Genomic DNA, 117,374 nt, shown 5'->3' with positions numbered 1-117,374 from the left:
GACTAGATATAGACTAGACTATAGACTAGACTATAGACTAGACTATAGACTAGACTATAGACTAGACTATAGACTAGACTATAGACTAGACTATAGACTAGACTATAGACTAGACTATAGACTAGACTATAGACTAGACTATAGACTAGACTATAGACTAGACTATAGACTAGACTATAGACTAGACTATAGACTAGACTATAGACTAGACTAGACTAGACTATAGACTAGACTATAGACTAGACTATAGACTAGACTATAGACTAGACTATAGACTAGACTATAGACTAGACTATAGACTAGACTATAGATATACTATAGACTAGACTATAGACTAGACTATAGATAGACTATAGACTAGACTATAGACTAGACTATAGACTAGACTATAGACTAGACTATAGACTAGACATAGACTATAGACTAGACTATAGACTAGACTATAGACTAGACTATAGACTAGACTATAGACTAGACTATAGACTAGACTATAGACTAGACTATAGACTAGACTATAGACTAGACTATAGACTAGACTATAGACTAGACTATAGACTAGACTATAGACTAGACTATAGACTAGACTATAGACTAGACTATAGACTAGACTATAGACTAGACTATAGACTAGACTATAGACTAGACTATAGACTAGACTATAGACTAGACTATAGACTAGACTATAGACTAGACTATAGACTAGACTATAGACTAGACTATAGACTAGACTATAGACTAGACTATAGACTAGACTATAGACTAGACTATAGACTAGAGATAGACTAGACTATAGACTAGACTATAGACTAGACTATAGGACTATAGACTAGACTATAGACTAGACTATAGACTAGACTATAGACTAGACTATAGACTAGACTATAGACTAGACTATAGACTAGACTATAGACTAGACTATAGACTAGACTATAGACTAGACTATAGACTAGACTTAGACTAGAATAGACTAGACTATAGACTAGACTATAGACTAGACTATAGACTAGACTATAGACTAGACTATAGACTAGACTATGACTAGACTATAGACTAGACTATAGACTAGACTATAGACTAGACTATAGACTAGACTATAGACTAGACTATAGACTAGACTATAGACTAGACTATAGACTAGACTATAGACTAGACTATAGACTAGACTATAGACTAGACTATAGATAGACTATAGACTAGACTATAGACTAGACTATAGACTAGACTATAGACTAGACTATAGACTAGACTATAGACTAGACTATAGACTAGACTATAGACTAGACTATAGACTAGACTATAGACTGACTATAGACTAGACTATAGACTAGACTATAGACTAGACTATAGACTAGACTATAGACTAGACTATAGACTAGACTATAGACTAGACTATAGACTAGACTATAGACTAGACTATAGACTAGACTATAGACTAGACTATAGACTAGACTATAGACTAGACTATAGACTAGACTATAGACTAGACTATAGACTAGACTATAGACTAGACTATAGACTAGACTATAGACAGTTTAATTTTATATTTTCCTTAATATTCCTTCTACAACTATTTTTTCTTTCTTAAGTATACAACATTTTATACAACATTTTGTTAAATTTTTACTTTAATTTAAAATTTTATTTAAATATTTATTTCTACTACATACCCTATTACTATTTAATTTTTATTACAATTTGTTTTTATCTCAAACAATTTCCAGAAATCCTTACAATTAGAGCAATTAATCGACATTCCTTTGCCTTTATTAACAACTACTACATCAAAAGTCGCAACAAAAGTAACAAAATAAAATTAAATAAAAAAATCTCTTAAAACTACATAATTAACATAAATAACAACAACATAGATACAGATTCATTCCATTTATCGCTTCACTTCATACCCATCTGCTGTATCAGCGCTTCTCGCTACGTTTGATTAATTGTTTGGTTTTTTATATTATATATTTTTTGTCTATTGCACTTAATTACTTTCGTTTCTTTTTATTTTATTTGAATTTTATAATTAAATTCTGTGTTTCTTTTTTTTCTGTTTTTTTTGTCTGCTCTTTCATATAAAAGGATGTCTGGTTCTTCTTTTCTTTTTGGGATAATCGTAACCTTCAAACTCATCTTCTAACTGTTCCTCCTCTTCACTCTGTTTACGCTTGTATTCATCATGATGTTCTTGTGCTCTTTGATGGGTACTGGTATGGGCAGGGGCACCTTTTTCACTAAAGTTTTATGATGGACATGGGTATGATGTTTTACCGTTATATGTATTCGTATTCTTAGGAAATATAAACGAAAGAAAGAGTAAAGATAATGATCGTTTAATTGGGAGTTGAAAACGTAATAAATATTATTTTATTATGCATAATTAATGGACTTACTTAAGATTTTCCTTAGAGGGATAGGCTGTGGTTAGAGCCAAAATTAATGTTGTAATACACAAGAAAGTGATAACCTGTCGGGGAGAGAGGAAATGAAAATAAGAATTTAATAAATTTAAATTGCTAAAAGTTCTTGGCATTTAAATATTTACTACACACAAGTCAGAATACGCTAACATTGCTACTGAAAGCTTCTGCTAGAGAAAGCTTTTTTTTACCCTTAGATGTTAAGTACAGCAATATGGTAACTTTGTATAAAAGCTTTTCTTTGCTGTTAATGAATATGAATTTAAATTTAAATTGGAATGTTTTGTAATATCTGGGCTGCTCCCAGACTACTCGATCTTAGTAAGTGCAGTATCGATATATCGCAGATCCATCTTTTTATTATCTTGCATTAGTCCTTAACGGAAAATCCTATGTAAAATTTCTAAAAAATAATTTTCATTGAGAAAATTTGTGAGGAATTAAAAATAAAAATAAGTCGATCCAACTTAAAAAATTTTATAAAATGTACTTGTTTAAAAGCCTTTAAAGCAGTCATCGGCCTTAATGAAGATACGGGGTTTCTTCGAAAGAAGTGAAAAGAACCCTAAACCTAAATTTTGAAGTTGGACTGTTGGACTTTTCAACGCTACATCATTTTTCATAATGGATAATTTCTGATTTCTGACTGTTAGATACTTCACTCGATTAAATCAAGGCCGACTTTCAATATACATAAGAAATTTTATAACAGATTTTAATTTGGCACATTTTGAGAATTATGTTGCAAGTAGACAGCATCTTAAATTTTGCTAGAATTTGTTCTGTTTTGGCCCTAGGTAATCGGCGCTTTCGTTTAGGTCTTATAATGGTCCAGAAAATGGTCTTTATGTTTTCACCCAAAAATCGAGTTTTAGTGGTCACAGATTTTAATCCTTTTGTCCTAGGGCCTTCCGTTTAGCCAGAAAATGGACTTTTATGTTTTCACTAAAAAATCGAATTTTGGTGGGAAATATAAGTGATCACAGATTTAATCCTTTTTGCACTAGGGCCTTCCGTTTAGCCAGAAAATGGACTTTTATGCTTTCACTAAAAATCGAATTTTGGTGGGAAGTAAGTGTGATCACAGATTTTAATCCGTTTTGCCCTTGGACCTTCCGTTTAGCCAGAAAATGGACTTTTATCGAATTTTGGTGGGAAGTAAGAGTGATCACAGATTTTAATCCATTTTGCCCTAGAGCCTTCCGTTTAGCCAGAAATGGACTTTTATGTTTTCGCAAAAAAATTGAGTGATCACAGATTTTAATCCGTTTTGCCTTATGACCTTCCATTTAGCCAGAAAATGGACTTTTATGTTTTCACTAAAAAATCGAATTTTGGTGGGAAATATAAGTGATCACAGATTTTAATCCTTTTTGCCCTAGGGCCTTCCGTTTAGCCAGAAAATGTACTTTTATGTTTTCACTAAAAAATCGATTTTTGGTGGGAAATATAAGTGATCACAGATTTTAATCCTTTTTGCCCTAGGGCCTTCCGTTTAGCCAGAAAATGTACTTTATGTTTTCACTAAAAAATGAGTTTTGGTGGGAAAAATGAGTAATCGCAGATTTTAATCCGTTTTGCCCTAGAGCCTTCCGTTTAGCCAGAAATGTTCACTAAAAAATTGAGTTTTGGTGGGAAATATGAGTGATCACAGATTTAATCCTTTTACCCTAGGTAATCGCAGATTTTAATCCGTTTTGCCCTAGGGCCTTCCGTTTAGCCAGAAAAATGGACTTTTATGTGTTCACTAAAAAATTGAGTTTTGTTGGGAAATATAAGTGATCACAGATTTAAATCCTTTTTCACAAAAAAATTGAGTTTTGGTGGGAAATAGAAGTGATTACAGATTTTAATCCGTTTTGCTCTAGGACCTTCCGTTTAGCCAGAAAATGGACTTTTATGTTTCCACTAAAAAATCGAATTTTGGTGGGAAATATAAGTGATCACAGATTTTAATCCTTTTTGCCCTAGGGCCTTCCGTTTAGCCAGAAAATGGACTTTTATGTTTTCACTAAAAATTGAGTTTTGGTGGGAAATATAAGTGATCACAGATTTTAATTTTTTTTGCCCTAGGGCCTTCCGTTTAGCCAGAAAATGGACTTTTATGTTATCACTAAAAAAATCGAATTTTGGTGGGAAATATGAGTGATCACAGATTTTAATCCGTTTTGCCCTAGGGCCTTCCGTTTAGCCAGAAAATGGACTTTTATGTTTTCACTAAAAATTGAATTTTGGTGGGAAATATGAGTGATCACAGATTTTAATCCGTTTTGCCCTAGGACCTTCCGTTTAGCCAGAAAATGGACTTTTATGTTTTCACTAAAAAATCGAATTTTGGTGGGAAATATAAGTGATCACAATGGACTTTTATGTTTTCACTAAAAAATTGAATTTTGGTGGGAAATATAAGTGATCACAGATTTTAATCCTTTTTGCCCTACGGCCTTCCGTTTAGCCAGAAAATGGACTTTTATGTCTTCACTAAAAATTGAATTTTGGTGGGAAATATAAGTGATCACAGATTTTAATTGTTTTTGCCCTAGGGCCTTCCGTTTAGCCAGAAAATGGACTTTTATGTTTTCACTAAAAAATCGATTTTTGGTGGGAAATATAAGTGATCAGAAATTTTAATCCGTTTTGCCCTAGAGCCTTCCGTTTAGCCAGAAAATGGACTTTTATGTTTTCACTAAAAAATTGAGTTTTGGTGGGAAATATGAGTGATCACAGATTTCAATCCTTTTAGCCCTAGAGCCTTCCGTTTAGCCAGAAAATGGACTTTTATGTTTTCACAAAAAAATCGAATTTTGGTGGGAAATATAAGTGATCATAGATTTTAATCCTTTTTGCCCTAGGGCCTTCCTTTTAGCCAGAAAATGGACTTTTCTGTTTTCACTAAAAAATTGAATTTTGGTGGGAAATATAAGTGATCACAAATTTTAATCCGTTTTGCCCTAGAGCCTTCCGTTTAGCCAGAAAATGGACTTTTATGTTTTCACTAAAAAATTGAATTTTGGTGGGAAATATAAGTGATCACAGATTTTAATCCTTTTAGCCCTAGAGCCTTCCGTTTAGCCAGAAAATGGACTTTTATGTTTTCACTAAAAAATCGATTTTTGGTGGGAAATATAAGTGATCACAGATTTTAATCCGTTTTGCCCTAGAGCCCGAAATTGCCCGAATTTTGGTGGGAAATATGAGTGATCACAGATTTTAACTTATTTTGCCCTAGGGCCTTCCGTTTAGCCAGAAAATGGACTTTTATGTTTTCACTAAAAAAATTGAATTTTGGTGGGAAATATGAGTGATCACAGATTTTAATTGTTTTTGCCCTAGGACCTTCCGTTTAGCCAGAAAATGGACTTTTATGTTTTCACTAAAAAATCGAATTTTAGTGGGAAATATAAGTGATCACAAATTTTAATCCTTTTTGCCCTTGGGCCTTCCGTTTAGCCAGAAAATGGACTTTTATGTTTTCAGTAAAAATCGAACTTTGGTGGGAAATATAAGTGATCACAGATTTTAATCCTTTTTGCCCTAGGGCCTTCCGTTTAGCCAGAAAATGTACTTTTATGTTTTCACTAAAAAATCGATTTTTGGTGGGAAATATAAGTGATCACAGATTTTAATCCTTTTTGCCCTAGGGCCTTCCGTTTAGCCAGAAAATGGACTTTTATGTTTTCACTAAAAAATCGATTTTTGGTGGGAAATATAAGTGATCACAGATTTTAATCCGTTTTGACCTAGAGCCTTCCGTTTAGCCAGAAAATGGACTTATGTTTTCACTAAAAATTGAATTTTGGTGGGAAATATGAGTGATCACAGATTTTAATTGTTTTTGCCCTACGGCCTTCCGTTTAGCCAGAAAATGGACTTTTATGTTTTCACTAAAAAATCGAATTTTGGTGGGAAATATAAGTGAATTTTGGTGGGAAATATAAGTGCCCGTTTAGCCAGAAAATTGACTTTTATGTTTTCACTAAAAAATCGATTTTTGGTGGGAAATATAAGTGATCACAGATTTTAATTGTTTTTGCCCTAGGACCTTCCGTTTAGCCAGAAAATGGACTTTTATGTTTTCACTAAAAAATCGAATTTTAGTGGGAAATATAATTGATCACAGATTTTAATCCTTTTTGCCCTAGGGCCTTCCGTTTAGCTAGAAAATGGAATTATATGTTTTCACTAAAAAATCGATTTTTGGTGGGAAATATAAGTGATCACAGATTTTAATCCTTTTTGCCCTAGGGCCTTTCGTTTAGCCAGAAAATGGACTTTTATGTTTTCACTAAAAAATCGAATTTTAGTGGGAAATATAATTGATCACAGATTTTAATCCTTTTTGCCCTAGGGCCTTCCGTTTAGCTAGAAAATGGAATTTTATGTTTTCACTAAAAAATCGATTTTTGGTGGGAAATATAAGTGATCACAGATTTTAATTGTTTTTGCCCTAGGACCTTCCGTTTAGCCAGAAAATGGACTTTTATGTTTTCACTAAAAAATCGAATTTTAGTGGGAAATATAATTGATCACAGATTTTAATCCTTTTTGCCCTAGGACCTTCCGTTTAGCCAGAAAATGGACTTTTATGTTTTCACTAAAAAATCGAATTTTAGTGGGAAATATAAGTGATCACAGATTTTAATTGTTTTTGCCCTAGGACCTTCCGTTTAGCCAGAAAATGGACTTTTATGTTTCCACTAAAAAATCGAATTTTGGTGGGAAATATAAGTGATCACAGATTTTAATTGTTTTTGCCCTAGGACCTTCCGTTTAGCCAGAAAATGGACTTTTATGTTTTCACTAAATAATCGATTTTTGGTGGGAAATATAAGTGATCACAGATTTTAATTGTTTTTGCCCTAGGACCTTCCGTTTAGCCAGAAAATGGACTTTTATGTTTTCACTAAAAAATCGATTTTTGGTGGGAAATATAAGTGATCACAGATTTTAATCCTTTTTGCCCTAGGGCCTTCCGTTTAGCCAGAAAATGGACTTTTATGTTTTCACTAAAAAATCAATTTTTGGTGGGAAATATAAGTGATCACAGATTTTAATCCTTTTTGCCCTAGGGCCTTCCGTTTAGCCAGAAAATGGACTTTTTTGTTTTCACTAAAAAATCGAATTTTGGTGGGAAATATAAGTGATCACAAATTTTAATCCTTTTTGCCCTAGAGCCTTCCGTTTAGCCAGAAAATGGACTTTTATGTTTTCACTAAAAAATCGATTTTTGGTGGGAAATATAAGTGATCACAGATTTTAATCCTTTTTGCCCTAGGGCCTTCCGTTTAGCCAGAAAATGGACTTTTATGTTTTCACTAAAAAATCGATTTTTGGTGGGAAATATAAGTGATCACAGATTTTAATCGTTTTTGCCCTAGGGCCTTCCGTTTAGCCAGAAAATGGACTTTTATGTTTTCACTCGATTATTGGTGGGAAATATAAGTGATCACAGATTTTAATCCGTTTTGACCTAGAGCCTTCCGTTTAGCCAGAAAATGGACTTATGTTTTCACTAAAAATTGATTTTTGGTGGGAAATATCACAGTTTTGAATCCTTTTTGCCCTAGGGCCTTCCGTTTAGCCAGAAAAATCGAATTTTGGTGGGAAATATGAGTGATCACAGATTTTAATTGTTTTTGCCCTAGGACCTTCCGTTTAGCCAGAAAATGGACTTTTATGTTTTCACTAAAAAATCGAATTTTAGTGGGAAATATAAGTGATCACAAATTTTAATCCTTTTTGCCCTTGGGCCTTCCGTTTAGCCAGAAAATGGACTTTTATGTTTTCACTAAAAAATCGAACTTTGGTGGGAAATATAAGTGATCACAGATTTTAATCCTTTTTGCCCTAGGGCCTTCCGTTTAGCCAGAAAATGTACTTTTATGTTTTCACTAAAAAATCGATTTTTGGTGGGAAATATAAGTGATCACAGATTTTAATCCTTTTTGCCCTAGGGCCTTCCGTTTAGCCAGAAAATGGACTTTTATGTTTTCACTAAAAAATCGATTTTTGGTGGGAAATATAAGTGATCACAGATTTTAATCCGTTTTGACCTAGAGCCTTCCGTTTAGCCAGAAAATGGACTTATGTTTTCACTAAAAAATTGAATTTTGGTGGGAAATATGAGTGATCACAGATTTTAATTGTTTTTGCCCTACGGCCTTCCGTTTAGCCAGAAAATGGACTTTTATGTTTTCACTAAAAAATCGAATTTTGGTGGGAAATATAAGTGAATTTTGGTGGGAAATATAAGTGCCCGTTTAGCCAGAAAATTGACTTTTATGTTTTCACTAAAAAATCGATTTTTGGTGGGAAATATAAGTGATCACAGATTTTAATTGTTTTTGCCCTAGGACCTTCCGTTTAGCCAGAAAATGGACTTTTATGTTTTCACTAAAAAATCGAATTTTAGTGGGAAATATAATTGATCACAGATTTTAATCCTTTTTGCCCTAGGGCCTTCCGTTTAGCTAGAAAATGGAATTATATGTTTTCACTAAAAAATCGATTTTTGGTGGGAAATATAAGTGATCACAGATTTTAATCCTTTTTGCCCTAGGGCCTTTCGTTTAGCCAGAAAATGGACTTTTATGTTTTCACTAAAAAATCGAATTTTAGTGGGAAATATAATTGATCACAGATTTTAATCCTTTTTGCCCTAGGGCCTTCCGTTTAGCTAGAAAATGGAATTTTATGTTTTCACTAAAAAATCGATTTTTGGTGGGAAATATAAGTGATCACAGATTTTAATTGTTTTTGCCCTAGGACCTTCCGTTTAGCCAGAAAATGGACTTTTATGTTTTCACTAAAAAATCGAATTTTAGTGGGAAATATAATTGATCACAGATTTTAATCCTTTTTGCCCTAGGACCTTCCGTTTAGCCAGAAAATGGACTTTTATGTTTTCACTAAAAAATCGAATTTTAGTGGGAAATATAAGTGATCACAGATTTTAATTGTTTTTGCCCTAGGACCTTCCGTTTAGCCAGAAAATGGACTTTTATGTTTCCACTAAAAAATCGAATTTTGGTGGGAAATATAAGTGATCACAGATTTTAATTGTTTTTGCCCTAGGACCTTCCGTTTAGCCAGAAAATGGACTTTTATGTTTTCACTAAATAATCGATTTTTGGTGGGAAATATAAGTGATCACAGATTTTAATTGTTTTTGCCCTAGGACCTTCCGTTTAGCCAGAAAATGGACTTTTATGTTTTCACTAAAAAATCGATTTTTGGTGGGAAATATAAGTGATCACAGATTTTAATCCTTTTTGCCCTAGGGCCTTCCGTTTAGCCAGAAAATGGACTTTTATGTTTTCACTAAAAAATCGATTTTTGGTGGGAAATATAAGTGATCACAGATTTTAATCCTTTTTGCCCTAGGGCCTTCCGTTTAGCCAGAAAATGGACTTTTTTGTTTTCACTAAAAAATCGAATTTTGGTGGGAAATATAAGTGATCACAAATTTTAATCCTTTTTGCCCTAGAGCCTTCCGTTTAGCCAGAAAATGGACTTTTATGTTTTCACTAAAAAATCGATTTTTGGTGGGAAATATAAGTGATCACAGATTTTAATCCTTTTTGCCCTAGGGCCTTCCGTTTAGCCAGAAAATGGACTTTTATGTTTTCACTAAAAAATCGATTTTTGGTGGGAAATATAAGTGATCACAGATTTTAATCGTTTTTGCCCTAGGGCCTTCCGTTTAGCCAGAAAATGGACTTTTATGTTTTCACTCGATTATTGGTGGGAAATATAAGTGATCACAGATTTTAATCCGTTTTGACCTAGAGCCTTCCGTTTAGCCAGAAAATGGACTTATGTTTTCACTAAAAAATTGATTTTTGGTGGGAAATATCACAGTTTTGAATCCTTTTTGCCCTAGGGCCTTCCGTTTAGCCAGAAAAATCGAATTTTGGTGGAAAATATAAGTGATCACAGATTTTAATCCGTTTTGCCCTAGAGCCTTCCGTTTAGCCAGAAAATGGACCTTTATGTTTTCGCTAAACAATCGAATTTTGGTGGGAAATATAAGTGATCACAGATTTTAATTGTTTTTGCCCTACGGCCTTCCGTTTAGCCAGAAAATGGACTTTTATGTTTTCACTAAAAAATCGAATTTTGGTGGGAAATATAAGTGATCACAGATTTTAATTGTTTTTGCCCTACGGCCTTCCGTTTAGCCAGAAAATGGACTTTTATGTTTTCACTAAAAAATCGAATTTTGGTGGGAAATATGAGTGATCACAGATTTTAATCCTTTTTGCCCTAGGGCCTTCCGTTTAGCCAGAAAATGGACTTTTATGTTTTCACTAAAAAATCGATTTTTGGTGGGAAATATAAGTGATCACAGATTTTAATCCTTTTTGCCCTAGGGCCTTCCGTTTAGCCAGAAAATGGACTTTTATGTTTTCACTAAAAAATCGAATTTTGGTGGGAAATATAAGTGATCACAAATTTTAATCCTTTTTGCCCTACGGCCTTCCGTTTAGCCAGAAAATGGACTTTTATGTTTTCACTAAAAAATCGATTTTTGGTGGGAAATATAAGTGATCACAGATTTTAATTGTTTTTGCCCTAGGACCTTCCGTTTAGCCAGAAAATGGACTTTTATGTTTTCACTAAAAAATCGAATTTTAGTGGGAAATATGATTGATCACAGATTTTAATCCTTTTTGCCCTAGGACCTTCCGTTTAGCCAGAAAATGGACTTTTATGTTTTCACTAAAAAATCGATTTTTGGTGGGAAATATAAGTGATCACAGATTTTAATCCTTTTTGCCCTAGGTCCTTCCGTTTAGCCAGAAAATGGACTTTTATGTTTTCACTAAAAAATCGAATTTTGGTGGGAAATATAAGTGATCACAGATTTTAATCCTTTTTGCCCTACGGCCTTCCATTTAGCCAGAAAATGGACTTTTATGTTTTCACTAAATAATCGATTTTTGGTGGGAAATATAAGTGATCACAGATTTTAATTGTTTTTGCCCTAGGACCTTCCGTTTAGCCAGAAAATGGACTTTTATGTTTTCACTAGAAAATCGAATTTTAGTGGGAAATATAAGTGATCACAGATTTTAATCCTTTTTGCTCTAGGGCCTTCCGTTTAGCCAGAAAATGGACTTTTATGTTTTCACTAAAAAATTGAGTTTTGGTGGGAAATATAAGTGATTACAGATTGAAAAAATTAGATAGTGTGTAGACTAGGCCGTGGACTAAACTATTTGCTAGTTTATAAACTAGAGAATTGGATAATCTAGTTTTCTGGTTAGTCTGTTGATCTAATGGCAATTCTATGCTATGTGCTGTCCTTATGGAAAAATTTACTAGTCTATGAATTAGTTTAATGATTATTATATGAATCAGTTTGTGGGCTAGACTATGAAAAGGCTTATGGACTTGTCTTTTGACTAGTGTCACTTATCACGACTGTAGACTAGTCTTTTGACAAGTCTGTAAAATCGAATTACTAGGATCAGATAGAAATCGCTTTAATAGATGTAACGACTTGTTACAGCTCTTAACCAGCAAACATCATACTAAATTTTTAGTGGGAAGAAGGGATATAGGGCTTGAAGTTACACATGGCTTTCACATGGCAATGACTAATAGGGATTATATGAGCATGGGAATACTTTTACAATCTGACGAATTCACGAAAGAAAGTTTATGGCATGTTCCTAATAAATCGGAAATCGATATGATAGCGAAAACATTTTTTTTTCCGTAAATATGATCATGATAAATTTTAACACCCAGGTGATATCGCCTCGATATATCTTTATAATATGATTTGATTTATTGGGTTTTTGCACATTTTTAAAATCCAAATTTATTATTTTATTTGAGGTAATTTCTATAACTTTTGAATAAATAATATTATTTGAAATTATTTGTAGTTCGTCCTTTCAATATCCATTGTTTATGTTCTTGATTTTTTTATAAAAATTTCTTTCCTTATTTTAATTTTATTTAAAACTTTGTTTAATAAATTCATTTTTATTTGCCACACACTTACTCCTTTTGGAAAATACATTGTATATATCTTTGTTTAGGTTTTTTTTTTTGGTTTTCAATTAAATACTTTTTTTCAAAACTTAAGCAATATTAGTTGTTCGTTTTGTTTCGTGTTAATTTCCGTATCACGTTGCCAAGACAACCTTGTAAGGCTGAGTTCCGTTATTATTACCAGTGGATTAATGCTGTTGCAAGCGTTTAAATATGAATCAAACAAACTCTACCGTAAAGTTGAAACAAGTTATGAGGTTTTATTTCTGCCACTTCTTCTTCTTGTTTGTGGCAATTGCAATCAGCAATTGTTAGCTGTTGTTGTTATGTTGCACTTGTGCTGTTGCTATTAAAGTTAAATGAAAACAAAAAGCACAACAACATTAGTAGCAATAATACTCGTAAATTACTAGATTTACAATGCCAGCTAAGTACGAGTTTTAAATGAAAGAAAGAAAAAAAAAGAAATGTTTGAAAACAAAATAAAATTTTATTTTGCGATATTATTATCAGACAGAAAACAAAAACTATGGTTCACTGCAGCCGTTCACAGATTTGTTAACTGTATCCATTCATTCATTCATACATGCATTACATATATCTTACGTGTTGTTATAGTTGTTGCCACTCACTCACTATTACTTGCTACACTCGAATTAATGTATTTTCCAGACATTCGTATAACATAATCAGTTCATAATACCAGACTGCTAAGTGGTGGGCTAACTCGATATCGAAAAATAATTTAAAATTTGTAAAATGTCTAGTTTATAGTCTAGTCTAATCTATAGTCTAATCTATAGTCTAATCTATAGTCCAGTCTATAGTCCAGTCTATAGTTCAGTCTATAGTCCAGTCTATAGTCTAGTCTATAGTCCAGTCTATAGTCCAGTCTATAGTCCAGTCTATAGTCCAGTCTATAGTCCAGTCTATAGTCTAGTCTATAGTCCAGTCTATAGTCCAGTCTATAGTCCAGTCTATAGTCTAGTCTATAGTCCAGTCTATAGTCCAGTCTATAGTCCAGTCTATAGTCCAGTCTATAGTCCACTCTATAGTCCAGTCTATAGTCCAGTCTATAGTCCAGTCTATAGTCCAGTCTATAGTCAGGTCTATAGTCCAGTCTATAGTCAGGTCTATAGTCCAGTCTATAGTCCAGTCTATAGTCCAGTCTATAGTCCAGTCTATAGTCCAGTCTATAGTCCAGTCTATAGTCCAGTCTATAGTCCAGTCTATAGTCCAGTCTATAGTCCAGTCTATAGTCTAGTCTATAGTCTAGTCTATAGTCTAGTCTATAGTCTAGTCGATAGTCTAGTCTATAGTCTAGTCGATAGTCTAGTCTATAGTCTAGTCGATAGTCTAGTCTATAGTCTAGTCTACAGTCTAGTCTATAGTCTAGTCTATAGTCTAGTCTATAGTCTAGTCTATAGTCTAGTCTATAGTCTAGTCTATAGTCTAGTCTATAGTCTAGTCTATAGTCTAGTCTATATGTAGTCTAGTCTATAGTCTAGTCTATAGTCTAGTCTATATGTAGTCTAGTCTATAGTCTAGTCTATAGTCTAGTCTATAGTCTAGTCTATAGTCTATAGTCTAGTCTATATGTAGTCTAGTCTATAGTCTAGTCTATAGTCTAGTCTATATGTAGTCTAGTCTATAGTCTAGTCTATAGTCTAGTCTATAGTCTAGTCTATAGTCTAGTCTATAGTCTAGTCTATAGTCTAGTCTATAGTCTAGTCTATAGTCAGTCTATAGTCTAGTCTATAGTCTAGTCTATAGTCTAGTCTATAGTCTAGATCTAGTCTATAGTCTAGTCTATAGTCTAGTCTATAGTCTAGTCTATAGTCTAGTCTATAGTCTAGTCTATAGTCTAGTCTATAGTCTAGTCTATAGTCTAGTCTATAGTGTAGTCTATAGTCTAGTCTATGTAGTCTAGTCTATAGTCTAGTCTATAGTCTAGTCTATAGTCTAGTCTATAGTCTAGTCTATAGTCTAGTCTATAGTCTAGTCTATAGTCTAGTCTATAGTCAGTCTATAGTCTAGTCTATAGTCTAGTCTATAGTCTAGTCTATAGTCTAGTCTATAGTCTAGTCTATAGTCTAGTCTATAGTCTAGTGTATAGTCTAGTCTATAGTCTAGTCTATAGTCTAGTCTATAGTCTAGTCTATAGTCTAGTCTATAGTCTAGTCTATAGTCTAGTCTATAGTCTAGTCTATAGTGTAGTCTATAGTCTAGTCTATAGTCTAGTCTATAGTCTAGTCTATAGTCTAGTCTATAGTCTAGTCTATAGTCTAGTCTATAGTCTAGTATAGTCTAGTCTATAGTCTAGTCTAGTCTAGTCTATAGTCTAGTCTATAGTCTAGTCTATAGTCTAGTCTATAGTCTAGTCTATAGTCTAGTCTATAGTCTAGTCTATAGTCTAGTCTATAGTCTAGTCTATAGTCTAGTCTATAGTCTAGTCTATAGTCTAGTCTATAGTCTATTCTATATTCTATTCTATATTCTAGTCTATAGTCTATTCTACCGTCCAGTCTATAGTCGAGTCTATAGTCTCTATATACCTAAATAAACCAACAGATAATATACATTTCTGTTTTTTTTTTTTTTTTTTTAACAAAACACCCGTGAAATTATTTCCAAATTTAAACAAAATGACATTGTCTATTGAATTACAAACTGTGATATGGCTCCAGCAACAAAAGTTAACAAAAAGAAACATTAATTGTAAAGAAATGTCATGGCTACGGAATGCATGAAAACGAATGAATGAATGGCAGCCTAAAAACATTGTAAACTATTTGAAAGAACATGACAAGTTGCCTTAAGTGCAAAACAATAAAGTTGTCTATTTGTGACATAAAATCGTATTACATCTGTATAGTGGATGAAATTTTGTTGCATTACTTTTTCGTACTCTAATGGTCGGATGATAATAATAATGAAGTTTAATTGCAATAAAGAGGTAAAGCGACTGAAGCGATTTTATAATGAAGTAAGCGCTTTTCAACGGGCAAGGCTAAGTTGGTAGTTTTAAAAGAAAATATATTGCGGAATTTGGTCCATTCGATTGGATGATATAATTTTCAAAGAAAACGAAATGCCCAAGCAAGAATATTAAGAATATGAGGTCTTGATCAGGACCAGGTGTAAATACGACAGGTATGACTTGCTTAGGACAGTTAGATAGATAGATTGATAGATAGATAGATAGATAGATAGATAGATAGAGATAGATAGATAGATAGATAGATAGATAGATAGATAGATAGATAGATAGATAGATAGATAGATAGATAGATAGATAGATAGATAGATAGATAGATAGATAGATAGATAGATAGATAGATAGATAGATAGATAGATAGATAGATAGATAGATAGATAGATAGATAGATAGATAGATAGATAGATAGATAGATAGATAGATAGATAGATAGATAGATAGATAGATAGATAGATAGATAGATAGATAGATAGATAGATAGATAGATAGATAGATAGATAGATAGATAGATAGATAGATAGATAGATAGATAGATAGATAGATAGATAGATAGATAGATAGATAGATAGATAGATAGATAGATAGATAGATAGATAGATAGATAGATAGATAGATTAGATAGATAGATAGATAGATAGATAGATAGATAGATAATAGATAGATAGATAGATAGATAGATAGATAGATAGATAGATAGATAGATAGATAGATAGATAGATAGATAGATAGATAGATAGATAGATAGATAGATAGATAGATAGATAGTAGATAGATAGATAGATAGATAGATAGATAGATAGATAGATAGATAGATAGATAGATAGATAGATAGATAGATAGATAGATAGATCGATAGATAGATAGATAGATAGATAGATAGATAGATAGATAGATAGATAGATAGATAGATAGATAGATAGATAGATAGATAGATAGATAGATAGATAGATAGATAGATAGATAGATAGATAGATAGATAGATAGATAGATCGATAGATAGATAGATAGATAGATAGATAGATAGATAGATAGATAGATAGATAGATAGATAGATAGATAGATAGATAGATAGATAGATAGATAGATAGATAGATAGATAGATAGATAGATAGATAGATAGATAGATAGATAGATAGATAGATAGATAGATAGATAGATAGATAGATAGATAGATAGATAGATAGATAGATAGATAGATAGATAGATAGATAGATAGATAGATAGATAGATAGATAGATAGATAGATAGATAGATAGATAGATAGATAGATAGATAGATAGATAGATAGATAGATAGATAGATAGATAGATAGATAGATAGATAGATAGATAGATAGATAGATAGATAGATAGATAGATAGATAGATAGATAGATAGATAGATAGATAGATAGATAGATAGATAGATAGATAGATAGATAGATAGATAGATAGATAGATAGATAGATAGATAGATAGATAGATAGATAGATAGATAGATAGATAGATAGATAGATAGATAGATAGATAGATAGATAGATAGATAGATAGATAGATAGATAGATAGATAGATAGATAGATAGATAGATAGATAGATAGATAGATAGATAGATAGATAGATAGATAGATAGATAGATAGATAGATAGATAGATAGATAGATAGATAGATAGATAGATAGTTTTTATATATTTCAATGCGCTAAGCTTTAAATCCAGATGTAGGCTCTTCATAACTTCTAAACCAATTTATGTCCATGAACTTTATACAGATCTCACATTGACAACATTGTTCCTTTTCCAGAGCCTCTGTAAATGCAAGTTCAATAATCAGGTGCATTATTTTTTAATAAAGTTAGTTACTTTTCTTTCTCTATTATTAATTTAAGAAATGAACAAAGAAAAAACAAAAAGTAGTAATGAAACTGAAACTGGTAACCAACCAGCCCCCAAAAGCAAAAAGAAACTGAAACAGACGATTTCATGGAAAAAACACACAAACAATTATAAACAGCCTGAAACTTCCTCATTGTAACAGAAGCTGTATATTGGGTGGTGAAGCTAAGAAAGCGTCTGTCTGAGTTAAAAAAAAAAAAATCAACAAAACAACTGTCACAACAGGTAATTTTTATAAATTATATTTGCTACTTTGAATTTTCTTTTAACTCAAACTCAAACAGTTACTTCCGTTTGTAATTAAAACATAAAATTAAATTTAGTTTGTTAAAGAAAATTCCTTTTAAATCCTTTTGAACATGTAACTGCAAAGAAGTTCAACAATTGTTCTACATTGCACAGGAAATACTCTTTGTTATGGCACAATAGTTAAGCTAACAACAACAATAACATTAAGAAAACGTATATCCGGTTATAATAAATTTTGTAATATTTATGTATTTTTAAGACCAAACTACTATTTAACAGTCAAGTTTGCCATTAAAAGTCATCAAATATTTTTTTTTTGGGGAATGAAAGAAAAAAATGGAAATTGTTATAAAAGCAAATGTATGTTAGTTAGTTTTGTTGCTATTAGTGTGCGTTTAAATTATATAATTTGTAATCATGCAACAATAGCAATAACAACAATCAACAACATAATAATAGTGTAAATAAAATTGCTCATTTTTTTTTTTATAAAATAATATCCACCATGTAAATACTTATAAATGGAGCCAATTACTGCAATCTACTATATTCAATCAAGTTTTACTTAATTTTTTTGCGTTTTTGTTTAATTCAAATCTCCACTGATTTCCAGTTTAACATATTTTTTCAGTCGCCTATGTATGGACACGTCCATTTGGGGTTGCTTGACCAAGAAAATTAGTTTCCATGAAGTTCAGGGTTGGCAGCTGATAGTTAACAAGGAAAATTTATATGTTAATTAAAGTTATGACTTGGAGTTATCACGCTCCTTAGTGGCCTTCTATTGAGCTCTATTTGCTACGAATTTACTTAGTTTCCGTTTGTGATTAGAGCAAAAATTAATTAAAAGAGCTTTTCCTAAAGTGTTTTTTGTTCCTTTAGAATTTTTGAATTCAGATTTAATTTTAGTACAAAATTGATTTTTTATGCAAATTTTAAGTTTTAGTGCAAAATTAAAATTTTAGTACAAAATTAAATTTTTAATACAAAATGGAACTCTTAATACAAAATTAAATATTTAGTATAAAGTCGATTTGCCTTTTTAGTACACAATCAAATATATAGTACAAAATCGAATTTTTAATACAAAATTAAATTTTCAGTACAAAACAAAATTTTTATTACAAAATTGAATTTTTAGTATAAATTGGAATTTTTAGTACAAAATTGATGTTTTTTGTACAAAATTGATGTTTTTTGTTAAAATTGAATTTTCAGTACAACATCGAATTTTTTGTATAAAATAGGACTTTTAGTACAAAATCTAATTTTAAGTACAATTTCAAACTTTTAGTACAAAATCGAATTTTTAATACGAAATCTAATTTTTTGTATAAAATTGAATTTTTAGTACAAAATAAAACTTTTAGTACAAAATCGAATTTTTAATACAAAATCTATTTTTTAGTACTATAATCTAATTTGTAGTACTTAATTTAATTTTAGTACAAAATCCAAATAAGTACTTGTAGTGAGTTTCCTTTCATGGGAAATGTTGGTAAAAGTTAGGAAGAGCTTTCATGGTAAAATGTTCAGTTTTGTCCACTAAGATTACCTACGTCATAACCTCGGACACATTAAGAGGCTTTTCGTCTGCTCTCGTCACCCCACAATGGTTCTACTCAACTTTCCAAGCAACCCTATGTTTTATATACTTCTCTTTATAGAAAGTACCGTTTATCCCGAGAGCTATAGTAGCCATATAATAAGAATATTCTCTCTTATCTTAGTCCAATGAGGTCTTATGTCCAGCCTCCAGGCGCAGATCCGTTGTGATTAAGTAGACGGTAGTATATCTTTGAATTTTCCGGCTGTTCAATGTAGATCCACACACATTGATGACACTTTATTTGTTCTATCAGCCTGGTTCTCATGGATTCGTTCCCCATCAAAAACTCCAATCTATGTTTAACTACAGTATTTTCGTTTCTCCAATCAATTTTTTCTCAGTGTACATTGACAATTACTTATATAACATTTAGGATTTTTACCATCACATTAGTGCCACATTTATAAATATTTTGTAACGCATGAGAGAATTAAATAATTTATTGTAAATTTTAGTTTTATTTGAACAAAAAAATTACCGCAAACAATTGCTGATAAATATAAAAATGGTTTTTCATAAAAAGTATTTGAATAAATTACTAAATAAAAACAAAAAGAAAGACAAAATCGCAAAAATTTTTCACTAATAGGTCGTCGTCGATTATTACAGCACAAGGAAAAATGTTTCGTTTCCGGTGATACAGTTTAGTTAAGTTGTAAAGGCTTTTTATGGAAAAACACTGAAATAAGGTGTGTTGGTTGCTGTAACTTTAGCTATGTTTGATAAATCAATTAATTGTTTGCTAATAGTGGGTCAGGATATCATTATTATTTAGACGCTTTCCTACATTGTTTTAGGAAAATCCAAACATTCACTTTTGTTATAACGTTAGTAGTAGTCACTTGTTTTCCAATTATAGACCTCATCACGTTTATGCAATTTGGTAGCAAAAAAATTATATATAAATAAAGAGAAAAATACAAAAAAAAAAGAAAAATAATTTATTTTTTCCCATATTGACCGGTTGGGTGACATATTTTGTGGTTATTAATAAATCCTGCTTAAACAACATGATGTTTGTTGTTTTATTGTTTTTATTTCTTTTAATATTAACTGTAAATATATGAAAAGTTTAATGGTGTTCATAAATTTTTATTGATTTCGAATGTGTTTTTTTTTTTTCTGGAACTCATAATCGTGTGTCGTTATTGAAAACTATGTTGGACAATAGTTTTAACAGTTATTTGCTGCAGCCTCTTTAGGTAGGATGCCTCAGTGGCTGATTTCTATTGTTTTTTTATAGTTATTGTTTCTCATAAAAATTGTTAATAATAATAGTATTATTAGTCACACTGATGTCATATTATGTATGTTATTTGTGATGTATTGGTGCCGGAAGTAATATTTTTAGCTTTGTGTGCAAATAAGCTTAGTTTCACATAGAAAGATAGATAGATAGATAGATAGATAGATAGATAGATAGATAGATAGATAGATAGATAGATAGATAGATAGATAGATAGATAGATAGATAGATAGATAGATAGATAGATAGATAGATAGATAGATAGATAGATAGATAGATAGATAGATAGATAGATAGATAGATAGATAGATAGATAGATAGATAGATAGATAGATAGATAGATAGATAGATAGATAGATAGATAGATAGATAGATAGATAGATAGATAGATAGATAGATAGATAGATAGATAGATAGATAGATAGATAGATAGATAGATAGATAGATAGATAGATAGATAGATAGATAGATAGATAGATAGATAGATAGATAGATAGATAGATAGATAGATAGATAGATAGATAGATAGATAGATAGATAGATAGATAGATAGATAGATAGATAGATAGATAGATAGATCTCATGTCCAATAAATAGATGGTTTATTATTTGGAAAGAAATTTTCGTTTCCTTAGAAATTACTTGTGTTCCTTATCATGTCATAAACCGATTAATTTTTTATTTAAGTCGAACTTTACATATTATTTTTTCCAAAAATCTTAAGGGTCTTGTTTTAAAAAAATGTGGTTAAATCCATAAGTTCTACGTCAAAACTAAATACTTACGTTAAAAATTTTCAAAAATATCACACCTTTAATAAATTTTTAAGGCACCCTCCCTCATACACTCATAGAAAAATTAAAAAGAAATCACTTTTTTACATGATGTTTTTTTATTTTAATTATGTTGTTGTTGGTTTTTTTTTCTTATTTTTTTTATTTTCAGATACATTTTATTGTTAAGAATAAATTGAATTTATTATTTTTTTTAAATTTGTTTGTTATTTATTTTTTGTTTTAATGTTAAATATGCATTTTTGTTGTTGGTTTTTTATATTTTGTTTTTGTTGTATTATGAAATATATGTATAATATATAAATTGATTTACCTAAAAAACAATTTATAAATTTAATAATAATAATAAAATTTAATAATTAAAAAAATGAATTCATCTAGTATAAAAAAAACAAAATTTTTTTCTTTTACTTTTCTATATATTGTTATGCAAAGCATGGGCTGATTTTGTAGTTGTGTAAAAATGAATGAGTGTGTTTATGTGTGTATAATTGTTTATTAATGTAGTGGTTAGTAGTGGGATTTTAAATGTTAAATTTGTTTTTATAAAATAAATTATTTAGAAAAATTCGTTTATTTTTTTTTTTAATATATTTTTAATCTTAAGTTTATTTCTCTTTCGACCTATTTTTATTTAAATATATGTAGGTTTCAGTTGGCAGACAGACAGACACCCGTTATTTAATTATTTTTACGTTTTTTATTTTATTTTCTATTATTTTTAATTTTACCCATACAAATGCATAGTTTTAGGAGATATAACAATGAAAAATTATTTTTAAATAAAAATTAAAAAAAAAATATACTAAAAAATAATCTATAATATTAAAACAATAGTTATAAAATATCCTTTAAGGCATAATCTTTAGTACATTTTTTTTATTATTGTATATGTGTTTGTGTGAGTGAGAGAGTGTGTATGTATATGTAGTGATAGTTGGTAGTTGGTAACTAAAGAAGGGAAGTGACATAAAATAAAATTATCAAACTAAAATGTATAAAAATATGGTTGTAGTAGTATTACCACGAACCTTGTGTGGCTTTATGTAGCAAATGGTTGTAGTATTTAGTATCCAGAGTTCAAGTAGTTGCAGATTTTTATAACAAATTTATAAGAGAATTACTTCATAAGTTCTGCATCATCATTATTAGAGCTTTAATCGAACTAAAATTTCAAAGAACATGCATATTGTAAGATCAATTTGATTTCATTAAGACTTAACTAGAGCAGAAATTACAAAGTTTTAACCTTATGGATCCGTTAGGATTCAAGTATTTTGTGTTACGTTTTATATATCATATGATATACACCGATCTGGATTATAACTATTTAATTCATTTAGGACCTCAATATCTTGCCAGAAACGATGTCTGATCGCCATTAATGATTCGATGCAAAAACTACCTCTTTTTGTAATGACGTTCAACACTTCTCGGCTTCTATACGAGTTAAAATTGAAAATTTATTGATCTGGACAGTCATTGTCTTTCGTATCAAAATCATCACTTCTGAACCACCATAATCAGCATTCTCACGTTGTAATCGATACAACATATTCATGATAAGCTTTGGTAAGCAATCGATGTGTTTCCAAGATGCTTCATCTGTTGCGAATCTCCGCATTTTTAAGTTATACACCCAAATCTGGCTAGTTAGGGCCCTTATTATACATATATTATTAGCGAAAGTTCTATCAAGCAGCAAAATCAGTAAAATACATGTTAAACAAAAATTTGAAATGTTTTACAAAATATCGACTACCTTAGCTTTCATTTAAAATAAATGATCCCCAGCTACAATTTACTCCCGAATATTATGGATTATTTTTTTTGCCGATTTTAAATTTTTTAGGAGACCTTTAGAAAAATATCAAACATGAAGACTGGTATTTTATAAAATAGAATAGATGTCTCAAGACCTCTTAGTACTGTTACAAGAATTGAGAAGTAGCAGGGCTACATATGTAGCTATTAACATATCTGCTGCCTATATCAAACCCCATTTGACTAGACTATTGTCTAGTCCATTGACTATGGACCAGTCTATTGACTAGTCTATGGAATTGTCTATTGACTAGTCTTTGGAATAGTCTATGGTCTAGTGTATGGACTAGCCTATGGACTTGTCTATGTACTAGTCTATGAACTAGTTTATGGACTAGTCTATTGACTAGTCTACGGACTAGTCTTTTGACTAGTCTATAAACTAGTCTCTTGACTACTCTATTGACTAGTCTCTTCACTAGTCTATTGACTAGTCTCTTGACTAGTCTATTGACTAGTTTATTGACTAATCTATTGACTAGTCTATAAACCAATCTATGGACTATTCTATTGACTAGTTTTTCGACTAGTCTATGGACTAGTCTACTGACTACACTATGGACTAGTCTATGGACTAGTCTATGGACAAGTCTATTTACTAGTCTATTAATTATTGTATTAACTAGTCTATTGATTAGTCTAAGGACTACTCTATGAACTAGTCTACTGACTAGTCTATGGACTCGTCTACTGACTAGTCTATGAACTAGTCTACTGACTTGTCTATTAATTGTCTATGGACTATTCTATTGACTAGTCTTTCGACTATTCTATGTAGAAGTCTGTTGGCTAGTCTATTGACTATTCTATGGACTGATCTATGAACTAGTCTTAAGACTAGTCTATTAATTAGACTATGGACAAGTCTATGGACTAGTCTATGGACAAGTCTATGGACTAGTCTATAGACTATCCTATTGACTAGACTATGTAGAAGTCTGTTGCCTAGTCTATAGACTGGTCTATGGAGTGGTCTATGAACTAGTCTTTAGACTAGTCAATGGACTAGTCTATTGATTAGTCTATGGACTAGTCTATTGACTAGTCTACTGACTAGCCTATGAACTAGTCTATTGATTTGTTTATTAACTAGTCTATGGACTATTCTATTGACTAGTCTATGGGCTATTCTATTGACTAGTCAATGTAGAAGTCTGTTGTCTAGTCTATAGACTGGTCTATGAACTAGTCTACTGACTGGTCTATGGACTAGTCTACTGACTGGTCTTTGGACTAGTCTATTGAGAATAGTTGATTGTCTAGTCTGTGGATAAGTCTATGAACAACTCTATAGACTACTATATCGACTATTCAACAGACTATTTACTTGATCGTAATTTTGATGACATTTAATATCGAAGAATAGGTTGAAATATTTGAATATAGTTTAATATAAAATAGTTTGGAACATTTTAGTTTTATAATTAATCAATCACTTATGCGCTAATTTGGACCCTGTTAGACTTTTTGAAATGTCAAAATTTACTAATCGATATATTCGATTGATCTGACATAAATAAAATGTAATATTTATTTAAAATCAATTAACTCAGGTAGTTCGCTAAGCATTGAAACAAAATTTCAGCCTCGAATCATTTTAGTCAAACGCTGAAGGGAAAACTTTATTTAGATCATAACATGGAGAGAAATATAGGCCAAAATAAGGGGCCAGTTAAGCGGAACGGATACAGCTAGTAACATATAGAATAACATTCTTATGTTCTAGAAAATTGCTGCATTACTTAACATGTGTACATGCAAAGCAAAACTACTTAGTTCTTTAAAACTGCAACTTGAACCTTGAACTTCTGCAATTATCCTGCAACTGCTTTTATTTTTAAGCACACAACTGTAGTTCTTTTTAAAAAGTATTTATATGCATGTGAATGTTTTGTTTTTTTGTTATATTTGTTTTTATAAATGTAGTTGTAAATGTTTAATAAAGCTTAGAACACAATACATATATCAACTAAATATACACGAAAAAATGATTGATATAAATATTTAAAATTTAAATTAAAAGAGAATAACAAAATAATAAACAGATGTCAAAGACATAAATACATTCATATGCACACGTGTGTATGTACACAAAGTATATAAATATTTAACTATATAGTGGTATTTTAGGTAAAATATTTATGTATAAAACAAATTAGCAGTGTAGTTGTGATAGTTTTTTTAATCGAGTAAACCGGAAACAGGAAATTAATATAGAAACAAATACCAACAACTAAGAGAAAGAGAGATACAATTAACACAAACACTTAGAAAGATTTTAACTAAAAAGAAATATTGATTTGTTTTATTTAGGGAATTTTGTTAAAGTGTTGAATGGGAGGGGAAAGTTATTTATTTGTTTGCTTTTGTATGTGTGTGTGTGAGTATGAAAAAGTGTAACGGTTATATTGCAATTTGTATTGGTTTTTTGTTGCAGCTTCTGTGTTTTTATGACATAAAAAGATGTTTGCCAGAGAGTTTGTTTGTGTGTGTGTGAAAGTTGTTGGGTTTGCATTGATGAGCAGAGTTTGATTGATTTCTTTGTTTTTGTTTTTAATGTGTGAGAGGTGGATGTGATTTTCCTTATTATGTTGCTGTTTGTTTGTTTGTTGTATGCTGTTGGTAATGTTGTGTGTTTGTGTTTATGTTGTTGTATATATAGTTTTTGTTGTTTACTGCTATTATTTCTTGTTGTTGTTATAATAAAAGGCAAAATATTGTTTTTTTATGAAGTTTTTTCTCTGTAAGTTGTTGTTCTTTTTTGTTTTTAAATATTATTGAAAAATGTTTTGGGGGATGTTGTTTTTTTTAGTTTATTTTTTTCTTTATTTAAATCTGAATAAAATTCAGCGTGCAATTTTATTTTTTATGTTTTTTTTTATTAATTTATTTTTTTTTGTTTGTTTATACCTTCAACTCCTACTTCCTACTGCTACTACCTTTATTTTTTTGTTGTTTTTGTTTTTCTTACATATGTAACATAATATTCTTTTTTTTTAATAATTCTTTTTTATTTTTTGTTGTTGGTTTCTGTTTTTTTTTTTGTTGTTGTATGTATAATAATAATAATAATTGTAGTATAATAATTATAATATAATAATAATGCTAATTAAAAAAGTATTAACCATTTTCTCAATATTAATTTTTACTAAAAACTTAAAAATAGATTTTTAACAATAATATATATATTTTATTTATAATATTTTTTTTTTTCTTAATTTTCCTTAATAATTTTAAACTTTACTTATCATTTTCTTTTCACAATGTTTTCTTAATTATTTTTTTTATAATTTGTTGTTGTTGTTTATAAATTGTTTATTTAATAATAATAATTGTTTGAAAGGGAAAGTGAGATGTATGTAGGTAACAGCAAGTAAAAAAATTAATTCCAAATTTTTGGTAAATTTTGTCAAAATTCTTAATATTTAAAAATATTTTAGTTGTAACTATTAAGCTGGTTTTAATACATAATTAAATTATAGTTTTATTTTTTTAATTTTTCCAAAATAATATTTTTCCTTAGTTTTTTTTACTATATTTTGCAAATAAAAAAAGAAGCCGAGATTCTTTAAAAAGTTTAAACTTAGAAAAATACTTATTTTAAAATATAAGTAACATCTGAACACACTTTTAGGCGGTCGATTAAACTTAAATAATTTTGTATTTTTAAAAAATTATTTATATTAAAAACCAGCTTAAGTTTAGGTTCGAAATTCGGAAATTAATAAAAATTCTTTAAAAATATCCTGAATACCTCGAAGTGAATTTGATGTTAAAAAAAACTCGACAGTTCTTGGTTGGGCCATTCTAAAGGGCTTTAAGTCGTTCCGGTACGTAGAACCGACTGTCAGAGGAACGGAAATCTTTTCAAGCATTCTCACTTAAAAAAAATAAACTGTTTTATTCTCCCCCACAAAAATGTGTTTTCTTGGGACTCTGTTTTATCATATTATCTCTATAGGAGATTCGCAGAAACATTGCTTGAGGCGCTTGAGAAATTTAATTAAAGATAAAATCATCGATCATTGATTATTCAGAAAGATTTTTGTATATAACACTATAGTTGATAGGGGCAATGAGTCTTTCATGAATATTTACCTCAGGCTTGGAAAATTCAGTGCTTTAGTACTTTTTGATATCGAAATTTTGGGTAATTTTTCTAACAATTAAACTGTCTACTCCATACTATAAGAGTATAGTCTAGTCCATAGTCTAGCCTATAATTTAGTCTATAGTTTAGTCTATAATCTAGTCTAGAGTCTAGTCTCAAGTCTAGCCTATATATTAGTCTATAATCTAGTCTGTAGTCTAGTCCATAGCCAAGCCTATAGTTTAGTCTAGTCTATAGTTTAGTCTATAATGTAGTCTATAGTCTAGTCTGTAGATTAGTATATAATCTAGTCTACAATCTAGTCTATAGTATAGTCTATAGTCTAGTCTATAGTCTAGTCTATACATTAGTCTATAATCTAGTATGTAGTCTAGTCTAGTATATAATCTAGTCTATTGTCTAGTACGTAGTCTAGTCTATAGTTTGCTCTATAGTCTAGTCTATAGGTTAGTCTATAGTTTATTCTATAGTTTAGTATATGGTTTCACCTATAGTCTAATTTAAGTCAAGTCTGTAGTCTAGTCTATAGTCTAGTCTATGGTCTAGTCTATAGTCTAGTCTATAGTCTAGTCTATAGTCTAGTCTATAGTCTAGTCTATAGTCTAGTCTATAGTTTAGTCTATAGTCTAGTCTATAGTCTAGTCTATAGTCTAGTCTATAGTCTAGTCTATAGTCTAGTCTATAGTCTAGTCTATAGTCTAGTCTATAGTCTAGTCTATAGTCTAGTCTATAGTCTAGTCTATAGTCTAGTCTAGTCTATAGTCTAGTCTATAGTCTAGTCTATAGTCTAGTCTATAGTCTAGTCTATAGTCTAGTCTATAGTCCCCTATGGTTTAGTCTATATTTTAGTCTATTGTTTGGTCTATAGTTTAGTCTATAGTCTAATCTATAGTCTGGTCTATAGTCTAGTCTATAGTTTAGTCTGGTCTATAGTCTAGTCTATAGTGTAATCTATAGTTTAGTCTACAATAGTTTAGTTTAATCCATAGTTTAGTCTATAGTCTAGTTTAAAGTCTAGTTAATAGTCTAGTCTATAGTTTAGTCTATAGTTTAGTCTATAGTTTAGTCTATAATCTAGTTTATAGTCTACTCTATAGTCTAGTCTATAGTCTAGTCTATAGTTTAGTCTATAGTCTAGTCTATAGTTTAGTCTATAGTCTAGTCTATAGTTTAGTCTATAGTCTAGTCTATAGTCTATTCTATAGTCTAGTCTATAGTCCATATTCTAGTCTATAGTTTAGTTTATAGTCTAGTCTATTGTCCAGTCTATAGTCTAGTCTATAGTCTAGTCTATAGTCTAGTCTATAGTCTAGTCTATAGTCTAGTCTATAGACTAGTCTATAGTCTAGTCTATAGTATATTCTAGTTTATAGTGTAGTCTATTGTCTAGTGTATTGTCTAGTCAATAGTCTAGTCTTTTTGTTATAAATTAGTACTATTTCAAAATATCAATTTTCCATACCTGATTTACTTGCTCATTGATCGCCCTTTTACCTATTGCTGCTCTGCCAACAACCAACTCTCTTCTCTTTCTCTTTCACACAAATATTATTATTTAATATTACACAACATTTTTAGTCCTTTCTTTTTTGTTTGTTTTAATCATTCATTCAATTAATTAATCAAGAATTATTAAACGATAACATTAATAATAATGCATTTTGTTTTTAATTAAATGTTTCATTTTGTTTTTGTTATTTTTTTTTACATATACATTGTAAATGTAAATATATGTATTGTATATATATATATATATAATATTAATTTAAATATATATATAATTTTTGTTTTATTAATAAATTTGATTTAAACTAATCTTTTTTTTTTTTCTTGTTGCATTAAGGCCAAAAATTTAATAAAAAAATGATATAAAAAAAAACAAATAAAAAAATTTAAAAAAAGGTTTCCTTTTTATAATAATAATAATAAAAAATTTTCATTTTTTGTTGTGGTTTTTAAATCTAAATTTTAAATTGTTTTTTGTTGATTTTTTTTCTGTTTTGTATCCCTTTCACAATATTTTTGTTTTTACTTAAATTTGTAAATAAATGTATGTATGTAGATGTGTAATGTAAGTATGTGTGAGAGTGTTTAAAAGGTTGTGAGAGAATTTCCGTTTTTTTAACGTTTTTATATGTGTGAGTGTGTGTTTGAATGACCGGTTGTAATGTGTTGTATGTATTTCCTTTTCCGTTTGTAGTAGAGAATTCCTAGACGTCGTTTTAAAGTTTGTTCAAAAAATTTTACTCTTTTATGTTAGTTTTGTAGAAGAATTGATGTTTCAAGAAAGGAAATTCTTAAATAGGATGTGTGAGTCAGGTGTTTTCAATTCATTATTTGGTTTTTGGCGATTTTTTTTGTTCAATTTCTTTTAAATTTTGAAAATATGTTTTTAAAATCATAAGAATTTTTAATTTTTATGAAAGAAAGCTTGTTTTAATTTCTATAGAAATTTTTATTGCCAACAAAAAACGATCCTTAAAGTCCTTAATTGTATAACAAAAATCAAATAAATACATTTCCTAAAAGATCAATTAAAATGAGTTTATGATTTATGGATATGATAATATTTGAATATATTAATATAATATATAAATTTCAAAGCAATTTTCTACTTTTTCTCATTTTAAAATTGTATCCTTTAAAAATTTGCAGTTTGCATTATTTTGAAGAAAATTTTAGAAACTTTTTTTTGATTTATTCTCTTAAAAATGTTCATTAAACAATAAATAGTTTTTAATTATTTTGATCGCTTGGAGCCTTTTATTGAAATTGCCTTTAAACACTTTTTGATTCGAATAGGACGCCGATAGACGTCTGATTTGTTGTTACCGAATTGACATAGTTTTAAATTTCATTAAAAACTATAAAATGTTTTTAAAAAACTTTTCTTTCCTAAATTCTAAGATAACTTGGCATTTAATATTGTTATTAATTTTCCGAAGTTTTGATTTAAGTACATCTTTTATAATGAATTTGACACCTTTGACAGTTCACATCCTGTATAATGTCTTGGCAATTTAGTCTTAAGTTTAACGGGATTTTAGTTAAAAATGCTTTTACTTTTTAAGAAGAATAAAACTATACTTCTAGGCAATATCTGTGAAGATTTTCAAACCATTATGCATTGCAAACAAAACACCCAAGCCAAATTGTAAAAGTTTCATAATATCCATGAATGTGTAGTAATATACAAGAAAGTGTCATACTATCTATAAAATCTTTGACACTTTTTTTTATAAAATTTTTCGATTATTGTTTCACAAATAGGCACTATTTTCTGGTATAGAATTGCTCCACACTTTTGTGTCCTATGCGTTTTGAATTCCCTTAAAAAGTGCTCTGAACAGCTGGCTTCTGGGGTATTTTGGACACCAACATCGCCAATTAAATACTCAAAATTAAGCTTAGCAACTTAAATTGCTTGGAATTCGTAAGAAATGATCTTTAAAAACTTTGTGGATTAAACAGCAGCCAGTTACTCCAAAATGTTAAAGTTTCATAATATCCATGAAAGTGTCATAATAGCAATAGAATCTGTGACATTTTCATTATAAAATTGTTTGATTATTGTATCTGAAATAGTCAGTCTTTTCCGCTATAGAATTGATCCATCTTCCATCTCCACCTTCTGCGTTAATTGCATTTTCAATTCCTTAAGGTTGGACGCAGGGATTTTAAACTCTTGAGTATTTTGAACAACTTTCAAGTTTTCTTCTTGCAAATGGAATCAATTAAAATAATATTGCTGGAGCTATTTCAAGCTCAATGCCAATATCGAACAAATTGCTTGAAAAAAATATCTCCAAAGCACCAGCAACTTTCATGTTCTCTGCTGGATAAATTTCTGACTGGCAATTTTTGTTGCTCACCCTTTAAATATCGAAAAAATTTGCTGAAATGTTTCTAGTGCCCTGATTCTTTAGAAATATAAAATAATAGAGACTTAAGTGTCAATTTAGTGATTAGAGCAACTGTTATTGCTTATATTGAGAGCTGCTTGAAATAATTGTCAATACAAATCATGACAATATAAAAAACTTTTTGAAGCAAACCCTTTTGAAGTTGTCGCTATTCAAATATGTTTAAAGCTTAAAATCTTTAAATCGGCAACTTAAGTTGCGTAGCTTTAGTTTGATTTTGTTAAAATACAACTTGACTTGATTTAAGATAAATATTAAGCAATTCTTTTAAACAAAATATGGCGGCAACTTTAATTTGTTGGCAATTTAGTTTGAGGTTAACAGCTCTTAAACATTTTGCAGTAAATTTTCGAAATTTTGATATAAATACCAAGCAATTCTTTAACATTAAAAGTGGCGGCAACTTTAAACTTAAACTTAATATTGGCAATTAAATTGCTCTATATAAATAATTTTCTAAAAAAACACACTTTAAAGCAGGAAATTTGACTACCAAGCAATTCTTTTAACAAAAAAGTGTCAACAACTTTTTAAATCTTAAGTAAAGTTGCCAGCTTTTAAACGTTGACTTTATTTAAAATTCAACGACCCAGCATTTTCTCCTGCATTTTATGAAATCTGTTTCTTCTGCATTTTGTATCCGCCTAGTCTTTGTCCTTGCTGTTTACACTTTTAAATCAAAGCTTTTAATTTTTTACCCCAAAAAAGCTTTCAACATTTTCAAAATGTTTTATTTTTTTTTTAACAAAGTTTATTTTATTATAATTTTTACTAAATTTTGCTTAATTTATAGTAATTTAACAAAAAAAAAATCTTAAAAAATCAAGTAAACCTTTCATATTCGAGTGATTTTATATAAAAAAAAACTTAAGAAACTTTTGATTTGCTCAAGACTAAACTAAATGTAAGTTAAATCCTTTAAATGAATTCCTTTAAATCTAATTCCCTTAAAAAACTGTTGATGATGATGTTTGTTTGTTTGTTAGTGTTGGTTGACGTACTATGCTGCTGCGGTGTAATTTTTTTTTGTTTAACGGTATTTAAATGTTATTTAGTTTATTTAGTATTTAATAATTTGTTTTGTTTTTGTTTTTTTTTTTTTTTTGTTGTATAATCTTAATAAGTCTTAATCACTCTGAAGGATAAATAGTGAGTGAAATTCATTTGATAAAAGAGTTTGTTTTTGTTTTTCGTTTTTTTGCAATTATTTGGATTTACTTTAAACTAAATTATATAAAAAAAAAATGAAACGCTACCCGAAACGTTATCCTTTGTGGTTCTCAGTTCTTATTTAGCAATCATAACGTTTAAAATGAGCTTTAAAGTTGATTAATGACTTGGCTGTTGTTGATGTGTTAAGTGAGTGATCTTTTGACAGATTTTATCTGTTGAAAAGATCATGTTGTTGTTGTTATACACAATTAATCTACGATGTTAAGGATGATGCATTGATGTTGTTATTGCTGTTTCTTGTAATTGCTGTTGTTGTTGCTGTTGAGTTTATATGGTGTTGTTCATTTAATGACGTCTGAGAGATTTCTACTAAAGCTGTATTAGCTGATGAAGATGCTGCTGCTGCTGCTGCTGATGTTGTTGTTATTATTGTGTTTGCTGCTAATGCTGCTGCTGCAGCTGCTACTACTGATGATGAAGCGGTTGGTGTTGCAGTCTCGACTGCTAGGTCGGTTGTTGTGGTGGTATCATCATACACCGGTTGCTGTTATGTGAGATCCTGGGGTGAGTCTATGGAAAAGAGTTCCTTGTACAGGGCAGGGAATACCACATTTGGATGTTGTTGTTTAAATTTACTCAACGACTCCATGTGCATTATGGAGATGTCACTAGAGGAGTTGGAAATGAATATTTATATTAATATTGTTTTGTGTTTTTAAAACGAAGGGAAATATTTGAGAATTTTATTTAAAAGCATACCGGAAGTTGGGAATATTATTGAGTAGTGTATCGAGTACCGTCACATCGCCCTTAAGTGGTGCATGATTGGCCTCTAGTTCCTGCCTTATTGCATTCATACTTAAGTTGAAAAGCCTCTGAATTTCCGTATTGCCGCGCACGCCATTACGTTCTAAAATATAGAAATTGTTAGTGGATAATTTCTATGAAGTTGAAGAGGAAAAGTTGTCTATTCCCTAGTCTATGGAGTAGCTAATCTATGAAGTAGTCTATTGACTAGTAAACAGACTTGTCTATTGACTAATAAATGAACTTGTATATTGACTAGTTTATGGAATTGCCTATTGAATAGTCTATGGATTAGACTTTGGACAGGTCTATTGACTAGTCTAGAGATTTGTCCATTGACTAGTCTATGGTCTTGTATATTGACTAGTATATGGAATTGGTTATTGACTATTCTTTGTCTATTGAATAGTCAATAGACTTGTCTGTTAACTAGTTTATGAAGTTGTCTCTGGAGTAGTCTACTGACTAATCCATGGACTTGTCATTGGACTTGCCTATTGACTAATCCATTGACTAGTCATTGGACTTGTCTGTTGACTAGTCTATGGACTTATCTTTTAACTAGTCTCTGAAGTTGTCTATAGACTTGTCTATGGACTTGTGTATTGACTAATCAATGGATTTGTCTACTGACTAGTCCTTGACTTGTGTATTGACTTGTATATTAAATAGTCTATGGACTTGTCTATTGACTAGTCTTTGGACTCGTCTATTGACCAGTCAATGAAGTTGTGTTTGGAATAGTCTATGGGTTTGACTAACCCGGAAATTACCTACTGACCAGTCTACGGACTTGTCTATTGACTTTTGGACTTGTCTATTGACTAGCCTATGAAGTTGTCTATGAACTTCGCTACTGACTAATGCATGGACTTGTCTATTGACTAGTCTATGGTATTGTATATTGACTAGTCTTTGGACTTCTTTAATAACTAGTCTATGGATTTATCTATTAACTTGTCTATGAAGTTGTCTATTGACTATGTGATGTACTTGTCCATTGACTAATTCATGGACTTGTCTATTGAGTAGTCTTTGAACTAGAAATAATATAGTTAAAAATGTTTATATGAGAAAAATTTTAAATGATTAGTTGTTAACATTGTTGCTGCAACATTTTTCAGCAACATTTGTATATAGCAAATTTTCCGAAACAAAATCAACGTTTTATGATTCAAACTTAAAAAACGTAAACAAATTCTTAAAAAAATATATATTTTCGTTATTCACCTGGCCACAGCAGGACCAAACTTTGATACAGAGCCAATTCAGTTTCAGTCAATTTAAGTTCGGCTATTGATTTAGCCGTTTGGAAAATACGTGACACCAGTCGCATTTCTTCCGAGTCGGATGTGTAAAATGCTTCCTGCGGCAGCATAACATCACCATACAGCACCGCATTCTGCGAGAGATCCAACAAACGTGACATCCGTACAATCGCCAGCTCAAATGAACCGGTCTTTAGCAGTAGGATCTGCAATAAGTACCAATAAACATAATAAATCAAAACTCTAATTTATTAAAAATAAAAGTAATTAATTTGAATTTAATGATATTAATTGAATTGAATTTAACCTGATCATCCTGACTAAGACGCATAAAACCGGGTATTAATTTGGCAAATTCGATTATATTTTGTATCATTTGAGTTAACTTTTCCGCACAGTCCAGCCACAGTTCCTGTTGGCCTAGATTCTTATAATAAAGTATTCTTGAGATGTCCTGGAAAAGATTAATTAAAGTTTTGGTTACTGGGGGCAAATTTAGTTTAAAATCCTTTCAATTACCTGGGGTTTTCTAAACATTTCATGCACAACTTCCAATTTGGTATTTGTATTTGCATGAGCTTCCGCCAAGGTCTTTATGAGAACGTCATTAATGTCACCATCTGCTGTTTTATAAAAATTTTCAAATTTATTATTAATTTTGTTTAACTTAGCAAAAGTTTAATGAAATTATTTAAACAAAAAATGTTACAAATGTCATGAATTGTATGATTTTTTAAAAACGATTGGTTTTGTTCGTTTGATGAAAATGTTCTCGAAAAGGATGAGAGGTTTTGTTTTTGTGGGATCTTTTGTTATGTTAACTTTAAAGTAAAACAAAAAAATTAAAAAAAAAAAAACAATAATTAAATGATAAATTAATGAATGTTGTTGAATGAATACAATTAAAAATTGTTGTGATTGTTGGCTGTTTGGTGATGGGTATTTGTTTAGCACTTATACTACCATGACTGATAAATTCGGGATCCATCATTGTACTTCGTGGCTCATATGTGGTACTGTCGACATAATCGGCTGATATATCGTAGGCCATTGTCTGTTGCGGGGTCACGGATGCTGAATATCCATAAGGACTGCCATAACTGACTTCATTACTTGAATAGCCATAGCTAAGTGGATGGAGAAAAGAGAGAAGAATATTTTTAAATTTTTAATTAGTAACAAAGAACCTGGAACTTTTGAATATCGTTAATAATAATCAAGTAAATAAAAACTTTTTAGAACTTGAAGGAAGTCTTTCTTTCCACTTGTTCTTGTAATCCACTACTAAAACTTTCGACTTACTCCGGGCGAGCTTTTTTTACTCACCCATTATAACTATGATGCAGTTGATCACTACTAGACGGCGTTTGTGTATCAAATACAGAACTATCAGGTGCCGCATCACTTTGAGCCCGCATCTGTGCTTGGTGAAATCTCACCTCATCTTCAACTTTTTCTCTTTGTTTCTTAGACATTCTACCAAATTTTACAGCTGCAAAATATAGCGAACGAAAAGCGAAAACGACAACAAAAAAACAAGAAAACATTCACGATTAGAATAATTTTGACGTGTTTGGCCAAAAGGGGGGTTTTTTTCTCAATAACACAAATATAAACTATGAAATATTTTAGTCCTCTCAACTCACCATCTCGGCTCATTCCCAATTTGAGGCACTTTTGCAGTCTACAATATTGACACCGATTACGGTTAACACGATCGACAACGCATTGCTTGTTACGAGGACACTGATAATTAACAACAGAACTTTGTGAACGTCGAAAGAAACCTTTGCAGCCCTCACAGGTTATAACACCATAATGAACACCCGATGATTTGTCACCACATACTTTGCATGGTATTATTTCAATTTGAGCTGAAAGTAGAAATGCAAAAAAAAAGGATATTTATTAATTTTGTTGATATTTTACGAATAATTTTTTAAACTAATACATAAAAATGACTGGTTCCAGGCATGTTAAATTCAGTACTTTAGTACTTTTTTCAGTAATTTTGATAACGAAAAATAACGCGGTACCCCACAACATTTTCAGTATTTTAAAAAGTAGTCAATAGTCTACTCTATAGTATAGTCTATATTCTAGTCTATAATCTAGTCTATACTCTAGTATATACTCTAGATTATAGTCTAAACTGTAGTCTAATCTATAGTCTAATGAATAGTATTGCCTGTAATCTAGTCTGTAGTCTAGTTTATAGTGTAGTCTATAGTCTAGTCTATAGTTTAGTCTAGTCTATAGTCTTGTCTAGTCTAGTCTATAGTCTTGTCTAGTCTATAGTCATGTCTATAGTCTAGTCTATAGTCTAGTCTATAGTCTAGTCTATAGTCTAGTCTATAGTCTAGTCTATAGTCTAGTCTATAGTCTAATCTATAGTCTAGTCTATAGTCTAGTCTAGTCTAGTCTATAGTCTAGTCTATAGTCTAGTCTATAGTCTAGTCTATAGTCTAGTCTATAGTCTAGTCTATAGTCTAGTCTATAGTCTAGTCTATAGTCTAGTCTATAGTCTAGTCTATAGTCTAGTCTATAGTCTAGTCTATAGTCTAGTCTATAGTCTAGTCTATAGTCTAGTCTATAGTCTAGTCTATAGTCTAGTCTATAGTCTAGTCTATAGTCTAGTCTATAGTCTAGTCTATAGTCTAGTCTATAGTCTAGTCTATAGTCTAGTCTATAGTCTAGTCTATAGTCTAGTCTATAGTCTAGTCTATAGTCTATAGTCTAGTCTATAGTCTAGTCTATAGTCTAGTCTATAGTTCTAGTCTATAGTCTAGTCTATAGTCTAGTCTATAGTCTAGTCTATAGTCTAGTCTATAGTCTAGTCTATAGTCTAGTCTATAGTCTAGTCTATAGTCTAGTCTATAGTCTAGTCTATAGTCTAGTCTTATAGTCACCTCTATAGTCTAGTCTATAGTCTAGTCTATAGTCTCGTCTAAAGTCTAGTCTATAGTCTAGTCTATTGTCTAGTCTATAGTCTAGTCTAAAGTCTAGTCTATAGTCTAGTCTATTGTCTAGTCTATAGTCTAGTCTAGTCTAGTCTAAAGTCTAGTCTATAGTCTCGTCTGTTGTCTAGTCTATAGTCTAGTCTATAGTCTAGTCTAAAGTCTAGTCTATAGTCTAGTCCTATAGTCAGTCTAAAGTCTAGTAGTCTAATAGTCTAGTCTATAGTCTAGTCTATAGTCTAGTCTATAGTCTAGTCTATAGTCTAGTCTATAGTCTAGTCTATAGTCTAGTCTATAGTCTGTCTATAGTCTAGTCTATAGTCTAGTCTATAGTCTAGTCTATAGTCTAGTCTATAGTCTAGTCTATAGTCTAGTCTATAGTCTAGTCTATAGTCTAGTCTATAGTCTAGTCTATAGCTAGTCTATAGTCTAGTCTATAGTCAGTCTATAGTCTAGTCTATAGTCTAGCTGTAGTCTAGTCTATAGTCTAGTCTATAGTCTAGTCTATATTCTGGTCTATAGTCTAGTCTATAGTGCAGTCTATAGTCTAGTCTATAGTCTAGTCTATAGTCTAGTCTATAGTCTAGTCTATAGTCTAGTCTATAGTCTAGACTATAGTCTAGTCTATAGTCTAGTCTATAGTCTAGTCTATAGTCTAGTCTATAGTCTAGTCTATAGTCTAGTCTATAGTCTAGTCTATAGTCTAGTCTATAGTCTAGTCTATAGTCTAGTCTATAGTCTAGTCTAGTCTATAGTCTAGTCTATAGTCTAGTCTATAGTCTAGTCTATTGTCTAGTATATAGTCTAGTCTATAATCTGGTCTATAGTCTGGTCTATAGTCTAGTCTATTATCTAGTCTATAGTCTAGTCTATTATCTAGTCTAATGTACAGTCCAGTCTGTAGTCTATTCTATAGTCTATCTATTTATCTATATGTATATGTATATTGGTGTCCCCAAATGTAAAGGTACTTAAAAAGTACTATTTCCTACCCTTTTCACTCATCACTAAGTACTATTTACCCAAACGCTCAACACATCACTTACACATCATTAATAATAAATGTAATAAAAATTTCATAAAGGAAATAAAACAGAACAATCTCAGTCGAGAAAAATTAAGGAAAATACACAAAAATTATAATGAATAAAAATTTGTTGTTGGTATAAAGACGAAATAATAAAATAAATAAAAATATTTCGTAAATAAATAATAAAAATACAATAACAAAAAATAAATAAAAAAAGAAGAAATTTCTTTCGTATTTTTGGTGTAAACGTGACAGATGACGAGTGTACAAGTGTCAATGAACTTTTACTCGGAGGAACAAATATCCATCCATATCTCAGCGCTAAATGAACAAAAAAAAAACAAAAACACAACAGCGAAAGAAAAAAAGTAAAAGAACTTGTATAAATAAATTTCATTCTTGTTGGTTGGTTGGTCGGCAAGTAGGAAAAACCTGAACAAAACAAAAAACAGCAGTAAAAATAAATAATAATAAGATGTACAAGAATGTTTACATTATTTTCTTTTACTCTTTAAATGTTAAATTAAGAGTGAAATTCTCTTACTGTGTTATCAATTAACATAGAAATGCTTTTTATAAGTGTGTTACTCTTTGTTCTTTAACTCTTAACATTAAGAATTTATGTTAGTTTTTATTGAATAAACGTAATTTTTATCAGAAACAAATGTTTAAGCAAATCTATTAATTGTTTATTAATTTATTATATAAAATAATATTTTTTTATAAACACAAATATTATGTTTTATTAAAGATTGTTGCAACTACTTTTATTAACACCGGCCTTTAATTTGCTCTTTTAATTTTTATAAAATAGTTTTTCTCTTTTAAAGTTTTCCAAAGAGTTTCCTTTAATGCTGTTGCAAATTCTCTTGAAGGCTTATGTTAAAGTTTTAACATAATTGGGTTTTATGTGAAAATCCATAAATATATCTATAAGATATGGTTTGAATCTTTTTTCATATAATGATTGATTACGTCGTTTTCTTGTGTGTATGTGTGTGTGTGTTTTTCTTCTATTTTTGTATTCGATTTTTATTTTTGGCATGGATGCCATTATTATTATGATATTATGCCACGAGTGACTGATAGTCATTTGTCTACAGCTAATTTATGTGGCAAGAAAAAAATACATAAAAAATAGAAGAAAACTAGAAATTTATTTACCGCTAAAAGAAATTTTTCTTGATAGTTTTTTTGTAATATAAGTTATTTTTTCTATTTTCTCATTTTTTATGGTTTCTGGGGAATAGTTGGATTTTTATTGTTATTTTCGTGTTTATTTGTAGTATTTTTAACTGCACATTCTTTCAGTTTACTGTTGCTTTCGGGGCCCAGTGTCTTTTTCTATTGGCTAGTAGGTTAATGCAACTTAAATTAAGTTTTATATAGAAGACTTAAATATTTTTTTTTTTAGCGAAATATTTAGGTTAAAATTTTAAGAAATTTTTAAATTTAAGAGTTAGTGAGAACAATCTTAGCTTTCGCCATACACAGATAGATAGATAGATAGATAGATAGATAGATAGATAGAAAGATAGATAGATAGATAGATAGATAGATAGATAGATAGATAGATAGATAGATAGATAGATAGATAGATAGATAGATAGATAGATAGATAGATAGATAGATAGATAGATAGATAGATAGATAGATAGATAGATAGATAGATTGATAGATAGATAGATAGATAGATAGATAGATAGATAGATAGATAGATAGATAGATAGATAGATAGATAGATAGATAGATAGATAGATAGATAGATAGATAGATAGATAGATAGATAGATAGATAGATAGATAGATAGATAGATAGATAGATAGATAGATAGATAGATAGATAGATAGATAGATAGATAGATAGATAGATAGATAGATAGATAGATAGATAGATAGATAGATAGATAGATAGATAGATAGATAGATAGATAGATAGATAGATAGATAGATAGATAGATAGATAGATAGATAGATAGATAGATAGATAGATAGATAGATAGATATAGTCAAGTCTTTAATCTAGTCTATTCTATAGTTTAGTCTATAGTCTAGTCTATAATCTAGTCTATACTCTAGTTTATAGTCTAGTCTATAATCTAGTCTATAATATAGTCTGTAATCTAGCCTTTTTTATAGTTTAGTCTATAGTCTAGTCTGTAGTCTAGTTTATAGTCTAGTTTATAGTCTAGTCTATAGTTTAGTCTATAGTTTAGTCTATAGTCAAGTCTACAGTCAAGTCTACAGTCTAGTCAATTGTCTAGTCTATAGTCTAGTCTTATAGTCTAGTATTTAGTGTAGTCTATGTCTAGTGTAGTATATAGTCTAGTGTATAGACTAGTCTAGTATTTAGTCTATTCTATAGTCTTGTTGATAGTCTAGTCTATAGGCTAGGCTACAGTCTAGTCTATAGTATATTCTATAATCGAGTCTAGTCTATAGTCGAGTCTAGTCTATAGTCGAGTCTAGTCTATAGTCGAGTCTAGTCTATAGTCTAGTCTAGTCTATAGTCTAGTCTATAGTCTAGTCTATAGTCTAGTCTATAGTCTAGTCTATAGTCTAGTCTATAGTCTAGTCTATAGTCTAGTCTATAGTCTAGTCTATAGTCTAGTCTATAGTCTAGTCTATAGTCTAGTCTATAGTCTAGTCTATAGTCTTGTCTATAGTCTAGTCTATAGTCTAGTCTATATTCTAGTCTATAGTCTAGTCTATAGATAGATGGAGTGGTCTAGAGATTGCTTCCCTCTACTCTAACCCAAAGTTTCAGAATTTTTATTGAATCTATATCATAATACTCATAAAACCAACTTAGATTATAACTATCTTCAAAAATATTCTCTAAACTCATTTACCATGGTATTAATTACTTTTCCATTAATATTTTCGAAAAAATCTTCTTAAACTAAATAAAAGAAAAACAAATCATTTAATACTTAAAACATTTTTAAGGATTTTAAATTGAAATTCCTGCAGCTGTAGAACATGCATCGCTCCTCTTTTTTTTTCTGAAATTCTCGCCATATAAATAATTAAAATTACAATACACAGTTAAATCGTGACACAATTTCAGTACATACTTCATTGTTGTTATTGTATATGACCAAAATAATAAAAATTACAACAAAAAAAAAAAAAAAAAAGAATCAAAATTCTTATAAATGAATTTTTTTTCTCTCTCTTTCTCAATTTAGCCCAAATGATTATTATTGTTTGCAGTTACAAACAATTTAACAAATGCATTTGTGTGCAAAAGTTTTTGTTTATTTTCTGTTTTTTTTAGCTTTTTTCGGTGAGAGTTAGTAACCTAGAGTAGAGCAGCAGCGAGCGTCAGTAGAGTAGAGTACTAAAATATGGGTCAAATTGTCTAAGAACTTTACTTGGGAAATGAAGCCACAACAAGTCTAAAGTACTTTATCCAACCATTCAGGCAACCAAAACAATAGCAAAAACAACAACAACTAAACACTTTATGCACATTGACTTAATGCAACAAAAAATGTATAAAAAAAGATACCGATACTAATTCTCTTTTTCTTAAAACACACACACACTTATTTATACTTATGCATATTAAGGAACAACAACTACAACAACAATACACATTACGCACATTTTTTTTTCAAATAAAACAAACTTTAAGTTAAATATTGTTTTTGCTATTGTGTTTTGTGTAGTTTGCATTTCTATGCTGGCAATAGCAGCAGGTCTTTATATACCGTTGGATTTTGCTGTTTTTTAGCTTTTAAAATTGCAAACTTTGTTGGGGCGGAGAAGGATACAAAGAGGTGTTGTTGAAAATTAAAATGAAGAAGTACTGTGGGACTGTTGTGTGAAGAATAAGGTGAAATTTTATCATACATTTTATGATGTTTATTATCACAAAATACTTGTTTTTTTTTTTGATATAAAGATTTTTCGAAAATGATATTGATCACCACTGCATATTCTGGTCGTTTAATTTTGGGCCACTTTATAATAATAATATTAAAAGGTGTCTAATTAGACGACCTTAAAGGCCAAACAAGTAAATAGACAAATTTTGATTTCAAAATACTGGATGTAGCTCCATCCTGTTACAACCACTTCTCTTCCGCTTTTACATAGAGTGTGTAAATTGCATTAAACCGGGTATTTTTCTGCATAGAGTCAGTTGTGTATTGGTCGCACTTTTTTACTACAAAAAATTATTTATTTATTATAACCTACACCACTATAGTGTAGAGGGTATTATGCGTTTGTGCTGATGTTTGTAATACCCAAAAATATTGATCCTACACCCACCTTAAAGTATACCAGGGCAGAAAGTGATTCTGCCCGTTAGTCCGTGTGTCCATGTAAACCTTGTGTGCACTCTAAAGGTCACAATTTTTAATATAATTTGATGAAATTTGACACATACTCTTCTTGTTGACCTAAGGACTGAAGCCTATTGAAAATGGTTAAAATCGGTCCATTTTTCCGTATAGCCCCGTATAGCGGAGAAGGAGACAAAGAGGTATTGTTGAAAATTAAAATGAAGAGGTACTGTGGGACTGTTGTGTGAAGAATAAGGTGAAATTTTACTACAACCTTACCCCCCGAATAGGGTTTTTGAGCTCATAAATATGTTAAATGTTCTTGTACCACTTCAGAAATCGCCAAACTTCGTTTTATATAAGTCTTAAGCAGTCAATGCTGGGCTATGAACAGTTTTGATTCAGTTTGTTATTTAAGTGTCCACTCTCAATTTCCCGGACTACTTTTTCTGGAATTATATTATAAGCGCACAACAGGCCCGATAGTGGTCTAGGTGTATTTCTTCGGATTTGATGTAGTATACATCCTCCTATCAACCAAACCAACCTTAAATATAAAAGCTTTCTTTAATTTATAAAAAATTATAGAAGAAATTGTTAAATGAAATTCCGAAAATTTCCGCAAAATTATTTCCCAGTAGAAACCCTAGATCTGCATAAAAATATGGACCCCTTTGGTTACGTATAACATTTTTTGGCTTGCAATGTTTACATGAAAGAACAGACTAATGGAGATTGTTAAATAGACCAAGACCACTCTGAATCGATGAAAATAGTTGAGCAGGTGTATGTGTGTACTCATTATAATCTCCGAAGTAGGCATAAAAAGTAGATGAAAGCTATAATAGTTTTGTATTCATATATTCGATTCCTGGAGCTTTTAGATATAAAGTCTTAAATATGTATGTTTTAAGCATTTTACAAAATTTGACCCACTGTTTGTCATCCCAATAAAAATTGGCAGCGAAAATGCAATAAAAACATAAAAAAAAAACGCCAAAAGAAAACTAAACAAACCAAAAACGCATAAAAAATTTACCGACAGACGAACGGACGAACGGATGAGTATGAATTTGGGTAAAAAAAAAACAACAACAACAACAATAAACATTAAGAATAACCAACTTACATGTTCAGTTGCAAATAAATTGCATATAAAAAAAACTTTATATTTGTTTGTGTGTTTTTATATCTATGATGAATGCACATAAAAATGTTTGCATGTTTGAAAACAACCAGTTTTTGTTAAAATTAAAAAAAAAACAACAAGGAGGAGGTGTGTATATGTGTGCATAAGAGAGTGTTACACGAATAATTAAGCGACGAACGTTTATAAGTTATAGAGTAGTTTGCTGCTCTAACAGAGTTCTACCACACTGTGCAAAAAAAAATAAACGAAAAATAAATAAAAACATGATGATTGCACAAGCAAGCAACTTGTACATTGTACTAAACAGCAACAACAATAACAACTACAACAAGTACATACTACAACTACAGCAATATTAAGAAGACGAAGAAGAAAACAACATCAACAGCAACAACAACAACAACTGCAACAGCACTAGAGTGAGCACACGACCGAACGATTCATCAGAAGCACTTCGGTAATAATCGCAAAAACAACATCGTAAGTGGGTCAACGCGAAGTGGGGTCATTGCACCAACCAAGCAACCAACAACTCATATACAATAACAACAACGACAACAACACCGAACAGCAGCAACAACTACAAAACAAAAACAAAATAAAATATACATTTATAAATGAGCAAAGCAATCACGTAAGTCATACACAGCCAACTGAAGCAGCAGCAAATTACAAAAAAAAGAAATAATGAAACAGTAGTTGTGTGGAGTACTGTTGCTGCTGTTGACTGCTCCAACCACTAACGTCTACAACTGCTGTTGTTGCTGCTGCTGCTGTTGCTGTTGTGCTCACTTAATTTTCAGGTTTATGTTGATTTGTTTTTAGCAATTTTCTTTAGTATTTTTTTACGTTTAATTCTTTTACTTTAATTGTGAGTTTTTTTTTTTAAAGTAGAAGAGCTGTGGCTTAAAGTTCTATTGCTCTTAACTGTTTAACGAATGAGTATGATGTGAACGAGTGCTCTTAACAGTAAAAATAACTACATTTTACTCTTCAGTTCGAAGCAGTTGTAATGTTTTCTTTTCTTGGTTTTTGCATTTTTAGAACAGATTTCTATTTAACGGCATATTGTCATATTGCAACTGTCTATTGCTATATGTTGAAAGTTAACTGGAGTTCTAATTTCATACAAACGTTAACTGGGACTAAATGCTATTTTTTTTAAATTTCTCTGTCATGTGAATAGACATTACACAGACTAACACATTTTAAAACCAGAGACTCAGGTATAAATACGAATGGTGAAGTTTTTGAAATATCAAGTCCTAATTTTGAAAAACCCGCCGTTTTTGGCCATATTTGAGACATCTTAATAGCGGGGATTTAGCTGTATGGGGGCTAGAAGAAATCGTAAACCGGTATTTAAATACCAAACAAACATTATTAGTAGAGAATATCTTTTGGACTCTATCGTACTTCCAACAGTTATACTGACAGACGGACATGACTCGATCGTTTAAGAATCTAATAAGGACCGAGTTATAGAGGATATAAATATAGCTTACTCTTAAAAAATGCGCACTGTGTAGCAGTTCGGTTCCAAGATAGACATCTGTATAAAAGTCGGGAAAATCAATTCACAGTCTAATGGTATACCATTATACTACTTGTAAGTCGGGTGTAATACAAGATGGTTGCTTAAACTGACTGATATAAGGCTACAGAACTAAAGAAAACCTTTAGTTTTACTATTTCTTTTATTTTCAAATACTGTTAGATTCACACAACCAGTTGTTTTTTCTCATGACTTTGTCACACACAAAATGTTGTAACTTCAAGTTAAAGTTAATTTTCTAAAAAAATTAGTTTTACTTAAGATGATTGACCGTTGGACTTTTCTGTTTGTAGAAATTTAATACGGGATTTCTAAGTCACCAAATACTTTTTTATGTTTAATGTTTTCATTAATTTAACGGAATTTTCTTAAACAGTTCTAAACTGTTTCTTCAGTTGGCACTTGTTTTTTAAAAAAAAACTTCATGGTTAAATGTGTTAAGTTTAGTTAAACTTGAAAATAATAAAGCGATTAACCTAAATTTTTGCATTTGGCAAGCAAGTGTTTCTTGTTTTTGTTATTTTATGGAAAAACTGTTATGTTTTAAGGCAACATTAGACGATCGAATATAACTGCTGTGAAGCTTGACTGACGTTTAGGTGTTGTGGTATAAGTATGTATGTTTAAGGTGAAAATTTGGTGACATGTCGTGCAGACTAATGCGGAGTATAAAGTTAAAAATGCAGTTCATTTGTACGAAATTATTTAAACATAATATCAGCTACAGCTTTAAATTACCCTATTTCAAAAGTTAGAACTAAAATGAAATAGAACTAAACTAGAACTGAACTAGAAATGAATTAGAACTGAACTAGAACTGAACTATAACTGAACTATAACTGAACTGGAACTTAACTAGAACTGAACTATAACTGAACTATAACTGAACTGGAACTTAACTAGAACTGAACTAGAACTGAACTGGAACTGAACTAGAACTTAACTAGAACTGAAGTAGAACTGAAGTAGAACTGAAGTAGAACTGAACTAGAACTGAACTAGAACTGAACTAGAACTAGAACTGAACTATAACGGAACTAGAACTGAACTAGAACTATAGTAGAACTGAACTATAACGGAACTAGAACTGAACTAGAACTGAACTAGAACTGAACTAGAACTGAACTAGAACTGAACTAGAACTGAACTAGAACTGAACTAGAACTGAACTAGAACTGAACTAGAACTAGAACTGAACTAGAACTAAACTAGAACTGAACTAGAACTGAACTAGAACTAAACTAGAACTGAACTAGAACTGAACTAGAACTGAACTAGAACTGAACTAGAACTGAACTAGAACTGAACTAGAACTGAACTAGAACTAAACTAGAACTGAACTAGAACTGAACTAGAACTGAACTAGAACTGAACTAGAACTGAACTAGAACTGAACTAGAACTGAACTAGAACTGAACTAGAACTGAACTAGAACTGAACTAGAACTGAACTAGAACTGAACTAGAACTGAACTAGAACTGAACTAGAACTGAACTAGAACTGAACTAGAACTGAACTAGAACTGAACTAGAACTGAACTAGAACTGAACTAGAACTGAACTAGAACTGAACTAGAACTGAACTAGAACTGAACTAGAACTGAACTAGAACTGAACTAGAACTGAACTAGAACTGAACTAGAACTGAACTAGAACTGAACTAGAACTGAACTAGAACTTAACTAGAACTGAACTAGAACTGAACTAGAACTGAACTAGAACTGAACTAGAACTGAACTAGAACTGAACTAGAACTGAACTAGAACTGAACTAGAACTGAACTAGAACTGAACTAGAACTGAACTAGAACTGAACTAGAACTGAACTAGAACTGAACTAGAACTGAACTAGAACTGAACTAGAACTGAACTAGAACTGAACTAGAACTGAATTAGAACTGAACTAGAACTGAACTAGAACTGAACTAGAACTGAACTAGAACTGAACTAGAATTGAACTAGAACTGAACTAGAACTGAACTAGAACTGAACTAGAACTGAACTAGAACTGAGCAGAACTAGAACTGAACTAGAACTGAACTAGAACTGAACTAGAACTGAACTAGAACTGAATTAGAACTAAATTAGAACTGAATTAGAACTGAACTAGAACTGAACTAGAACTGAACTAGAACTGAACTAGAACTGAACTAGAACTGAACTAGAACTGAACTAGAACTGAATTAGAACTGAACTAGAACTGAACTAGAACTGAACTAGAACTGAACTAGAACTGAACTAGAACTGAACTAGAACTGAATTAGAACTGAACTAGAACTGAACTAGAACTGAACTAAAACTGAACTAGAACTGAACTAGAATTGAACTAGAACTGAACTAGAACTGAACTAGAACTGAACTAGAACTGAACTAGAACTGAACTAGAACTGAACTAGAACTGAACTAGAACTGAACTAGAACTGAACAAGAACTGAACTAGAACTGAACTAGAACTGAACTAGAACTGAACTAGAACTGAACTAGAACTGAACAGAACTAGAACTGAACTGAACTAGAACTGAACTAGAACTGAACTGGAACTGAATTAGAACTAAATTAGAACTGAATTAGAACTGAACTAGAACTGAACTAGACCTAAACTAGAACTGAACTAGAACTGAACTAGAACTGAACTAGAACTGAACTAGAACTGAACTAGAACTGAACTAGAACTGAACTAGAACTGAACTAGAACTGAACTAGAACTGAACTAGAACTGAACTAGAACTGAACTAGAACTGAACTAGAACTGAACTAGAACTGAACTAGAACTGAACTAGAACTGAACTAGAACTGAACTAGAACTGAACTAGAACTGAACTAGAACTGAACTAGAACTGAACTAGAACTGAACTAGAACTGAACTAGAACTGAACTAGAACTGATCTAGAACTGATCTAGAACTGAACTAGGACTGAACTAAACTGAACTAGAACTGAACTAGAACTGAACTAGAACTGAACTAGAACTGAACTAGAACTGAACTAGAACTGAACTAGAACTGAACTAGAACTGAACTAGAACTGAACTAGAACTGAACTAGAACTGACTAGAACTGAACTAGAACTGAACTAGAACTGAACTAGAACTGAACTAGAACTGAACTAGAACTGAACTAGAACTGAACTGAACTATAACTGAACTAGAACTAAACTAGAATTGAACTAGAACCGAACTAGAATTAAACGAGAACCAAACTAGAACTGAAGCAGAACTGGAATAGAATTGAAAGAGAACTGATTTATTAAATCAGACAGTTTTGGTATTAAGTTAAAATTTGATTTAAAAATTTCAAAAATATAACACCTTTAAAGAGTTTAACGTAAATATAAACAATAATTTAGCCTTCAAGGCCTTTCATTTTATAAAACAAAGACTAAATATTTTCAAGGACATTTGAAGGAAATTGAAAATTAAAGCAATATTTACTTGAAAATCGCCTAACAATATAATTATTATGACTATTAAAACATCCGTAACATTTTTGTCCTTTTGTTTTATAAGTATTATTAAAATTTTGAACAATTTCTCTCCCAATATACACACATCTTAAACAATACACAAAATATTCACCTGTATTTAAGGTTACCAAAGTTTCCATTATTATTATTTAGTTTGCCAAAAACTCACAAAAAATTTTAACGTTTTTACAAAAAAAAATGGTTAATCTTGATCACTTAAAACATCCCGCCAACTGATACAAGGTTTATTTTTAACATGTTTAATAGAGAGAGATTGCGCAAGAAAACAAAATTTCATAATAATCAACAAGAATTGTGTGCGAGTGTGTAGCTGAATGATCGCACACAGTTGCAGCAAAAAATAAACAACAAAATCACAAAAAAGTGCATTTAAAATAAAACTGTGTAAGTATGTATGTAAGTGTTTGTATAATGATCGTGGTTGTTGTGGCAAAATGCATATAAAACTTAAAATAACAAAAAAAAAAAAAACACCAACAGACATGCATTTACCATCAATGACAAGCGGTTCAAAGACAACGACTTTAAAAGTATTCAACCATGTTTGTATGGCTAAAATGTATGTTTATATGTCTTTATAACATTATTTCCATTTGTCCGCCCCGACATACTTCTCTCTATTAGCAAGTAAGACTCCCAGTATGGCCGTTTGTTTTTCCACAATTCAAACAAAAATTTATTTTGTTTCTTTTTTTCCAATATTTTCTTATACAAACTTAAAATCAAAATTTCAAATTTAACAAATCGCAAAAAAAAATAAAAAACAATCAAGCAAGAATCATAGAGGAGCTTTGCAAGTTCGAGGTACGATTTGATTAATAGTTGCTGGCTAAAGGTTTTTTTTCTAATGTTCAATTACTCAAACATTTTGTGTAGATACACTACAACATTAACAAAAAGTTTTTTTTTTTTTTATTTAAAGCCACACACAATCAACCAAAACCCAAATGAAATCTAAACAAGAATTAAACTTAAAAATTAAAATTGTTTTGCTATTGCTTGCAATTGGTGGAAATTTTAACACCAACAAAAAATGCTTAAAATTTATATGAAAAAAATAAACAAAAACATAAAACTTGTTTTTCCCAATAAAGTGTTTTTCTGTTGGTTGTTAGAGACAGGAATATGAATGAATGTCGTGTTATAGAGGATTTTTTAAAAGAAAAGTTCTTTAGTGATTTTTCAATTCTTGTAAAATCTGCACTACTTTTTACCGAAAATCTTAGACTTTTTATGGAACAATTAAATCGAGTAAAACGGATATCACTCATACCACCGGATATCACTCATACCACCTGTAGTACAGTTTTCACATAAAACTCGTATACTTGTCGACAAAATCGTATGATTCAGTTTCCATGGAACTGAACTAGAACTGAACTAGAACTGAACTAGAACTGAACTAGAACTGAACTAGAACTGAACTAGAACTGAACTAGAACTGAACTAGAACTGAACTAGAACTGAACTAGAACTGAACTAGAACTGAACTAGAACTGAACTAGAACTGAACTAGAACTGAACTAGAACTGAACTAGAACTGAACTAGAACTGAACTAGAACTGAACTAGAACTGAACTAGAACTGAACTAGAACTGAACTAGAACTGAACTAGAATTGAACTAGAACTGAACTAGAACTGAACTAGAACTGAACTAGAACTGAACTAGAACTGAACTAGAACTGAACTAGAACTGAACTAGAACTGAACTAGAACTGAACTAGAACTGAACTAGAACTGAACTAGAACTGAACTAGAACTGAACTAGAACTGAACTAGAACTGAACTAGAACTGAACTAGAACTGAACTAGAACTGAACTAGAACTGAACTAGAACTGAACTAGAACTGAACTAGAACTGAACTAGAACTGAACTAGAACTGAACTAGAACTGAACTAAAACTGAACTAGAACTGAACTAGAACTGAACTAGAACTGAACTAGAACTGAACTAGAACTGAACTAGAACTGAACTAGAACTGAACTAGAACTGAACTAGAACTGAACTAGAACTGGACTAGTACTGGACTAGAACTGATATAAAACTGAACTAAAATTGAACTAGAAGTGAAGTATAACAAAACTAGAACTAAACTACATTTGACTGAAAATTTTCACATTTCCCCTTCGATTACTGTTTAAAAAGAACCAGTCACGGAGCTTTAAAAAAAAATAACCGACATTCGATTTCCTTCTTTCAAACCCTGGCCATTGACTCTTGTAACTACTGCTTGATAAACTTTCAGGGTTGTATTTGTTAATAATTATTAAAGTTGTTATTTTTGTTGTTATATATTAGAAGTAAATATTTTTGTTTTTAACTTTGTATGTACATACAATTATTGTTTCAGTGGAAAATTGTGGAAATTCTAAGAAAATATATAATTTAGAACTAAAATCACTTAATAAAACAACTTTAAATTAACAAAAAAAAAAAAAAACAACGTTAAAATTTTCAATAAATAAAAAATATAAAAACAACAAAAACTTGCACATACAAAAAAACTTAAATTTTTGTTTAAAATTAACTTTGTGCATAAATATAGACAAAAAAACACGACAGACGCATTTTGCAAAAAAAAAGGAAAAAACAATAACAACAATAAAGTAACATCAACATCTAAGTACATAAACATAGACACAAATACTAAGAGAAAAACCAACAAAAAATATGATTAGCCGCCACACTCAAAAACACACACACAGATACAAAACTGCATCAACAGCAACAAAGTTTATTGTATGTGTTTCCATTTTGCTGTTGTTGTTTTTTTTTTGCTTTATTTTTATTTCGTGTGTGTGTTTTTTTGCTGTTTTCTATCTAGTATCCGTCCTTGGCTCGTCTGTTCAACTTTGTCCTACTTTTTCATTAGTTGGCTCTAACAAATTTACAACGACAAAAACGAACACATTCACACAAACTTACACAGCTACAAAAAAACACTTTAGATATAGATGTGGTTGATGCATGCTTTAGTATTTTTTCATATTTGCTGACTTGTTTGCCTGCCTGTCCGACTATTTGCTGCATTTTCGTTTAATACTCGTACTCTGTACAACAACAAAAAAGGCCGAAACGTTTTACGAACATCAGACTCGTTTGAAAACATTAATTTAAAATAGAAGAAGAAGAAAAACAACTACAACAAAAACCATACTGAAACGATAGAATTGAAAAATGCATTCCGTTCAGACATGGCAATTTTTTTCGTAAATCGTTTTTTATTTATGTTGTTTTTGTTGTTTGTATATGTGTTTTTTGTTTTTCTATTTAGAATTTAGAGGAAATTGCATAGAGGAAGATTTTTTTACTACAATCTACAACGGAACCTAAAAAAGTTTATTATTATAATTTTTTCAATAAAGAAAAGGCTTTTTAAGAATTTGTAACGAAAAATATGTACAGAAATGCAGTTTGAGAAAACTTTTAATTTTTCAGATGCTTTTTACAAAAAAATCAAAATCTTTAAGTTTTAAGAAAAGTTTTGACTTTAAATGTAGAACGATAAAATTGAACTAGAACCGAACTAAAACTGAAATAGAACCGAACTAAAACTGAAATAGAACTGAACTAGAACTGAACTAGAACTGAACTAGAACTGAACTAGAACTGAACTAGAACTGAACTAGAACTGAACTAGAACTGAACTAGAACTGAACTAGAACTGAACTAGAACTGAACTAGAACTGAACTAGAACTGAACTAGAACTGAACTAGAACTGAACTAGAACTGAACTAGAACTGAACTAGAACTGAACTAGAACTGAACTAGAACTGAACTAGAACTGAACTAGAACTGAACTAGAACTGAACTGAACTAGAACTAGAACTGAACTAGAACTGAACTAGAACTAGAACTAGAACTAGAACTGAACTAGAACTGAACTAGAACTAGAACTGAACTAGAACTGAACTAGAACTAAACTAGAACTAAACTAGAACTAAACTAGAACTGAACTAGAACTGAACTAGAACTGAACTAGAACTGAACTAAAACTGAACTAGAACTGAACTAGAACTGAACTAGAACTGAACTAGAACTGAACTAGAACTGAAGAACTGAACTAGAACTGAACTAAAACTGAACTAGAACTGAACTAGAACTGAACTAGAACTGAACTAGAACTGAACTAGAACTGAACTAGAACTGAACTAGAACTGAACTAGAACTGAACTAGAACTGAACTAGAACTAGAACTGAACTAGAACTGAACTAGAACTGAACTAGAACTGAACTAGAACTGAACTAGAACTGAACTGAACTAGAACTGAACTATAACTAGATCTGAAAGAGAACTGAACTAAAACTGAACCAGAACTCAACTAGAACTGAACTAAAATTGAACTAGAATTAAACTAGATTTTATCAAGTATTGCTCCCAAATCCAAGGATAAAGAGCCGAAAATGTTTAAGCAAACATGTACGTATTTGCAAATGTAGAATCGTAGAATCCCAATCCTGGCTTATGAATTGCATTCAACTGTTAAAACGATTTAACATCTATGTTCAGCAACTATTTGCATAACATTTAAAGCGTACATTCCCAACCCTGGCTTATAAATTGCATTCCACTGCTAGAACGATTGAATATCGTCGTTTGTTGCTTGTTTTTATTTTTATATAAACATAGACGCCACTAAATAAAATTAAAAAAATATGAACAAACTGTGCTACATGCAATAAGTTGCAAATTGATGATGTTGTTCTTGTGTGTGTAAGTAAGTGGAGAGGATGCAGAGCAGGGGTTAAGCAGCTGACAAACTCCACTTCATTCTTATCCAACTTCCTCTCACTAACGTCGTCCTCACTTCACTATATTTTCAATGCTTATTTGAAAAGAGTATTGGACATTCTATAGTGCATTTTGCACTAAACCCCACATTAGAAACGAAATGGGTTTTTTTTTCTTTAAACAAATTCAAAAAAATAATGAATGTGTTTATGAGGAGAAAAACTAGAAACTTATAGTTTTTGCGCGCAAAATAATGCAATAGATTGCGTGTGGTTGTTTTTTTCCAAGTCCATATATTTGTTGATTCTTTTTTCTTAGTCTTTGGACACTTAAAATCTTTAACCTTTTTAACCTCCCCACTTGGCCACTCCTAGAAGAAACATTGTTGCAAGCTTTGGTATACAGTGCGTATGTGAAATATATTTATTGATTCAATGCAAGAGTGAGTGTATACGTTTCGTGGGTTTTTTCTTTATATATTTTAATGATTTGTTGTTGTTTTTATGATGGACATTTGCCAGATTTTTGTGCTACGCACAATATAATGCGAAAATTAACAATAACAAATAAATAAATTTGTTTAAATTGTTAAATTCTCATAGATTGTGCATGTCAGTGTGTATATATGCATATGCGTCCGTCCATCCATTACTGTTGTGTACATGACTTTAAACATGTTTGTAATTTGTGGTATTACAAGACCAAAATCCGCCACTACGAAATTATGTGTTTATTTTAGTTTAAATAATGAACAGTAAAAAAATCCCATTTTTATATATTGTTTTAACAAATGTTAATTAATCAAAACTGTTTTTTTTTAATTTTTGCCAGCCATGCAAAGCAGAAAAAACTAGAAATATTTAACATAGAATTCTGCCAAGATGGCAGTTTTCAAAATGGAATTTTTGTAAAAAAATTTAAGGAAAAACAAGACTTTATACTAAATTTGGTTAAGTTAATGAGTATATAATATAAAATCTGTTTATATGAATTGAAATAATCGAAGAGTTTCAAAAAAATGTCTAAAGTTTGAAACTCTAGTGACTAGAGTTTCAAACTAGAGTCTAGTCTATAGTTTAGTCTATAGTCTACTTTATAGTGTAGTCTAGTCTATAGTCTTCTTTATAGTGCAGTCTAGTCTATAGTCTAGTCTATAGTCTAGTCTATAGTCTTCTTTATAGTGCAGTCTAGTCTAGTCTAGTCTAGTCTATAGTCTAGTCTATAGTCTAGTCTATAGTCTAGTCTATAGTCTAGTCTATAGTCTAGTCTATAGTCTAGTCTATAGTCTAGTCTATAGTCTAGTCTATAGTCTAGTCTATAGTCTAGTCTATAGTCTAGTCTATAGTCTAGTCTATAGTCTAGTCTATAGTCTAGTCTATAGTCTAGTCTATAGTCTAGTCTATAGTCTAGTCTATAGTTAATCTATATATAGTCTAGTCTATAGTCTAGTCTATAGTCTAGTCTATAGTCTAGTCTATAGTCTAGTCTATAGTCTAGTCTAGAGTCTAGTCTATAGTCTAGTCTATAGTCTAGCCTATTGTCTAGTCTATAGTCTAGTCTATAGTCTAGTCTATAGTCTAGTCTAGTCTAGTCTAGTCTATAGTCTAGTCTATAGTCTAGTCTATAGTCTAGTCTATAGTCTAGTCTAGTCTATAGTCTAGTCTAGTCTATAGTCTAGTCTAGAGTCTAGTCTATAGTCTAGTCTATAGTCTAGTCTATAGTCTAGCCTATTGTCTAGCCTATTGTCTAGTCTATAGTCTAGTCTATAGTCTAGTCTATAGTCTAGTCTATAGTCTAGTCTATAGTCTAGTCTATAGTCTATAGTCTAGTTACAGTCTAGTCTATAGTCTAGTCTATAGTCTAGTCTATAGTCTAGTCCTATAGTCTAGTCTATAGTCTAGTCTATAGTCTAGTCTATAGGTCTAGTCTATAGTCTAGTCTATAGTCTAGTCTATAGTCTAGTCTATAGTCTATCTAGTCTATCTATGTCTAGTCTATAGTCTAGTCTATAGTCTAGTCTATAGTCTAGTCTATAGTCTAGTCTATAGTCTAGTCTATAGTCTAGTCTATAGTCTAGTCTATAGTCTAGTCTATAGTTCTAGTCTAGTCTAGTCTAGTCTAGTCTATAGTCTAGTCTATAGTCTAGTCTATAGTCTAGTCTATAGTCTAGTCTATAGTCTAGTCTATAGTCAGTCTATAGTCTAGTCTATAGTCTAGTCTATAGTCTATAGGTCTATAGTCTAGTCTTAGTCTAGTCTAGTCTAGTCTATAGTCTAGTCTATAGTCTAGTCTATAGTCTAGTCTATAGTATAGTCTATAGTCTAGTCTATAGTCTAGTCTATAGTCTAGTCTATAGTCTAGTCTATAGTCTAGTCTATAGTCTAGTCTATAGTCTAGTCTATAGTCTAGTCTATAGTCTAGTCTATAGTCTAGTCTATAGTCTAGTCTATAGTCTAGTCTATGGTTTAGTCTATAGTTTAGTCTATTGTCTAGTCTAAAGTCTAGTCTATTGTCTAGTAGATAGTCTAGTCTATAGTTGAATCTATAGTATAGTCTATAGTCTAGTCTATAGTCCAGTCCATAGTCTGGTCTATAGTCTAGTCTATAGTATAGTTTATAGTCTAGTGTATAGTCTAGTCTATAGTCTAGCTGATAGTCTAGTATATAGTATAGTGAAAAATTTCACAATTACTAAAATATATGTATTTTTTATATTGTCAGTAATAAGAGTTCTTTATGGAATAAATCGGCAGATGTTAATATACATATATATAATATGTATATACATATGTATAGTCTAGTCTATAGTCTAGCTGATAGTCTAAACTAAAGTCTAGTCGATAGTCTAGTATATAGTATAGTGAAAAATTTCACAATTACTAAAATATATGTATTTTTTATATTGTCAGTAATAAGAGTTCTTTATGGAATAAATCGGCAGATGTTAATAATTTAAAATTTATTTTTTTAAACAATAAAAAAATTTAGTTGTTCAAAATTTATTTTTAAAAAATTTGCTTTAATAATAGCTTTCCAAGATTTATTTTTAAAATTTCAAAATCTTTTTTTTTTAACATTAAATTCAAAATAAGAAGCATCAAACATATATGACATTAGAATAAAATTTGATAGATTAAAACCCACTCTCTTCAGATCTTCCCCTGGAAACTATAAGTATACCCTTCCAAAAGTTCTATTGTTATTAATTCTTCCCACAAATAGTTGTTGTAATTTTAATACATATTCCCGCTGCTCTCCCTTATTACTCATTATCAAAAAATGATTAAGAAAATAAAAAAAGAGAAGACACAAGGAAAAACTTAAAATCAATTTGTTTGATTTTGATTCCTCTACTCACTACTCATACCGAACAAAAAGAAAGACAGACCCCCAAACAAATGATATGAATTCTTATGAAAGAACAAAAAATAATAACAACAAAGGAGAAGCGTCAAGCAAGCAGCATTTTAAGAACAGAGAATAAGAATCAGTAGCTAGCTGCTGCGGTTTGGCGGCTATAAACGTAGCGCCCAAAATAACGTTGGCGTTTGAACGCCCTGAGTTGAATGACCGCCGAAAAAAAGTATAAATTGTTTTTTATTTTTTTTTTTTTTTTGTTGTGAATTTTTAGACTTTTACTATGTGTTGACGACTACAAATAAAAAAAACCAACAACAACAACAAAAAATAAGAATTGCTGTAGTGATGTATGCGTGAGTGAGTATCTGTGTGTGAGAGTGCGTGTATATTTTTGTAAATGAGCAAGAAATTATTGTTCTTGTTGCTGCTGTTATTATTTGAATGTTTGATTATGTGCTTTGCACTTCGATTCCCCTTTTTTAATATTATTATATTTTATTATTATTATATTGTTGTTGTTGTTATTTTAATATTTATTCCTGGTTTTTGTCGTAATCAACATTTGAATTTTGTATAGATTTATTGTTGTCGTTGTTGCCATTAGATTTGTACTGTTGTTGTTGCTATTATTCCTCTTATAGCAACGACTGCTGCCGGTTCATCTACTTTTCTTCATAATCGTCGTTTTTTGTTCATCTGGTTCATTCTTTTTTTTTGTATACGATTCTTTATGTAGTTTTTTCTATTATTTAGGAAATTATTTTCTTCTATCAAACAAATAATGTATCAAGTGTACAATATTTAGGGGGTTGAAGAAAATTTTCGGTATTATGGTACCTTTTTTGGTACTATTGTAAAAAGTTTTTGCAATTAAGACTAGTCTATACAATAAAACGTAGACTCGTCAATAGATTAGTCCATACACTAGGCGATAGATCTGTCAATAGACTAGGTCACAGATTAATCCATAAACTAATCCATATAGTATAGTCAATAGATCCATCCGTAGACTAGTCTATACACTATTCACTAGTGTATTTACTAATCAATAGACTATTTCATAGACCAGTCCATAAACTTGTAAGTAGACTTGTCCATATATTACTCAAAAGATCTGTTATAGATCAGCCCAATATGCTAGTCCACAGAATGGTTAATATATTAGTGCACAGAATAGTCAATAGACTAATCCATAGACTAGTCAATAGATTAGTCTCTAGACTAGTCAATAGATTCGTCCATAGACTAGTCAATGGAGTAGATAATAGACCAATTAATAGAGTAGTCAATAGACTAGTTAATAGTCATAGATCAGTCAACAGACTAATTAATAGACTTGTACATATATTAGTTAATAGAGTAATCATAGGCCATAGACCAGTCTAGAGACTAGGTCATAGACCTGTCTATAGACTAGTCCATAGACCAGTTAATAGGCCAGTCAATAGACTAGTCGATACACTAGTCAATAGACCAGTCATCAAAATAGTCCATAGACCAGTCAACGGACTAGTCAATAGACTTGTCCATATATTCGTCAATAGACTAGTCCATAGACAAGTTGATACGCTAGTCCATAAACCAGTCAAAAGACTTGTTCATATAATAGTTAATAGACCAGTTTATAGACTAGTCCATAGACCAGTCAATAGGCTTGTCCATATATTGTTGAATATACTCGTCAATAGACTTGTCCATAGACTAGTCCACTGACTAGTCAATAGTCATTCGATAGACTAGTCCATAGACAAGTCAATGAACTTGTCCATATATTGGTGAATAGACTATTGCATTAAATAGTCAATAAACTTGTCCATAGACCAGTCAATATACTACAATAGACCAGTCAATACTTATTAATTAATAGAGTCTAGTCGATAATCTAGTCTATAGTCTAGTCTAAAGTCTAGGTATAGTCTAGTCTATAGTCTAGTCTAAAGTCTAGTCTATACTCCAGTCTATAGTCTAGTCCATAGTCTAGTCTATAGTCTAGTCTATAGTGTAGTCTAGTCTTTAGTCTAGTCTATAGTGTAGTCTAGTCTATAGTCTAGTTTATAGTCCAGTTTATAGTCTAGTCTGTAGTCTAGTATAAGTCTAGTCTATAGTCAATGGACTAGTCCATAGACCAGTCAATTGCCTTGTCCATAGATTAGTCTATAGATCAGTCTATAGTCTGGTCACTAGTTCAGTCCATAGACTAGTGAAACATTAGTCAGACTACTAGACTACTCCTTAGTCTATGAACTGGCCTATAGACTTGTCCATAGAGAGGCTGTCGTCTTTTTGACCTTTTGAACCTTTTTGTGTACAAACCATAGATGGTAAGTTGTTTTCCAATAACAAAAATTCTAGATTGAGCTACGACCTAAAGTATGCAACAGTTTTTTGACAGCAATAACTATAAAAAGTTCTAAGAATATTCTCGAATAAAGTAGAAAACTTAAGTAATGATCAATAACTGTTAATACAAAATTTTAAGATAATCTAATAAGTTTAAGCTAAAAAGTGCAGAAAGCAAAATTAAAAAATATTACGATTTACTATTTTTGGTACTTTACACCCCCATTACGCACAAAACATATAACAGTAGTAGTAGGCATAGTGAAGAGGGTATAAATTATTTTAATGATAGTGGGTTGATATATAATTGTTTGTTGTTGTTGTTTTTGCTATTATAACAACTTGTATACTCAGAGTAAAGTCTTTTTTTTCACTTCTTCTCATTGTTGTTATAGTTGTTGTTGTTGTTGATGTAATAGTAAAGTAATGAGTATTTGAGTAATGTAGTTTATGCGTGTATACTTTGTAGTGCTTTTTTTTTTGTTTTCTTGTCGCCATAGTTTTGGAACCCTCATAATTTTTTTTTTTTGTTGGTTTCTATTGTTGTTGTTAGATTTTCATTCCATACAATTGCTGGTATTCTCCCATACCGCTTGTTACCAGCGTCCCTTTTTTTTCATTATTTTTCTTGTATTATTAATGTTGTTGTTTTTTTAAATTTGTTCGCGAGTTTGTTTTTTTTTTCGTTTTCATCAAAAGCCCCATTGTGTGTGGAGAAGAGTGAGTAAAATGTTTGTATGCATGTTTTTTTTTTTTTTTTTTTTTTTGGATGCGTGTTAGTGGGAGAGTGTATGTTAGTGCGTATGTATATGTAAGCTTATGCGTGTGCTTCTAATATGAGTGTGCGTTTTGTATACATTTCATATTATTTGTCCGCTCATTGATTTAAACGCTGAACGCAATGAAATAAGTGTATAACAACAACAGCAGTGACAATAATATGTACTATCAACAATGCACAGTGGCTGGGTGGATGATAAAAAGTGTGTGTTTGAATTTTTTTACGTTTTTTCAAATTTTTTTGTGATAAGCTTTAAGTTATCTATGAAGTTTGAAAAAAATGTAATTAATTTAGTTAAACTTTAATTTCATTAGCCTATTTAATATTTGAGATAATTTTAATTTGCTTACAATAAATAATTAACTTGTTTATAATTAAAATTTTAAAAATTTATATAATTTTTTTTTAATATGATTTAGTTTCTAGTTGCTGACCACTGTGCATCATTTCATATTAACCATACTTGACAAATTTCTTTCTTTCTTTTACGCAGAACCCAATATTTGTTAAGTACTTTTCTCTGAAACCCCAAAATTCCCTCTTTAGAAAAATTTTCTGGCTTTTGGCCGCGAGTGAGAGTAGTACAATAGCGGCTTTTATATACGGAAAAAGACAATTTTTGTTTGTGTAATTTTATTTTATTATAAAATGCTTTTATTTTATTTTAGTGTTTGCCCAGATTCACAATCAGCATTTTTACTACAGTTTTTTTTTTTTTTTTTTGATTTGTTTGTATACATTTCTTTAGATTTACGATAGTTTTTTAAAAAGAACCCGGTAGATTTATAGCAGTATAGGTATCCCTCTAAATAGTAGTTTTGCTATATCTCAGATTATTTGCTTGAACTGAAATCATACATTTCCAGTCTATTGTACTCTTTATAAAATACTAATTACTTAAGTGTTCCTAAGTAATGTAGCAGGAAGTCAAATGGTTACTATAGAGCCCCTTAGTTAACTAACGGGAAGTCAGGGTGGATTGACTTCCCGTTAGTATACCTTAGTAATCTAGTGGAATACCATTTGTCTCTTTAATCTCTATAAGTAATAGGGTGTTAATATGTATGTATGTTTCACAGAACAAGTTTGTGGTCATTGCAACACTAAGGTGAAGTTTATTGTCACTTCAATGTCCTTAAGTAATCTAGCGGGTAGTCAATTGTTTACAGTAGATAGATATCTAATTACTAGAATGACTAAAGGGTAGTGCCCAAAATAATGTAGACAAAATACTCTTTAAATCCAAATCTTTCACTGCTTAATACGGAGAGTTCGCCTATAATTACTTTAGTGTCCCTTTGTAAACTAACAGGAAGTCAATCCGTACTTTAGTATTCCTAAGTAGCGGGAAAACAGTTGTCCATTTAATGCACGTCTATAAGTACGTTTATACTCATTGTAATTCAAAGAGAAAGTTAATCATTACTTCAGTGTCTCTAAGTAATCTAACAGGTAGCCAGTTGTTGCTTTAGCTTCTATACAGTAGACATAACTAATTACTTGATTGACTAGAGGATTGAGCATAATGTTCCTAACTACTTCAGACAGAAGACACTTTCAACCCAACGGACTAACTACTTCTTTAGTGGACCTAACTAAACTAGCGAATAGCAACTTTGTTGCATACACAGTTGACACTATTTTCTCTCAAATATCTAACTACTTGGAAGACTCGAGTTAATATATTTTGTAACATTTAAAACATACGTTCTTTTTGTAATGCTTAGAGTAAGTCAATTGACACTTTAGTGCCCCAATCTAGAAGGAAGTCAGTCTAAGTGAACTTACGTTATCTAGAGAGTAAATACTTTTTCTTTTTCTTTCAAAGTATCCAGCAGCTTATAAAAAGGAATTATATTGTCAATAATAAGTCAATGATAATATATTTTTCAATCATTTGACACTTTTTTACTATTTGTACGTTTACGAGCTATATAGTATCTTTTGGGATACAATCGGGAGTAATTCCCAGATTGAGACTGCTGTTGTAGATGCCTTTGAAATTAGCAAGTGGTACTAGTTTTAAAACACACCAAACTCTTTTTTAAAGCATTTTCATTTCATTGAATTCAACTCTAAAGTATGCAACAGTTTATGATATTGATAAATCTAGGGAATTCTGGGAATATTCGCGAATAAACTTACAATACAAAAATAGTATAAAGGAAAAACTAGATACATAAGCTCAATGTCTAAGGAGTTAAAAACTAAATTGAGAATTTTGTTTCGAGGGGACAATTGTACCTTTGCTGGCTTAGCTATACTTCGAATTAAACACTTTAAAATCTTATTTAAAGCATTTTCATTTGATTAAACTCCGTCTTAAAGTATGCCACAGTTTGTGCATATTCTCGAATATTCTGGGAATATTCTCGAATAAAATTATAATACAAACTCAATGTCTAAGTAGTTGAAAACCTAATTGCAAATTTTGTATAGAAAAACATAAAAGTACTTTTTTGTAATAACTTTGTTGATAACTATAAGGAATTCTGGGAATATTCTCGAATAAAATTAGAATCCAAATAAAGGACAAAATAAAAACTGGATATATTAGTTCAATGTCTTCGGAGTTGAAAACTAAATTGTAAATTTTATATGATAAACATAAAAGTACATTTTTGTAGAGACATAAAATTACAATACAAAAAAATACAAAGGAAAAACTGGATATATAAGCTCAATGCCTATGAAGTTGAAAACTAACTAGAGAATTTTGTATCGAAACACATAAAAGTACTTTTTTGTGGGGCAATTGTCCATTTGCTGGCTTAGCTATAAATTAGAATCCAAATAAAGGACAAAATAAAAACTGGATATATTAGCTCAATGTCTTAGGAGTTGAAAACTAAATTGTAAATTTTATATGATAAACATAAAAGTAGCAAGTGTAAGCGGATTTTAAAAATGTTTATTTGATTAAATTCCGCCCTGAAGTGTGCAACAGTTTATGCTACTAATAACAATAAAGAATTCTGGGAATATTCGCGAATAAAATTAGAAAACAAAAAAGTACCAAGAGAAAACTGGATATATAAAGTTAATGTCTAAGATGTTGAAAAGTGGTCTAGTTTTAGTCAGTGAAATCTTAAGACACATTACTAGGGCATTTTGATGCAGTTACCCTGAACTACAGGGCAGTTGGTTTAAGTTTGAAATTTATTGTTTATATGGATTCGGAAGACAACAAAAAAACTTTTTTGTTTAAGTTTTTTATTAGTTTTTTTGGGTAGTTTTTTTACCCCGCATTTCTTTTCTTTCTCTTTTTTTTAACGAAATTTCTTTTGCTTTTACTTTAAAGTACTATACAACGCCTTAACACTAACTGCTGTTTGCTGACGCTTTCTTCTTCATTATTGTTATTTTTTTGTTAACGCTGTCGCTTTTTTTTTTTTGGTCGGTCGTTTAGCTAAAGTCACGTCATCGCTTTTAACATTCGAAAAAATAAAAAATGACAACAAATGCGTGAACAGGCAATAACTAACTGTATATCATGTATTTAACAAATTTTTATTTGAATTTGTTTTTTTTTTTTTTTTTTGTTAATTTTATTATTATTGTATTGAGAAGTATGTACGTGTCAGGCGTTAAGAAAAAAAAAGCTATCAATTTCCTACATAATTAAACATTAAAAGCTAAGAAAATGGTATTTTCTTTACTAAGAATTTTTCAGCCATTACAAGTCTTCGTAGAAGTTAAGTTTTTTTATTTAAATTTCATTTACATTTCTTTTATTATTTATTTATAAATTTTCGATTACAAAATATTTCTTTATTTGGCACTAAAGTAAGATCATTTTGTTTAATGCTTGCATATGCGTTACTGTTTGTTTAATTTCCCTATTCGACAAAAAAAATTTAAATAAAAAAAACTGAATTGACTGATATGGTTGGTGTTACTGATACATGTGCATATGTTTTATGTCTTTACACCATAGATGATAATTATAAAAGCATCATCAATACTTTCTTTTTGATAACATTAGCAAACATTTTTATAATTATTTACAAAAAAGAAAATTGTCCTTATTGTCCTACATTAGTTGTTAACGATACCTCCCTTTTTAATATCTTGAATCCCCCATCAACCCTAATTATATGAACTTTAGTGTAGTTTAGATTGAAATGTGTGTGAACAAGTATGTGGAAGTTTAAAAATATATATACAAACAGAGAAATTATTATGACTTTCACTACTTTTATTTCAGTTTATATGTTTGTTTGTTTTTTTGTTGTTATTACCAACAAAATTTATACACAATAAAATTTTAAACAACACATTTAAATTTTATTTTGTATTTATTTTTTTTTTATACAACAAAGTGATTTAAACAAATAATATGAACAAAACACAAAAAAAAACTTGGCAATAAATATTATGTATGATGAAGAAGTTGGCATTACAATGAAAAATTTGCCAACGTTGAAAAAAAAAAATACGGAATAATAAAGCAAAAATATCGGACAATCAACCAACCCTTAAAGTTTTATATAGAAATTGTTAATAATTTAACAAAAAAAAAAAAAAACCGTTAATTTAACAATAAAAAGTATTTATTGCAAGTTATGCACTTTTTAAAGCAGATTTTGTAGGTGTTTTTTAAACAAAAAGTATTTCAGAAAGTTCCTCTTTAAAACGTGTAACCGAAACCATACATACATGTTAACGTTAAAAAGGTCAATTGACACTTTGTATGTAGAAGTAATCTGGAGAGAAGAAATAAACTAGAAAGAATAAACTATTTCTTTCCTCCAGATCTTTTAAAAGTTCGCAGTTTACAAGAAGTCAATATATGGTTTTTATATATTTTTAATTCATTTGATACTTGTACTCTTTGTAATGTTAAGAGAAAAAGTATGATCTTGTTAAGGACAATAAACTCTGAGATTTTCCAGATATAATTTATTCAAGATAAGATTGTATTTTAAATCATATTTTTTAGTGAAATATCGTATTTCTAGTGAAAACCCGTATTTTTAGTGAAAAATCACTTTTTCACATTTTTCATCACATTTTTAGTGAAAAATCATATTTTTAGTGAAAAATCACTTTTTTTTAGTGAAATATCACATTTTTAGTGAAAAAACATATTTTTAGTGAAAAATCATATTTTTAGTGAAAAATCATTTTTTTTAGTGAAATATCACATTTTTAGTGAAAAATCATATTTTTTTAGTGAAAAATCACTTTTTTAGTGAAATATCACATTTTTAGTGAAAAATCATATTTTTAGTAAAAAATCATATTTTTTTAGTGTAAAATCACATTTATAGTAAAAAGTCCTACTTTTAGTGACAAATCATATTTTTTAAGAGAAAAATCACTTATTTAGTGAAATATCACATTTTTAGTGAAAAATCATACTATAGACTAGACTATAGACTAGACTACAGACTAGACTATAGACTAGACTATAGACTAGACTACAGACTAGACTATAGACTAGACTACAGACTAGACTATAGACTAGACTATAGACTAGACTACAGACTAGACTATAGACTAGACTATAGACTAGACTACAGACTAGACTATAGACTAGACTATAGACTAGACTATAGACTAGACTATAGACTAGACTATAGACTAGACTATAGACTAGACTATAGACTAGACTATAGACTAGACTATAGACTAGACTATAGACTAGAATATAGACTAGACTACAGACTAGACTATAGACTAGACTACAGACTAGACTATAGACTAGACTACAGACCAGACTATAGACTAGACTACAGACTAGACTATAGACTAGACTACAGACTAGACTATAGACTAGACTATGGACTAGACTACAGACTAGACTATAGACTATGGACTAGACTATAGACTAGACTATAGACTAGACTATAGACTAGACTATAGACTAGACTATAGACTAGACTATAGACTAGACTATAGACTAGACTATAGACTAGACTATAGACTAGACTATAGACTAGACTATAGACTAGACTATAGACTAGATATAGACTAGACTATAGACTAGACTATAGACTAGACTATAGACTAGATATAGACTAGACTATAGACTAGACTATAGACTAGACTATAGACTAGACTAGACTATAGACTAGACTATAGACTAGACTATAGACTAGACTATAGACTAGACTATAGACTAGACTATAGACTAGACTATAGACTAGACTATAGACTAGACTATAGACTAGACTATAGACTAGACTATAGACTAGACTATAGACTAGACTATAGACTAGACTATAGACTAGACTATAGACTAGACTATAGACTAGACTACAGACTAGACTATAGACTATGGACTAGACTATAGACTAGACTATAGACTAGACTATAGACTAGACTATAGACTAGACTATAGACTAGACTATAGACTAGAATATAGACTAGACTATAGACTAGACTATAGACTAGACTATAGACTAGACTATAGACTAGACTATAGACTAGACTATAGACTAGACTATAGACTAGACTATAGACTAGACTATAGACTAGACTATAGACTAGACTATAGACTAGACTATAGACTAGACTATAGACTAGACTATAGACTAGACTATAGACTAGACTATAGACTAGACTATAGACTAGACTAGACTATAGACTAGACTATAGACTAGACTATAGACTAGACTAGACTATAGACTAGACTATAGACTAGACTATAGACTAGACTATAGACTAGACTATAGACTAGACTATAGACTAGACTATAGACTAGACTATAGACTAGACTATAGACTAGACTATAGACTAGACTATAGACTAGACTATAGACTAGACTATAGACTAGACTATAGACTAGACTATAGACTAGACTATAGACTAGACTATAGACTAGACTATAGACTAGACTAGACTATAGACTAGACTAGACTATAGACTAGACTAGACTATAGACTAGACTAGACTATAGACTATAGACTATAGACTATAGACTATAGACTATAGACTATAGACTATAGACTATAGACTATAGACTATAGACTAGACTAGACTATAGACTAGACTAGACTATAGACTAGACTAGACTAGACTAGACTAGACTAGACTATAGACTAGACTAGACTAGACTAGACTAGACTATAGACTAGACTAGACTATAGACTAGACTATAGACTAGACTATAGACTAGACTATAGACTAGACTATAGACTAGACTATAGACTAGACTATAGACTAGACTATAGACTAGACTATAGACTAGACTATAGACTAGACTATAGACTAGACTATAGACTAGACTATAGACTAGACTATAGACTAGACTATAGACTAGACTATAGACTAGACTATAGACTAGACTATAGACTAGACTATAGACTAGACTATAGACTAGACTATAGACTAGACTATAGACTAGACTATAGACTAGACTATAGACTAGACTATAGACTAGACTATAGACTAGACTATAGACTAGACTATAGACTAGACTATAGACTAGACTATAGACTAGACTATAGACTAGACTATAGACTAGACTATAGACTAGACTATAGACTAGACTATAGACTAGACTATAGACTAGACTATAGACTAGACTATAGACTAGACTATAGACTAGACTATAGACTAGACTATAGACTAGACTATAGACTAGACTATAGACTAGACTATAGACTAGACTATAGACTAGACTATAGACTAGACTATAGACTAGACTAGACTAGACTATAGACTAGACTATAGACTAGACTATAGACTAGACTATAGACTAGACTATAGACTAGACTATAGACTAGACTATAGACTAGACTATAGACTAGACTATAGACTAGACTATAGACTAGACTATAGACTAGACTATAGACTAGACTATAGACTAGACTATAGACTAGACTATAGACTAGACTATAGACTAGACTATAGACTAGACTATAGACTAGACTATAGACTAGACTATAGACTAGACTATAGACTAGACTATAGACTAGACTATAGACTAGACTATAGACTAGACTATAGACTAGACTATAGACTAGACTATAGACTAGACTATAGACTAGACTATAGACTAGACTATAGACTAGACTATAGACTAGACTATAGACTAGACTATAGACTAGACTATAGACTAGACTATAGACTAGACTATAGACTAGACTATAGACTAGACTATAGACTAGACTATAGACTAGACTATAGACTAGACTATAGACTAGACTATAGACTAGACTATAGACTAGACTATAGACTAGACTATAGACTAGACTATAGACTAGACTATAGACTAGACTATAGACTAGACTATAGACTAGACTATAGACTAGACTATAGACTAGACTAGACTAGACTAGACTAGACTAAGACTAGACTATAGACTAGACTATAGACTAGACTATAGACTAGACTATAGACTAGACTATAGACTAGACTATAGACTAGACTATAGACTAGACTATAGACTAGACTATAGACTAGACTATAGACTAGACTATAGACTAGGACTATAGACTAGACTATAGACTAGACTATAGACTGGACTATAGACTAGACTATAGACTAGACTATAGACTGGACTATAGACTAGACTATAGACTGGACTATAGACTAGACTATAGACAATAGACTAGACTATAGACTGGACTATAGACTAGACTATAGACAATAGACTAGACTATAGACTAGACTATAGACTAGACTATAGACTAGACTATAGACTAGACTATAGACTAGACTATAGACTAGACTATAGACTAGACTATAGACTAGACTATAGACTAGACTATAGACTAGACTATAGACTAGACTATAGACTAGACTATAGACTAGACTATAGACTGGACTATAGACTAGACTATAGACTGGACTATAGACTAGACTATAGACTAGACTATAGACTGGACTATAGACTAGACTATAGACTGGACTATAGACTAGACTATAGACAATAGACTAGACTATAGACTGGACTATAGACTAGACTATAGACAATAGACTAGACTATAGACTGGACTATAGACTAGACTATAGACTAGACTATACTAGTCTATACGTTCCAACTTGAAGAATGAAAAAGTGTTTTATAAAGTATAGGATTATTTTAATACATTCTAAAAAATTAATTTCTTGTTCGATTTTCCAAGACCTAGAAATCAAAATTTTACTTAAAACGAACAGAGAAATAATATGAGGAATAATAGCTTTCAAACCCAACTGCTACAAAAATACCCAATTGCTTTAAAGAAAATAAATATTTATTTATACATATTTAAATTTTATATTTATTGTTTTATATATTTAGTTTTCTAATTTCTTATTCCCTATTAATAAATTTACAAAATCCCCATATATCTCTGATAAAAAATCCCCTACAAATATGGTTTAGAACACAATATTTAATTAACTTGATTATTTATTTAATTACAACTATTAATATTTTAATTATTTTAACAATTTCTTAATGTTTATTGATTTCTTATGAGATTTTCTTTTTTTTTTTTTGCGTTTTACCTTTTATTGATCCACTTGAATTATTTTGTCCGGGCGATTGTACATTACTTTGTCCCAATGTGTTGGCGTGTGCTTCCAGTTTGGATGTAACGCTGTTCCACATATCAAACATGCGTTGCGTATACATTTTATTTAATGTTTTTTTTTTTGTTTTGTTTTCTTGTATTTTAATTTATTTACTTGTTGTTGTTAAGTGTTTTAAGTAAAAAAAAATGTTGGTTGTTTAAAGTTAAAACTTATAAAGAGAGTTTTGTTTTATTTTATTTTGAATATTTCTTTAGTTTAGTTATTAATTAATTTTTTTTAATAATAATGTTTTTTTATTTTTTAATATAATTTTGTTTTTACTAATATTATTCACAAAATTTTTGTTTTAAGGCATATATAAGTTTTTTTTGTTGTTGTTGTTATTTATTAATATTATTTGTTTATGTTGGTAAAAAAAAGAAAAGAAATTGTTTACAATTTACTTTTGTTTTATAAGATTTTTAACAAATCGTATTTGTTTTATAAGGGTTTTTTTTATTATTATTTTGTATAAAATAAATAAATGCTAATTTCTAATTGTTTAATTATAATTATTTGTTTGTTGTTGTGTTTTAATATGGAAACATTTGATGTTTTCTTTTTTTAATAATTTTTCTATTTTTGTTTTTTTAAGGCCCTTTTAAATTGGGGGCTAACATTGCACTTGGTTTTATGAGGGGGGAGTTTTAAAATTATTTTTTTTAATAATAAATGCCAATTTGTGTTGTTGTTTATTATAATAAATTGTTGCGTTTTTTGTTGTTGTTGTTATAAATATTATTTAATATTGGTTTTTGTTATAAATTTAACTTGAATTTGATGTGAAATACTAGTATCACAGTCCTCTATTATTTTTTTTGTTTTTGTTTTAAAGGTTGTATATATAATTTTATTATAATTATTTTAGCTAATTTTTTATATATTTTTTTTTAATTTATTTAATGAAGTGATAGGTACAAATTTGGTTTGAATTATTTATAATTTATTGATTTTGTTTTTATTTATATGTTTTATGTATATAATTTTTGTTGTAGTTGGTTTAAATTTATTTAGGGTTGTTGTATTTGCTAATTTTTATTATTTTTTTATTTTATTTTTTGTTTAAGACACTTGTTCTGATTTATTTTTTTTTTATATAAATTTCTTAAAATTTATTTTAAATTATTTTATAAATTTCTTTTTAAAGCCTTGATTTTGGATAATTTTTTTTATTATTTTAATAGGGTTTGGTTTATTTTAGTATTTTTGTTGTTTATTTTTATTAAAAAGTTTAGAAAATTTATTCCAAATAACCGAAAGTTTTAGAAGTCTTAGTTAATAATTGAAAGTTTTGAGTAAATACCAGTATTTTTTTTTTTCAATTACATTGCAAATTCAAGTTGACACCTTTTCCTCCTCGCCTCTAAAAAGAGGTTTAAGTTTATATTAATTTCTTTGTCAATTTTATTAAGTGAAATTATATTTAAACACTAATCTCAAACAAAAATTTTGAAAACGAACTTAAAAGCAACTTAAAGATCTTTAGAAGAGTTTTTGTTGAGGCTTTTTCTTAACTTTGTTCATACTTTCTTTTAAAATGAATCATTTAAATTGTTCATATCACACACACACGCACACACACACATGGAATGTGTTTTCAACATTCCCTAAGTAAAGTTGGCAGTAGAAGAGATACAACAAATAAATGAATTAATGATTGATTTGCTAAATGTATCTGTAACTGTAGCTGTGTAGCTGTAGCTGTGTATCTGTGTCTGTCTGTCTGTAAGTATGTGTACTTAGAAAGTTTCAGCTAAATTTGTGTAAAATTTCAATTTGATTTTTCATCAAATTGTTGTTAGCTGTTGTTGTGGCTGTTGTTGCTGTAGTGGTTATATTGCTTTTCTTGTTGTTGTTGTTGTTGTTATTGTTATGTATGATTTTTTTATTATTAATAATTGTTGTATTATTGTTGTTACTATTTAATTTTGTAATAGTTTTATTGTTGTTATTAGTTGTATTTGTATTTTTGCACTTTATCACTTTCACTGTTGTTTTTGTTTTTATAGCTGCAGCAGTTTTAGTTAAAGTTCCTGCTGCTGCTTTAACTGTTGACGATGAATTTGAAGATGTTGTTGCTAAAGAAGTTGCTGTTGTTGTTGTTGTTGCTGTCACAGCCGTTGTTGTAGTGGCTGTTGTTCCTACAAAATTTTGTTTTTGGCTGCTATTAACGCCAGTACTTTTAATCACTTTTGTTATATTACAGTTTGTATTACAATTATTGTTGTTGCTGTTGCTGTTACTGCTTATATTACTACTACTGCTGCTGCTGCTGTTATTATTGTTATTATCATTGTTTTGTCGATTTCTCCGCTTAGTTTGATTCCAAATCAAAATATCCAAAAACACGAAAATTTCACGACTATTTATTCCGGAAGACATTTGGTGGAAATTGGTTTATTTTTTTATTATAAAACACAAATTTTTGCTGTAGTTCCTTTTACTTTTGTACTCCCACGCAAAAACCAAATAATAATAAGAAGAATTTTAATACCCTTTTTTTTGGGTTCTAGTCTCTCTCCGTTTCTTTGTTCTATGTTCTATATAGCATAGGCCTTTAATTAAAGGCCCTTAATGTTTGACCCATAATTACTACCGTTTCTATAACACGGGCATTCTTGCAAAGTTTTTATTATTAGTTTATGTATAAAAAACATTTTGTTAGAATTTATAACACACTCATAACAATAATAATTATAAAACCAACTATTGAAAAGAAATTTAAGAAAATTTTCCTAAAATAAAGAAAAAATTAAAAAAAAAAGAAAAATTTATTAATAAAATAAAATTGAAGTTTGCGTGAAACTTCTATGAAATCGTAGGGATTTTAAACACAACCAGCATCTTATTAGCTCGCGATAGCCACATAGCTTTATAATAAAAGTTTGAAAAGATACCACATCTTCCTTTCTAATGATATAATCTAATATACAGACAAGACTATAATCTTGTCTAAAATCTAGACTTAAGTCTAGTCTAGTTTACCGTCTGGTCTATAGTCCAGTCTAGACTATAGACTAGACTATAGACTAGACTATAGACTAGACTATAGACTAGACTATAGACTAGACTATAGACTAGACTATAGACTAGACTATAGACTAGACTATAGACTAGACTATAGACTAGACTATAGACTAGACTATAGACTAGACTATAGACTAGACTATAGACTAGACTATAGACTAGACTATAGACTAGACTATAGACTAGACTGTAGACTAGACTATAGACTAGACTATAGACTAGACTATAGACTAGACTATAGACTAGACCATAGACTAGACCATAGACTAGACTATAGACTAGACCATAGACTAGACTATAGACTAGACTATAGACTAGACTATAGACTAGACTATAGACTAGACTATAGACTAGACTATAGACTAGACTATAGACTAGACTATAGACTAGACTATAGACTAGACTATAGACTAGACTATAGACTAGACTATAGACTAGACTATAGACTAGACTATAGACTAGACTATAGACTAGACTATAGACTAGACTATAGACTAGACTATAGACTAGACTATAGACTAGACTATAGACTAGACTATAGACTAGACTATAGACTAGACTATAGACTAGACTATAGACTAGACTATAGACTAGACTATAGACTAGACTATAGACTAGACTATAGACTAGACTATAGACTAGACTATAGACTAGACTATAGACTAGACTATAGACTAGACTATAGACTAGACTATAGACTAGACTATAGACTAGACTATAGACTAGACTATAGACTAGACTATAGACTAGACTATAGACTAGACTATAGACTAGACTATAGACCAGACTAGTCTATAGTCTAGTCTATAGTCTAGTATAGTCTAGTCTATAGTCTAGTATAGTCTAGTCTATAGTCTAGTCTATAGTCTAGTCTATAGTCTAGTCTATAGTCTAGTCTATAGTCTAGTCTATAGTCTAGTCTATAGTCTAGTCTATAGTCTAGTCTATAGTCTAGTCTATAGTCTAGTCTATAGTCTGGTCTATAGTCTGGTCTATAGTCTAGTCTATAGTCTAGTCTATAGTCTAGTCTGTAGTCTAGTCTATAGTCTAGTCTATAGTCTAGTCTATAGTCTAGTCTGTAGTCTAGTCTATAGTCTAATCTATAGTCTAGTCTATAGTCTAGTCTATAGGCTAGTCTATAGGCTAGTCTATAGTCTAATCTATAGTCTAGCCTATTGTCTAGTCTATAGTCTAGTCTATAGTCTAGTCTATAGTCTAATCTATAGTCTAGTCTATAGTCTAGACTATAGTCTAGTCTATAGTCTAGGCTATAGTCTAGTCTATAGTCTAGTCTATAGTCTAGTCTAGTAGTCTATAGTCTAGTCTATAGTCTAGTCTATAGTCTAGTCTATAGTCTAGTCTATAGTCTAGTCTATAGTCTAGTCTATAGTCTAGTCTATAGTCTAGTCTATAGTCTAGTCTATAGTCTAGTCTATAGTCTAGTCTATAGTCTAGTCTATAGTCTAGTCTATAGTCTAGTCTATAGTCTTGTCTATAGTCTTGTCTATAGTCTAGTCTATAGTCTAGTCTATAGTCTAGTCTATAGTCTAGTCTATAGTCTAGTCTATAGTCTTGTCTATAGTCTACTTTATAGTATAGTCTATAGTCTAGTCTATAGTCTAGCCTATAGTCTAGCCTATAGTCTAGTCGTAGTCTAGTCTATAGTCTAGTCTAGTCTATAGTATAGTATAGTCTAGTCTATAGTATAGTCTAGTCTATATAGTCTACAGTCTAGACTATTGTCTGGTCTATAGTCTAGTCTATAATCTATTCTCTAATCTAGTCTACAGTCTAGTCTATAGTCTAGTCTATAGACTAATGTATACTCTAGTCTATAGTCTAGTCTATGGACAAGTCTGTCTAATAGGAAATAGTCTATGGTCTAGTCTATAGTCTAGCCTTTAGTATAGACTTTATAGAGTGGACTATATTCTAGTTTATAGTCTGAACTATGGTCTACTATATGGTCCGCTTATCCATTATTTTATCAAGAGCAAATTGAAGTTTTTGTTATAAATTAAAGCCTAAAAATTTTAGCTGAAACTTTTTTTCAGTAAACCTTCCCCAAATGCACTTCACACCCGTGTTTATCACAAAATTTAATGTTATTTAACACGCTTTAAAGACCATTATTTTACATTTTTATTATCTAAGTATCCCTTTTCAAATTTACAAAATTTAATTTAACTGTAAAAACATAAAAAATCCTTTAATGTCTTAATAATCCCTCATTAATTTAGTTTACTTTTTCGCATGTAAAACAAAGAGTGTGTGTGTTTTTGTGTGTCTATGGGTCTGTAAGCCTCAAACTTTCCTTTTATGATTTGTTTTAACTTGAAAAATCGATATGGGGAAAACAGCATAAAAACTACAACAACTACAGCAACAAAAAATGTCATTTTAATATTAAAGCAAAAAAAGGGGTTGGTTACTATATCTTGGCCCCGCAGCGCACCGCACCTAGTCTTAATCGTACAAACCACCATCATCCCCAAATGTAAAAAGAAATAAACACAGAAATTTATAGGAAAAGAACATAAAAAATAGTAAAAAAAAAGCAGAAACAACAACCAGAAGCATTTGTGTTGCAATGGGTGGAGAAATAAAAAAGTTCTATGACCCAGTGGCTTAACATCGTCTCATGTTTTGTTTTGTTGGATGAACAAAACAAAAAAAGATTATTATGCCATGCGGCACAGTGTTGTGTAGGAGAATATAATGCGGAAAATGTTTTCAAAGGACTTTATATTTAAATGGTAAAGATCGATAGCAAATTTTTACTTCTATTTACACCTGCACCCGTATAAAAGTTCTGGTGACACATATTGAATTTCAAATTGTCATTTTGGCAAAAAGAATATTTAAACTAACCAGCAAATACATTTTTTGAATAACCAATATTTTCTCTTGCCCAACAACACAATTTCCAATACTACATACTGTCCTCATTACATAGAAGTAGTTAAGTAATGACTTATTAATAATGTGAGCGTTATCGCTTATTTTCATCTATTGATAGTCGTAAGTAATTGTCATATGAAAACATTTGCCACATTTTATTTCAAATATTAATTTTAAGCAAATTTTGGAACTAATACATTTTATTCCTTTTTGTTTTTGCATTACAACTCCGACTACTGCTGCATAATTTGTAAACACAAATAGTTGTTGCCACTAAAAAGTTTTTTTTTGCTATTATATTGCTTATGACCCCGTAACACTGTGAACCGCATTGCATACCGGTATCCATCCACATTTACATACAACAATACATATACATTTACACCAAAAAAAAAACATCAACAAATATAATAATAATAATAAAAAACTAAAATAAAACGGCATGGTTTTTCTTTATTTTTTTATGTATTATTTTTGTTGTTTTAATCGCATAGTAAGGAAATCTACATATAACAACAACAATAACAAAAATAAAGTATTTGCCCCACAACGCATGTATACGTCATCATTGATTTTCATGTGGCACACAGACACCAACAACAACACGAAACATAACAACTACAACAAATCAAAACGACTAAAGCAACCACCAAATTACAACAAGAAAACATAAAAGAAAAGAGAGCTTGATAGAGGGAGCCCCAGTCAGCGAAAGAGAGTGCATGTGTACAGGAACATAAAAATGATTTATTTATTGTATACACGTTACATACTTACAATACATATATAAATATATATGTAAATGTAAAAATGTATGTGTGTTTGTATTAACTCAGTCCCCAACAACTAGTGTATATATATGTATGTAACGTTAGAAAGCTGTATAAACCCACTGGCATGAAAAGCTAAACTAACCCAAAAAAAAACAGACCCAAACAGAAGAAGAAATGTTTTAAAGAGTAGAGTGAAAAGTGCAGTGAGAAAAATTTGAATGGGGGTTTTTGGGGAAAAATTTTTTAAAGGTATTTTTTATTAATCATGTTTTTGCTTCTAAGTAGGTAAACTAAAATTTTCCAAAATGAAATTAAACAATATTTAGTACACTAATACAACTTCGCCTATGGATCCATCTAGAAATTTGGAAATTTTGTACATGTAATATTTTCAGATGTTCTGTACAATTTAGTAACATTTGCGCTAGACGCCTAGTTATTGGATCTGAATATATATATATATATATATATATCTTTTTTCACCTATGGATCCATCTACAAATTTGGGAAATTTTTTACATATAATATTCTCAGATGGTCCGTAGAATTTATCTATCTATCTATCTATCTATCTAGCTATCTATCTATCTACTATCTATCTATCTATCTATCTCATCTATCTATCTATCTATCTATCTATCTATCTATCTATCCTATATATCTATCTATATATCTAATCTATCTATCTATCTATCTATCTATCTATCTATCTATCTAGCTATCTATCTATCTAGCTATCTATATATCTATTATCTATCTATCTATCTATCTATCTATATATCTATCTATCTATCATCTATCTATCATCTAGCTATTAGATCTTATCTATCTATCATCTATTCTATCTATCTATCTATCTATCTGCTATCTATCTCTATCTATTTATCTCCTCTGGACTGTTAGTCAACGTCCTCGCTGCGCTTTCGAATGTTTTCTGCTGACGAAGCCATTCTGGTGGTCTCTAATTAACTTGTTAGACAAATAATTTCACGAACGTTCATAAGGAGAACTACATACCTGGAGATTTAATTGGATCTAGTGCTAACAGTTTAAGTGAAAGATATTATTTGCTTTAACTTTAGTCTGGGAGTGATAAATTGTAATCAATTAAAATACTGACAAACACTATATTGAAAAATTTTTGCTTTCGACAAGAGCGAATTACCTAAGAATAATCCAGGTGCAAAAATCCCCTTTCAGTTCTATAACTTGTTCTGCTGTTACAAAGAGTTCGTTAATGAAAAAAATTTCGGTTAAACTAAGACTGAGTTAAACTTTGGTCCTTTCAGAGCCTGATCCTCTTAACTCCGAATAGAAACATGAAGGGGAAAGACTTATTAATCCTAATTTATAAGTTACTAATGGTTCAGAAGACTTGTTTACATTTTAAATATGTATGTTTTTCTCAGTGTTTTTCCCATTCAGTCTAATAACGGAAAAATCTGTCTTTAATGAATGTTTTTCATGTTTTCATTTTATTATTATTTTCGTTCTTTTCTAATTTTTTTCCTTTTATTTCCTTCTTTTGTTGTTGCTGCTTATTCAGATTCTACTCTGTAATTGAATACTAGTCACTAAACAAAAAGATTCGAAAAAAACTAAACTTCCTTTAAATTCCAATTCTTTTTCATTATTTCAGTATTTTTGTTTTTTTTTTTACAACTCGAGAGCATATGACCAAGTTACAAAAACAAACAAACAGTTAAATAAAGAAAAGCGTTTGTCTAGCAAAAACAATAACAACAGCAACAATAATGCATTACAATGCAAAAATGTTGCATGTTGTTGACTTTTTGCATTGTAACAGCAACAACACAATAAAATACAACACTCACTGTTAACTTTGCAGAGAAATTTGGTCATTTAGAGAAAAGCTCACACAGAAAAAAAAAACAACAACAACAACGAATGTATGTCTGTGGAAAATTTTATAAAAAAAAAACTTTGCTCTACTGAACTTTTTCTTCTATGACGGCATGTGGAAAAATGTTATAACTGCAGCAACTACAATAGTAACAGCAACAGCAAAACAGAAAGAAGAAGAGGAAGAAGCAGCAACATATAAGCATTAGTTTAGATTACCGTTAGAAAATGCGCCTGCGCTTTACAACTAGTTTTCTTTCTATGAAACCAGAAAGAATATTTGTTTTTTTTTTGTTGTTCTTGTTGTAGTGTTTGTTTGCATGTGTAAAAATAAATAAAAAAGAAGAAAAAAAAAACAGAGGAAAAATTATTGTTACACAGCGCCCACGTCTATAGAGGCAGAGAACAAGATTCATAGAAGAGTGTCGGCGTTACAGGCGTCGACGTTGTTGCCGACAGAGTTCTGCTTAAAGCTTTTACAATTTATTATGGGTTTGTTTGGCTGTTTGTAGAAATGTTTACATATTTCTGTTTGTTTGTATATGTGTGTGTGTGTGTTTGTAGCTACGGGACTGAGTTGAGTACCGATAGTCGTTCGTTGACGCCGAAAAAGACCAATGACCTATGCTGAGTTAAGGTACTTGTTCTACTAACAAAAGTATAGAACAGAACATTTCTATAGCAAACTGAATGAAAGAAGGAACGAGCGAACGTGCAAACCAACTGAGCGGTGCGGTATGAAGCAAAGTGGGTAAAAGAAATTGAAGGAGAGGAGCTTGAGGTTGGGGAAGAGATGTTAGAACAATTGTTGTAGTCATAGTTTATGTATGAAAGTTTGTCTAAAAACTGCTTAATGTTTGTTTTAATGTTGCTGGCTGTCTCCATCATTAAGGGGGGTCCAAGGGGAGCCATAGAGATAGAGAGAGAGTAAGAGTCTTAAATGAAAAAAGAAAGAGTAAGCAAGGGGTGTGTGTGTGAGTTTAAGTTTTAATAACAAAGGGGGGTCGAAGGGGGGTAGTTTATAGTTATTGTAGTTGTTTTTAATTTAAAACTACCGCTATCTCACATACCAACTCACTAACACTAACACACACATACTTACACTCTACTACAAAATCATAATAGAAAATTTGTTTGACTGTTAGAACAAAAACAAAACAAAAGCTAAACAAAAATTTCTTTGACAACTAAAACCTATTAAAGTCATAATTTGTTTAAACAAAAATTAAAATTTTACATTTTTATTTGTTGTTTTTTTGCATTTTTTTTAAAGTGGGTGACATTTTTTTTTCATTGCAGTTAAAATTGATTTTTAATGAATTTTCCATTTAGCTTTGCCAGCATTTTCTTTAGCAGTTTTTTGTTAAATAAACGTTTTTTTATAATAAAACTTTAATTAAAGTATTTTGGAAAATAATCAAAAAAAGTTAACTGTATAGAGTACTTTATCTGCTGAACATTTTAGTTTTGTTTATGGTGGATATTTGGTTAAAGTCACCCATTAATTCTTTATCTACAGTTCAATGACCTATAGATTTTTTGTATGTTGTTGTTGTTTGTTTCTTGTTTTTGTTAGTTTTCAAGTGTTTTTTTTTTCTTCCATTCTAGAGAGTGTGATGTGAATTTGTCAAATTAAACATTAATTATGGTGAAGAGCATGAAGTAGGGGGAGGCCTAACTAAAGTTAAATTAAAGTAAAAGGAAAATTTCAAGACAAAAATTATTCATTGTTTACAGCAAACAAGAAAATTATTGCTGTTAAACAAATTCTACAATAATATAGTTGATGTGAACATGCAGTTAGTTGTTACAAGCATATTATGTTTAATCCCTTATGCAGATGTCTGCCTCATTTTTATATAATGTAAAGTAAAACTGGCATAATAATGATAATAAGTATCAATGTGGCCACACAGTTAGTTGTCCCAACCATATTTTTTTAATACAATCAATTAAATATCAATCGCATTCATATAATGTTATTCTCGCAATCATTGTTATGTTTTGGAAAGCTTTACAATATGTTGCTCTTAAATTATTATAAAAATGATTATGACAAACATATATTTGTTTGCTGTAATCATATCATACACTATTGCGGTAGTTATTTAAACTTTATAATGCTGTAACAACTAAAACTATGATTACAGTAAACATAATATTATAGTTACACTGTTAACATGTTTCCCATAACCATATACTATCTTTTTTTTCTCGAGGTGTAATAGCTGTAAATATTCTTTCCGTTTTTTTTTTTTTGTTTATCTACTTCTCTGTATTGATTTGTTATTAGGATGTAAACATTCTTTAGTTGTGTTTTCGGTTTTGTATTTTAATAATTTCTTATCAGCGGTTTATTGACCCGGTGTATTATATTTGTATGTTAATTAGAAAAACTGTTCTCTATGTTCAAACATTTCGTTAGTTTATTTTTAGAACTAGTTACAGATGTGTGAAATTTATAAATAATTGTGAAAATAAAAAGATCTATTTGAAATTTGATTAAAGTTTTAAATAAATTTTATATAAAGACTTGTTATTACTTTTCGAATTTCACAGTTATTTTGCACGACAAGATCTGCTGCTAGTCAATGATAAATAAGTAAGGCTTAAGTAGGTACTAATGACTAGCTTGCTAAGTTAGTTTTGAAGGCAGTGTCTCAATTCAAAATTGTTTCAATTAGTTGAATTTGAACCGAGTTTTAGTTTCCGTTTGTAACATATAGAAATATTGGTTGCCGATGCTCAATCCTTATTATATTCTAAAACTATATAGACATGCCCTTCCGTCTATCTGTTGAAAACCCCGCAGGGTCTAAACTGAAAGAACTAGAGGGCTAAAATTCTTCCCCGAAATTCTGTATTGATGGCAGTTTGATGTCCTGTCTGTTGAAAACATTATGGGGTCTAAACGGAAGAAGCTAAAGGGCTAAAATTCTTCACAAATATCGTGCAGTTTAGTTGGTATTAAAAATAGGCTAGATTAAACTCTAGCCCACCACATATCTAACTCTACTATCCCCCATATAACCCTTTAGCAGAAAACTACTTTATTATCAACTAGTGGTGCCCAGTTCGCGTTGCAGGCCTTTGATTGGAAATGTGGATTCGGTGTAGCGGTTTAGGTGTAATTGACTGAAAATTAAAACTTCGACGCCATCTGTCGGACAAATTTAAAACTTTACAGGAACATTTCTCACGATCCCTGAATCATATATTTTAAATTCTGTCCTATCAGGTGCCGTAGTTCCTTTATCGATTACGAACAAACATTACTCTTTTATTTATATAGATAAAATGTTTAAAAAATCAAGGAGAACAAAAATGATTTCTTATTAGACGTTAATCACTCTCTCGAAAACTGAAAAATACGGTCTATAATTGATTTAAGTCCCCATAAAAGGCCTTTTAATAAAGCTGTAAAAGTACAAGTGGACTAGAGCCAAATTTTTAAAAATAAACTAGAGTTCTAAAGAATATAAGGTTTGGGTTTCGGGTGGGGTCCGAAATTGAACGTTAGATAGAATTTGTATATAGGCTGTTTGGTTGAATTTCGAATATTGAGAAGTTCGGGCCATAATTGACTCAAGTCCCTTATAAAAGGTAAAAATATGTAGAAGAATACAGCAAAGCTTGTAGAGTTCTAGAGAATATAAGGTTTGTTTTCGGATGGGGTCCGAAATTGAACGTTAGATAGAATTTGGATATTGACTGTTTGATTGAATTTCGAATATTGAGAAGTTCGGGCCATAATTGACTAAAGTCCCTTATAAAAGGTAAAAACATGTAGAATTCAGCAAAGCTTGTAGAAAACCTAGAGTTCTATATAACACAATGTTTAGGTTACGAATTGTTTCCCAAATCAGACGACAACTAGAATTTGAATATTGGCTACTTGGTGGAATCTTGGCACTGAATTCCTCCATGTTAAACAAATTTGGTTTACAATTGGATTTGGAATAATACTGATATGTGGCCATATACAAGGTTCTCTTAAACTCTGAAATGGACGACTTAATGGTCATTATATAGAAAGTCAGCTGTAGAAACCTCATCAAGGCTTTGTGCTGGATTCGAATTTCGAACAATGTTTCCGAGATATCATATCCTAAAGTTTGACCATATTTAAGACATTATAACAGTGTGATAGCACCTTTAGTTATAAATTGTGCTAGATCATCTGAAAGTCCAATTTATTGACTTTATCTTCTTCCTTGGTTGTGATATCATAATCTAAAGTTTGAAACAACTATTTCTTTCATTTCATTCTACTAAAGATTTCTGCATTAATAAATTACTTAAAATCTTTTATTATCAAATAATTCTTTATAAAAACCTCATTTCCCCCATTAAGCTACTTTAGCGTTAAAAGCTAAAAAGAACAAATCATTAAACGGTATTTTTGCTGCTAACATTTATTAAGTCATAACGGTAATAGACATTTTAAGCATAAATTTAACATTTTTGCTTTTTTTTTTTTTTTGTTTAAATAATGTTGCATTTTTTTGTGTTTTCTATTAAAGAAATACAACTAATGACTTAAATGTTAATCACACATTAATTATTTCTTTTTCTATGTCTTATAAACATGAAAAATAAAAAAGAAACACAGAACATTTGAAAAATAAATTTCTTTATGTTTTCTTATCTATTAGTTTAGAAATGGTCATTGAACCCAAAAAAAAAAATGTTTTCTATTTTAGTTAGACACACATACACATAAAATAAATAGAAAAAAAAAATACTTTTAGCTTCAATTATGCTTTGTAAACGTTTAATAAACATTTTAAAGATTTTTTTAAATAAAAAAGAAAATTGCATTATTTTAAAAAGAAATAGTTAAAGAGATTCAATGATATCTTGACACCAAACCTATTTTGTTTTCAAAATTAAGTTTAAATCCTTAGGGTGTGTTTTTTTTAACCAGCTGATTTCATAGAAGTTTCGTTATGTTTAAATATTAAAATTTAATATGTTTTGTTGTGGAATTTAAACGTAAATTGTGTCATTTATAGTTTTTTTTTTTTTTTTTTTTTGCAGGAATCATTTTTTCATCATAAAATTACACTTTTTTTCAGTCCTTTATTATTTTTTAAATAATGTTTTCTGGACTCATATTAAACACTTTATTAGTCCTTTATAGAGTTCTTTTTGGTTTTCTAAATCCAAACTTGGATTTTAAAAATATTTTTTAGTTTTTTTTTTGTAATTTTGTAAATTATTTGTTGTTATTTTATTTAATTGTTTATTTTTTAACTTAATTTTTTTTTTAAATTATTTTGAAATAATGTTCTTCGAAAAATTAAAAAAAGAAGATTTTGTGCATAAAACACTTTTTAAATAAGATAGAAGTGAAAAATTTAATTTTACTAAAATCTAATTTAAAAAATTTTTTAATAAAAATTTATATTTTTATTAAAAATTTTAGTAAAAAATTGAATTTTTAGTAAAAAAAGATGTATTTTGAAAGAAAAATGTATAAGTTTATTAAAAATGTATTGTTTTAATAAAAATTTATAGTTTAAATGAAAATTCATATTATTAACGAAATTTCATATTTTTAATGAAAATTCATAATTCATTTTATGATAAGTAGTTAGTGAAAAATCTGATATACAGTGAGTATTAATGAATAATTAAGATATTAGCTAAAAATCTGTTAAAATGTAATTTAAAAAAACTCAACAATTTTCGTGAAAAATTTAAATTTTTTAATGAAAATTTATATTTTTAATAAAAATTGATATTTTTAATTAAACATTTTAATGAAACTCCAATTTTTACTGAAAATCTAAATTTTATTGAAAAATTTATCTATTTACTTATAATTCATCGTTATAATGAATATTCATATTATTAATGAAAAATCCATACTATTAATGGAAATTAATATATTTAATTAAAATTAATGTTTTTTATGAAAATTCATATTTTTAATTACAATTTATACAGAGTTTTAATAAAAATTGAGGTTTTTATTAACAATTTAGTTTTTTAGTGCAAATTCAGTTTCAGAGTGAAAACTCATTTTTAGGAAAATTTAAATTTTTAAGCGAAAAATCAAAATTTTAGTGAAATATCGCATTTTTAGCGAAAAATATGAATTTTTGTCAAGAGTAAGATTTTGAGTGAAAAATTCGGATTTTCAAGAAGAATCCTATTTTTTATGAAAATTTGATTTTTAGTAAAAAAATTGATTTGAAATAAAAAATTCAAGATTTCAAAATTCGAATTATTTAGTAGAAATCAAATTTTTAGTAAATAATAATAATAAAATAATAATAATAATAATTTTAGAGAATTTAATTTTAGAAAATTTACATATTTAGTTAAAATTTTTAAGGAAAAAAATCGAAATATTTTAGAGAAAATTTAAATTTTTGGTCATAATTTTGATTTTAGGTGAAAAATCTTTATCAAAAGTTAAAAATCAAACCAAAAAAAGTTTTTACAGAAATATCTAGTTTTTTAATAAAAAAAATTCTAGATTTTTAGTGAAATTTAAGATTTTAATCTGATTTTCAGTAAAAATTCAATTTTTTAAATAAAATTTTCGTAAAAATTTATTAAAAATAAAACTTTTAATAAAAAATCAAACAAAAATAAAGTTTTTATAGAAAAATCGAGTTTTTTAATTAAAAAAATCTAGAATTTTAATAAAAATTTAAGATTTAAATTTGATTTTCAAATTGAAATTAAATTCAATATTTAAAATAAAATTTTTGTGAAAAATTCTAATTTTGATTAAAAATAAAACATTTAATAAAAATTCACAACAAAAATAAAGTTTTACAGAACAATCGAGTTTTTTAATAGAAAAATCTAGATATTTAATAAAAATTTAAGATTTTAATTTGATTTTGAGTAAAAATTTAATTATTTTAAATAAAATTTTTGTAAAAAATTCTAATCTTTATTAAAAATTAAGCTTTTTGTAAAAAAATCAAACAAAAAAAAATTTTTTTTACAGAAATATATAGTTTTTTAATAGAAAAATCTAGATTTTTAATAAAAATTTAAGATTTAAATCAGATTTTCAATAAAAATTAAATTTTTTAAATAAAAATTTTGTAAAAAATCTAATTTTTATTAAAAATAAAAAAATTAGTGAAAAAATCAAACCAAAAACAACTTTTTTAAGAAAAAATTTAAATTTTTAATAAAAATATAAGATTTTAATCTGATTTTCAGTAAAAATTTAATATTATAAATAAAATTTTTGTAAAAAATGTAATTTTTTTTAATAAAAAATCTATATTTTTAATAAAAATTTTAGATTTTAATCTGATTTTTAGTAAAAATTCATTTTGTTCAAATAAAATTTTGTAAAAACTCTAATTTCTATAAAAAAAAACATTAAAATTTTATAGAAAATTTAAGTTTTTTTATAAAAAAAAATCTAGATTTTTAATGAAAATTTAAGATTTAAATCTAATTTTCAGTAAAAATTAAAATTTTTAAATATATTTTTTGTAAAAGATCTAATTTTTATTAAAAATTAAACTTTTAGCAAAGTTTTTAAAGAAAAATTTAAATTTAGAGAAAAAATCTAGTTTTTTATGGATTGATAATGAGAGACCGAATGATCGAAAAAGCTTTCGCGTTGCCAGCACATTTTAATATAAAAAATAAGCTAAAATTTACAAAATGAAAAATTATGATAAATTTTAGTCGATCACGAATGCTGCTACAGTCGAAATCGGGTCGTTTATTATTGATCGTAACTATGTTTTTTAGATGATGATCATCAAAGTTGTTATGTAGTGATAATGTGAGGCCGACTGATCGAAAAAGCTTTCGCGTCGCCAACACATTTAAATATCAAAATTAAGCTAAAATTTACAAAATGATTTTATGTTTTTTAGATGATGAATCTTCGATATCGAAGAAGAAATTTAGTTCATTTTAGCTTAATTTCGATATCGAAAAGTGTTTTTGATACGAAAGCTACTGCGATCACGTATGCGATCATTCCGATTAGTAAAAATCCTGATTTTGAACCGAAAATATTAGAGTTTTGTAAATAACAAAGATATAATGAACAGAGGCCTGTGGCTTAATGATTACATTAAGTCATTAATTACTGTGTCAATTACACTTACTTGTAATGTGTAATTAAGCAATATCCAATTACAATTACTTGTGATTGTAATTGAAGTATTACCAATTATAATTACTTGTAGTTGTTATTGAATTGTTACAAATTACAATTAATTGTAATTGAATTACTATAAATTACATTGTAGTGGAAACAATTACATGTAATTTAGGAAATATAATAATAATTATTGGCAAAATTGTAATTTGTAATTGAGCAATAGCCAATTACAATTACTAATTATAATTGATATAATACCAATTATAATTACTTGTATTGTAATTAAATTGTTACGAATTACAATTTATTGTAATTGAATTACAACAACTTACATGTAATTGTAATGAAAATCTTAACAATTACTTGTAATTTAGAAAATGTAATGGTAATTATTGTTAAAAATATAATGATTACTTTCATAGTTACTTTTTTAACAATTAATTACTACCGAATTACAATCACAAGTAATTGTAATTGGTTGTAATTCAATTACAATTAATTAAAAATATTTCTTTAAGATTAGATGCTCTTAGGAAAAGAACCAGTAATTGGTTCTGCTATTACTATTAATAGAGAATCCTTTTGAAAACTTTTTTTGAATTTTTTTTTAATTAATTTAATCACTAAATTTTTTAGCACAATTTTCCAACATTTTAAATTTAATTTAATGAAGAACATTATTTCCAGTTTAAAAATTGCAGTCCTTTATTATTATTATTTTTTTTTAATTATATTTTTTAAATAATTTTTATATAATTTGTATTTCTTTTTAAAACAATTTTCTTATATTTTGCAAAAACACACTATTTTGAAATGAAATCCAGTATTTGCATGTAATATTTAAAGTTAAAATTTAAATTTTTTATTATTATTTTTTTTTTTTTCATTTCTCTTTGGCTTTATTTTGTGTAAATCTTATACAATCACTGATAAATTTATGTTTTAATTAGGGGCTATGTTTTTTTTTTTTTTTTAATTAATGCCATTTTGAAATTTTTAATCCATTGCTTAAAAATTTTTGGTTTCTTTTAAAATTTTTTAAATAATTTTCATTATGTTTTGGGTTTATTTTCTATTTTTTTAAATTTTTTTCATGTTTTTTCAATATTTTAATTTTTTTAATAATTTTATGTTGAATTTAAATTTTTCTATAAATATTTTTCTAATTCATTCACAATAAATATGAAAAAAGGGGGAAGGAAAAATTACGTCACTTCCGTCATGCACTCCATATACTTTTTTTCATATTTCGTTACATTTGATATGATTTTCTTATTTTTTCGTTATAATTTTCAAATGCACTTGTGCATTTTGGACACTTTATTTAACGTTTCAATTCCACAATTTCCAACTTTAAAGTAAATATTTTGAATTTGATTTTCAATTTTTTTTTAATAAATCTAAAACTAACCGTTTTCGCATTAAGTGTGTTTCGTCCGCTTTGTTAAATATATATTGAACCGATATTTTAAGTTTGACAAACGTTAGAATTGTTTTAAATTTTCTTTACAACAAAATGTTTTAAGTTTCTTTTTGTGTGGATTTCAATGCAGCACTATGAAAAACGCTCGCTCTTTTATGATTTTTTTTTTTTGTTTTTCATGAGTGAGATTGTGTGTGTGTTTGGTTTTTTTTTTATTTTTTATAAATGTATTTGTAATATTTAATGTTGTTTTTGTTGCTATTAATGTTGTTGTTGTTGTATTATCATGCTGTGTGACTACGACGATATTGTTGTTGTTGTTGATGATGATGATGGTGGTGGTAGTGGTGGTGGTGGCCCGACGACGAGTAACAATAACGCGGTACAAACGATACGCAAAACAACATACCCGCGATACGCTCAATACGAAGTGTAGCCAAAGACTGCCTCAAAATGTTATCGAGTTCGCTGTATTCCATCCATCTAGCCAGTCAGCCAGCCAGTCATTCATCCATCCTCAACATTGTTGGCTAGTAGTTGTTGTTTGTTTGCTTGCTTGTGTGTTTTTTTTTTAGTTGCTTGCTGTTTGAGTACGCTGCCACTTTACCAGCCTGTGCTGTCTGCCCGTCTACATGCCAACCAGCCAGCCACCAGTCAGCTTAACTGATTCCCTACATAACGCAGTACAAACACACACACACATATGGCTAACGACGTCGGCGTCCTCCATATCGTATTAAGTCAACGTCGCTGCTGCTGAGTTTTTGTGGAAAACTTACGCTCGCGGGCTCCCCAAAACAGTAAAATCTGTATAGAAAACAACGGCCACAATGAACCAACGAACGAACTTACACGTACTTACGCTCTTAAACCGGTGAGCGAGCGTTTATTACGTATTTCAATCGTCAAGTAGAAACTACAAAGTAATATTTATAGTTTAGAGAAAGAAGAGAGTTAAAATGAAAATTGTTTATTTGAATTTTCTTTATGTGCTCTCTTAATGTTGTGTGGTGGAAAGATACAAATACTAAAAACTATCTTCAAATTACATAAACAACAACAACAGTAACAGCAACTATAACTTGTACTTCATTAGATATAAAAAACAAAATATGTGGTATGTGGCACTTAAAGCACACACATACAAATTTCGTAAATTTTGCAGCTCAACACTCACTCACTCACGAACATGCCAGTCAAACAACAAAAACACACATTTAACGAATGATTAACGAACGGTACTGTTACAGCAATCACAACAACAACAACCACAACAACAGTTAAAAAATATACATAATAATATTACAACATACAATGCTCCCCAAAAAAAAAAAAAAAAAAAAAAAACAATTTCACTCACTATTCCTCTTCCTCTTTCTTGCTTTCATAACTTTCTTTACTCTTTTACTTTATCAACAACATTAAAATGAATTCCCACTCTCACTGTTAAAACAGAGAGCAATATTTTTATCACTGCAAACTATGCTTCTCTTTAATATGATAAACAGGCATGATAATATAAAGTACTTTACTGCAGTTTTTTTGGTACTTTTTACGATTAGGGAAGAATTAGTTTAATCAAGAGATATTGATAAGAACTTTTCACTCGAGATCCCTTTCAGAAAATTATTAGTATTGCTATAATACGGCACAAATAAGTCTTATATAACACATAAACAATGTCGAATTTTGCACCAACGAATCAAGCTAACTTCGGAAAACCTGTTCTAAAATGAAGTTGAGATAGAGTTATGCATGAAAAAACCGAATTCTCGCCGAAACTTTTGGTGCCAAAGACCTAGAATTGGAGGCATTACTGCATGAAGATTGTTATCGGAATCATTGGCAGCTACTCAAGCAACATTTTGAAAACGTTGCTCATAAAGCAGGATTCACTTAAAATCGGCTAAATTGCGTACCATACAAATTGATGCCGAGAGCCCATGTATGATAATTTTGCATGTCCGAAATGCTGCATCAACAATATATGAGAAACACACACACAAGCGTAAGATATCGTATATGAAGCTTGGTCAACAGTCAACATTGACAGCAAAGCAATGCTCTGTAATTGGTGGGATCAAAAGTGGGCCGAACCATTACATGACATGACAACGCTCGGTTACATATTTAGTAAGAAGTGGTTGGGAAGTTTCTATCCGACCGGTACTTATTTCGATTGATGTAGAACGCTGTCTCTAGGGTACACTTCACTTCAGAACAGGCTATCCGAAATTAACTTCGAATCATTACTTGCGATAAAAATGGAGTCATTACTATAACCCGAAGCGTAAGAAAACGTATGTGATGCTTGGACAATAGGCAAATTGACACCGAAGCTAAAAATTCATAGTGCTACGTTAATGCTCTGCATTTGGTGGAATCTAAAGTTGTTGAAATCTTTCCAAATCATCGCAGAAAATATGTTCCGAATGTATTTTAATCGTTTGAAAAGAAATTTGGCTGAAAACGCTCAGAATATGCGGCCAACCATGAACCGGAGATTTGGAAGTTTTGTCTCGATTGAAGCAGAACGCTCACTCTAGGATACGCTTCACTTCAGAACAGGGTATCTGAAATTTGCTTGTTTCATTTCTGGCCTCAAAAGATGCGTAGCTCTATAGCGAGAAAGATGGAAAAAGGCCCTCTATATAAATAATAGAGTAATGTTCGTTCGTAATCGATAAACTAGGAAACTACGGCACCTAATCGGACGAATTTTCAACTATAGCTATGTATCCAAAGTCGTGAGAAGTGTTCCTGTGAGGTATTATATTTGTCCGATAGATGACGTTGGAATTTTGGGATATTTGTATAAGACCATCAGACGGACATCGCTAAATTGTCTCAGAAAGTAATTCTTAATGGATTTCAGAACCAAAATTTCTATCTATTGTTGCCGCTGGAACTCTGTAAAAATTGAGGCTACTCCGCACACGTGTATAAAGAGTTCTAGGCAAAGGTCTAGGACTGGTCGAAAACTAATCCGAATATATGAATAAGACATGATCCATTTAACCATGCGATGTCCTAGGTGAGGGCCACGTAATACATACATTTATTACACCATACCCCAATCCCAAAAATACTCCTTTGATAAAACAATGGAATACATGATACACACACTAAGTAATACGGAATATTTCCTCTAGTGGACACTCTGAAATATTTCAGGGAATCTTTAACGGACCGCAGATTACCATCCGGCAACCGCAGATGTACAAAATTCCAGAACTTAGAACTTACAAGTCTCGCAGGAAATAAGTAATCTTTGTTATAAAATAAAAATTTTCAGTTCCAAATTATGTCCAAAACCAATTTAATCACGAAAACGATAATAGATTTAACTTCCCCAATTTTTTAAATCTTTTATCGTGAATCAATTTAGATTTCAATTCATCTTAAAATGCAATTTTACAGATTTCTCTAAAAAATACTAAACTAAACAAATAGTACTTTAAAGAACTCAGACCATGATGCATCATCACACTCTCTCTCTCTGAATATATGTATATTGGTTTCTTATTTAACACGCTCTTTTAATGAAACGAGCCCCAAAACTGTAAACATTTCGTCATCTTTGGATTGAATGACCGAAGAAAAAACAAACCATTTCTACGTTCCTACAATGAACAATTACATTACATATAAGAAGCTAGCACAAAGAGAAATGCATTTATGTATGCATTTAAAAGAGTATTTTTTTTATTAAGAGTATCTGAAAAGGGAGTTAATGTTTAATGTTATTGCTGCTGCTGCTGCTCATGATGATGGTAAAATAACATAAATTTCTTTTGTATACGATATGAGATGGAGCATTATTTCTTTTAATGGATTTTTGTTGCTTCATTTATGTTATGATATTTTCTCAACATTTGTTCATCTTTATGCAGTCGTCTTAAACATCGTTTTGTTCGGTTGTTTTCGTTCGTTCATTTATAAATTTTGCTGACTGGGTATGTGTGTCTCTGTGCCGATTTTTTTGTATCTTCTGTTTTACTATTTTCATTCGTAAGTTTAAATGTTTGTATTTTTGTTGCTGTTGTAATGACGTTAATGTATCTACTGCTCTGCAGTCGCAGTTCGTTCACTACTTTGCTGTTAAAAGTTGTCGAACTTTTTTTTTTTGTAAATTTCTTATTAAATCTCTTTGCCGCAGTAAGGGAAATAGTTGGCTGGTTGGTTGCTGTTGTTGCTATTTGACAGAAACAGCTGTTTTTAGCTGTTTAATGGAATGAGCATAAAATTCGTCGTTGTGTTTACCTTTTTTTCAGATTTGTTTCCCTTTTTTTTGTTTTTGCCGTGTAAGGTGAATAACTTTTTATTATATGAGAGAAAACAAAATAAAAATATACAAAAGTACAAGTACGTAGAAATATTTTGTTTCCCTCTACTCTTTTCAGCAACTCTCGCTCTCTTTAAACTGCTAAATGTTGTGATTTAAGAGATTTGAGTTGAAGTTGGTGTTTTTTTTTTTGTTTTTTGTTGCAGTTTTTGTCCTATAATTATTTCAAACACTTGTGCACAACACGTTTAAGATTTTTGCTTTAAATTATGTGATAAATAATTCACACACCTAAAGTAGTACAATGGGCCAAAGAGATCATTAAACAGAAATGAATTTTAAATACATGCTATTAAATTAGATGCGGATTTGGAAATCTACACATACACACATGGAACATTTAACTTGTAAATACAAACTTTAAATTTTGTACGGAATATTTTTGTATTTAAATTACTTAGAAATGTTTAGAAATTGCAAGACCCGACAATATGTGTCATAAGTTGATGTTTAACCAATAGTTTCGTAGGAATATACCTATTAAGGTTGCTAAAAGTTCTTCATCGCTTTTTCCTCCGAATCATTACATGCAATGAAACATGGATCCATTACCATAACCCGAAGCGTAAGAGTTCCAATCAGCCGAATCGAAACCAAAGCGAATTATTTTAGGTAACATACTGCATTTGATGGTATCTAAAGGGTCCTATCTAGTATGAGATGCTGAAATTTGGCCGGGAAACGAGCATTGTCCGCATAAGGTACAGCCCAACCAAAATAATAGTAGTCAAGCCCAACATTAATCCCTGAAGAATGTTGTCCAACTCAACAAGAATTTACAAATTTCATTGAAAGCTACTCAACAGCAATTTTAAGCAGAGAAATTGGGTACCGAAAACCGATAGACCTTGAAAAACAATTTTCATGTCCGAAATGCTGCTTGAATAGAGTTCAAGCAGCTTTTCAATAAACAATTTTGTACCGATTTAATTACGAAAAGCCGAAGCTTAAGAGATGGTATTTGAACCACGGCCAATCAGCCAAATTTATACCAAATGCTCTATATTTGGTAGGAACAATAGGGTTCTATATATTATGATCTGACCAGACCGCCACAGAGAACCTATATTGAAGGCAACCGATATGTTTGAGAATTTGCCGAATAACGTCCTGTGAAAGTAGTGATAAGGAAGATTTGTTCCTTACCACCTTATAGTCTAGAAAAGGTCAAACTTATCAATATATCCTATATAGATGAGAGAAATTTTGTTCGTTTTTGATACAGATTCCTGACTATTGTACACAGGCAAGTCAATTGGCTAATCCTTAGAATAGTTACTGCACTAGTCAATAGATTGGGCAACGGACTAGTCAATAGGTTAGACCATAGAGTAGATAATGACTAGTATATGGAATAGTTGAACAAGCAAACAATTGACCAGTCAATAGACTAGTCATTTGGACTTCTCAATAGACAATAAACTAGCCAATAGATTGAAGTCACTACACTAGTCAATAGATTAGCCAACGGTCTTATTAATAGATTATTAATAGAATGGCTAATGTACTAGTCAGTGAATAAGACAATAATCATTGCGCTAGTCAATGCATTAGTCAATAGACTATTCAAATGGACTCATCAATAAACTAGTCTATAAACTATCCGACTAGTTAAATGGACTAAGCAATAGACTAGTTAATGAACAAGTCAATGGACCAATCACTGCTCTAATCAATGGCGTAGTCAATGGACTAATCAATAAATTAGTAGACAATGGACAAGTCAATAGACTAGTAAATCAACTAATCAATGTACTACTCAATAGACTAGTCAATGAACCAGTTACTGCCGTAATCAATAGCGTATTCAAGAGACTAGTTAATGGATTAATCAAGAGACTAGTAATCAAGGAACAAGTCAATTTACTAGTCAATACACTAGATCTTTAATAGGCTAGTGAATGAACTGGTCCATGGACTAGTCTAGTCTGTGCCTACTGGACTAGTCAATGGACCAGTCAAGAGACGAGTCACCGGCATAGTCAAGAGACTCTAGTCAATAGACTAATCAAGACTCCAGTAGTCAATAGGCATAGTCAATAGATTTGCCAATGGACTAGTCAATACACTGGTCGACTAGTCAATACACTAGATCTTTAATAGACTAGTCAATGAACTGATCCATAGACTATTCAAAGAACTAGTCATTGCCTACTGGCGTAGTCAAGAGACTGTCACTGCCATAGACAATAGACTAATCAAGAGACTAGTAGCCAAGGGTCAAGACTTCAAATCGACCAGTCAACGAACTAGTCAATAGACTAGTCACTGGCATAGTCAAGAGACTCTAGGCAATAGACTAATCAAGATACTAGTAGTCAAGGGTCTAGTCAATAGACTTGCCAATGACTAACCAATTGTCTAATCTATGGAATATGCGCATAGACATCATCCAAAAAAGTGCATTGTTAGTGGGAACTTTGCAAAATTAATATAAAAATGAAAGGGTGAAATTTGTTTTTACGCGTTTTAAAAGTTTCAATGAACCTTTAAAAAAAGACATTGAGAATACATTATTTATTCCTTCATTATGAACTAAGTTATTTTGATTAAAAAAGTTTCAAGAAAGTTAATTTATGTCAACTTTTATTATTTTTCGCTGTTCCGTTTATTTTTTTTTTTTTACCGCCAAACACATGATGTAACACCTAGGTATATTCAAAGATCGCAGATTCCTTGCGAAATTTCTCGTCTTAATGATGACGCTTATGAAGGTGTTGTTGTTGATGATTTGATAAAGACCTTGACTATTGAATTGTGATTAGTGAAAGAAGTCAGTCGTCTACAGAGTATGTGTGTGAATGATACATATACATTTTTTAAACATTTTCAAAAATATTAATGCAGCGCTGCTATTGATTTTAAAGTTTGCTGTTGTATAAATTAATTTTGCATTAAATTGTGTTTTGGTATTGAACTTCAAATTAATGTTTGTGCAACATTGGTTTTGAAAACCAGAGAAGAAACAAAAAATAAATCATGTTTTTCAAACATTGTCCCAGTATTTTTTTAGTTACAAATAAACATACATACATACATCCTCAGTTTGGCAGCACGAGCTTTAACACCAAATTACAACAAAAACTACAAAGTTCATTTGAAAAAATACATCATTTATATGTAAATCATTATATGTTTAATATTATCTAATTTGATTTTATTTTTATTTATTTTTACAGACAACAAATATTTATGAAATCATTAGACAATTATCTATGGATTTTTTTTTTTCTTTTGCGAAAATAAAAATATGTTTATGGATGTAGCTTTTTTCGATATTTTGTATTGGCCAAATATGTGTTGTTGCTTTTTGTAGTTGTATGCAGGTTTGCTTGTGTGCGTTTATGATGATGATGGAGTTTGCAAACTTTTTCTCTTCATTTTGTTTTATTTTATTTAATTTTATTTTTGAATTAATTTTGCATATTAAATATTATGAAATCTTTTGGTTCATTGGAAACTTTCAGCTGCAAACATGTGTGTAAGTATGATACATATGTAGTTGGACTAACTGTCTATACGTCCAACTGTCTGTTCATCCGTTTGTCTAACTGACAGTCTGTTTATCTAGCTTTTCAGCCGTTGGTTGCTTAGTTTAACTAAAATAACCACAACAAGACCGACAGACACTCTATTAACCATAAAGTAGCAAAAGCAATAACAGCAGCAGCCACAACAACAAAGACAATTTATTATAAAAGGTGATAGTGCAAAAAATACAATAATAACAACAACAACGTTAGCAACAATAGCAAGTCAGAAAATAACTTTTGTAATAAACCAAAAATTGTGAAATATTTTGGAAAAAAACTAAAGAAACAACCAAAAATAAAAGAAAAAAAAAATAAAAAACCACCAAAATTTATTCGCCAAGACCAACGACCACGTTCAGGGCCAAATGTACAAATAACCAAATCATCCATTACGAACAATTTAACAGAAATACAAAGATATTTTCTATGCGTTTTTTTCAGTTTTGAAAATTTGTAGTTGCTGTAGTTATATGTTTATATGAAATCGTTTTTTTTTTTTTACAAATGTTTAATTAATGAATCGATAGTAATAAACTAATTTGAGTCCGGTCCACAAGGGTCTGCATAAATTTGTATCATCATAATATTTATTACAATAAATTATTATTTAAACTCTCACTCTTACTCATGTGTTACCACCAGCATTATCGTTATTATAATTATTATTTTTTTTTAAGTTTTAAAATAAAAGTTTTATTATGGCTAAAAAAACTTTAAAATCCTCTGTTAAACCCATTTCTGGATTGATTCATGTTACTGCTCCCCTTTATTTGGAAATATCTAAATAACAGGGACCAATGTCATTTGATCTTAATTTGTTAATTGTTCTTAGTTTTTAAACTATAGTATCCATACTAGGAGTAGGGTTATCGAAATCCTTAACAAAATAATCAAGAACATATAGGGCCATCTTAAATAGGTTACTATATATTGATATCGACTAATAGATTTGAGAAAATTTCACCTAAAGTTACAGGCCTTTAGCCATACCCCTATTTGTACAATATATTTAGAAGCTACAGATATACTATATCCCTCTTTTATATACAACTGTTCAAATTATTTCTCTATAGCATAGTCTACAGTCTAGATTATAGTCAAATCCATTGTCTAGTCAATAGTGTAGTCTATAGTTTAGTATATAGTCTAGTCTATATTCTAGTCTATAGTCTAGTCTATAGTGTAGCCTATAATCAAGTCTATAGTCTAGTCTACAGTGTAGCCTATAATCAAGTCTATAGTCTAGTCAATAGTCTAGTCTAATCTATAGTCTAGTCTATAGTCTAGTCTATAGTCTAGTCTATAGTCTAGTCTATAGTCTAGTCTATAGTCTAGTCTATAGTCTAGTCTATAGTCTAGTCTATAGTCTAGTCTATAGTCTAGTCTATAGTCTAGTCTATAGTCTAGTCTATAGTCTAGTCTAGTCTAGCCTATAGTCTAGTCTATAGTCTAGTCTATAGTCTAGTCTATAGTCTAGTCTATAGTCTAGTCTATAGTCTAGTCTATAGTCTAGTCTATAGTCTAGTCTATAGTCTAGTCTATAGACTAGACTATAGACTATCTAATCTAAATAACAGGGACTATATCTAAATAACAGGGACCAATGTCATTTGATCTTAATTTGTTAATTGTTCTTAGTTTTTAAACTATAGTATCCATACTAGGAGTAGGGTTATCGAAATCCTTAACAAAATAATCAAGAACATATAGGGCCATCTTAAATAGGTTACTATATATTGATATCGACTAATAGATTTGAGAAAATTTCACCTAAAGTTACAGGCCTTTAGCCATACCCCTATTTGTACAATATATTTAGAAGCTACAGATATACTATATCCCTCTTTTATATACAACTGTTCAAATTATTTCTCTATAGCATAGTCTACAGTCTAGATTATAGTCAAATCCATTGTCTAGTCAATAGTGTAGTCTATAGTTTAGTATATAGTCTAGTCTATATTCTAGTCTATAGTCTAGTCTATAGTGTAGCCTATAATCAAGTCTATAGTCTAGTCTACAGTGTAGCCTATAATCAAGTCTATAGTCTAGTCAATAGTCTAGTCTAATCTATAGTCTAGTCTATAGTCTAGTCTATAGTCTAGTCTAGTCTATAGTCTAGTCTATAGTCTAGTCTATAGTCTAGTCTATAGTCTAGTCTATAGTCTAGTCTATAGTCTAGTCTATAGTCTAGTCTATAGTCTAGTCTATAGTCTAGTCTATAGTCTAGTCTATAGTCTAGTCTATAGTCTAGTCTATAGTCTAGCCTATAGTCTAGTCTATAGTCTAGTCTATAGTCTAGTCTATAGTCTAGTCTATAGTCTAGTCTATAGTCTAGTCTATAGTCTAGTCTATAGTATAGTCTAGTCTATAGTCTAGTCTATAGTCTAGTCTATAGTCTAGTCTATAGTCTAGTCTATAGTCTAGTCTATAGTCTAGTCTATAGTCTAGTCTATAGTCTAGTCTATAGTCTAGTCTATAGTCTAGTCTATAGTCTAGTCTATAGTCTAGTCTATAGTCTAGTCTATAGTCTAGTCTATAGTCTAGTCTATAGTCTAGTCTATAGTCTAGTCTATAGTCTAGTCTATAGTCTAGTCTAGTCTATAGTCTAGTCTATAGTCTAGTCTATAGTCTAGTCTATAGTCTAGTCTATAGTCTAGTCTATAGTCTAGTCTATAGTCTAGTCTATAGTCTAGTCTATAGTCTAGTCTATAGTCTAGTCTATAGTCTAGTCTATAGTCTAGTCTATAGTCTAGTCTATAGTCTAGTCTATAGTCTAGTCTATAGTCTAGTCTATAGTCTAGTCTATAGTCTAGTCTATAGTCTAGTCTATAGTCTAGTCTATAGTCTAGTCTATCTATAGTCTAGTCTATAGTATAGTCATAGTCTCGTCTATAGTCTAGTCTAGTCCTATAGTCTAGGCTATAGTCTAGTCTAGTCATAAGTCTAGTCATATCTCTAAGTCTATAGTCTAGTCTATAGTCTGATTCCTATAGTCTAGTCTATAGTCTAGTCTATAGTCTAGTCTAATAGTCGTAGTCTATAGTCTAGTCTATAGTCCTAGTCTATAGTCTAAGCTATAGTCTAGTCTATAGTCTAGTATATAGTCTAGTCTATAGTCTAGTCTATAGTCTAGTCTATAGTCTAGTCCTATAGTCTAGTCTAGTAACTAATAGGTCTAGTCTATAGTCTAGTCTATAGTCTAGTCTATAGTCTAGTCTATAGTCTAGTCTAGGGTCTAGTCTATAGTCTAGTCTACAGTCTAGACTCGTCTATAGTCAAATCTATGTCTAGTCTCGTCTATAGTCAAGTCCTATGGTCTTGTCAGTATTGTTCTATAGTCTAGTTCTATAGAATCTAGTCTATAGTGTAGTCTATAATCTAGTCTATAATCTAGTCTATAATCTAGTCTATAGTCTAGTCTATAGTCTATTCTATAGTCTAGTCTATAGTCTAGTCTGTAGTCTAGTCTATAGTCTAGTCTATAGTCTAATCTATAGACTAGTCTATAGAATAGTCTATAGTCTAATCTATAGTCTAGTCTATAGTCTAGTCTATATTCTAGTCTATAGTCTAATCTATATTCTTTGGTATAATCTTTGTTTAGTTATATTTTATATTAACTGAGAATAACAGACTTTTTACGTAAAATCATGGACCCGATTGATTGCAAATTAAGGAACTAAAATCATACTTCTCAAAGACCTACTTGATTTAAAAATACATAATTAAATTTAAGCAAATTATTGCCTTAGTCCTAAATTGTTTATCCGACTACAGTCGTTCAGTAAAACGGAATCAATGTTTATTAAAATTTCTACTTAAAAAGGACTTTAGTAAATGTCAAAATTATGAACTACAGAGTTTAGATCTTATTACCTATATCATAATTGTTCCGGTAATTGACAATTAGCCTATGTTTGGGTTGGGTCTAAAATATGAGTTCAACCAGACAATATGTTGTAAAATGTGGAGAAATATTTCTAGTTCATAATGGGAGTGTCCGTATTATGGAAGCACACATGCTTCGCTTAGCTTATACAAACTCAACATTTATTAAATAACATTTATATTTCTTTAAAATTCGAAATAAATCTTTTTATTTTTAAAATGTTTCCATTGCTAACAATAAATATTTGATATCAAAGCTAATATTTTGTTTGTTCATTTCTACCGTTAACAACAGTTTGTTAACAAATTATTACTACTATTGTTATCGCATCAGTTCTAAAATTGGCATCATACAAAATCGAACTTCCCCCCCAAATAAAAACCTGTTGAACAATCTGCAACAATTTCTTACATTTCTCTACCACACCACAACAACAAGTCAATCAAATCTTCCGCTATAAAAATCAAATTTAACTTAATACGATTAGAGGTTTTGCTGAAACAACCACGAATAACAAGACACCACAAACAATATGATTAGCTGTAACTTTCATCCCATTTTGAAAAATAATATACACACACACACATATTCACGAAAAGAAATTAATAAATTTACAGTTTTATTTTAGACAAAAAGATGCTTAATTTTTTTTCAGAAGTTAAACGAAGAAATTCGTCTTACATTCATTAGTTTTCTCTAAAGAAAATATTTCAATTAGTGATAAACACCTTCTTCAAATAATAGACTTACAACAGCAGCAACAGCATCATCATCTTTTTTAGTTAACTATAAGATGTTGGAAAAAATGATGGGGGGAGGGGGTAGGGGGTTGTAAAAGAAATCTATCTATTTATCTATAAAAGCTTTATACAGTGGTAAGTATGAGTTACGACTTGCTAATACTCTTGACAGCGTCAGTCCTCAATAAAAAAAACCTCTACTTCTAGATACTACCGCAATAACAAGAACAACAACAACAAAAAAACAGCAATATCAGCAGCATTAACAACTACAACAACAGAACAGAAGAACACAGCTAGAAATATTACAACAACTAGAAAAAAATCGCAACTAACTTAAAACCGCTTTGGTATTATTGGTAGTTCATATGTATGTATTGAAGAGATACTGCTAAAATAGCAACAACAACCACATCAACAACAACAATAATAATAAAAACTAAAAGAACAACTACAACTATTTGTAGGCTATTCACCTTTGCATAGTATGCTTTCAAACGTCCCACTTTCCAACAGAACAGAAGAACAAAAAAAAAATAAAACCAAACAAACAACAACAAAAATATATACAAAATAAATAAAGAACAACTAGCTAAATATAAATATGTACAGCAATAGCAGCAACTACAACAACTAGCACATTAGCAAATTTTAAAAGACAGCAACAACTACAACAACAGTGACTAGAAAAACAAAAACAAAGTTACTGAAAACAGTAAAATATCTAAACTAAACATAACTGACTTAAAGAAGAAGAAGAAGAAGTAACAGAACGATGTTCCGACACACTAACTTTACCTCAAAACAAAAGAAACAAAACATGTCTGTCTGCTGGTTGGTATTGGCAAAACTTAATAATAAACAAAATAAAGAAGAATTTGATGGTTTGTCTCGGATCATCATCATCATCCTCATCATTATTAGAACCTTCACGTAACCCGTTCTTTAAAGCTGTTCTGCTGTTCTGTAATTGTCTATATGTAGTTTGATATTACGTCAAAATTCTTTTTACACACACATTTTTAAAGCTACACTCAGCTCAACAAACAGTTGGTGGACGTGTCTAACTGACTGAATGACGACTGACTTTACCACTGTCAATATGTTTCTATTAAGCAAATCATTCTTCTTACTATTTTTGTAAGTTTCTTGGATTCGTAACAAAAGCTTTAAAGTAATTAATTCTTAATTCAATAGAATAGCGTTAGAAAGAATATTATCGTATAACAACTATATAAAGTATATATACATTGACAGAACTGGTGCACTAAGAACTTGAACTTCAGAAGCACTGAATACCTTGTTCCTATCGAGCCTCATATAAAGCAGTTCAATAGGATCTATATCTATATGTAGAAGATCAGGAACATTTGAACAAACTAGGATTTAAAGACTACTGCTCTCGAACTGACCATATATATAGCTTGCTGGCAGTCATAACTGAACATTGGATGCTAGGTGGACATGCTCCCCTTCAATGAATTATATTGCAGTTGCAATGACCGGGATAAAAAAGAAACAATCTTGCACTGTCCTTAGCTTATTAACTAAATCACATCCAACTTGATGAGTTATCTGGCTCTAGACTGAAGGACCTGACTGAGATATCTCACTGCTTCGGGCTAGATCTAATTAGCATTAGTATACCTTACGATGTAAATAACTACATCGGACGAATGGGGTGGTCTTGTCAAAAAGGAGTCCCTTCGATTGACTTGTATATAGACTAGTCTATTAACTTGTTTGTAGACTAGTCTATTGATTTGTCTGTAGACTAGTCTATTGATTCGTCTATATACTAGTCTATTAACTCGTCTATAGACTAGTCTATTGACTCGTCTACATACTAATCTATTGACTCGCTACAGAATAGTCTATTGACTCATCTATGAACTTGATCATAGACTAGTATATTGACTCGTCTATTGACTTGTCTATAGAAAGGTCTATTGACTCGTCTATAGAAAAGTCTATTGACTTGTCTATAGAAAGGTCTATTGACTCGTCTATAGAATAATCTATTGACTAGTCTATAGAATAGTCTATTGACTCGTCTATAGAATAGTCTATTGAATCGTCTATAGACTAGTCTATTGACTCGTCTATTGGCTTATCTATTGACTCGTCTATGGACTAGCTATTGATTCGTCTATTGGCTAATCGTCTATGGACTAGCTATTGACACGCCTATTAGCTCGTCTGTAGACTAGAGTATTGACTTGTCTATTGATTCGTCTATGGACAACTCTATTGTCTAAGTCTAAGCTTAGTCTATTGACTAGTCTTTGTACGGAGTAGTCTATTAACTTGAATGTATATGGCCTAGTATTTTGACTTATCTATGGACTAGTCTATTGACTAATGTATGTAGTCTTTTGACACAATTAGTAACCGTCGACTTTATGGTATATGTATTCTAGATTTTTGTAAGATTCTAAGACGATCTGGATATTCCCTCTGTTTGCTGTTGGCATTATAGTTTCTCTAGAGAGAAGAGATTTTGAGAAAGTATTCTTTATTGATTATATATCTTTGATATTGAAAAAATCGGTCAATGATTTCACCTAAACCACACACAAGTGTTCCCCGGGATACATTTTAAATATACATAAAAAACAGAAGGCCTGTTAAAATCTTTAACACATTTTTGTTGATTTGTTCTAAGAAATCGATCATACTCTCAAATTCTGTAATGATTTTAACCAGGCCTCCATAAATGGCCTTCTTCCGAAAATCATTCTGATGCTCATATTAATATCGATATAAGACAATACAATTCAGCATGTGGTAATAAATTAAAAAGGATTAATCCATATGATCTAGAAACATTTTCCAACTTTGATGACGGGTATTTAAGATTCGGAAAACCAGAATGAATATGTTTCATCATTATCGTGATCCCTCAATTTCCACAAATCAAAAACTGGGAAAATTTCCCAGTACTTTAAATCTCGAACATTCTTTTACAAAGTTCTATTTAAATCAAATAATTTCATCGTTGTAATTAATTGAAAAATGTCTTCATTCTTTGAATTAACAAATTCTTGTTATACCCTACATCACTATAGTGGGGAGGGTATTATACGTTTGTGCTGATGTTTGTAACACACAAAAATATTGGTCCTACACCCACCTTTAAGTATACCGATCGATCAGAATCACATTTTGAGTCGATTAAGACATGTCCGTCCGTCCGTCTGGCTGGCTGGCTGTCCATGTAAACCTTGTGCGCAAGGTACAGGCCGCAATTTTCAAGATAATTTGATGAAATTTGGACCAAGCATGGCACAAGGACGAAGCCTATTGAAAATGGTTGAAATCGGTCCATTATTCCATACAAGATATACTCATGGTGTAGGGTATTATATGGTCGGCCATGCCCGATTATACTTTCCTACTTGTTTTTGGCATAAGAATTTTTGAATCTGAATGTGTTGGTGGATTCTGTGGTAGTTTGAGTAGTTAGCCAAGAGTTTGTAGTGGTTAGCAGTAGATATTTTTTGGATTTAAACAATTTAAAAGTTTTGCAGCAATATCTTTTTATTTGGCATACATATGCATTGATGTCTCTATGTGTAAATGCGTGTAAAAGTATGTGTTTAAGCTCAATCGCGTTTGGCTGATGATAGTAAGTCGGGCTTGTCATACTCAGAATATTAAGACTTGTTGCTGTTTTTTTAGCCAATATTCTCTGCTGCTATTGCCATTGTTCTTGCTGTTCTTATTCTTAAACTTCTGAGTTTTTTTGCTGTATGCTTATGGTAGTGGTTTTTGTTGTTGTTATTGTTGCAGTTGGTAACTTATCGTTTGGTTATGGTACGAGTAGATACATTCATATAAATATCTGAACATATATACATTTTTTTTACCGTATTACGAACCATAGCGGTAAAAACGTCAACTACAAATTATACAGTTATATTTTGTGCTGAGAAGTAGTTGCTTGACTGTGTCTGTCTGTACGTGTGTGTGTGTGTGTCTACATGATGGTATATGTATGTTATAGCCAAGAATGTTGTGCAAGAACAAGAATTAACTAACAACAACTGTAATAAAAAACAGAAACATTAACCAAGAAACCGTCAGAATAAAAAGAACTTGGTAGTAAAGTAATGGAAAAATAATAAAAAAAAAACAGAAGGTAACATGGAAAAAAAGACAGTCAGAAAACCAGTAGAATAAAACACATGTACAAGTACAAGTACGTGCATTACATTGGAAAAAAGTTGAATTAACAGAAAGAACTACAAACTTGAAGCCCCGTTTAAGAAGCCCCCCCAAGCCGACATATGTACATCTCCTCGCCATAACAGTACTTTCAAATGGCGTACAAGCGACTGGCGGCTGGCTGCCTACATTATTATGACGAGTAAATCCACTCAAACCCGTAGTAGCTGACAGTAGCCAAGTTGTTTAAAAAACATATGCAGTCTTCTCTGACTTGTCATGAATCTTAGAAGAATCATTTATTTAAATTCTAATGAAGAGTCTACAAAAATAAATATCCACAAAAAGAAATAGCCAAGTATTATTGGTTTGGTAGTTAGTTTTTAGTTAACGTTTATGAGGTTTTAATGAAAAGCTATTTTATTACCATTTTTATGGTTTTACACTTTATTTATTATACCTTCATCTTCATTTGTTGTTTATTTTTCTTCATTTTTTTTTCTTTTAAATAATCGTACAATATAAATTGTTGCGGCAGTTGTGGTCATTTATATTTGAAAATTATGTTTTTCCTCATCTGTTCAATAGCTAACCAACTTTTTTGTAATTTATATTTGACCTTGATTGATTATTTTTGGTTAGAATAATACTGGGCTAAAAACTTGTTAGATAAATTTTTTAACCAAACACAAATTTATCATATTAATTGCATTTTTTTTTGTAATTTTTACCTAAAGCTTATACTAGAGTTGCAATGACAACTTTAATTAATCTTTAATTGAAAAAGTGTTGTATTAATTATAGAAAAATATTTTACCCCAAAATATTTAATCGCACCACACCCACCTTAAATTACACGAATTATAATTACTTCTTGAATTTACTTAATCATTTCCTTTCGTCTGTCCATGTAAACCTTGGAACCAAAATAAAACTTATAATTTTCAAAATAATTCGTTGATATTTATTATAAAAGCCATTGGAATACACATATATCGTTTGAACTTATGTTAGGTTAGGTTCAGGAAGGTTATTTACCATAAGGTATAACTCCCCTAAGAGATCGCTGTGGTCCAATTATGATTTCTTTTACCTTGACTAAAAGAGAGATATAAAAAAGACAGACAGAAAGAGAAAGATATGGATCCTCCGTCTTGTCTACGTGATCCGGTTTTGTTTCTTGAATCTTTGCACTCGGATCTCGAAATAATTGAAATATGAGATCAGGAGGAGATCAGAATCTTCGCTAGACAATAAAATGATCTAAAGTCCATTACTCCTCAGTTTGTTGTACAATCTATTTTCTAGCCATTTTTCTCAGAGACTCTGTATTCTAGGAGAATGGTAAACTATATAATCAATCGCCTCTAGGTCATCAACATTCTCGCAGAAATATATTCTTATTCAACAATAACCCGATAAAAAGCCTATCAAAGTCCCTAGACTATAACTGTCCAGCCCCATAAGAAAACCAAGATGTCTTTCTATCAAGTCTTGGCAATAAGACATTTTCCTATTCCTGGTCGATAATAAATCATCTTATAAAAGTGACAAATTGATGTCTTCGCCTTCTGTCCCTTCTAATTTGGTCCAAATTCGAGACTTGGAAGTTTTCCTGGAATATATACGTTTGAATGTTTATATATATATTACAGTTTACGCTCAGAAGGACTACGCACTATCAAGAGCAATTCTACTCGGAGGCCATTAAGGTTCAATGTTATTCACTTTATCAAGATTAAACGAGAGAGATTAAATAACAAGTTCTATCGACATTTTTTCTCGATTTCGAAGAGGAAATCAGAATCCTCACTAGACAATGACCTAGACTACATCTGTCCAATCCCACAAGTATATTGGTTTGCTTAATTTAACTAATCCAAGTCTGATTGATATTGTCACGGAATCTATCATAGATCATCGTGACAAATTGGTGATTTGGTTGGAACCTCTTGGTCCTCTTCCTCATTATATTGTACTTTGATGTGTCCTAGTAACCAACACCTTATACATTTTTATATTCTACGACTCAGAACATTTCCAAATTCTACCACTAGAATACAACATATCAATAAATGCAACCTGAGAACCACAAAACGATGTGATCTCATATCAGTTCCGTGGCTTTCCAGATCGCTAGGATCATCGCTTGAAAGATACTGCATCACCTGGGAGTTTAATGGACACCATTTAAACATTATATACACAGGTACTAGTGCCAGTAATCAGTTTACTCGAACAGTTTATCAGATCTAAGCCTGAAGACTAAAGTCGTAATCCTATGATATGATATTCCAATACAAATTAACCTGATCAAGTAGACCTACTTCGTACATAGTTCGCAAAGGTTTGACTAACGAAGACTGAGTAGGTTAGTAGCTACCACACTCGCTACACAGAGTTTAATAGGGGACGGATAGAGTAGCATTTTCAATGCTTCTAGTGGCACCAGTGATGTCTAAAAAGCTTTATTGGAGCAAAGGTTCGATATTATTTATATTTCAATAAAATTACTTAATTTACCCAAGACCATATTCCCGTTATAGTAAAAAAGGCCGCAACCACAACTCTTAGTAGTCTAAAACTAGACCAGCGAACTACCAACTAATATAGGAGACCAATATAAATTTAATAATTTATATAAAATTTCCAGTTTGGGTCAAAATTTATAGTGGGTGAATCGATTTGGACACTTAAATAGTGGACGAACAAACTTATATTTTTATAACTTGCAATAATCGTATTAATGCTCATACTAAGGCCTAAAAATATACTTCTCGGCACTACTAACCTGTCATTGCTCCACTTGTACTCGGTCCCGTATATTGTTCCCTCGATGTTGAGGCAGCCGATGTTATCGTTGCCACCGCCTTAGTCGATGTCGTTGTGCTGGTGGTTGACGTTGACGACAGCGACAACGACGGCATCGATGACTGTGTATTTTTATTTAAAGTTTGGCGTTTAATCACAATTTCGGTTGGTATATCGATGGTCATTGATTCTGCCGTTGATACCGACGATGTATTGGTAAGAGTTGTTACGGGTTCAAAGCAAACATCCAAGAGTGTAGTACCCGATGAAGTTTGCAAACCGGCAATATCTTTTAAATCAATCCAACTGGCACCCACCTTATCGCTATCGGTTAAGGGTAAACTTAAGACCCGGGTATCGTTTTCATCGACAATGTGAAATGCTTGAGTTGGTTCGATTTTCACTATAATCGGTTGATTGGAAATAATGTGAGATTGTTGTTGTTGTTGTTGCAGCTGCAGCTGTTGTTGATGTTGATGATGCTGTTGTTGTGATGGTTGTTTAGCGACTTCTTCCAGTTCCTCGAGATCTTGGCTGTCTATATGAACAGCATTACTGGGAATCATGAGAGTTGTGGTAGTTGTTTCTGAAGATGAAGGTGAGGCCGACGTTGCAATAATTGCATTCGCTGACGTAGAAGCTGAAGTAGTTGAAGATGAAGTGTTAGAGGTTTTACGCACCACATCGAATTTTAATATTGTACACTTGTCGGTTTGCTGATATTGATGTTGTTGCTGTGGTCGCTGCAACACCAAACTGGGCACACTCCTAACCAGAGTAGCGGTTTTGGTGCCCGCTGTGGTTGTTATAAAAGTCAAAGGTGGTGAAGTAGCCTTGTTGGCTGTGGAAATAGTACGCACCGTAGTGTTTGAGGGCAAAGGAAATATAGAAATTGAGGGAACTTTAGTGTTTATAACACTACCAGCAGCAACATTGGCAGCAGTGGAAAGGGTTTCGCTGTTGGCAGCCGTTGTAACGGTAGTGGTTACGTGGCTGTCATCTCCAGCAGCTGCCACCGACGTTGACGTCGTCGTTGTCCTTAGCTGCCCTATAGGCTGCTGGATCAATACCAAATTAGTTTTCTCCGTCGTGGTGTTGTCGTTTAGGTAACCTTGATCGGCAACCCCAGATGCGTATGTTAAAAACTCCTCCTCTACTCTGTTAACTGATGAATTTCTTGATTTATCTTTCAACTTAAGGTTGTGTAACACTAATGTTTAATGTGACTGACGGCTATGGGCTGTTTTTCGATTGATGACGACGCAGTCAATGTTGAGCTTAATGTATTTTTATTTTACTTTCAGTGCTTAACTCCACTTTGTGTGTTGTTGTTGTTGTTTGTTAATTTTATTTAAGGTTTTTTGTTTAAAACATTCGAGTCTTAAGGTTTGTGCGTTTAATTATTTTTGCATCCCTTACCGTAGGGGATTTTTGTGTCTTATATTTAGTTATTTTTCTTTGTTGTTTAATCAAATTTTGATGATATTTTAAAATATTTCAAATATTATTTTATATATGTTTATCGTAAATATTTAACGATTGTACGCGATATGCAGGAATATATAATATTCAAAGAGAAACACGAATATAACGAAGATATTTGACGACTCTATAAATAGTTTTTAGATTTAACAGATTATCGTTATTTAATTAGTTTTTCAATATAAATGTAGATATTTAGTTTCAGCTCATATTACTACTTGATAAAACTTTTTATTAGCTTTAAGTGTTTTATGTCAATTTAGTTAACATACTGCCACAAAGCCGCCAAAAGTTAGCAATGTTTATTAGTAGTATTAGATTTGAGTATTTTAGATGAATACCACTGATAATGAGGAGGTGTTTTTACTAACCCAGCAAACCAAAATTGTTGATTTGAAATTATTGTATATCATGGCGATGGCAGATCGAAACTGTGTCGAGGAAATGCAAAAACTTTGAATGAAATCATTGGTATTGTAATGGATAGATTGGAAGATAGATGAAGTTTGTTGAGGCTCCTTGTAGAAACGGGTGGAATTATTTCTATGTACTTAAAGAGGAGATTGGAGTTTATGACATGTTTATGAATAAAGTTTGGTTGCCTTATAGGCTAAATTACACCTTGATTACGGTGCACACCTGAAGGATAATGCTTTTTAGCCTATGAAGAAACTTGGCAACCATTAAGCCACATGAAACTCCTATTGAAAATGATCAGCACACACATGGTGAATGTGTAAAACTTGGCACAAAATTAAGGATATTTGCAATGGATAACACGGAATATGGAAGAAGTTTGTTGAGCCCCTATGTTTCTTACAGACAATAGATCAAGATAATGTCTACAATCTCGTTTATAATCTGGATTTACAACTGTCTGGTCCACTGTCTTGATTATAATGTGGACTAAAGTCCCGACTATTGTCTAGAATATATTCTACCCTATAGTGTTGAATATAGTCTGATATTTAGAGATATTTAGATATTATCCCATTGCTTTCAATTTAGTATAGTCTACAATTTCCTACAATCTGGTCTATAGTATCCATCATAGTCTGGTCTACCACTATAGTCTGGTCTATGTATTAGAGATTGGTTCATATATTTCACCATAGCTTCAACTACGGTCTCGAATATTGTCAGGTCTATAGTCGCGATTATAGTCTTGTCCATAGACCTTAGGTTAGCTCATAGTTTCATATATAATTTGGCGTTTAATGTCTAGTCTATAGTATCGATTTTTATTTCGACTATAGTATGTTCTATGGATTAGAGATTGGACCATACATTTCACTATTCACTACAGGCTCGAATATTTTCGGGTCTTTAGGCTTGATTATAGTTTGGTCTATAGATCAGAAATTAGTTCATTGTTTCGACTATACTTTGGTTTACAGTCCCATTTATAGTCTGCTCTATAGTTTCGAATATTATCACGACTATAGTCTGGTCTATTTAATAGAGATTGGTCCATATATTTCACTACAGTCTCGAATATTATCAAGTCTATAGTGTCGATTATATTCTTATCTGTAGAACAGAGATGAGTTCACAGTTTTAAACATAATTTAGTGTACAGTCCCTGGTCTATAGTCTCGAATATTATCTGGACTCTAGTCTGGTCTATGGATTAGGGACTGGTCTATATATTTCGCTATAGTTTCAACTGCAGTCTCATATACTGTCGGATCTTTACTTTCGATTATAAGTAGTTGGTCTATATACTAGAGGTTAGTTCAAAGTTGCGAATATAATTGGGTCTACAGTCTCCTTTATAGTCCGATCTGTAGTATTGATTATTATTTCGACTATAGTCTGGTGTATGGATTAGAGATTGGTCCATACATTCCTCTATAGTTATCACTACTGCCTCGAATATTGTCAGGACTTTAGTGTTTATTATATTTTGGTCTATAGATCAAAGATTAGTTCGTAGCTTTTAATAAAATTTGGTCTACAGTCTCCTTTATAGTCCGATCTGTAGTATAGAATATTATTTCGACTATAGTCTGGTTTATAGATTAGATATTGGTCCATTAGTTCAACTACAGTCTCGAATATTGTCAGGTCTATAATCTCGATTATAGTCTGGTGTATAGTCTCAATTACATTCTGGTCTATAGATTCTATAACTAGTCTGATAGTCTGATCTAGTCTTGGCCATAATTTGGCCTATAATCCCTCGGAATTTTAGCGGCAATGATAGTTCTGCTGACATTGATTTTAAGTCAAAACAAAGTTATGCTGAACAACTGTTTTAATATTGTTGAATAAAAGCTAAAGTGTTCGTATAAGATGAATGCACTGCTTTAAATTTCCGGCCACCAAAAACACTACACATCCTGATTTCTGCAAACATATCAAGTGCAAGTACAATCTCTGCAAATTTCATTTTGCATATTTTTAGTTTGCTGGGTTAAAGTTAAACACATACACGCATATTCTTGCAGAAATATTAAGGTGTATGAGTGTGAAATTACACTTACATGTATATTTTTCATTTATTTTATTATATTTTTTTATATATTTATAAACACAGAATCACAACATTTAAATAAATTTTTCGAGTAAAAAATATGTTTCGCAAATTCAAAATTTCATTAACGCATTTTTAGTTATTTTCAATTTTTTTTTTTTTTTGATAAATTGATTGATTTGTTTGTTGTTGTTTTTCTTCTCGTTAAAACTTAATAATTAACCTTTTGGAGTTTTTAGTTGTTTATAAAAAAATCAGCCTTTTAAGTGCACTTATAAAAACGTTACAACATTAAGGTTAAAATTAAAATTAATTTTTAAAAAAATAAATTGCTTTAAATAAACACGAATTGCTTAAGTTTGTTTTTTCTTTTCTTTTTTATTTTATATCCAGCGTTTTTCCCGTAACAATTTAACGAAAGTGAATCTCTTTTTCTCCTGTTGGCTGGTCGAGAAAAAAAAAAACGGAAAGAAAATACGAAACAATAGAAAATTCCTGATGAAAAATAGTTTTATTCAAGCTTTGATTTTGTTCTTAAAATGTTATTAATTGCTGTTATTTTGTTTATTTGTTTTTGTTTTAATAATTTTTATTTTGCAAATTCGTTTCGTTTTCTATTATTATTATTATTTTTAGCGTATTTTTCTTTTTTTTTAATATTATTTTTTTAAATGCAATCTTAACTTTTCTGTATTGCACAAACACTAACAGACTGGATGGATGGATGGTTTGAATATTTTTTTTTTTCTTCTTTAGATGTAGATGTGTATCCTGGCTGCAACAATGCGAACGAACATAAATGCAGCAGCGTGTGCGCACTCTATAAGCTCAGGGTGAGAGAGAATAGGGAACGGCGGGGGTTCATTTGCAACATGAAGAAGCACACACAGGAAAAACACAACAATAATTCACACACACTCTAAAATCAAAACAGAAAAAAAACTTTCTTTCAACATGGGGTGCTGCTGCCACAAATAATGTCAAAGTAATTGGAAGTGTGTCGTTTCACAACAACAACAACCAAAGCACCATACATGAAAATTGTAAGAAAAAAAAAATTCAACATCTCTAGCAACCATCCCCCACACTATAATAAACCGTTAGATAAATTAAGGAAAAATCAATATTTCCGCCTAGAGTTGCCATATTTTCTTTTGCTTTTTAGTATTTGTTGTTATTGAAGCACATGTTTTTCTTAAAAATTGCAATTCAAATGTTTTATTTATGTTTTTGTTGTTGTTTTTTTTTTTTTAATGAAATTTTCCTTATAACACTTTGCTATTTTTGTTTGTGTATGATTTTGTTTTTTTTTTGTTTGAAATCTTCCAGTTTTTGCGTTGAATACTTCTCTACTTTTAGAATACAAACAACAGAATGCAGCATGTTTGTATTCATTTTTTGTTGTTTTTGTTTTTTTATTTTATTTTTTGTTATTGTTGTTGCTTTCAACGAAATATCCAGCAAGGACACGAAAATTCTTCCAGTTTTTCATATCGTTCCAGGATTGCGTATAGAGCAGAAATATTAATGTGTTATGCTTACTACTGGTTGTTGTATGCAAGGCAGTGCTTTAAATCTATGGTTTCTTAGAGAATATGTATTTATAGTAAAAAAACCTTATCAGTGTTTTAATGTATTAGAACTGAACTAAACCTTAACTACACTAGAACTGAACTAGAACGGAACTAGAACTGAACTAGAACTGAACTAGAACTGAACTAGAACTGAACTAGAACTGAACTAGAACTGAACTAGAACTGAACTAGAACTGAACTAGAACTGAACTAGAACTGAACTAGAACTGAACTAGAACAGAACTAGATCTGAACTAGAACTGAACTAGAACTGAACTAGAACTGAACTAGAACTGAACTAGACTGAACTGGAACTGAACTAGAACTGAACTAGAACTGAACTAGAACTAAACTAGAACTGAACTAGAACTGAACTAGAACTGAACTAGAACTGAACTAGAACTGAACTAGAACTGAACTAGAACTGAACTAGAACTGAACTAGAACTGAACTAGAACTGAACTAGAACTGAACTAGAACTGAACTAGAACTGAACTAGAACTGAACTTGAACTGAACTTGAACTGAACTTGAACTGAACTTGAACTGAACTGAACTAGAACTGAACTAGAACTGAACTAGAACTGAACTAGAACTGAACTAGAACTGAACTAGAACTGAACTAGAACTGAACTAGAACTGAACTAGAACTGAACTAGAACTGAACTAGAACTGAACTAGAACTGAACTAGAACTGAACTAGAACTGAACTAGAACTAGAACTGAACTAGAACTGAACTAGAACTGAACTAGAACTGAACTAGAACTGAACTAGAACTGAACTAGAACTGAACTAGAACTGAACTAGAACTGAACTAGAACTGAACTAGAACTGAACTAGAACTGAACTAGAACTGAACTAGAACTGAACTAGAACTGAACTAGAACTGAACTAGAACTGAACTAGAACTGAACTTGAACTGAACTGAACTTGAACTGAACTAGAACTAGAACTGAACTGAACTGAACTAGAACTGAACTAGAACTGAACTAGAACTGAACTAGAACTGAACTAGAACTGAACTAGAACTGAACTAGAACTGAACTAGAACTGAACTAGAACTAGAACTGAACTAGAACTGAACTAGAACTGAACTAGAACTGAACTAGAACTGAACTAGAACTGAATTAGAACTGAACTAGAACTGAACTAGAACTGAACGAGAACTGAACTAGAACTGAACTAGAACTGAACTAGAACTGAACTAGAACTGAACTAGAACTGAACTAGAACTGACTAACTGAACTTGAACTGAACTGAACTGAACTAGAACTGAACTAGAACTGAACTTGAACTGAACTAGAACTGAACTAGAACTGAACTAGAACTGAACTAGAACTGAACTAGAACTGAACTAGAACTGAACTAGAACTGAACTAGAACTGAATTAGAACTGAACTAGAACTGAACTAGAACTGAACGAGAACTGAACTAGAACTGAACTAGAACTGAACTAGAACTGAACTAGAACTGAACTTGAACTGAACTTGAACTGAACTTGAACTGAACTTGAACTGAACTTGAACTTGAACTGAACTAGAACTGAACTAGAACTGAACTAGAACTGAACTAGAACTGAACTAGAACTGAACTAGAACTGAACTAGAACTGAACTAGAACTGAACTAGAACTGAATTAGAACTGAATTAGAACTGAACTAGAACAGAACTGAACTAGAACTGAACTAGAACTGAACTAGAACTGAACTAGAACTGAACTAGAACTGAACTAGAACTGAACTAGAACTGAACTAGAACTGAACTAGAACTGAACTAGAACTAGAACTGAACTAGAACTGAACTAGAACTGAACTAGAACTGAACTAGAACTGAACTAGAACTGAACTAGAACTGAACTAGAACTGAACTAGAACTGAACTAGAACTGAACTAGAACAGAACTGAACTAGAACAGAACTGAACTAGAACAGAACTGAACTAGAACTGAACTAGAACTGAACTAGAACTGAACTAGAACTGAACTAGAACTGAACTAGAACTGAACTAGAACTGAACTAGAACTGAACTAGAACTGAACTAGAACTGAACTAGAACTGAACTAGAACTGAACTAGAACTGAACTAGAACTGAACTAGAACTGAACTAGAACTGAACTAGAACTGAACTAGAACTGAACTAGAACTGAACTTAGAACTGAACTTGAACTGAACTTGAACTGAACTTGAACTGAACTTGAACTGAACTAGAACTGAACTAGAACTGAACTTAGAACTGAACTAGAACTGAACTAGAACTGAACTAGAACTGAACTAGAACTGAACTAGAACTGAACTAGAACTGAATTAGAACTGAACTAGAACTGAACTAGAACTGAACGAGAACTGAACTAGAACTGAACTAGAACTGAACTAGAACTGAACTAGAACTGAACTTGAACTGAACTTGAACTGAACTTGAACTTGAACTGAACTAGAACTGAACTAGAACTGAACTAGAACTGAATTAGAACTGAACTAGAACAGAACTGAACTAGAACTGAACTAGAACTGAACTAGAACTGAACTAGAACTGAACTAGAACTGAACTAGAACCGAACTAGAACTGAACTAGAACTGAACTAGAACTGAACTAGAACTGAACTAGAACTGAACTAGAACTGAATCAGAACTGAACTAGAACTAAACTAGAACCAAACTTGAACCGAACTAGAATTAAACTAGAACTAAACTAGAATTGAACTACTTACTATGGTCTCTAATCAAAATCTAGGTAGACAGAATGATTTGGCGATAGACAGATTATTTGTGTGCCACTCCCACTTCCCACTTGTTTTAATTGGATTAAATCTCTCGATATCCATTATTTAATAATCAGATAAGCTCTCACACCCATTTTTCTAACCATAAACAAGAAAACAACTTTAAGCATTGCTAATCTAAAGAATACATCATTTAAAATACTGACCAAAATTATATGCTGGTAGTATAAATGTTTAAAACTCCTTTTAGTCTCTATATATAAAAATATGTGGCATATACGCTAACGTATGAGTGTTTGAATCTGTGAAAACTTTCACACAACAAATTTTCACTTTCCACTTAACCCTTATTTTATTCTTCTATTATTTTATATTTAGTTTTTCTTCTATTACAAACCCAAACCTTAACTTATTACAATCATAAAAAAATGAATTAACTTGCAATCCCTTAACAAAAAGGGATTCTTTGATTTTACATATAAATTGCCCGCCTGCATGTCTTGTGTGTATAAAATTTCCTTTTTTTAATTTTCATGCAGCTTTTCAGAGAGTTGCATGAGAGGAGTAATGATAAAGAGAGTGTGCCAGAGGGTGTGGGGGCTTTTTCAAGTTGTTTATGTGCATGCATGTTCCATTGTTTTTGTTTGTTTTGTTTTTTTCTCTTCTTCTTCTTTTTTTATTTTCCTTAACGAAAACGATGTTAAAAGCACACCGAAACACATACACACACTGATACACTCATAAGGAAAGCCAACAACGCGCAAAAATAGGACTCGTCACTGGAAAATAGGGTTAGTAGGCATAATGCCAAGTGCATTGGCTGGAAGTGTATATGTAAACTTTAATTTGTGCCACTAATTCATCCCTTAAAAACAGGTGCGGTTCAGAATTATAGTAAAAATCGTTTGTTTTAGGTGTTGCAAAAGGACTTGGAAAAGTTCTTAAAGGAAAGTTATCGAATGTTCTGTATATTAAGTAAGTAAGTAAGTAAGTAAGTAAGTAAGTAAGTAGTAAGTAAGTAAGTAAGTAAGTAAGTAAGTAAGTAAGTAAGTAAGTAAGTAAGTAAGTAAGTAAGTAGTAAGTAAGTAAGTAAGTAAGTAAGTAAGTAAGTAAGTAAGTAAGTAAGTAAGTAAAGTAAGTAAGTAAGTAAGAAAGTAAGTAAGTAAGTAAGTAAGTAGTAAGTAAGTAAGAGTAAGTAAGTAAGTAAGTAAGTAAGTAGTAAGTAAGTAAGTAAGTAAGTAAGTAAGTAAGTAAGTAAGTAAGTAAGTAAGTAAAGTAAGTAAGTAAGTAAGTAAGTAAGTAAGTAAGTAAGTAAAGTAAGTAAGTAAGTAAGTAAGTAAGTAAGTAAAGTAAGTAAGTAAGTAAGTAAGTAAGTAAGTAAGTAAGTAAGTAAGTAGTAAGTAAGTAAGTAAGTAAGTAAGTAAGTAAGTAAGAAAGTAAGTAAGTAAGTAAGTAAGTAAGTAAGTAAGTAAGTAAGTAAGTAAGTAAGTAAGTAGTAAGAGTAAGTAAGTAAGTAAGTAAGTAAGTAAGTAAGTAAGTAAGTAAGTAAGTAAGTAAGTAAGTAAGTAAGTAAGTAAGTAAGTAAGTAAGTAAGTAAGTAAGTAAGAGTAAGTAAGTAAGTAGTAAGAAGTAAGTAAGTAAGTAAGTAAGTAAGTAAGTAAGTAAGTAAGTAAGTAAGTAAGTAAGTAAGTAAGTAAGTAAGTAAGTAAGTAAGTAAGTAAGTAAGTAAGTAAGTAAGTAAGTAAGTAAGTAAGTAAGTAAGTAAGTAAGTAAGTAAGTAAGTAAGTAAGTAAGTAAGTAGTAAGAAGTAAGTAAGTAAGTAAGTAAGTAAGTAAAGTAAGTAAGTAAGTAAGTAAGTAAGTAAGTAAGTAAGTAAGTAAGTAAGTAAGTAAGTAAGTAAGTAAGTAAGTAAGTAAAGTAAGTAAGTAAGTAAGTAAGTAAGTAAGTAAGTAAGTAAGTAAGTAAGTAAGTAAAGTAAGTAAGTAAGTAAAAGTAAGTAAGTAAGTAAGTAAGTAAAGTAAGTAAGTAAGTAAGTAAGTAAGTAAGTAAGTAAGTAAGTAAGT

The 117,374-nt window shown here is 30.4% G+C and overlaps 2 protein-coding genes and 1 pseudogene across 3 annotated transcripts; all 3 read right to left on the bottom strand.

Moving 5' to 3' along the window:
• Positions 1-2,071: 2,071 nt before the first annotated feature.
• On the bottom strand, positions 2,072-12,453 carry LOC119611468 (annotated as a pseudogene).
• An 18,178-nt stretch (positions 12,454-30,631) lies between these two features.
• Positions 30,632-108,594, bottom strand: LOC119611469 (probable nuclear hormone receptor HR3). Of its 2 annotated transcripts, none has more exons than XM_037967046.1 (9): positions 107,043-108,594; positions 35,944-36,171; positions 35,624-35,789; positions 35,261-35,424; positions 34,817-34,920; positions 34,605-34,751; positions 34,260-34,503; positions 32,982-33,132; positions 30,632-32,890 (listed from the first exon to the last, which is right to left on the bottom strand). In XM_037967046.1, exons 1-9 carry the CDS (start codon positions 107,626-107,628, stop codon positions 32,770-32,772), a joined length of 1,911 nt encoding a protein of 636 aa, XP_037822974.1. In that variant the 5' UTR covers positions 107,629-108,594; the 3' UTR covers positions 30,632-32,769. The 2 variants fall into 2 exon arrangements, with proteins under 2 accessions (XP_037822974.1, XP_037822976.1); XM_037967048.1 differs by lacking the exon at positions 107,043-108,594 and adding an exon at positions 69,424-69,724.
• On the bottom strand, positions 70,075-88,730 carry LOC119611470 (anaphase-promoting complex subunit cdh1-like). Its single transcript, XM_037967049.1, has 2 exons — positions 87,563-88,730; positions 70,075-72,224 (listed from the first exon to the last, which is right to left on the bottom strand). Exon 2 carries the CDS (start codon positions 71,869-71,871, stop codon positions 71,239-71,241), a length of 633 nt encoding a protein of 210 aa, XP_037822977.1. The 5' UTR covers positions 71,872-72,224; positions 87,563-88,730; the 3' UTR covers positions 70,075-71,238.
• Positions 108,595-117,374: the final 8,780 nt, after the last annotated feature.

Source organism: Lucilia sericata, unplaced genomic scaffold (genome assembly GCF_015586225.1).
Source record: "Lucilia sericata isolate MDLA Ls3-8-SP2 unplaced genomic scaffold, ASM1558622v1 Contig001455F_arrow, whole genome shotgun sequence".
Classification (NCBI taxonomy): Eukaryota; Metazoa; Arthropoda; class Insecta; order Diptera; family Calliphoridae; genus Lucilia; species Lucilia sericata.
The sequence above is the reverse complement of the archived record's forward strand: the minus strand, read 5'-3'. Positions and strand labels throughout refer to the sequence as shown.

Bases quoted from the DNA above. Each gene is read 5' to 3' on its own strand.
- LOC119611470 (XM_037967049.1), bottom strand. From the start codon at position 71,871: ATGTCTTCCGGAATAAATAGTCGTGAAATTTTCGTGTTTTTGGATATT.
- LOC119611469 (XM_037967046.1), bottom strand. From the start codon at position 107,628: ATGATTCCCAGTAATGCTGTTCATATAGACAGCCAAGATCTCGAGGAA. The intron at 34,921-35,260 runs GTAGTATAAGTG...TTTATAAAACAG, and splicing joins TCCCGAATTTATCAGTCATG to CAGATGGTGACATTAATGAC. The intron at 33,133-34,259 runs GTGAATAACGAA...TCTATATTTTAG, and splicing joins TTTGGTCCTGCTGTGGCCAG to AACGTAATGGCGTGCGCGGC.